At 33.0% G+C, this 110,605-nt stretch overlaps 5 protein-coding genes across 5 annotated transcripts; 3 read left to right on the top strand and 2 right to left on the bottom strand.

Moving 5' to 3' along the window:
- Positions 1-5,320: 5,320 nt before the first annotated feature.
- Positions 5,321-31,722, top strand: LOC133338456 (palmitoyltransferase ZDHHC8; the record flags this gene model as incomplete). Its single annotated transcript, XM_061546628.1, has 9 exons — positions 5,321-5,443; positions 5,514-5,671; positions 5,983-6,155; positions 7,224-7,418; positions 7,701-8,022; positions 21,270-21,517; positions 22,101-22,289; positions 30,247-30,512; positions 30,578-31,722. Coding segments are annotated over 9 exons (2,777 nt in total), but the record flags the coding sequence as incomplete, so codon positions are not given.
- On the top strand, positions 25,269-61,321 carry LOC133338451 (protein yippee). The gene is made up of 4 exons (XM_061546623.1): positions 25,269-25,273; positions 58,689-58,822; positions 59,143-59,302; positions 61,216-61,321. The coding sequence occupies exons 2-4, from the start codon at positions 58,705-58,707 to the stop codon at positions 61,298-61,300; spliced, it is 363 nt and encodes a 120-aa protein (XP_061402607.1). The 5' UTR covers positions 25,269-25,273; positions 58,689-58,704; the 3' UTR covers positions 61,301-61,321.
- LOC133338455 (putative lysozyme-like protein) lies at positions 31,768-35,098 on the top strand. Its single transcript, XM_061546627.1, has 2 exons — positions 31,768-32,091; positions 35,093-35,098. The coding sequence occupies exons 1-2, from the start codon at positions 31,768-31,770 to the stop codon at positions 35,096-35,098; spliced, it is 330 nt and encodes a 109-aa protein (XP_061402611.1).
- On the bottom strand, positions 48,929-52,504 carry LOC133338454 (probable isoaspartyl peptidase/L-asparaginase GA20639). The gene is made up of 3 exons (XM_061546625.1): positions 52,499-52,504; positions 52,356-52,403; positions 48,929-49,918 (listed from the first exon to the last, which is right to left on the bottom strand). Exons 1-3 carry the CDS (start codon positions 52,502-52,504, stop codon positions 48,929-48,931), a joined length of 1,044 nt encoding a protein of 347 aa, XP_061402609.1.
- An 838-nt stretch (positions 61,322-62,159) lies between the features above and the next one.
- On the bottom strand, positions 62,160-62,686 carry LOC133338453 (mitochondrial import inner membrane translocase subunit Tim9). Its single transcript, XM_061546624.1, has 3 exons — positions 62,565-62,686; positions 62,372-62,467; positions 62,160-62,292 (listed from the first exon to the last, which is right to left on the bottom strand). Exons 1-3 carry the CDS (start codon positions 62,625-62,627, stop codon positions 62,161-62,163), a joined length of 291 nt encoding a protein of 96 aa, XP_061402608.1. The 5' UTR covers positions 62,628-62,686; the 3' UTR covers position 62,160.
- Positions 62,687-110,605: the final 47,919 nt, after the last annotated feature.

The following is a 110,605-nucleotide window of genomic DNA, read 5'->3' as shown; positions in this document are numbered from 1 at the left end:
GACATTTTTGTTGAAGAAGTGTTTAGGAAATTTGGAACATGGTACAGTAGATATCGGATATAAACACATCTCATATAAGAAAAAATCGCATATAAGAAAGATTATCAAAAACACCGAGCTAATACATTCTTATATCCGATAATTCCATATAAGAACACCGAGCTTATATCCGATAATTCCATATAAGAAAAAAACGCATATAAGAAAGAATCTCCGGCTTTTTTTGAGTTTTTTATATCCGATATCTACTGTACAATGGAAACATAAATGATCCACTCTTTTTCCCTAGAACTACAGATTTCCCGAATTGCATTCTTAGATGTCACATGTTTTCTAATGATCTATTTATAGTTCTTTATACTTGTGCGTGTGCGTGTGTGCATTCAACATACAAAATATGCGCACACTGAGAGTCCGCGTTAAGGGTTGTTTATTACCATGTGCAAAAATGTAACGTTCGCTATTTGTTGTTGTTGCATAGAAACGAAAAGCTTAATGATCTCATCGTAACGAGAACAAAACAAGCATCGTATTTGTGCGGACGGAGTATGTGCAGTAGCTCAGTGGGTAAGCGGGTAGATGCAGTGTGAAATATGCTTTTGATCATAGCATAGGGACGTCGGTTCAAATCCCACCACAGGAAAAATTTTAATTTATTATTTTTTAATTTTAAATTAATTAAATAACATTAAATTATATATATTTAGTTATTATAATTATAATTATCCGTTATTTGGATTTTTCTTTGGAAATACACGCTTTTTGTAAAAAAACATTCGATTACAAACCTCCAAGTTTTGTGGTTATTCAGAAAATTTTTAAAATAACGAAAACATTTGGTATTTAACAATTTTTACAATTCAATAAGAACTCTTGAGCGTAGGGGAGAGGGGGACACCTTTGAACATTTTTTTTTCTTTCAAGCCTTATAAAATTTTTTATAAAATTTTTTAGGCTTGAAAGAAAAAAAATTTTATAAAAAATTTTATAAGGCTTGAAAGAAAAAAAAATGTTCAAAGGTGTCCCCCTCTCCCCTACGCTCAAGAGTTCTTATTGAATTGTAAAAATTGTTAAATACCAAATGTTTTCGTTATTTTAAAAATTTTCTGAATAACCACAAAACTTGGAGGTTTGTAATCGAATATTTTTTTACAAAAAGCGTGTATTTCCAAAGAAAAATCCAAATAACGGATAATTATAATTATAATAACTAAATATATATAATTTAATGTTATTTAATTAATTTAAAATTAAAAAATAATAAATTAAAATTTTTCCTGTGGTGGGATTTGAACCGACGTCCCTATGCTATGATCAAAAGCATATTTCACACTGCATCTACCCGCTTACCCACTGAGCTACTGCACATACTCCGTCCGCACAAATACGATGCTTGTTTTGTTCTCGTTACGATGAGATCATTAAGCTTTTCGTTTCTATGCAACAACAACAAATAGCGAACGTTACATTTTTGCACATGGTAATAAACAACCCTTAACGCGGACTCTCAGTGTGCGCATATTTTGTATGTTGAATGCACACACGCACACGCACAAGTATAAAGAACTATAAATAGATCATTAGAAAACATGTGACATCTAAGAATGCAATTCGGGAAATCTGTAGTTCTAGGGAAAAAGAGTGGATCATTTATGTTTCCATTGTACAGTAGATATCGGATATAAAAAACTCAAAAAAAGCCGGAGATTTCTTTCTTATATGCGTTTTTTTCTTATATGGAATTATCGGATATAAGCTCGGTGTTCTTATATGGAATTATCGGATATAAGCACGGTGTTTTTGATAATCTTTCTTATATGCGATTTTTTCTTATATGAGAAGTGCTTATATCCGATATCTACTGTATATGACTTTAATAGATAAATTGTGTATTAGATGTACACAAAAACCTTGCAAAGGTCATAAATAATAATGACATAATAAAACACATTCAAATGTTTTCTGTGTAATTTACAACGGGTTCATATGCTTATATGTCTTACGTGTTTTGTAATTTGCGATGTTCCTTCCATGTTCCAAATTTTCTAAACACTTCTTCAACAAAAATGTCTAAAACGTAGAAATTGAGACACTAACAGAAAAATAAAACCTACCAAACATAACATCTTTTACAATATTGGCTATAGCACAGAGGTATACACGCATTGTTCTAAGACTTCGGCTCTGAGTTCAAACCCGGTCGGAGTGTCTGCAGTTTCAATTTTTTTTATAATATAAATTATCAAAATATATTTTTTTCAATTTAAAATAAATTATTATCGGAAAGACGTAGGTATTTAGTTCTCCGCATATATTGTCCTTAAAACATATTTTTAAAATAAATTATTATTTGAAACATTTTTCATTATACTTCTATACATATATAATTGTATATTATATTATAATTTATATTTCAACTCGTATTCGAAAAATAAAAATATATTATGAATTTTAATATATAATTTTATAAAAACCGAATTTAATTTCCGTTGTACTGTACCCACTGAGTTAAATTCGATTTTAGCCCTTAAAAATATATATATAAAAAAAAAATCTCAAAATTTCTGTTTCAGAAAATTCTGAAAAAAATGTTTTCTAAAAGTAGAGGAGACAAGCTTTCATACGGTACCTTCAGATCAGGCGTATCTTTTATAGATCCCGCACAGTGGTTCTCTGAATATAATGCCCCTTAAAATTATATATTTTTTTCAAAAAATTTTTTCTCAAAATTTCTGTGTCAGAAAATTCTGAAAAAAATATTTTCTAAAAGTAGAGGAGACCAGCTTTCATAAGGTACCTTCAAAACAGGCGTATCTTTTATAGATCCCGCACAGTGGTTCTCTAAATATAATGTCCCTTAAAATTATATATTTTTTTTAAAAAATTTTTTCTCAAAATTTCTGTGTCAGAAAATTCTGAAAAAAATATTTTCTAAAAGTAGAGGAGACCAGCTTTCATAAGGTACCTTCGGATAAGGCGTATCTTTCATAGTTCCCGCACAGTGGTTCTCTAAATGTAATGTCCCTTAAAATTATATATTTTTTTCAAAATTTTTTTTCTCAAAATTTCTGTGTCAGAAAATTCTGAAAAAAACATTTTCTAAAAGTAGAGGAGACCAGCTTTCATAAGGTACCTTCGGATAACGCGTATCTTTTATAGATCCCGCACAGTGGTTCTCTGAATATAATGCCCCTTAAAATTATATTTTTTTTCAAAAAATTTTTTCTCAAAATTTCTGTGTCAGAAAATTCTGAAAAAAATATTTTCTAAAAGTAGAGGAGACCAGCTTTCATAAGGTACCTTCGGATAAGGCGTATCTTTTATACTTCCCGAACAGTGGTTCTGTGAATATAATGTCCTTCAAAATTATATATATATATATATTAACTTTTTTTCTAAAATTTTCTGTTTCAGAAATTTATAAATAAAATATTTTCTAATAGCAAAATGAAAATATATTATGAATATAAAATAAATATATTATTTCAAAAAAAAATACCGAATTCATTTTCTCCTCTGACTTTGTTATACTGCATACAGTACATACTTAGCACAAGCCACATACTGCTGTGTGTCTTTGCTAGTTAAATTCGTTTTGTAGCCCTTAACGATACGTTTAAAAAAATTTAAAATTTCTGTGTCAGAAAATTCTGAAAAAAATATTTTCTAAAAGTAGAGGAGACCAGCTTTCATAAGGTACCTTCGGATAAGGCGTATCTTTCATAGTTCCCGCACAGTGGTTCTCTGAATATAATGCCCCTTAAAATTATATATTTTTTTCAAATTTTTTTTTCTCAAAATTTCTGTGTCAAAAAATTCTGAAAAAAATATTTTCTTAAAGTAGAGGAGACCAGCTTTCATAAGGTACCTTCGGATAAGGCGTATCTTTCATAGTTCCCGCACAGTGGTTCTCTGAATATAATGCCCCTTAAAATTATATATTTTTTTTAAATTTTTTTTTCTCAAAATTTCTGTGTCAAAAAATTCTGAAAAAAATATTTTCTAAAAGTAGAGGAGACCAGCTTTCATAAGGTACCTTCGGATAAGGCGTATCTTTCATAGTTCCCGCACAGTGGTTCTCTGAATATAATGCCCCTTAAAATTATATATTTTTTTCAAAAAATTTTTTCTCAAAATTTCTGTGTCAGAAAATTCTGAAAAAAATATTTTCTAAAAGTAGAGGAGACCAGCTTTCATAAGGTACCTTCGGATAAGGCGTATCTTTCATAGTTCCCGCACAGTGGTTCTCTGAATATAATGCCCCTTAAAATTATATATTTTTTTCAAAATTTTTTTTCTCAAAATTTCTGTGTCAGAAAATTCTGAAAAAAAACATTTTCTAAAAGTAGAGGAGACCAGCTTTCATAAGGTACCTTCGGATAACGCGTATCTTTTATAGATCCCGCACAGTGGTTCTCTGAATATAATGCCCCTTAAAATTATATTTTTTTTTTCAAAAAATTTTTTCTCAAAATTTCTGTGTCAGAAAATTCTGAAAAAAATATTTTCTAAAAATAGAGGAGACAAGCTTTCATACGGTACCTTCAGATCAGGCGTATCTTTTATAGATCCCGCACAGTGGGTTAAAACATATATTGTTTTTTTCTCTTTATTTTAGACAATATTATTTGTTTTTTACAAATTTTTTTATCATAATACATCATAACTCATATTCACAAAATGAAAATATATTCTGAATATAATTTAAATATATATAATTTCGTAATAAATCAGAATTTATTTTCCGTGAATTCTGTTATACCGTATTACAAAACTGTTATACTGAACACAACCACACATACTGGTTTGTGTCTTTGCTAGTTAAAAACGAATTTATCTTCACGCACATTGTGTTTTGCAGGTCTAATTTGTGTAGTAAATATTAAATATAATTTATTACCATATTTCCTAATTACTTTGGGATTTTTTCACATTAATCATGTGGAGAGAGTGAATAAATTTGAAATTTACAAAATTTTTCGTATAATTAGCAAGAAGTGGACTTATTAAAACAAAATATTTTTATGGGCCTAAAAAGGCGAGGATTTATGTATAGATTATTTTTAGACGTGAAATTATTTAATGAATATTCTTGAGGCCTAAAAAGGCCGTGTTGATGTTTGAAAAATGATTTTTAAAAAATCCTCGCCTTATTGGTGTTTTAAAAAATGTTATTTAACAAATCGACGCCTTGTTTGTGTTCGAAAAAATGTTATTTAAAAAATCCATGCCTTGTTGGCCTTTGAAAAAATTATTTTTATATAAAAAAATAAATAAATCATATTTTTTAATAATTAATCTAATTTTTTTCTTCTCTTTTGTAGCTGCCAATATTATTTAAAAAGTCATCCATGGGTACCGGCGTATCAGGGAGTTATAACGTTTTTTGTGTTGGCCAATTTCACATTGGCAACATTTATGGATCCAGGTGTAATACCAAAAGGTAAGCATTTATTTAATTTTTTTAATTAAAGAAACTTATTTTAATATTCTGCCCTCTATTCTCCTTACAGCATCCCCTGATGAAGATCGAGAAGAGGAATTTCGAGCGCCTCTATATAAAAATGCCGAAATCAATGGCATTACGGTGAAAATGAAATGGTGTGTCACCTGTAAATTTTATCGACCACCAAGGTGCTCACATTGTTCGGTGTGCAATCATTGTATAGAGGTAGGTAAAAGAAATACAAAAGGATGAGGCAAGACAATCAAGTCCGTAATTAATATTTTCACATTAATTAAATTAATAAAAAATACAAAGGAATTCTGTATTGAATTCCATTATAAATTTCATTTTTAAATTGTTTTAAAGGACTCAAAATTTGCATATCTCCCTTCATTTATATATAAATCGACTGTTGTATTTGCCTATATTGTGTATCCGTTTGTGTTTTTTGTTAAATTAATTGTGTATCCTTCCATTTCGTGATAACTTGACTTGTAATTGTTTTTAATGTTGTTGATATATTTTCTCATTTACAGACATTCGATCATCATTGTCCTTGGGTGAATAATTGCATTGGTCGTCGCAATTATAGATTTTTCTTTTTCTTTTTGGTTTCATTATCGATACACATGTTAAGCATATTTTGCTTATGCTTATTTTATGTATTAAAAATTATGCCAAATATAAGGCATACAGCACCAATAGTATCGTAAGTATTAAAATATAAATTTTTAAACATTTAAAGTAGCCATAACATCACTATAATAATCTCTAAAAAAATATTCCTTTAAAAAATTCAACCTTGAGGAACCTTGTAAAAATGTATTTAAATCTTACGTAGCTTGAGGACCCAAGAAATATTCTTTATACTAATCCACGCCTCAATGGTCCCCAAAATTTTTATTTTAAATAATCCTCAGCTTTAGGCGCCTAAAAATATTCTTTTAAATAATCCACGCCTTTATGATAGGCCTCAAAAATATTCTTTTAAATAATCCACGCCTTTATGATAGGCCTCAAAAATATTCTTTTAAATAATCCACGCCTTTGTGATAGGCCTCAAAAATATTCTTTTAAATAATCCACGCCTTGATGATAGGCCTCACGACTTGTGAGGACACTCAAAATCTTCTTTTAAATAATCCACGCCTTGATGATAGTCCTCACGACTTGTGAGGACACTCAAAATCTTCTTTTAAATAACCCACGCCTTTATGATTGGCCTCAAAAATCTTCTTTTAAATAACCCACGCCTTTATGATTGGCCTCAAAAATCTTCTTTTAAATAATCCACGCCTTGATGATATGCCTCACGCCTTGTGAGGACACTCAAAATATTCTTTTAAATAATCCACGCCTTGTTGATGCCCCTAAAAATATTCTTTTAAATAATCCACGCCTTGTTGATGCCCCTAAAAATATTCCTCACGCCTTGTGAGGACACTCAAAATCTTCTTTTAAATAATCCACGCCTTGATGATATGCCTCACGCCTTGTGAGGACACTCAAAATCTTCTTTTAAATAACCCACGCCTTGTTAGGGCCCTCAAAATATTCTTTAATAAAATCATGCCTTTTTTGTGCCCCTAAAAATATTCTTTCTAATAATTCCCACTTTATTGGTGTCTCGAAAAATATTCATTAAAAAAGCCTCGCCTTGTGAGGCCTCTAAAAATATTCTTATAAATCAAAGTGATGTAGGCTATTAAAATCTTGAATCTATTTTTTTAATGAATTTCTAATTTGTCTATTCTCAATTTGTTTGTTTTTATTCCAGTATGGTTTTAATGGGTATTGTAACAATATTAGCCATACCCATATTTGGTTTAACCGGTTTTCATATGGTCCTGGTGTCGAGAGGTCGCACCACAAATGAACAGGTGACGGGTAAATTTAAAGGTGGCTATAATCCTTTTTCGCGAGGATGTTGGCATAATTGCTGCTACACTCAGTTCGGTCCTCAATATCCAAGGTAAGTGGTAGTAATCGCCAATAATTGAATTTAATTTCAGAACAATTAATAATCGTTTATCTCGTTTTATTTTTCTCTTTCTCTTTCTATGTTATTTTTTATGATCCTGCAATAATGGCTGTGTTAAATGGTAACACTTCCGATTATAAAAAAATCAACAAACAACCAATCAATGGACATTATCATCATAATCACTTGCACCATTATCCTTGCTTGACCGAACCAATCTGACCATGTGTGTCCATTTTTGTTTTTATTTCACATCTGTTTGTTCGAGAGCAGTCTTCTCAAACCCGATAAATATGCTGCACGTCGTTCACATAAAGAAAATCAAGCCATTAGCACGATAACCACTGAACGTGATGCTAACAATCAGCAAAATTCGGCCGGCAGTATTCGTGGCAAACCAGGTGCCGGTGGCAATGGTGGTACGGGTGGTGGTGGCGGTGCCGGTGGTATGCCATCGGCCAATAATCAACATTCACCCCATGGAATGCCTCGCAACTATTATGATAGGGACCAGCGTCATACACAGGTAAAGACTTATACGGACCAGGGCAATGGTTTTAATCAGCGGTCGGGCAGCACAACGCTTTATAGTAAGGTGGGTAAATTGTGTAATTTTTTAACATTAACCAACTACTACAAGTACTTCTACTACCACAACAACAAATTAATAATTAGTTGATTTTGTTCTCTTTGTGTACTAAAGTAGAGAATAAATTCTTGTTTCTATTTTGTTTTCTGTCCTTTTTATGTTGTTGTTGTCGTTGAAACTGTTACTTCTAACTTTACTAATTAATATTCAGTCTGTAGTTTTTTATTTAATTTTATTTTGTATCCTCTTCTTATATTCTTTTTTATATAAGTATTATTTATTATCGCTATTAGTTGTTAGTGTTCTATGTTGTTGTAATTTATATTTGGTACTTTTATTAGTTTTCCTTATTTAGTATTGCTACAAAAAATTTAAAGAAAATCCACACCTTTGTGGTGCTCCTAAAAATAGTCTTTAAGAAATCTGGGCATTGTCAGGCCACTACAAATATTCTTTAAATAATTCCGCCCCTCAAGATATTCTTTTGAAAAATTCACTCCTTTTAAGACCACCACAAATATTTTTTAATAAATCCGCCCTTAAAATTTTCTTTTAAAAATCTTCTTCTTTTAGTCCCTTAAAAATAGTCTTTAAATAAATTAGGACCTTAAAATATTCTTTTAAAACACCCACTTCCTTTTTGGGACCAAAAAATCTGTTAAAAAATCCAATCCGCTTTAACACTAGAACGCCGAAGGCAGTCATTTTGACCGCTTTCCAATTTCAAGTACAAAAGCAACTGTGCATTTAATGGCACTTTTTTTTTAAATATGGTGACTTTTTGTACCTCATAGAATTACGTTTATTATAAAAAATTCACCAAATTTAAAAAAAAGTGTCATTAAATGCACAGTTGCTTTTGTACATGAAATTGGAAAGCGGTCAAAATGACCGCCTTCGGCGTTCTAGTGTTAAGAAACTAAAAATATTCTTTAAAATAAACCACGCCTGTTTGGTGCCTCTAAAAATATTCTTTAAAATAAACCACTCCTTTTTAGTGCCCTTAAAAATATTTAAAAAAATTCACGCCTTGATGAGAGGTCTCTAAAATATTCATTTAAAAATGCCACGCCCCTAAAAAATCCACGCCTTGTTGTGCTCCTAAAATAAACTTTTAAAAAAGCCAATCTCCTAAAAAAATTATTGATTATAGACTTTGACAAATATTCTTTAAAAAATCCACGCCTTGTTGTTGTTGTCGTTGTAGCAGCCCTATTGCTTTTACACAATGGGCTGAGGTGACAGACGTTGGCCGAGTAAGACTCGGGTCGTTACGGATCGTAGACCCCTCTATTGTTCGCCACGCCTTGTTGTGCGCCTTGATGATAGGCTTTGAAAAATATTCCCTAAAAGACCACACCTTGTTGTAGCAAAATAATACATGTTGTTTGTCATTCATCGACTGGTTCTGCTTACTCTACCTCCAAATTCAAGAACGTTGCAACTTGGACCGGTTGCGTCCAAAGCGAATTCGGCGATAGATGAGTCGGCTTAGCTGGGCAGTTGAAGAGGTGAAACGTGTTGTGTTGTTCCAGTCCACATGCAGGACATGTGTTAGATATCGATTTCTTGCCCAATATGAATTGAGGCGGAGCTAAGACTACCCGTGATTGCCTTGGCAGCTGCTTCTTCTCTGCTGCGATGGATGGGGGTGGTCTCCAATTATGGTATTCGCGCGATATTGCTCTACTGCCTGAGCGACTACGTTCGTGTGAATACCATTCAGACCTGCTTGGTAGGCTTCTTGATCTAGGGGTTCATGCTTTTACCTTTGGACCTCTGTCTCTAGATCATGAAGATCTTTCCTGACGTGCCTGGTCGGGGGAGTCCTGTCCTTAAGACTATGTCAGGGATGTTCCCGACGATAGCACCCAACCAAGACTGCATCGACAAAATATAATTGTGACGATGGAAGGGTAAGATCTTCATCTCCTCATGAAGATGGTTCCACGCCTTGTTGTGCGCTTTGATGATAGGCTTCTCAAAATATTCTTTTAAAAAATTCACGCCTTGATGATAGGCTTCTCAAAATATTCTTTTAAAAAATTCACGCCTTGATGATAGGCTTCTCAAAATATTCTTTTAAAAAATTCACGCCTTGATGATAGGCTTCTCAAAATATTCTTTTAAAAAATACACGCCTTGATGATAGGCTTCTCAAAATATTCTTTAAAAAATGCACGCCTTGTTGTGCGCCTTCTCAAAATATTCTTTAAAAAATGCACGCCATGTTGTGCGCCTTCTCAAAATATTCTTTAAAAAATTCACGCCATGTTGTGCGCCTTCTCAAAATATTCTTTAAAAAATCTACGCCTTGTTGTGCGCCTTCTCAAAATATTCTTTAAAAAATCTACGCCTTGTTGTGCGCCTTCTCAAAATATTCTTTTAAAAAATCCACGCCTTGATGGTAGGCTTCTCAAAATTTTCTTTAAAAAAATTCACGGCTTGATGATAGACTTTGAAAAATTTTATTTAAAAAAGTCCACGCCTTGATGATAGGCTTCTCAAAATATTGTTTTAAAAAAATCCACGCCTTGATGATAGGCAATGAAAAATATTATTTAAACAATCCACGCCTTGATGATAGGCAATGAAAAATATTATTTAAAAAATCCACGCCATGATGATAGACTTCTCAAAATATTGTTTTAGAAAATCCACGCCTTGATGATAGACCATGAAAAATATTCTTAAAAAAAAATCCACGCCCTTTTCAAAAACCCTATTTTTGTTGGTCTCCTCAAAATGACGAGCCATTATCCTCACATGTTGCATTTGTTTTTATTTTTGTTCTTGGTTTCATTTTTATCCACATATAATAATTTTTGTTTGTGTGGAAATTTCTTCTCCGAACTCTACTCTACATTGTGTTGTTGCACATTTTTTTGACGTGAATGATGACTAGTGGTTACTTAAGTACTACTTTATACTACCACTCACTCTTGGCTTTAGTTATTTGCAGTTCGTTAGTCTTTGCCTTCTCTAATATCTCTTTTTTCAAAATGAAAATGCAACAACGCCAACAAGAAGAGAAAGACCACCCATACAATGTATTTTTCATTAGTCTGTTATTTATAAGTGCTCTATGCTTTTTTAACCACTTTTTTGTTGTTGCAGCTATTATTTGCTATATATTTTATTTTTTAACAAAGTGGTTATTATTCTCGAGATGCTATTATACAGCCAAGCTAATATTAGCTATGGGAGATGGAGTTCGAATAATAAAAACATCAAAGTTTTCACTTTGATAGATAATTGTCTGTCTGGCGGAGTTGGGTTTTTTCTATTAGTTGTGAGTGTTAGAGAATGATTTATTTAGCTGCTAAAAGATATATCTATGTGTGTGTATTGGTATTTAGAATATTCAGAATATTTGATTAATTATCATGTTGGGATAAAGGCAAGTAATTCTCTGTGCACTACTTACTGGAGGCGTATGATGTATTTGTGTTATGTATACGCCACCAATGTATAACAATTAATATAAATTATACGTTAGGGTGTATCTGAATGTGAAAATGCCTGCCCCCCAAACATTACAGATTATTCCTTTAAAAACTTCAACGACTGGTGGTCTTTGGCAAAATAATTAAAAAAATATATTTTTTAAATAGAAGTTTAATTTCTCTGAAAAAAAAACTCACCCATTGGCGATAGGCCTTGAAAGTATTATTTTAAAAATTCTATAACATACTAAAAGGTCTTGAAAAATATTCTTCATGATAAGCATTAAAATGTTCTTTAAATAAACCCATGCCTTGATATGAGCCCAAAATTTTTTAAATAAGCCCAACTCTCAATGAAGACTTAAAAATATCCTATAAATTAACCCACGCCTCGATGATAGGCATTAAATTTTTTTAAATAAACCCACGCCCGGTGATTACTTATTTTGGTGGCTTGTTACAGAACGGTTGTTCCATAAGCCGAGCTTAAAAATTATTTCCAAGCGCGTCGGTCTTGTGCGCATCTCTTCCCATTTGAAAGACCACGTTCCAAGATGTTGTTTTCTACTTGGCTTTTCCATCTGATTCGTAGCCTTCCCCTTCTAGGGGAACCATCAGTAGGCTCGCTTTTATATGCCTTTTGAGCTGGGGTATTCTTATTCATTCGCAGAACGTGGCCTAGACATCTCAATACGACTATGTCGATGTCCGCGTATAAATTGTAAACCCCGTGGTTCATTCGACGCCGATATTCACCGTCGACGCAGATCAACCCGTAGATTTTTCGGAGAATTTTTCTTTCAAACACACCAAGAGCTGTCTCATCCTGTCGACGAATAGGTGGTATGTGTCGATGTGTTTTTCGTGGGTCTTTTGCAGGATTTGGGGCAGAGTGAAAATCTGGTCAATGGTGGATTTGCCAGGTCTGAAGCCGCATTGGTATGGTCCAATAATGTCTTTGACCATTGGCTTCAATCGTTCGCACAGCGCACTGGATAGCACTTTATACGCGATGGGAAGAAGGCTAATTCCTCTATAGTTGGCCTCCTAAAAATATTCTTTTAAATTAACCAAGGGACTTGAAGATAGAAAAATATTCTTTAAACAAATCCATGCCATGAAAATCTGGTCATTGGTGGATTTGCCAGGTCTGAAGCCGCATTGGTATGGTCCAATAATGTCTTTGACCATTGGCTTCAATCGTTCGCACAGCACACTGGATAGCACTTTATACGCGATGGGAAGAAGGCTAATTCCTCTATAGTTGGCCTCCTAAAAATATTCTTTCAAATTAACCAAGGGACTTGAAGATAGAAAAATATTCGTTAAACAAATCCATGCCTTTGTCGTTGTTTGATAAACATTAGTTCGATAACCCACATTTTATAAGAAAGGAAAGGAAAATTTAAAATTCTAAGCAGCTCACTAATGCGTTTTTTATTATTCCAATTATAGGGCTAAAAACCTGAACGTATTATTTTTTTCTAATTACATTAGCCATACGCACCGTTCGACATATACCGCATTAAAATAAATCATACCTCATTGGCTGACCCTACTTAAAAATGAGATATTTTAAATTAAAATCCCTTACAAAATTTAAAAATTTTGTGTCAAGAAAAAAAGCAAATATAGATTCCAAATATCTATGTGACATGAATACTACATTTGTTTTTTTTTTTTTTTTTTGTCCTTCTCCGTTCAATATTCACTCAAGTGTTCAATGTGGTGATGCAGATGATGATATGTGTGTGTCTGTATATGTTTTTGATATGTGTTTCAAATTGAAACCTTACAATTTGCGTCTATTCTGCCGCTGCTGCTTTGCTGCTCATCCCCTTGAGAAAAGCTATCAAAAGGCAATGATGTTGTCTTTTGAAAATTGATATTTTTTGGGGTAGGCTATTTCAATTATTTTTACAAAATATCTCTTCAGTCCTCTCTCGTCGCTTCGTTGAAATGTGCGACCAGCATTGCCAGGAGGCTTATTTTTAAGACATGTATCAAATGTCTTGATGGCTGTTTTCATTTCTAGGTCCTTGTAAAAGAAATGTAGGATACATTTTCCCCTCCCTTCTCTATTGGATATTTGTTTTACCCCTAACTCTTGACTCTCAAGCTCCTTCTTCTCTCTTATTTATGTACTTTTAGTTTTTTTTTTTTTTTTGTATTAGATAACTAGACCCACCTGCCTTTTTTTGGGGTATTCAGTTTTTTCTTTTCTTTAATTTCACTTTCAATTTTTTTCTTTTAAATTTATTGTTTGTGTCTTTCTTATGTTCTATTAGGATTATGATTTCAATATTTTATTGTTGTTATTTTTTTCTTTTCCTGTTTTTCTGGCAATATATCTAAGTGCATGCCGAATAACTTGTAGACATGGTTATTATATGACTTGTTTCTTGTAGGTTATATATTTTTTCTTATTTGTTATTCCTTTCGACTATGCATTTGTGTAGTTGTAGTCGTCGTCTTTTCCTTCAACTATCTTAGTTTCCTCTTCTTGTACTTTTTTCGTATGCAAATAAAGAACAAAGTCCTTCTTGTTCAATGGCCCAAAAAAACCGCTGAAACTTAAGTGTCCTATAGCTGCTGCCAAAATATTTATTATAAGAAAAAAATGACAAACAAATAATACCCTCCTTCAACAAATAAGTAACTACAGCTTTATTGTGATTATAGTTTATTAATGTTAAATATGTTTATATTTTTATAATTGTTATTATACTATTTATTTTATTTAATAAAATTTTGAATTTATTTAAATTGTTTATAATTAGAAATTTAAGTTACGTCTTTGGAAAAAACACCTTATTTTCAAATCCACACCTCGGTGATAGGCCTAGAAAAATATTATTTTCAACTCCACGCCTTGATGATAGGATAGGAAAAATATTCCTCTGAAAATCCACGCCTTGATGGTAGGATAGAAAAAATATTCCTTTAAAAAATCCAAGCCTTGATGATGGTCAATGGAAAAAATATTTTTTAAAAAATCCATGCCTTGATGATAGGCTAGGAAAAATATTCCTTTAAAAAGTCCACGCCTTGATGATAGGCTTCTGAAAAAATTACTTACGTACTTAGCTAGCTTGTGACAGAACTTTCGTTCCATAAACCGAGCATAGAAAAGTTTTCCAGTCGGTCTTTTGCGCAGTTTTTCCAATTTGAAAGACCATTTTCGGCAACGTTGCCTTCGATCGTATTCGTGGCCATCACTATCCTTCTCCACAGTTGGTCAGAGTCTACTGGACGTCTTGCGCGTTGATACCATCACCTTGGTCTTCCCGCCATTTACTGCCAGACCCACTTTGGCAGACTCCTTCTCAATTTGTTCAACGGTGGCCGATGTCATCGGGGTAGGCGAGTAACATGTGTTGTTTGGTGTACAGAGTGTCATTTCTGTTCACCTTTGCGTCTCGTATGACTTTTCCAGCAGGATGTTAAAAAGATCACACGACACAGGATAGGGCTGTCGAATGCGACTTTATAGTCGACGAATAGATTAAATGTGTCGATGTTTTTGTGAAAAACTGATCAATGGTATATTTGCGAGGCCTGAAGCCGCATTGGTATGGTCCAATAAAGTCATTAGACTTCAGTCGTTCACACAGTACGCTGGACAGCACTTTATATATGATGGGGAGAAGGCTAATTCCTCTATAGTTGGCACATATCGCCTTGTCTCTTTTTTTGTGCACGGGACACAGGATGCTGAGGTTGCAATCATTGGGCATGCATTCCTCTAGCTAAATTGTACTAATCAGCTGGTGCATGCTCCTGACCAGCATCTGACCACCAAATAGTTCGGCTTGTAACCCAACCTGCTGCTTTATTATTCTTCAGCCGATTGATTGCTATTCTGACTTCATCTTGGCTTGGTTGTATACACTCTATACCGTCATCTATTATTGGTTCTGGGGTATCCACTTCACTGCTAATATATGATACCAGAAGTTTTTCAAAATGATCCTTCCAGATCCTCTGCACGCTTCTTTCCTTCTTTATCTCTACAGAAGGATGTGACTGCACCAAAGCCCTCAGTTTGGTGTTTTACCCGTTGGTAGAATTTTCAGACTTCATTCTGTACATCTCGATTTGCTCACGCTCACGTTTTGCTTTTTCTTTTTTCTGAAAATACGTTTATCCTCTCTCCTTTTCTCCCGATAGTTCTCCATCGCATTACGTGTTGCTACTGTCCGCAGGGTTGTCCTATACACTTCACTGCTAATATATGATACCAGAAGTTTTTCAAAATGATCCTTCCAGATCCTCTGCACGCTTCTTTCCTTCTTTATCTCTACAGAAGGATGTGACTGCACCAAAGCTCTCAGTTTGGTGTTTTACCCGTTGGTAGAATTTTCAGACTTCATTCTGTACATCTCGATTTGCTCACGCTCACGTTTTGCTTTTTCTTTTTTCTGAAAATACGTTTATCCTCTCTCCTTTTCTCCCGATAGTTCTCCATCGCATTACGTGTTGCTACTGTCCGCAGGGTTGTCCTATACACTGCTGATCGTACCACGGTTTTCTTGATGGTGGTCTTTGGTACCCAAGTGTTGCTTTTGCTGCAGTTTGTAGGGAGTGGGCAATTCTCTGCCATTGTGCTTCTATATTTTTATCGGGACAAAGGGTGCTTTCGTCAAGCATTTGGGTAAGTTGAGCGGAGTAGGCTTCTGCTATCTGCAGCTTTAGTTGTGTTGTGTTTGCAGCTTTTCGACATCAAATTTCCATGTTACATTAGATCACACCTTTGCTGCTACATTCAGACGGGTGCTTACATTGGCTGCCACAAGGTAATGGTCCGAATCGATATTCGCTCTCCGGATCGATCGGACGCCTAGAATGAATGCCTTCTGTCTATCACAACATGATCGATTTGATTTCTCGTTGTTCGATCTGGAGAAATCCAAGTGGCCTTGTGTATATCGAGATGCTTGAATCTGATGCTGCTAACTATATTTTAAATTTAAAAAAAAAACACTCTTTGATGATAGGCAAAATATTCTTTTAAAAAATCCATGCCTTGATGATAGGCAATGAAAAATATTTTTTTCAAAATCCACGCCTCGATGATAGGCTAGTAAAAAAATCTTTCGAAAAATCCACGCCTTGATTATAGGCAATGAAAAATATTCTTTCCTAAAAAATATTTTGTTAATAAACATTGCTTGTAAATCTAATCGGTTTATTTCCTGTTCATTTATAAATCTTTTGTGAATTTATTACGAATTAAATTTTGTTGCACTGGTTTACCGCACTATAATAAAAAAATCAAGCCAAAAAAATAACAATCAACTGAATTTGTTTGCAAATCACTAAATTTTTCCACTTGAATTACTCGTTTTTTTCCAACACCCGACACAGATCACAGATTTTGTTGTAGTTTGCAATTATTTTCGTTTTTTGTTGCATTTATTTTTGGCACTAAAACAATTTATTATTTCTATCCCCAAGTTTGTTTTTCATTTTTTATTATTTGCATGGATTTATTTGGAATTACTTAGTATTTTTTGTATTTCTGGAAAAAATACACAATTTGCCAATTTTTTATTTTCATTTTGTTTGTTGATGATTGTGGGCTTTCTATATCTTTCAGCAAATTTGCATTTTTTTAGTTTAGTTGAGTTGAGTTATTTAAAATTTTTTAGTTTTTTTGTATTCTTTCTGTTGATGCTGCTGCTAGAATTAATTGTAATTAAAATTTGTTATTGAATTATTGTATTGTGTAAAGAAGAAAAATTTGTTTAAGTCAAACGTAACGAAATTGGTCAAACACGACTTTTTTGTGAAAAAAGCACCCCGTACTACTTGAAAACAAAGACAAAGAAATAAGGTAAACTCAATTTTTTATAATTTGTATTCTCTTTTTCTTAAAGATTTAATTGAAATTGTAAATTTTTTTCTTAAGTAATCAAAATTGAATTTTTTCATAATAATAATGTTTATTCTCTCTCTCGCCGCTCGCCCTTCCGTTTACATTATTCTACAAAAAAAAAAACAATATAGTTGTCAAGTGTTTTTATTTTTTCCATTCAATTACATTTGTATTTTGAAAAAAGTATATTCCATATATTTATTTACGTAAAGTCGTCGTCGTTTGTTTTTTTTTTTAATTCTTCCTTTTCATATTCAAACTGCATTGTTAGTAATTTAGAGAAAAATACAAATATATATTTAAAATATTATTATAATTTAATACACATTTTGAATATTTATTTTAAATAATTTTTGGTTTAAGTGTCCTTACCACCTTCTCACAGCACTCAAGGAAGTATTTGATCACAAAAATTTAAAGATTACCAACATTGAGCCAATTTTCAGTTTTTATGTTACAAATTCGCTTAATACAGGAAGGCACAAAGTTTCATAACAATATAATTCCATAGGATTTCAGGGGTCGGATTTTTCATTTATTCCTTTAAAAAATCCACGCTCGATATGCCATGGAAAAATATTCCTTTAAAAAATCCACGCCTAGATAGGCCATCGAAAAATATTCCTTTAAAAAATCCACGCCTAGATAGGCCATGGAAAAATATTCCTTTAAAAAATCCACGCCTTGATAGGCCATGGAAAAATATTCCTTTAAAAAATCCACGCCTTGATATACCAGGCAAAAATTCAACGCCTTCTTAAGTGTGAAAAAAATATTTCTTAAAAAATCCACTCCTTCTTAAGTCTTAAAAATTCCTTGTTCCTTAAAAATTCATGCCTTGTTTAGGTCTTAAACAATTTCTTTAAACAATCGAAACCTTGTTAGGTCTGGGGGAAAATGTCATTAAAAACACTTCATTGGTCTAGGAACAAAATTCACAAGCCATGTTAGGTCTGCGAAAAAAATGTCCTAAAAAATCCAATCCTTAAAAAAACACGCCATGTTTGGTCTAGAAAAAATCTTGGCATTTTTTCGTCTGGAAAAAAGTCCTTAAAGAATTGAAGCCTTGATAGGTCTGGAAGTGATTCCTTAAAAACTCCCGGTCTTGTGAGATCTGGAAAAATATTCCTTAAAAAATTAACAACCCAATAACAAAAAACCAGTGAGCGGAGCAGTATAGTCGAACGAGGCCGACCATATGATACCCTACACAACTTCCACGAAAATCTAACTGTCTGTGGTTCTACACCCTCTTAACCGACTAGAGGTCAACAAATATTACTAATATTTAGTACAGCCCCTTATAATTACTTGTCCAGATTCCCTTCACAGTGGGTTGTGTTGTGATGTTCGGCTTTCAATTGTGGTTTATAGATCGACTCGAAAATAAAACACAACAAATTAAGTTTTCGGTCCACTTCATCCCAATATTATTATCAGATCATCGCCGATAATTATAGGCGATGTCCTTGACCATAACTGGAACCTCACGGAACATTTCAAAGGGATCAGCGCTATATTTCTGCCCTCTAATGTTAATGGGTTACTAAATAATATCTGAATACGTAAGCACCTATAGATATTTAAGTTTAGCTCCCACATCCGAGTACATACGACAATATAATTGGTATCAATTTAAAGGTCAACCACTCCTCTTGGATATACTGCCAACTTCTCGGGTCTATGCCCTTCAGGAGTAAATATACGCCAAAGAATGAATTTTTCACACAAAAGTCAGGGTCCATTTGAACCACTAAATAATGACCGATCTTTATCAAAACAGGCATGCTGATTCCTTGAACCGATCCTCTTCTCCATGTAAAATTTCGCAATGTTCGGGCCTTAATTGTTACATCTGGAGCGACTACAAAATACGACAAAAATGAAGCATTTGGTCCATTTCATCCCCTTAAGTTCACATTCCCAATATCGCAGCGGTACAAACTCTTGGGCTGCACAAAGCTATAATACCCTGACAACATAATTGTGTAGGGTATAAACATGGATTTCTTTCTTTGCCTGATTGAGTCAGGAGTGATCCGCTTTACGCCAATAGCAATGATCCTTGGTGTATTGTATACCGTGTATGTCGACATGATTGATCAAAGCGTCTACGGCAATAACCTCGGGGTGGAGGAGAGCGTAAGGAACATTTTTGCGGATTCGGAGACTCCAACATTTCTTCCGCGTGTAGATGAATTCGAGTAGCCTACGGGTTTGGATATTATATAACCCCAAGCCGGAATATAAAGAGCCCGTTTTCACTAGTTACATTCATCACGGTTATTACCCGTGTGAATGGTGTTGCTAATTGAGTAAAGAGTGATCCGCCATCGTATCGGGGCATAAGTCTTTGCTGCTATTAGGGATTAAAAGTAGGAGCTGTCTAGGAGTAAAGGAGACAATTAGAAGTTGCGAACAGTATCTGTCGTATTAGAAGTAGAAAATTTCCAGGAATGACTGGAAAGATGTTCAATGTCATATGGAAGGTCATGCCAGAATATATCGAGTCCGTTTTCATTATACATTCAATAAGGATTATTTGTTGGCCAAGTTAATATGTTAAGATTATTTGTTGCCCGATATGGAAATGACTTAGCCTGATTGAGTAAAGAGTGATCCGAACTTGTATTAGACCATAAGTCCAGTCTTCTATTTCTAGGAAAAGTTCTGAGGAGGCAAGGCTTAGGGAATGCACCGGTGAAGATGCCTCCTTGCTGCAATTCGGTTTTAACGAGGGATAGAGTAACGTCGAGCGTTTTAAATGCGAGTCCATATTTGTGGAAAGGCGCATTTGACTTCTTTCCATTGGATAGCCTGGTCACAAGTCCGTCAGAAATCGGTTGCAGTAAATTACCACTTGGGGTAGATTTTTCAGGGATAGGAGGGCATATGTCCAAGGGCAGGGCAGTTGTCTAAAAGCTGCACCACATTGTAATCTAGATAACAGAAGCTATCGACGAATTCAATACCTTTGAAGTATGATATTTTCTGTATTGGTGGGTTCTGTATGCATAAATAATAAAATAATCTCCTGGCAGAAAATTATAGGTCCCTGTCTTATAATAGCTCTCATAAGGTCTAATTCAATCTTCGGTAGTCTTTTTTTCAGTAGCTGTGATGTGTCTTTTCTACTTTTCAAAGAATACAAAAATGTATTAGCGAAGGATCTAACCTTTTTTCCGACGGAAGAAGATTTAATTTCTCCGTAAAAATATCAATACGGGTTCATAGATCAGTCTTCTTAAAACATAACACTATGGGTAACCAACTTCATTCGAAGAAATGTTGTTTTCAACGATCATTCTTTTTTTCCGTTAGTCAATATTTTCAGAAGCCAATTGGTTGTCTTTTTGGAGAAATCGATTTTTTTGAGGCTCCTCTTTGCCGAAAGTATGCATCGTCTACAATTTGTGGGAATCAAATATACCTATCAAAAATAGTTATTATACGATTTGAGAATTTGATCTTGACTTGTTAATAGGACTACATTCATTCTACGACCCACACAGTTCGCCAACATAAGTGTAGCACAGATAACACGCATTCTTTCTTTTGTTTATTTTATATAATCCATAAACACCCCCTAAAAATAGGCAACACTATCAGTCACATTTATAATAGAATCTGATTAATAATAAATTTCCCTACACTAGTCTCATTCCAACAATCTCCTTTCAAAAAATGCATTGTCTTTTTCATGTTGTTGTCGTCGTCGTTTATATTTTACATATTCCATTTCATGTTTATTTAAAAATTATATTTTATTTATGTCATACGTCTGTTTTTTATTAATAACTGTATTTACAAATAACATACAATTTAATTCAGTAATTGTAACTGTTTTTTTTTTAATATAACAGCATTTGATTTCATATTTTATCTTTTTATTATTCTTTCTATTCCTTTTTCATATTATCATGCAACAGTTATCGCCTGGTCGTGAATGTTCTGACACCGATATGGAACCTCAAGCATCACAGAGTCAAGATTGTGAACCAACACCGCCCCTGCAACGACACAACTCGACGAATTTCTTTTTGCCCCAAATGGAAAATGTCAATGGGACAATATCAACGGGGCAGGGTAATAATACGGGTCAAAATAATGGTGGCGGTGATTCACCGCGTCATATGCGCATGTATCATCCCAGGCATAGTCCCCTGGCCAGACAAAGGTGAGATGAGATCAAAGAACATATATATTTTAAAACTAATTTATAAAACACCAATTGGATCGTGGATTTGTATAAAAATCAATTGGTCTGTTTAGACACCACCGGTCTGTATACAGCCCAATTGGTCTGTATGGAGAGACCAAAGGTCTTCATACAGACCAATTGGGCTGTATACAGCCCACACCAATTGGTCTGTGTTTTATAAATTAGTTTTGTATGAAGACCTTTGGTCTCTCCATACAGCCCAATTGGTCTGTATGAAGACCTTTGGTCTCTCCATACAGCCCAATTGGTCTGTATGAAGACCTTTGGTCTCTCCATACAGCCCAATTGGTCTGTATGAAGACCTTTGGTCTCTCTATACAGCCCAATTGGTCTGTATGAAGACCTTTGGTCTTTCTATACAGCCCAATTGGTCTGTATGAAGACCTTTGGTGTGTCTATACAGCCCAATTGGTCTGTATGAAGACCTTTGGTCTCTCTATACAGCCCAATTGGTCTGTATGAAGACCTTTGGTGTCTCTATACAGCCCAATTGGTCGTTATTTTCATTCAACTGATTTTCTTTCTTAATGTCATTCAGGGGCCTCGATCCACAGCGTGGTTTCAATGATGCCATGTCACCAGATCATCCAAATCATATAAGTCAACAACAACAGCAGCAGCAACAAGCACAAAATCGTACGGGGACAACGGCTACACCCACAATGCAGCAACGCATGAAACCCTTGGGTGTAGCCACTCCACTAGTTATGGCTAGTCCAGTTAGAAGGTAGGTGCTACACACTTTTAATACCCTTCCGCATTTATTCATATAAAAAAATATAAAACGCCACCAATTCCACATTTGTACTCTAAAAAAAAATAATCATTTCTATTTGTTTCCAAACACCAACCCAACCAACCACCTATACACTTGTTTACCTTTTCTTTAACAAAAACAAATTTCAAATCAAATGAAAAGATTGCCCAACAACAAAAAATATTTCCTTCTTTTTTACAAATATTTTGCTTTCTTTATTTAAAAAAAAAAAAATCTTCTTTCTGCAAAAAACAACTACAAATCAATGAAAATGTTCTTACACACCAAAATTCATAAAAACACACACACACACTCACCGAACCCAATCCACCACCCACCTACATACACACATGCAATGAACACCCAAAATTTCACAATATTTTTTTAATTCCCTTTACGAATAAAATTATATCCTACAATTTATCTATACTTTGCATTTAACAACAAAAATTACACGCATTTTTTCTCAAATAAATTTCCCTATCCTAAAAAATGTATCCCAAAAAATTTTGTGATCAAAAAAAGATGGACATAGCTGGAATTTGCCACATTTTCTTTGTGCCAACATAATCGGTAATTAACAAACCAAAAAAAAAAAAAAAACAAATTGTGTTCGTTTTCGTTTCTTTTTTCAATCCTCTCAGTGTGTGTGTTGTTCTGAGACCAAAACGCAATGCAAGTTTTTACTACATAATTATTGGAACACTCAAAATTGTATTCTTTGTTTTTTTTTAAGATTTGAATTGAATGAAAACTAAACGCACAAACTTGAACAGCTTACGTTTTGAGTAGACTTGTTAAAATTTGTTATTATTGTAATTGTTTTTTTTAATAGGTAGAGTTTGATTATGGTTTTTGCAACAAGAACAACATATATAGTCTAATTAAAATGTATTTTATTGAATTTTGTTGAAGTTATGTTGGTATTATATTACTGTTCTTTGAACTTAGTTTTGTTTTAGTTTCCAGCTTTGTCTTCATAATATAGCAGCAATGTATGAAAAGCGTTGCATATTTTTAGGCGTTTTCTGTTTAGCTTCTTGTAACAGTTTGTGTATTGAAGGATATAGTTGCCAAACGTCATCATTATTTTCATCAAAAATGTTTTATTTCATTATTTTTTAAATGGAATTTAAACAACGTGGAAATATTTAACAAATGAAATATCGAATGTCTGCTGTAATCGATATAATTCACAAAGGATTAATTACATTAAAAAGGAATTGGTTTTTATAAAGACCGGCGGACTTTATACAACCCAATTGGTATTGATAAAACCCTATGGTATCAATACAGACCGATGGACTCTATATAGCGCAATTGGTCTTAATATGGATCTGTGGTGTCCATATAGAACAAGTGGTCTTCATAAAGACCTGTGGTCTCTATACAGACCAATTGATCTTTATAAAGACCGGTGGTCTCTATACAGCTCAATTGGGGTTTATAAAGACCGGCAGTCTCTATATAACCCAATTGGTCTTAATAAAGACCTGTGGTGTCTATACCGTCCAACTGGTCTTTATAAAGACTGGCGGTCTCTATAAAGCCCAGTTGGTATTAATAAAGAGCGATGGTCTCCATATAGCCCCAATGGTCTTAATAAAGACCTGTGGTCTCTATATAGCCCAATTGGTCTTTATACAGACCAATTGGTCTTTATAAAAACCGGAGGTCTCTATACAGGCCAATTGGTCTTTAAAAAATCGGTGGTCTCTATACAGCCCAATTGGGGTTTATAAAGACCGTTGGTCTCTATTTCGACCAATTTGGGTTTATAAAGACCGGTGGTCTCTATAGCGCAGCCTATGAATAGTTGTTGTTGTAGCAGCTTGTACTGCTGATAATTTACCACAGATCGGACTATTGCTGTGTATGTCGTTAACAAGGATTCCTTGTCGGCAAGCGACTTGAGAACCTCTGTTTCTGCTCCTGATCTTATCGCAAATATATGGCATGCGCGGACCACTTATTAAGGCTATCGAATGTGACCCCTAGAACCTTGGGGTAATTGGTGGTCGGAATTGTGGACCCATCGACCTGCGGCTACCTTTCGCTGTCCATGTGGTTAGTTGCGTGTGTATCCATTGATTTAGTTGCGGATATTTTTTCATATTCTTCGCCCGAAAAAAGTAAGTTATATCCATGAGATAGTGGTTCAGCCTCTGGCAAATGTCATAAATTTTGGGTCCTGACGTTATGATCGTACAATAATCCGCGTATGTTACCATTCCATTTTATGGTAGAGAGTATACAAAATGTGAAAATTAAAATGATTTTTGAAGCTATTGCCGAAGTAAATTTAAATTTAAGATCGCTGGAATGATCATAAATTTAAATTTAGTTGGACAAATTTAATTTTAGTTCGAAACTGGACAAACATCCAAAAAGCTGGACAATCCAGCTAAGTCCTGACCTAGTTGGCAACCCCATACATAACTATAGTTAGAAGAGTCCCACTGTTCACTAACGAACTATTTCAAATGAACGATACACTGAAAAGAGCGACGGAACTAGATGTTGCCAAGTCATTTTTTAGTCCATTAAAAGATCGAAGAGAACAATCCTTCCTATCAGTTCAAATGTGAGCTGTTCACTAATCTAGTTGGCAAGCCAGGAAGGCTGGTATATTTTTTATTGTAAGTAAATTTCAAGTTCTTTTGAAAAAATCTTTTCTAAATCCACACCTCAAGGGTTCACCAATTCTTCTGATACTTTGATACGCTAAAAATGTGCCTCATCGAAATATTGTTTCTTTAGACCAAATTCGTTTCAGACAATTTGTTTGTATAGGTCCACTTTTTGGTATTTTCCCTATTTTCATTCCAAGTACCTGGCAATATACATATTGTGGAGGGTATCCAAAGTTCGGCCCGGCCGAACTTAACGCTTTTTCCATTGTTTGAATTTGAAGTTTGAATAAAAAAATATTAAGAAATCTAACCTCAAACAAACTTACCGTCTGGGAGCTAAATTCCTGTCTCTTAAAGAAATTTTTTTATCCACGTTGTCCAAAAATCTTTATTAGAAATAAAACCCAAACAAAAATGTTTTTAGCATACATAACTCATCCATCATCATTATGGGGTTTCAATTATTAATATGAGGGTCAAAAATGTTTTTTTGTTAGCATACAAATAACTTTATTTACATCTGTGCCAATTAAAAACGTCATGTTTTTAATTGATCATGTAAATGCATTGTCAATGTTGTTTCAACTTTATATATATGCGTATTTGGGTAACATTAATTGTATGTATTTAACTTTTGAGGTGAATAAATTCGTACGCATACGCATGAATTTAGGTACGACCCTGAAACAAAAAATTAATGGCAATGTGTGTATGTTAAAAAATATATATGTATGTATATTATTTGAAAATTCTGAAAATCAATAAAAAATTACAAATAAAATCTATAGCATACTTTTGGGTTAAACAGTGTATAAGTGAGCCGACTCTTTTTTACATATAAGCGGATTCTTCTCTTGTTTTTATTCATTTTATTGTTTGATTTCATACAATTTTCATATCTAAAAACTACATTTGTTACATATGTCTTTTTTTTTAATATATATATATAAAATGTATATTGTAACAACAACCCTCCTTCTTTTATTCCTTTTTATTTCTTTGTTTTTTATTTAAAGCCAAAAATGATCAACCAATACTATGTAAAATAATGCAAAAAACCAAACTAAAAACTAATTCTTTACTTCTCTTGAGATACAAAAAATGAAAGAAAGAGAGCGAGTGAGTGAGTGCGCGCACACAGACACATCACACCTCAACTCCTCAACTCAACCCTAAACAAAAATCAAGACCGTGTATAAAAAACGATTTTTTGATATATCTATGATGAAAAACACCTCCTCTTCTTTCTCCCAATCACTCTCTGTGTAAACTATGTACTATTTTATAAGCAACTAGACTTAAAGAACAACTCCGTCCAAAAAATGAAATCAAAACAACTTTTGTTCGTCTACTACCTCTCTACGCTCTACTCTACTTTTCAACAACTTCTCTGTTTCTCTGTTAATTTTCACATCCCAATCAAAAAAATGTATCCAATGGAGGTGAGTTTATTTTTGTTTCTTATATTTTGCTTTTCTTTTTTCTTCTTTCGTTTTTCTATTCATTCGTTTATTTAAAAAAAAAATGTCCCGTCCCCATATTCGTTAATTATTTTTCTTTTTCGTCAGTACACGTGTTGTGTCCTATTTTGCTTATCATTCATTCGTCTCAAGAACAACTCAATAATAATAATAATTCCATTTCAAAATTTAAAGTAATTTTGTTTGGCCGTCATATTCATATTACCCCCATTTATATTTTAGGGTTTACCAAAAAAATCAAAATTTTCACAACACATTTTTGTGGATCATCAAAGCTGGTTTTGCGTTTGGGGCTACAGTCGAAATCGCTTGTAACGACGGTAAAATTTATCTCTTAAATATAGCATTTAAGAGATCAATTAAATATAGCACCGAATATTACTCCGGACTCTTGGATAAGTCGTTATAAACGATTTCGACTGCAGTTACTCTAGCCCCCTTGTTGACCCACAAAATTTCCACATCATCTTCATGGGTGTTTAGAAAAAGAAAAACAAATCTCCTTTCCTCTTTTTTAACTGGTTTTGGTATTGACATTTTTTGGCATTTACATCGATTTGGTAAATCTTTAGAAACTATCTCCATTTTCTTCAGACACTCTTGGTTTCTTACATCTTTTTTGTTTCTTTAATTTGTACTAAAAAACAAATTAAATTTTTAAGGGCTAGTGAAACATTGTTGTTTTTTTAATAACATAAGCTCTAGTTAAAAGCTTCAAGAAATAGTCGATAAGAGTTCATTTTAGATTTGCCTAAAAGTATGCAATGAATTGGTTGACACAATTGTTGGCAATTAAGTATGAATTTATTTGGTTGCATATATAATTTTAATTATTATTGTTATTATTATTATTATTTTGTATTATATACAATTAAATATCACCTAACATTATTCATCATTATCGGAAATTTTTCATTTTTTTTTCTTCTTTCATTCGATAATTGAATTCATGCATCATTGAATATTAAAACTATAGAAATTATTAAATATAATTATTTAAAATTGTACATATCAAATAATTAGCTGCTAGAGGATATTTTGGCTCTGATAATTATTAGCTATGAAAAATATTAAATTGTGTACAGTTCACGAACGAACTGGTTCAAATGAACGATTCACTGAAAAGAGCTAATGAACTAGTTCTTACAAAGACGTTCTTTTTATAACCTCCACCATAAGGTTGAGCTTATGTTAAATTTGCCATTTACAATAAAATTCTATGTCGATATATTTAAAAATACTTGGTTAATTACCACACAGGGACAGAAAGGGACAAAGGGTACTGAAATTGAAAAAAAATTGCTCGTACCGGCAATTTTCTGGCAATTCGTTTTCTGTTTTTTTGTGGTGTTAGTAATTTGAAATACCAATCACAAAGTGTAAAAAAAAATATTTTTTGAAACCGAATTGCCTCGTATAGGCGCATTAAGTAAGTTCAAATGAGAACGATAAGAATTGCCGCAAGTAAACTCGCCTAATCTACTTAGTCCCAATTTAGATTAGGCGAGTTTACTTGCGGCAAGTCTTTGTTTGCAGGAGAGAGGGACAAGGGGAATGCAAATTAAAAAAAATTGCTCGTACCGACAATTTTCTGGCAATTCGTTTTGTGTGTTTTGTTTGTAGAGTCAGTAATTTGAAATACCAATCACAAAATGTAAAAAAAGATATTTTTTGAAACCGAATTGCCTTGTATAGACGCATTAAGCAAGTTCAAAAGAGAACGATAACAATTGCCTCAAGTAAACTCGCCTAATCTACTTATTCGGTAAAACTTTGAACTGGCTTGACGATCGAAAAGTCTACTTTTTAATCAAAAGGAAAACTCGAAAAAAAAACTAAAAATCGACTTTTAGATACGAGGCAAAATACCATGGCACAACAAATAGGTAGTTCATTTTGCGAAGTGACGAGTCGATTAACTGTCAATGTATGTAGTTTCTACCTGAATTCGACCATACGAAATATTACTAGAAAAAATTTGACAGATTGTCGGGACAAAAACAAATGTTGTTGTTTTGATGCGCCACCTTATTATTACATCATGATTAGGACCTTATTTAACTGTTAATACTATTCATTAGCCTTAGAGGCTTATGTATTATTGAATGGAGTAAATAAATAAAATTGTATTTTATTTTATATTCGGTGTTTGCGGGGATGATCCAAATACCATTATCTTGGGTCTATTTTGACAGAATTACCGAAGCACCTTGCACAATATCATCGTATATTGTTGGTAAAAATGTGTTGTTGGTAAAAATGTACTAATTATCAGGACAACTACATCATTGGCATAAGGTACATCTATAATTTTGAGATGGCCAACTTTGGCAAGAATCTACAACAGAGAAGAGTGTATCCTTCCTTACGGAACTTTAAATGAAATTTATCCAGACAAAACAATAAAGTCTTAAACTAACATCCTCCTGATTTTCTATACCCTCAATCTTATGGCTAATTACACTACAGTATACTCTTTGATAGACAAAGAATTTCCATCGAAATATCTAATAGTGTTTTTTGCTACAAAATCTAGGAAAAACTCGTTATCCAATTTGACTTAAATTACACCTACAATTTCTATATCATTCCCACAGATGGCGTCTATCGGTTTACTCCTTTTAGTATCCCCCACAAAAGGTCAAATTTTTGAATAAGACTAACTACAAACATAAGCTTAGGTGCGATTAAGTTACTTTAGGTAACTTCCCCAATAAAGTGTGAAATATTCAGTAGAATAAAGTTAATTCAAACTTTGCATACTTTAATATTTTTTAAGTAAAATCTGAAGATGGGATCCATCAATCCTATACTTCTTTTTGTATAAAGTTTTTATATGAAGGTATCTGAATATTAGAATTCATCATAACTTTACACATCGTAATAGTTTTACTCAGGCTAGAAATCCATCGACCTAATCCTTCTGTTACCTCTACTTCATCTAAAGTGAATACTAAGAGATTTGTCTTCATTCAAAAAAAAATGTTAATTGACTCTCATCCAGATTATTTTTCATTTAATATTCCTCATCAATTTTATTTTTTATATAATTTTCAAAATCAATATTTATACTTAGAATCCTCGACAGTAAAAACCTTTAGGTTACTTGTGGTTAATTAATAATGGTATCAATAGTTTAAGTTCTAATGCTTTAAAAGAACCATCACATCACCATAAATGTGAAATCAACATCCACCCAAAAGCACCTTTCACACCCCTAATGAACAAATTTACATGTTAATATCTTACTAGTCATTACATCCACCACCATCAGCCACATCTCAAGCACAATATCGTCATTCATTTTATGAAACATTTTCAATCACCTTCTCTATCACCCGTATCTAAATAATTGGTAATCTCTTTATTGTATATATATTTTTTTTAATTTTATAAAGTTCTTATTTGCACTGCTGCTTCTTAACATTTTTTGTTGTTATTTTTATGTATATTCAAAATCAGTGCTACTTTTTTCAAAATCATCACAATTTTTACTAATATCTTCCTTCCACCCCCTAAAACATTTGAATCTTAACCAATTAGAGTTCTCTTCTGTGGCGATTTAATGCTTAACCATTGAGAGTTACTAAACTATTTCGTTTTTGTTTTAATTTTTGTTTTTTCTTGGCGTTTCTACATAACCAAACTTATTATCTTCAGCTTTGTTGCTATTTTCTTCTACCCTTTCCCCAAAATGAAATGAAATAAAATAATACATATATATTTTTTTGTAATTGTTTTTAATCTCTCCCCCAAATGCAACTAATTTTTTGAAATCTATCTTAAAATCATTTCTACAAAACAAAAAATTAGATCAAATCCAGGCACACCCACACAGCCAAGAAGGCCGGATTTTATTGGCTTGAATCAACAGCAGCAACAACAGCTGGCCAATTCACAAAATCCAACGCAGTCCTATTATGAGTATACAACAAATGTTGGTCCGGGACCGGGATGTTCATCGTCGTCATCGTCAGGAGCGGCGGGTTTACCACCGCAACATCCACAGTTACCCACAATACAACAGCAACAACAAATGCTAATGCAACAACGTGCCATAATGCAGCAACAGCAACAAGGTAAGTGAAACAACAAAAAACACAACAACAAAAATTAATAATATTTCCCTTTCCTCCTCTCCCAGGGGCTATTAACATCCAACAACAACAACATGCCGCCGCCTTGGCGCAACAGCCATATGGAGGCAGTCCCCAACGTCGTTTTCTCTCCGAGGGAGAATTGGTGCGTCAAAGCAGTGGTGCCATGGGGCCGACAATGGGCGATCTGGCCTATGCCCGTTCCAACAATACGGTGGATAATATACGCGAACTGGCCGGTAGCCCCCAGCGTGGTGTCTACATGTGGAAGGATACATCTCCAGGTTTCCAAAATAGTACAGGCGGCGGTGGTGGTGGTATGATGATGCCACCACCATCCTCAATGGCTGGCGGCGGTGCAGGCACTATGCCAACCAGCATGCAACATCACAGTACAGGCGGGCCTCAATATATAACGGTGACGGGTGGAGGAGCACAACAGGGTCATCCCCTGATTATGACACATTCACGCATGCAGCCAGGAGGAGGTGGTGTGATCCATGACTTCCAACAACAACACCAGCAGCAGCAGGCCCATGGACCGCTATTCCATCGTTCAAATCCAACTAGTCCAACAACATTGCCTTCGGCCTCCTCAACAACTGCTTCCGCACCAGCCTATATGCTGCGCTATGGCGGTGGTACTTCCACGGTAACATCACAATCCCAGCCCCAGCCGATGGCCAGCTATAGTCAAGCATTGGGGGGTCCAAGTAGTAATTCATCTGGTGGTGGTGGTGGTCCGGCTGCACAAAGCTATCAGCCCAAAATCCACGGTGGAGTTCCCGTCTTTCCGCCCAATCCTAACCCCTCAGCTGGTGCTGGTGGCGGCATGTCATCCTCCTCCAATACCCAACCATCGCCTCAAATCAAACGCAAACAGACTCCCACCCGACCCATGTCCTTTGTTAGAGCACTCGAAATGACAGACTCTATGGAAATGCAAACGCTTGAGCAGCAGCAACAGCAACAACAACACCATCATCAACATCAGCAGCAGCAACAGCAACAGAATCGTAACAATGGTGCCATAATGTCCGGTCAAGGTGGCGGTGCTGCCCAGCACATAATTGGCTCGAGGGCAAATACCACCACGCCCACACCCGATCGTGCCAGTGTCTATGATATGAACTATGAAATTTCTGTATAACCCGTGCTGGTACCGGTCGTTATAGCTCCACCTGCCTCCACGGCGACGACGTCACTGCTGCACAATGCCTATGGCCATAGGAAGTTGATGGCGGCGAATAGCATTGGCAGCAGCAGTGGCGGCGGCGTTACATTTATGGCAGCTGGTGGTGGCTGTCAAATGGCCAAATCCAGACCACTTATCAACAACAGCATCAGGAATAGCAGCACCAGTGAGAGTAGCAGTAGTAGCGGAAATAGTGGCGGTGTCGGTGGCGGTATGAGTGGCAGTGGTGGTGGTGGTAATGTTATTGTTGGTGTTGGCGTTGGTGTTGCCGCTGCTGCAGCAACATCCATACCAGAAGAGCCGGCTGCCTATGCTTCTGTGGCTGTGGTAAATGTCAACGCTACAAATGGTACAAGTAGCCATAGTGTAAGACAACCGAACAAACGGAAATTTTCCACTTTTTTCTAAAACTATAAAGAAAAAACACAACTAAAAAAATTCTCAAATACACACACATATACCGCAGTGCTACTAATATAGAACAAAAAGATACCATCCTTTTCCTTTTTGGAAAACGTGTATTTGTGTGTGTCTACAAATCTGATTTTAAATTGTTAAATTCCCTGCCGTCTGTTGCCTGCCCCCCTAAACCCCATTTCTTCCCACTGTTCTTATACTATGTCGCTTCGATACTGCTCTCCCGACAAACAAACAAAACAACCGAAACTACAAATAACAAAACCATTTAACCTCCCAAAAAAAGAAAAACAAATTGTTGTATATATATATTTATAAACAAACAAAAAAATAATTTTTATGTTTTCTTTTTTAATTAATTAAGTTTAATAAATTATAGCAATTTTTAATTTATAAAACAAAACAACAACTAAAGCAAACCTCCCCCTCTAATATACAATCATATGAAAGTTAAAAACAAAGAAGAAACGTAAAATTGTATTTTAATACTTATTAATCCTATTACTACTTACAAAAACAAAAACATAAAATTAGTAACAACAACTACACTAACACCAACCTAGGTCCCCACCCAAATATTAAAATTACACCATTTCCCCTTTTTTTAATTTATTTATATTATTAATATCCTGGGTAGATTTTAGTTACTTATTTTTTGTTCTTCTTTATTTAACACATTTGATTATGAGTGATGATATTGTGTGTGTATATTTGTGGCGGATTTTAAAATTAATTTTTAATCCGATTATATTTAAATAAAATCTATTTGATGGTGTTAAAATGCAATTAAATTTCGCAAAGGTTTAAAGGTTTTAAATTTTATTGCAACAAAAATATTAACAACAAATTATGTCTTTATTAATGTAGAGGTTTTTAATTCTCTGGCCATAATGACCTTGTATTACGAAGTGAACTAAATAAATAATTGCTACAATTCTATTGAAAAGTGGGGGAAATTAAAAACTTAATAATATTGCCACAATTAAAATTGGCTAAACTAAATCAAAACTATACACAATTTTTAAGGTATCTTTATCTATATGTATTCTAAAATTAACTAAAAAAATTGTCAATTTAGCTAAATTTTAAAATGTTTCCGAATTAAGTCTATAGAGAAATTACAGCTCTTCACCATTTATCCCATGTAACAAGTCCATTGGAAAAGTTTTAGAAATTGTAAATTAAAAAAAAAAAAAAAACTTAAATTTTCCGATTTTAAGTTTGAATACATTTTTGTATATGAAAAATCGATAATTGGTTTATCAAACCTAACAAAAATTCTGATATTAGTCGAGCTTTGAATATTTCCCTTATACCTTTCAAAGTGCATGGTTTCAAAAAATGTAGTTCTTAATACTCCTTTTATTCGAGTGAGATTTTACCAGACCCCTGGATTTTGTTTTGGAGCAACTAAATATTGAAAACATAAAAAGGGGTTTTAATAAAAACAACTATGCCTTACTATGTACTTTTTTGTAATATTTCCGGATTTTAAGTTTAGTATTTCCCGATTTTAAGTTAGAATATGAAAAGAAAAGTCGATAATGGTAAAATACATTTACCAAACCTACCACAATTTTTTAAAGTTCATTGAAAACAACAAATCAATGATGTATGTAGTCAAGCTTTTTGAATAAATCCTTTATAATTTATCAAAGTACAGTTCGCATGGATTTCAAAATGTTTAGTTGGTAACTTTCATGAGAAGAGTCAAACTTTATTTCAATTTTGTGTCCACTTGTTCATCTGAGATTTTACCAGATCGATTTATTTTTGTTTTAAAGCAATCGACGAATATTGAAAACATTACTAAAAATTATTGATTTAATTTTTTTACTTTTTTTATAATATTTTTGTGAGACACTAAGGTGAAAATCAACCCCTACAAAAAATGAAAATAAATTTTTCAATCCACATATTTTTTTTAATAAATCATCATGCCAACTTAAAATTAAAAATTTGTAAATTCAGTTTAATCTTAAAAAATCTTCAAAATAAAAACAATACACAGTAAATAACTATAATGACTTACAATCAAATTCTTCACATTTTATTTATTTATTTTTTTTTTTAATTCTTGAACAAATATTAAAAAAAATACAAATCACAAATTGTTAGCCTCAATCTTGAGATGTCGTTTCTGATATTTCTGTTAGATTCGTGGTCAAAAAAACCGTGCATGGATTTGAAAAATATGTATTTTTTATCACAAGTTTTGCAAAAAATTTCTGTGAAATTCAAAACAGCATTTTTTTACATTGTTTTTGTCTGAATCGAATTTATAGAAACAGACAATTAAACTTTTCTAAATTGCATTATTTTTATGGCATGGTTCAAATTAAATTTTAATACATCAAAATATTTAATAAAAACCTTTAATCTTGAATTTAAACAAAACCGGCTAACGTTTTAGGGGACCCCATTTGCAGTTTCAATTGAATTTTGTTTTTTAATTTTTATATAATTTGAACTTACACTTATTCAAATATGTCCCTTTAAAATCTCAACAACTCTTGAAAATGTAGCCGACTTATTGTGTCAAGAGTGCCTCTCAAACTTAAAACCATTTTTTCTCAAAACTGTGTTTTTACGAATGGTGGACCGGTTCCAAACTGTTACACGTTATTCAGTATGTACATAGCCACGTATGAATCGTATGTTCGTGTTTTCGGAAATCATGCCCGCCATTGAAAAGAAGATATTTTATTAATTACAAAAAAAAACAATAACAACAAAATTATGTCAATGAATTTGCTTAAATTTAAAATACATATAAACGAACTTACAAGTCTTCTATATAATGCATGGTCGTTTGCCAGCCGTTTGAAAATAGCGGAAATTGCAGGTTATGCTAATAAAGAAGTTAATACCTAGTGTTTCAACATTTCGAATTAAGAATAAATAGAACAGTCATATTAAAACTTTATTTAAATTTCCGAAACTATTTTAGGCGTAAAACTTCCTAAATTACATTGGGAAATATTTTTCGAATGTAACTAATTTTTCAAATCAGACTCCAATAAAATTAATCGGCTTCAGATAAGACTCTACAGATGTGGTTAAAAAGCAAAAAAACTATAATTTCCCAACAATTTGAAAAACGCCGAAATTTAAAGTTATTCTAAAAAAGAAGTTAAGACCTAGTTTTCAACATTTAAAAAAATCGAATATTTAGGAAGAAATAGAACAGCCATGATTGAGCTTTATTTAAATTTCCCAAACAATTAAAGACATAAAACTTTTTTCAAAATTATTTTGTATTTGTGTGCGAGATATCTTAAAAATGACCTGGCAACAAGAACCGTGATGTTTTCACGACTGTGGAGTCTGCGACTAAAAAGTAATCATTGTTATCAAAGTGATAAAAAATAATCCTTAATCTTCACATAACCTACACACACCAAAAGCGAGGTCATGGAGGTGGATATTAAAATTTACTATCAGATAGTCTTCTGGAATGGAATACTATTTTTTAAAACAGATTTATTATTAATTTAATTTTTTTTTGGTATTCTAATACTCCATAAGGGAGAATCCTATACTTATTTCGCTTCTTCTTTACATAACCAAAAAAAAACATATAGCATGGAAATGTTAAATGTGACTTCTGTCCATAAATAGAATAACAAACAAAATTCTTAAACGGAATACTATTTTTTAAAACAGAATTATTATTAATTAATTTTTTTAGTATTCAAATACTCCATTATGGAGAATCCTATACTTATTTCCCCTCTTCTTTACATAACCTTAAAAAAAACCTATGACATAGAAAATGTGACTGCTGTCCTTAAACAGAATAAAAAATAAAATTCTTAGAGATTTTTTTATTAATTAATGAAATTAAAAATACTTTCATAAAATATTCTTTTTTTTCGTATCAAAATTTTTATGAGGCTGCAAATTAAATGTTCAATGTTGTTCATAAATATAAAATTATTATTTTGAAAAAAAAAAATAGGATTTCAATTCGTTTCAAGACTAAAATATGTAGAAACAGTCTAAATTAAATTATTTTTACTGTATCTGAACCATAATTTAAACCCTTAATAGGTTGGTCATATAAGTTAATAATTTCGAACCATAAAAATATATTTTTTCAATTAATCTATAATACTTCAAACATTATTAAATTCAGATTCCAAAATCATTTAATTAGGGATGTTGCTCAATAGGGAGCTTTTCATTGTAGGCTCCTTTATTAGAATATAAAATCCATGGGTTTTTTGAAACAGACCTTTGGGCAATGGCATGAGTTAGCTTTGAGGTCGAATGAGACCCTCTTCATACCTTAATGTATATATCTTACCTCCCATTTATGACGTCCATGAGAATTTGGTCTGCTGGGATTATTTTTTATTGGAAAACCTAATAACATTTCTTTTTTGAAAAAATGGGCATTTTATTCAGATTTTGTAAATATTAAATAAAATATCCTAGAGAAATAAAGAGTTTAGTATTCACAATTATTAAAGATTTCAAAGGGCAATCGGATTTTAATAAAGCTAATGGTTGGCATGATGTTCCACTAAAAAATAAAAAAGTCTTTGGGTCACTATTACAAAAAAAATACATTTCTAATTATGCATGTCTTCAGCATTAATTTTTATGATTTCAATCACCTCGTGATACATCACTCCTTTTCAATTGTGTAAAATTTAAAACAAAAAAATAAATAAATTAAAATCTACCCCCATATTCCCCCATACAAACATTAAATCCCTTTCTTTTGTACAAAATTTCAAAGAAGAAGAAGAAGAAAAAATGAAACTATATCTATATATATTTATACATATATTGCAACAAAACAGAAAAAAGAAAACAAATCCTATGTATTTATACATATTTATATAATTATAAATTAATTTTTTTTAACTCTTGAAAACGAAATCAATCAAAATAAAAAAGAAATATTTCTTCAGTCATCTTCCTTATCCTATATCTATATATACTTATTATATACATATATATAAATAAATTTTATAAATATAATTTTTATCATAAAGAAAAGGAAACAAAAATAAATAAAATGTGTTAAAAATAGGAATATGTTTTAATAAATAGAATTTTTTTTTAATTAATTATTTTTTTTGTTTATTATTATTTTTACCCCATAAGCATTTATTAGTAATTTCATAATGTGTTTAATTATTTTATAGATATTTTTTATTATTATTAAATAATTAATTAAACTAAATTGAATTCACATCTAAGTTAATTTTAAAATTATTAAACAAACAACAAAATTGAGGAAGAAAGTAAATCCGTAATATAAACACCACATTTGTTTTTTTTTTATATTGTGTAATTATTATCATTATTTTGTAATACCAATGTGTTTTTATTACTAAAGTCTAAATAAATTAAAAATAAATATTTATATATAAATATAAAAACAAATTCTATATTAAGTAAATATTTATGTATTTAAAGTTAAACAAAAACAGAAAAAATAAAACTATTTTATTCTTATGTTGTGTAAATGTAAATTAAATTTAAAAACAAATAACTTTTTGAATCCATCCATCCATTTTTTCAATTTCATTATTATACTTTTGAATTTGAAGGAACAAAAGAAAACATAATAAAACAAGAACAACAACCACAACAAACCAAATTAAGTAATATTATAAATATAGTTAAACAAAAAACACAAACATTCTCTCATCTCACATCCTTTCATCCATCCATCCGTCGTCTCCAACCAGTGAAAAATGAAAAAAAAAAAATGTTTTTATGTTATTATATAAAAAAATGAAAAACTATTTAAAAAAATTATATATTAATAATTGAAGAAAAAAGAATAACTAAGAAATAAAGTAAAAAATATGCTTGAAAATCATAAAGCAAAATTTGTTCCTTGTTTTTTTATTATTATAGTTTTATTTAATTTTTACATTTAAACGTATATTTACTTCCATCATTTTATGAATATAAAGTGGGGTATTTGTTTTTCGATCAAGAATGGTGTTAAGTTCCTTAGTATGATTTTAATTAGAATTTATTTCTGAATAATTGTCTCATATATATATGGGTCTTCAATATGAATCTTCTAAATTTTGGAAACACGTACTCCTTGTTATAATCGGAATAAAATTCAATGTCGGTTTTGCTTTGTCTGTCTGTCAATCAACTACGATAGAGATCGCTACTACTCCTTGGATGTTTGATATTGCAAATGTTATATGTCTGTCCCCGTTTTTGTATAGGTCCCATATAACGGTACCGCATCATTGGCCATTCCGGGTTTTTCAAAGCTGACATACTTCTATGCAGAAAATGATCAATATAAAGATCCCTTCCATTTACTGTATTTTGAGATTTTATCTGCATGTTCTCATCTCAAAGCAAGATTTTTAAGTGATTGTGTTTTGGCATTCCGGAGTCCTATTGAATAAAAACTTCTTCCTTGATTATTTCCAATGTAGGTATATGTTCCAGAACCTGCAAGAATCTACTAATTTTACAAGTTTTGCATCTTTTTACTTGAATCCCGTTCTTTAACACACAAAACTAGTAAAACTTTCAACCAAATTTAAGAGAACACAAATCAAAATGGTGTTCACTTTGTAATCGAAGATGGTTATTTTAGCCATGCCAGATTTTTGACAAAGCCTAGGATCTGATTGGGGTCTATTTTGGAGAAGAAAGCTAAATTATCAATTTTATATTTTTCAAACTATTTGGGTCTTCTGACACTCAACGGTGGATATCTACAGAGGATATGTTCAATTGTTTTTAGCTCCTCTTCGTCCTCACATAGACGACAGTAATCCTCTCCGTTGGAATCCCATTTCGAAGTGAGGGAACTAAACTTGCAGAGACCTGTTATGATCCATACAATGATTTTGATCTCTATCTTATTATGTGACAACAGAGAAAAAGTTCTTCGGCGAGAGAATTCAGGCCAGATATCTGGCCTCGAGATCTTTCAATAGAAAGATTGGACGACTGTGAACCCCCTCAAGCAAGCTTGTCGGCTATCTCATTCCCTTCTATATTGCTATGTCCTGAAACCCAACATAAATTAATTATCCGTCGTATATCATACAGAGCAGCCTTGCAATCAAGAACTGCTATATATCGACATATATAGTCACCGGTCACGTATTATCGGCAGTAAGTGTTTTGACTATCTCGGCCGCTTTCGTGGTTGCAAGGATTTATGCTAGAAAAACGCTAGATTGTTAAGTTTATATGAGTTTTATATTTCTAATTCCATACAGTAAACACCTGCACAAATGCCTAAGGAAAAATCTACTCTGATATCGTTAAAGTCTCTATGAGAGGGAAAAGAATCACTAAGTACTTCTGGATCCGTTTCTCGGAGCCTCAGAACACATTTAGCAGCCTGGAATTTTATTAGAGTGTCCAGTGGTTGGAGATTCAAGATCGCATTCAAGGCTGCTCGTGGTGAGCGTCTTAGCGCTAAGGTAGTCAGGATCGAAGCCGATCGCTTTACTGAGTTCATTTTAGTCAGCAGAATCTTTTTGTTGACCTCCTGCCACCATACAAGGCATCCATATGTAAGAATGGGGAGTATTACCGTCACATACAACCAGTGTATGATCTCTGGTCTTAATCCCCAGCTCTTACCTATGAAGCTCTTGCACGAGTAGAGTGCTATTAGAATGGATAGCCTCTAGCATTAGATTGTTGAAGGCTCCTTCAATATCGAGGAACACTGCCAAAGTGTAGCCAGAGGACTCAATATTCTTCTCAATGCGTCTAACCATCTCATGTAAAGCTGTATCCATTGACTTACCTTTTGATGTAGGCTTGCTGGGAATTTATAATTTTATTTTGGTTAATAGTATTCCTAATTTCAGAGTCTAGCAACTTTTCTCAAGACTTGTGTAGAAAGGAAGAGAGGCTAAACGGTATGTAATCCTTTGGTAGCGTATGACTCGACTTCCTGGCTTTCGGGATGAAGGTCACTGTTACCTCTTTCCATAGATAGGAGCAGAAAAGCCCTAAAAATGTCTTGCAGAGAGGCTAATACTCGCTCATTTGTGTGTTGTAGCATGGCCGGTATTATACCATCTGGGCCTGGAGATTTATAGGGTTGAAAACTATTTATCGTCCATACCAGTTTTGGGTAGCTTATAGTGTTTTCTATCAGCTTCACCTCCTCCCTCGTTCGAACCATAAGCCGATGCGTACATTGCGCTCCACACGGTGGAATGTATAAAAAGTTCAGTCTGGCCGAAATTGTAATTAATTAATTTAAACAATTAATTTTTAAAAAATTGTGTTGTCTATGACAAATGTTAGTAAAAATTTATATCTCAAAATCTATTAATCCAATTGGTTCTAAATTTCGTCTGAACTAGGATAAATCGAAATGGCTGCTGCGCACGATAACTCTCTAAGAGAGTAACCGATTTCATCTAAACTTTACATATCTTAATATTTCTTCCAAACTTAGTTCAATTTCGAAGATGGGAATGTCGACCCACTCCTTCAGGTGCAAAAAATGAATTTTATAATATCATACGAACGGACTATCCGACTTGAACCAAACTTTGTGCAACCTATTCTCTTTACCATGTCCTTATGAAGTCCGAAGATGGGACCCATTGGTCTACTGGGGACCGGAGATAATAGTTCTTTTTACTTGTTTTAATTACAAAATCTTATTCTTCCTCTTTTAAGTCTTCAAACCATATATGTTTTGTTTTTCTTTGATTTTTCATTTTTGCATTTGGCAACCGTTATGTATAAAAACAAACAATTTGTGAAAACAGTTGCAACTTTTGATACATTGTGAAAGATTTGTATTTTTTTCGTACAAAAACTGCGTTGCATCTCATTAGTATCATGATTTCGATCGTGATTTAAAATAAACCCTGCCGTACGATGATTTAAATTTGTATGATAAATGGGGGTAAATCAAGCATGATTAAAGTACATTTACATATACGATTTTAAATCGACTCCATTAACGAAATCCAGAAATACACCCTAATTGTTTACACATACCCTTAATCATGATCTAAATGCCGATCATCTGATGTTTGTTAGTATACATACAAAATTATCAATTTGCGCCAAAAATATTTGTTTGCAATTTGAAAAAGAATAGAAGAATTACCACAATGGAAATGTTTTTGCAATACTGTGATCGTTTGGAAAGTAAAAAACACCTAAAAACACAAAAATTCTATAATTAATTTTTATTTTCCTTTGATCTGTCATTTTTGTATTTGTCAGCCGTTAAATTTAAAAACAAACGGCATGTAAAAACAGTTGCAAATTTTGGTACATTGTGAGAGAGTTGTATTTTTTCGTACAAAACCCGCGTTGTATCTTAGTAGTATCATGATTTCGATCATGATTTAAAATAAATCCTGCTGCACGATGATTTAAATTTGTGTGGTAAATCATGGTAAATTTAGCCTGATTAAGAAAATAACCCCTGATTCAGCCTTTAATCATGATTAAATGTTATATGTAAATTCGCTTTTAAGAAAACAAACCCTGATTCTGGTTTTAGCCATGATTAAATGTTATATGTAAATCCGCTTTTAACCTCCCTACTATGAAAAGTTAAACCATCATTGCAGATTTGCAGGTTGTGTGTATTTTATACCCAGCTGGAATTAGATCCAATGGCGGTACGGTTCCGGAACCATTAACATCTTCTGTTAATGGAATTTTATCGCCCGCCCCCGAAACGCAGTACACATGCAAATATGTGTACTACGTGTGTATATTTGTACAATTTTTGAAAAATATAAACTACTTGCCATTATTTTGGTTATTTATTTTTTTACATATTTTATTTTTAAATAAATATTATTTTTCTTAGCAAATTTCATAATTTGTTTTGCCTTTTAAACATAAAAGAAAAATTAAAATAAAATATGGCTTTAACATCTAGTTATGTATTAAAATTGAAAAACAAATTGTTATACGTTCTTTTAATATGTAGACAAAGAAACAAAAACTTAAAGTAAATTAAAAAAACTCAAAGAATTTATTTTAGTAGCATTAAGGTAAATTTTTATTGAACATTCTTTTCGGAAATTTCCTTTGTATCGAGTTGAAAAAAAGACTATGTTTATTATTCAGGCCATTTATCATGATTAGAAGTACGAAAGTAAACACGTAGTCTAATCCTAAGAAATTCAAATGCAAAGGTCAAGATTTTCGAATCAAATAGTTTTCATTACATGGAACATCATAATCTGCTTTATTAATTTTAATATTGGTAATAGTGCTTAATTTGTAAATTTAATACAAAGTTTAAAAATGATATTTTCATTAATTCTCTTATTATTTTCCAATAAAAATTTATATTTCTAATAAAAATATATAACAATTAATATTAATAATATTAAAACAAAAATTAATTTAATTTTTTATACCAAAACAAATATAAAGATTTTATTTGAAATATGTTTTTATTCTCGAATAAATGATCAATTTATTCAAAACACTCAACCAGAAAACAATCGAAATGAAAATAAGATTAAAAAAATAAAACAAATAGAAATAATGGTGTTTATACATATGTATTTTTTGTGTAATTTTTTTATAAATATTTTTGTATGTCAATCCAATCAAATCAATGAATTTCAAAATGAAAAAATCATTACAAATGATTTATAAAAAAAAAAACTCAAACACTGATCCAAATTAGATTACATATACATATATATTAAAGTTAAACTGGAAATTAAAAATGTTTATTGGAAATTCGAAAAAAAGAAATATAAAGAGATGTATTAAGGAAATGGAGGGTAATTTTCGTTTGTCAAAAGATTTTATATTGTCTCACTTAATATTTCAAATTTGAATTTATTTTTTTAATAATTTTTTGACATTGGCCATTGTGAAAATGCCAAAAATAGTACAACTTCCGTTTTAATTTAATGGGGCAGTTCGTTTACGTTTTAATAGCAAACTTAAGAAACAGCTGATATCCAGCTGGTCTTCCTGAATGACCTTATTTATTTATAGGACATGGTACAATTATAAAAGGTAACTGCAAGTCCCAGCTGATTTGATTCCAACGTAATACTAGTGTCAATATGAATTTGACAAATTATGTTTGTAAAAATCACCCAACAGGGAAATTGGGAACGCATACAATTCGAAATTGTTCTTTATTAAATGCCCTCACGTATTCATTTTACTCAATATGTCTATTGGGAAAGTTTGAGGAAGCAAATCCCTGTTCATTGAATAACTCACAATTCCCTGCATTTTCATATGTGTTACACATATAAGTGGCAATAGATCAATTATAGGAAAGTTGTGGATGCGATAGAAATATGAATTTGATAGATTTTCATTCATGTTTTTCAAAATTTATTTTGAGAATTCGAAAATATTTTATTTTCAAAATAAATATAATTTATTAGTTTGTTTACATTTTTCTGTCAAACGACGTTGACACTGGTATAACTTACAAAAACAAATTTCCATGTGGTTGTTGTATCGTTTGTTGTACAACAACACTTGCTGTTACCTTATATTATTATACCATGTTTATAGGCTTTGATTTTGACTTTTTTAAATTTTCAAAATGGAAGTCAATTCACAATAATGGATTTTGACAGAAAGCTTCAGAGGCAGCTGATATCCCTGGAATAAGACCTTGGCCATGGTGCAATAATAAGGTCAATATCTATTAATAAGTTCACACAGTTAGCGGAAGTCAGCTGTTTTTTCTCAAGTCTAATGTCCAAAATTTGGCTTTTGTTTACGTTTTCATAATGGAAGTTAATTCACAATAAAGGATTTTGACAGCACACTTGAGAGGCAGCAGATATCCAGCTGGCCTCCCTGGACGACCTTATTTATAGACCATTTTCCGATCCATTTTCTTCTACTTGATCTTTCCATCGGATTCGTGGCCTTCACCTTCTGTGTGAACCATCACTTGGCACGCTTTTATATGCCTTTTGAGCTAGGGCATTTTCATCCGTTCTCGCAAGATGGCCTAGCCAACGTAGTCGCTGCAGCTCGATCCGTCATTGTTCATTCGACGGTGATATTCACCGTATTCAACGCAAATCGGCCCATAGATCTTCCGGAGAAATTTTTTCTCAAAATCTCCAAGATCTGCCTCATCTGCTTGCCCAAGTACCCATGCTTCACATCCATACAACAGCGCGGGTAATATCAATGTCAGTTTGGTCTGGCGGGAGGTGGCATTGCTTTTGAGTTGCTTACTCAGACCATAGTAGCATCTGTTGGGCAACACTATTCTCCTCCGGATTTCAAAGCTGATGTTATTAGTTTTGTTTATGGCGGTACCGAGTAATGTAAAATCGTTCACTACCTCGAAGCTGTAGTTCTCAAGTTCCACAGTTGATCCGAGTCTACTGGACGTCTTGCGCGTTGATACCATCAGCTTGGTCTTCTGGCCGTTTACTGCCAGACACACTTTGACAGACTTCTTCTCAATTTATTCAAAAGTGGCTGTTACCGCTCTCAAAGACCTTTTCCAGCAGGATGTTAAAAAGGTCACACGGCAAACTGTCACCTTGTCGGAATCTTCGTTCGGTATTGAAAGAATCCGATAGGTCCTTTCCGACTTTAACTGCTAACCTTGTCCTGCATAGCCGTATTAATTTTGCAATAATGCCAAACGCAGACATGGCTTTAAAAACCTCTGAATGGATAGGGTTGTCGAATATGGCGTTATCGTCGACGAATAGGTGGAATGTGTCGATGTGTTTTACGTGGGTCTTTTGCAGGATATGGCGCAGAGTGAAAATCTGTTCTATTGTTGATTTGTCAGGTCTGAAGCCGCATTTAAATGGTCCAATATTGTCATTGGCTTCAGTCGTTCACACAGCACACTGGATAGCACATTATATGCGATGCGAGCATAGCTGGTGTATGCTCCTGACCAACATCTGACCACCAATCTTGAATAATTCAGCTGATAACCCATCGGCTCCTACTATTTTATTGTTCTTCAGCATATTAATTGATATTCTGGTACACACTCTATACCGTCATCTCTTATTGATTCTGGGGTATCTTCTTCACCGCCATTATTTGATACCAGAAGCTTTTCAAAATACTCCTTCCAGATCCTCAACATTCTGCCTGTAACTATCACCAGGTTTCCTTCTTTATCTGTACTGAAGGATGTGCCTGCACCAAATCCTTCGGTTTGGCATTTTACTCGTTGGAAGAATTTCAGGACTTCATTCTGACTCCTGTACATCTCGATTTGCTTCCGCTCATGTTTTTATTTTTGTTTCTTCTTTTTCCTGAAAATACGTTTTTCCTCTTTCCTTTTCTCCCGATAATTTTCCATCACATTACGTGTTGCTACTGTCTGGAGTGTTGCCCTATACGTTGCGTTTTTCGCCTCAGTAGCATTACGACACTCCTGGTCGTACTATCAAGAGATGGTGGTTTTTGGCTAAGTGTTGCTTTTGCTGCAGTTTGTAGGCAGTGGGCAATTCTTTGCCATGATGCTTCTATACCATTATCGTGACAAGAAGTGCTTTCGTTAAGCAGGTGGGAAAGTTGAGTGGAGTAGGCTTCTGATACCTATTGTGTTTGCAGCTTTTCGACGTCGAATTTCCGTGTTGTGTTAGATCGCACCTTTGCTGCTGCATTCAGACGAGTGGGAACCTTGGCTGCTTAAAGTTAGTGGCCCGAATCGATATTTCTCCTTTCAGGAGAAATCCAAATGGCCATGTGTATATCGAGATGCTTGAATCTGGATCTGCTTACTACCATGTTTTTGCTGCCACGAAGTCAATCAACCTCATGCCGTTGTCAGATGTTTCTTCATGGAGGAAGAATTTTCTGTCGGCGGGGCCAAAAATATTTTCCCTTCCGATTTTTGCATTAAAATCACCTAGCAGAATTTTAATGTCATGACAGGGCAGCGGTCATATGCTCTTTCTAGGCGCTCGTAAAATATGTCTTTGGTCTGCTCATCTTTGTCTTCGGTGGGCGCAAAAGATTATAGCAATTCGCTCATCTACTAGAGTGAATATGGAGACGAGGTCTTTTATTCTTCAGTTAACCATAAATCCGCAAATAAATATTACGCACTTTGACAGTTAAATGAATAGTCAGCTGTGCTAAATGAACTACCTATTTATTGTGCCACGAATGCAGCATAAAGAGGCATTCATGAAATCCTCGAATGTGTCTCTCCTTTTCATTCAGAATTTTTCTCACTTTATGTGAAATAGTGTTGAGAAGTGTAAAGGGAGAAAAATCACGAGGATTTTACGTTCAAAATATGCCTGATATGCGGATGGTAGATCAAACTTATATCTTATTATTATTGCACCATAATAGAATTTTTTTAATTTAATTGCTTAATTATAGTACGTTTATTTTAACCGGATTTCGTTAACCCAGTGGATTTCAATTGTCAATTCCTTTGCATATATGTCAAATAAATCCTCATAAAGTAGGTTAATCCGGTAAAAAGTTCTAATGTATTTGTCATTTTACTAAAGTCTTTTAAATTTATAAAGGGAAAATCGAAACCAATTCTAATTAATTGGAGATTGTCTAATTCCATTTGTTCTTTAGAACTTAATTGATGGACCTCTATTACACCTTAATATATCTTTCAATGCAACAGAATATCAAAAAGTATTATTTAAAATCCGAAAAAGGAAAAACAAAATTAAAAAAAAAAAACAATGTTAGAGTGTAATTTTTAAAAATTAAAAATAAAAACTACACAAATGTTATCATTTTTTTATAATCTAAGATCATCTATAATTTTATATGAAAACCAAAAACAAAACAAAAATGAAGAAACAAATACCAGGTATCCAAAATAAGAAAATCCCCTATTATTAACTATTTATCAGAACTAGAATTGTAAGCAACAACAACAAAAAACTATTGTAAATTATTTATTGGACAAAATATGAAAAGAGTAACAAAAAATAAATAATAAAATTATAAAAAAATAAGATTAAAAGTGAAATAAAGATTTTTGAGAATAAGAAAATTCTTAAATAAATGTATAAAAAAACAAAAGCCATTTAAATATTTAAAAAAATGCATTTTAACTTTTTATTTGATTTTCCACGTGTCATTCGGTCCAAGTTTTACTTATTTCAAAGTAATAGTATGTTCACATTATGCCGGATTTATTTTGATCCTGTTGATCAAATTGTCAATTCCATTACATGTATGTCAGATAAAACCTCATATAGAAGGTTAATAGTACGTTCACACTGTAATGGATTTTATTAACGCAGTGGGTTTAAATTGTCAAAAAGACGCATCCTTAAAAAAATTACGGAGGCGTCTTTTTTGAACACCTGTTTGCATATGAAGGTGTTGCCAGATCGAAACAATTTAACATGTGTTCATAATAGAGATGAAAGTTTCCAAACCAATTAACATTTTATACCCTCCACCATAGTATGGAGGGTATATTAATTTTGGCATTCCGTTTGTAACTCATCGAAATATTCATTTCCTACCCTATAATGTATATATATTCTTGATCAGGGTAAAATTCTAAGACGATCTAGCCATGTCCGCCTGTCCGGCCGTGTTTTAATCATGCAATCTTCTGAAGGAATTGAGATAGGGTGCTGAAATTCTGCACAGGTTTGTCTTTTGTCTGCATGAAGGTCACGTTCGAAGATGGGATATATCGGACCACGTTTAGGCATAGCTCCCATATAAAGGTACACCCCAATTTTCGGTATTTTGCGGTTCTTGAGCTCGTTTTTCAATCGAATACGCTGAAATTTGGTATTGGGTACCAAATGTCTCCACAAAAATTTATGAATATAAGGCGACTTTTTCTGGTAGCCCCCATATAACGGTACCTCCTAATTTTCAGTATTTTGGGAGATTTGATCGTATTTTTCCACCGAATTGGCTGTAATTTAGTATTTTGATTTCTTAACAGGTACCAAATCTCTCCACAAAAAATTATGAATATATGTATTTTTTTTTTCGGATTGTCCCCATATAAGGGTACCCCCAATTTTCGGTGTTTTGGGGTTCTTGAGCGCGTTTTTCTACCGAATTGGCTGAAATTTGGTATTTTGTAGTAATAAATCTCCCCACCAAAAATTATTAATACTCGCCCCTTTTTTGGGGTAGTCCACATATAACCCCCTTTTTTATATTAAAATTGTTATCTAATTTGTTCCGCGTTTTGGGTTTGGTTCTGTGGACCCCATCTTCGAACTTGAACTAAGTTTGGAAGAGATAATAAGATGGGGTCTAGAACCAATATTTCCATGAGGTACATTTTCAAAGTGTATACACCCTCATCAGCCATAATAGTACGTTTACATTGTACCAGATTTAGTTAACCCAATGGGTTTCAATTGTCAATTCCATTGCCTATTTGTCAAATAAATCCTCATAAAGTAGGTTAACCCTGCAAAAAGTTCCATCGTTTTCATTAAAAATTTCTGAAATTTGTATTATACCTATGTTGGTATAGGTCCTCTTTTTGATATTTTCCCTACATATTTTCATTCCAAGTACCTGTCAGTATATCTATGGTGGAGGGTATCCAAAGTTCGGCCCGGCCGAACTTAACGTTTTTTCACTTGTTTCAGTTTATACCGCGCTTTTTGTTCTAGGCTAAGAACATTCCGAACTGCCCTCGTATTCTATTAATCGAAATTATTTTCCATGTTCCATGTTTTTATGTATGGGGACAGATTAAGAATACGACACCACTACAGTTTGCATTTTTCGATTTCCAGGCCCAATTATTTATAAATAAAAATTAATTTGATTTTTAATATCTTTTTTTATTATTCATTTAATTGTAAAATTTAGAAAAAAGTACTGGAAGTTCATTTCAATTATTAATCCTGGGTTCACCAACAATTTCCACAACATCTTCACCCTTGTCGACACCATAATGCAGCTCCTCACCGCGTTGATAGGCCCATGACATACGTCTCGATGTAAAATATATGCCCAAATTACCCTTAGGATCAATGCTAATAATTCCAGCAGTTTGATTAAATCGTTCCGTCATTTGTTCCAGCACAAGGGCGGTGGCATCCTGCGCCGTCATACCAAAATGTTCAATTAAACCCAAAATTCTCGATGCCACATTATAGCGCATAATAGTTTCACCTTTACCGGTGGCTGACACACAACCGGCATTGTTATCGGCATAGGTACCACCACCCAAAATAGGCGTATCACCAATACGGCCAGGCATTTTTCCAGTTATACCACCGGTGGATGTGGCTGCTGCCACATTGCCATAGGCGTCAATGGCGACAGCGCCCACAGTACCTGGGGAACCGAATATCTTATCACCAATTTCAGGCTCTTCATCCCAGTCCACCATTGGCTTGGTTCCATTCAAACTATTCTTGTAATTTTCCAAAGCCAATTTAGAATTTTCCGTTACCAATGAACCGTCGGGTAATATTTGAAACCCAGCTTCGCGTGCATACGCCATGGCACCTTCACCGGCCAAAAATTTATGCCGTGTATTTTCCATTACACTGCGTGCCAATGAAATCGGATGTAAAATATTTTCAATAATTGATACACAACCAGCATCTAAGGTAGCACCATCCATAATGGCAGCATCCATTTCGACTTTACCCTCCCAGGTGAGGACACCACCATAGCCGGCATTAAATTGTGCATTTTTTTCCATAGACTTAACAGCTTCTTGAACGGCATCGACTACACTTCCGGTCTTTTTCAGCGTTGCATAACCAATGCGGGCAGCTACCTTGACACCATCTTTTTTATATGGGATCGTAGCATCCGATACATCTCCAGCACCACCATGGACCAATACGGTGGGAATTATCTGTTGGGACTGTGAATGAGAAGGAAAAGTGTAGGAGGTTATTATATAAATGTTATATTTGGAAGGACCAGCAGATGTGTTCGACAATTAAAAACCCACATAAATGACATTTGAAATTAGTAACCCTTTCAGGGATCTGCATTATTATGATAGCTTCCAGTAGCAGTATCTTCTAAAACTTTTGGTATATAATACTAAATTTCTCTTACAAATATTACCTAGCTAGAAGTCTTTCCAGTAATCTTTCCACATATGTAATTTCATTTAAGAGCTCGTTTAGACTACTAAATCCATTCGATTTCAAATGTCAATTTCATAGCGTGTACGTCATGTTAATCATGTTATATATAATGCCTTTATATAATTTTAATATTAAGGGGGAAACACATAAGAGGACTTCTGGCATGGCTTATTTTATTGTAAAAGAGTAAAGGGCTAAACAGAATGTTCGCGTTTGTTATCGCGTTAACGCACGCAAAAAGTTAAAATATATTTAACTCCGAAGCGCAGCGCACATCAACTTCGACCGTTTGTGTTATCGTTTCCTTGTGGTTGTTGTATTTTCGATAACACATAACGCAACGGATGGCTCAACGCGAGCATTCTGCTTAGCTCTTAAAGGATTTTTTCCACTTCTGTCATATTATGTTAGATAGCTATTTTGAAATGGAATGGAAATGGCGTCCAAAATCAAGTTTGTCATCTTTATAAATTGACATTTCATACAATGCCAACTTAACAGGCCAGGACTGAATCCTGGTATGTGTTTCCCCCTTTTGTCAAAATGTGCGTGTAAACAGTTAGGGTGTATTTTAATATTTCATTAATCGAGTCGATTTAAAATTGTATATATAAATGTACTTTAAATCTGCATTTACTAGCGAATTATTTTAAATCGTGATCTTGGTCACATTGCTATTGAAATGCAACACTGTTTTTGTACGAAAAAATACATCTTTCGGCAGGGAATACCAAAAAAATTGTGTTAATAATTACTAAGTAATAAAACGGAATTTACATTAGAACTTTTTACTGGATTGGCATTGACAATTTAAACCAACTGGGATAACGAAACCCTGTACAATGTAAACATACTATAAATTAAAAAAAATTAAATGAAACATGTGTATCCCCGTTTTGTTGTTTAAATTAAATTTAATTAATTCAATTATGTATGTGTTCTCGTATGTCAATAACACCAGCTGACAGACATTCACATACCTACAGTTCCCGTACTGCAATAATCTACACGATTTTACTATTTTCTTCGATATCATAAAAGAAAAAAATGTTATCGGAGTAAAAAATAGTAGATTCTTGCAGTACGGGAACATGCCAATAATCTCAAGTCTTGTCTAAACGGTTGGGGAGTATTTCAGGATTTCGTTAATGAAGTCGATTTATAATCCTGTATGTAAATGAACGTTAAGGATATACATCAGGATTTCCTATTGTCTGATTACCTATTGTTTCGTGAAATCTACTCGATTTCGAATATCAATTCCATAACGTATAGGTCAAAATAAAATCTACTGAAGTTATATGCAGGATGTATTTGACGTATATGATGTGGAATTAAAACAATTATCCATCCTACCTTATAAATATTAGGTTGGGGAAAAATAAATCCATTATTTTTATATGACTATAGGGTGTTCTTTACATGCTTCGGAATGCCCGATTTGGGTTAAATATGCGCCGTTTTGTTTTCAACAAATCCCATTTTAAAGGTAACTTTATAATGCCTCCCTCATTGAAGTCTTGCTCTCCATTTGCAAAAAACTCTAGTATTCGATTTTCACAATCCTCCCTAGATACCAATTTTTTATCATCAAAGAAATTTTGCAATGCAAGAAAAAATGATGATCGCTTAATGGCAAGTCCGGGCAGTATGACGAATGTCACTGTCGCCAGAAACTTCGGTCGTGGCCGTTTCTGGTCAATTACTATCTTCAAACTAGACAATAGAGATCATAATTTAGCGTTTGGTCATATGGAAGCAACTCATAATAAACAATCTCCTTCCCGTCCCACCAAATGCATAGCAGAACTTTCCTGGCCGTTAGTCCCGGCTTGGCCACCGTTTGAGGTGCTTCACCGCTACGATCACACAGGGTTATCGTATGTGATCCATTTCTCATCTCCAGTCACCATCCGTTTAAGAAATGGGCTTATTTTATTCGTTTGACCAAGGCTTCGCAGATCGAAATTCGATCCACCCTATTTTTTCTGTTAATTGGTTTGGCAACCAAACATCGAGCTTCTTTTTGAATCCAGCTTTGTGTAAATGATTTAAAACAGTTTTATAGTCGATTTTTAGCTCCTGGGCGATGTTATGACTGCAAACATGCCGGTCAACTTTGATCATTTCTTCGATTTTATCGACATCTTCGAAGACCAGGCTAAAGAATTTCTAATAATATATCGTATGAACAAAAATACTTACCAAAGTAGTTTGGGGTATAACCGCCACAGCCAATGTCAAACAAAGTATCTGCAAGAAACAAAATATTAAAACTTAGTATTGACGAAAAAAAAACAAAATAAAAAAAAATATTAAAACTTCTCAATTTATGTCATAATATTTACAACCATTTTATTAAGGTCCATATAACCGTGGTATCGGTTCCAGTTGAATGGAATTTATGATAAGATTTCAGAACTTTATTTCAGTTTATTATGGCATTTTATTGCATTTCATGATTTGTATATGTTTATTTTAATATGATTCCTGTTTAAGTGAAAAAAGAAGTATGTTCTAAAATCTGCAATAATGTACAATTTTTTACTACGATATCCATTTTTCATTTATTATATCGAAATAATAGTATTATTATAAGGAGGGTAACGCATAAGAGGACTTAAGGATTGGCATATTAAGTTGGCTTCTTTTATTGTAAAAGATTAAAGGTGAGCGGCATCCAAAAACAAGCTTTTGTTTAGATTCCAAATAATACAAATAAGGGAATCTGTTTCCATCATATGCAAAATACACCTTTCTAAAGTCAGAGTTTATAAAATCAAATACAACAAATTTTTATAAAAAAAGCTAATGGATTGTCAGGGTTTCTTCCAAAAAGAATGGATCTTGATTTACTATAGGCAAATTTAATTTAATACTTTTTTTGTTTACCCTAAAATGCGTCATTGAAGACTTGTTCGGCACAAAAAACAATTCAATACTGAAATAAAACCGCCATAAATGCAAATAAACGCACTTTTTATTTATTGCATGTTGCCTTGAATGTGTCTGCTTAATATTAACATTTTATCGAATAAGACCAAATATAAAAACAAAAAATATATATTGACCCAATAACAATGGCTTTGGTTACATTTTTTTTGTTTACTATTATTTTCTGTTTTTCTTTTTCACTGAATTGGCACACGTTAAGATAGGAAGGAATTAATTTTTTAAAACCATTCATAAAATGTCTTTTTAAACTTCGAAGCGAATATTTTTTGGAACATTTGAATATGAGGTCTAAGGGGAAACTCATACGAGGATTCAGGCCTTTCCAGTTAAGTTGGCTTTGTATGGAAAGTCAATTTATAAAGCAATATTAAAGTGAAACTTGATTTTGGACGCCGTTCTCCTTTAAACTCCTTGTACATTAGAACTTTTTTGTAGGGTTAACCTCTTCTATCACGATTTATTTAACGCACATATATATATTACAGGGTTAACATAGGAATTGACAACTGAAACCCACTGGGTTAACGAAATTTGGTTAAATGTAAACGTACTATTATTCTTTTGCAATAAAAGAAGCCAACAGAACATGCCATGCCTGAAGTCCTCTTATGTGATTACCCCTATACAGTTGATTAAAAATTCTCCAAAAATTCCATTTGATTTCTTCGAAATATTCCATTGAATTGTATATCACTTCTCACAATTTTTTTTTTTTCAAAATATTTTATTTTCTTGAGAAAAAAATCCGCTTACTTTTATTAACACCATTCTGTATTTTACGGGGGGAAAACGTGCAGCCAAACAAACCGTTCACTACTGCAATCGATTATAGTCTGAATTCAATTTTTGTTTGCGATTTCCATCTTATCTCCTGGCGACAAGTCTCAGTAATTAAATTAAGTTATCGGTAAAACAACAGTTAACTTTATTGGTCAAAGTTTATCACGCTGTTAAGCAGGCAATTTGGATCAATAGACCATGAAATGCGTATATACGTAAGTTTTCATCAAGTGGAACACAAAAAAAAATGAAAACAATCTGAGATAAAGGAATAAAGTTAATATTTTTGGGTCCAGTAATAAACAAATATTTATTTGGGAATTTTTTATTGATTTATATATAATAAAGTCTCCGCTCTGAAACTAATAGGATGCTATAATTTATGGTCTGTTCCCGTACATCATGAATCTACTACATTTTACTGCGATAACGAATTTTCCTTTATGTTATCGAGAAAATAGTAAAATCTAGTAAATTCTTGCAGTACGGGAACAGACCATTAATTTATTAGATTCAAATCATGGTACAATTATAAAAGGTAACAGCAAATCCCAGCTGATTTGATTCCAACGTAATACTAGTGTCAATATGAATTTGACAAATTATGTTTTTAAAAATCACCCAACAGGAAAATTGGGAACGCATGCAATTTTAAATTGTTCTTTATTAAATGTGCTCCTGTATTCAATTTACTCAATCTGCCTGCTTGGAAAGTTTGAGAAAGCAAATCTTTCATCAAGGAATAACTCGCTATTCCCAGCATTTTCATATGTGTTACACATATATATGGCAATGGCTCAATTAGAGGAAAGATGTGGAATAGATAGAAATATAAATTTGATAGATTTTCATTCATGTTTTTTAATTTTCATTTTGAGGATTCGGAACGCATACAATATAAAATTGTTCTTTATTAAATGTGCTCCTGTATTCAATTTACTCAATCTGCCTGCTGGGAAAGTTTGAGAAAGCAAATCTTTCATCAAGGAATAACTCGCTATTCCCAGCATTTTCATATGTGTTACACATATATATGGCAATGGCTCAATTAGAGGAAAGATGTGGAATAGATAGAAATATAAATTTGATAGATTTTCATTCATGTTTTTTAATTTTCATTTTGAGGATTCGAAAATATTTCATTTTCAAAATAAAAATAATTTGATGATAATTTGTTTGTTTGTTTACATTTTTCTGTCAAATGAGTTTTTATTTTGAAAATGAAACCCTATCAATCTGGTGAATAATATTCATTTTATAAGTTGTCAGTAAATAATTTTGTGTACAAAAATAATAAAATTGTGACGGAATAAAAAAAAAACTGAATTTACGACTCAAAATGACATTTTTGGGACAAAAATCGATTTTTTGGAATAGTGATTGAAGAGTTTGCCATACACTAGTCAATCTCACATATACAAAAAGGGGTTCATCGGCATGACGGCATGATTTATAGTGTATGGGGCCCTTTAAAAATATTAAATTTTTTCAAGACAAAATATACAGTTGAAACAAAAACTTTGTTGATAATGAATTTCCGCACACTGGGGTATTATTGAGGTGGAGACATATGCGAGAATTTTATGCATAGCATACTAAGTTGGCATTTTTTAATGTAAAATAATTAAGGAGAATGGCGACCAAACACTAATTTTAATTTTATACAATGCACCGGGCTGCTTCGCTGAAAAGGAAAAATTTGACAGATAATCGAGACAAAAACAAAGCTTTTTTGTTTTGATACATCACCTTATTATTTCATCATGGGTATACAGTCTACAGGAGATAAAATATTTTTATTGTAGAAGGTAATTTCCGCTAAATGACCTTGCACTATTTAATAGTAAATATAGTGTAGAAAATTAATCTTCCATAAGAATTCTTCGTCCAGGAGAACGAATCGACGGAGTAGGGTCCATTATGATGAGGGTTTGGAGAGTTCTTAGCCTAGCACAAAAAGCACGGTATAAACAGAAAAAAGTTAGGTGTTTTTGGAAACTTCCATCTCTTTTATGAACACATGTTAAATTTTGTTTCGATCTGTCAACTTCTTCATTTACAAACAGGTGTTAAAAAAACGCGTCCGCAATTTGTTACAATGGAAAAATTAGAAATGTGTGCTTTCATTGTAAAAAAAAATCCCGACTTCGCGGTAGCAAAAAAACAAGGTCATTTGGATTTCTCCCGATCGAACAACGAGAACTCAAATCGATCATGTTGTGATAGACGGAAGACATTCGTTCCGTGTTTTAGACGTTCGATCGATGCGAGGAGCGAATATCGATTCTGACCATTACCTTGTGGCAGGCAAGGTTCGCACCCGTCTTAATGTAGCAGCATAGATGGGATCAAATGTAACACGGAAACTCGACGTCGAAAAGCTCCAAACACAACAGGTAGCAGAAGCCTACTCCTTTCAACTTACCCACCTGCTTGACGAAAGCATCTTCGCCCTAAAAAGGCATAAAAACAAAACTCAAATCACTTCTTGTGCCGATAATTGTATAGAAGCACAATGGCAAAGAATTGCCCATACCCCAGAACCAATAAGAGATGACGGTATAGAATGTATACCACCTAGCCAAGATGAGGTCAGAATAGCAATTAATCGGCTAAAGAATAAAAAAGCAGCAGGGGCCGATGGTTTACCAGCCGATCTATTCAATGCTGGTAGTCAGGAGCATGCACCAGCTGATTAGTACAATCTGGCTAGAGGAATGCATACCCAATGATTGGAATCTCAGCATCCTGTGTCCCGTGCACAAAAAAGGAGACAAGACGATATATGCCAACTATAGAGAATTAGTCTTCTTCCCATCGCATATACAGTGTTATCCAGTGTACTGTGTGAACGACTGAAGCCAATGGTCAATGACATTATTGGACCATACCAATGCGGCATCAAAACAGGCAAATCAACCATTGACCAGATTTGCGCTCTGCGCCATATCCTGGAAAAGACCCATGAAAAACACATCGACCCATTCCACCTATTCGTTGACTATAAAGCCGCATTTAGCAGCCCCATCCGTTCAGAGGTGTTTAAACCCATGTCTGTGTTCGGCGTTCCTAGCAAATTAATACGACTATGCAGGATAACTTTAAGTGGCACAAGGTCAGCAGTTAAACTCGGAAAGGACCTATCGGAGCCCTTCAATACCGAACGAGGATTCAGATAAGGTGGCAGTTTGTCTTGTGATCTTTTTAACATCCTGCTCGAAAAGGTCATAAGAGACGCGAAGGTGAACAGAAATGGCACCCTTTGACCAAATTGAGAAGGAGTCTGCCAAAGTGGGTCTGGCAGTAAACGGCGAGAAGACCAAGTTGATGGTATCAAGGCGCAAGACTTCCAGTAGACTTGGACCAACTGTGGAACTTGAGAACTATAGCTTCGAGGTAATTAAGATTTTATATACCTTGGTACCGCAATAAATAAAACTAATGACATACGTTTTGAAATTCGGAGAAGGATAGTGTTGGCCAACCGATGCTACAGATATTTGGGAGACAAATTTCAATAAATTAAACAAAATATATTTTTATACTACATTTACATCTAACCGGATTTCGTTAACGCATATTGCGGTGCAGGATTTATAAATCCTTATAAAGTAGACTAACATAGTAAAAAGTTATAATGTAAATGCCGTTTTAAGTTGAACATTGCTACCAAGATTTAGTCATGGTTGCTACAACTTATATTTAAAAGTTTTAGAAGCAGGGATCTTCAAAATTTTTATAACTATAAACTATTTAACAATCTTTGCACAGAACACATGATATGCGTACATTTCGAAGGAAGATATTTTCATTTAAATTTTGAAAGCTGAATCATGTCAAAGTCAATTTTATGAAAACTTTTGACTGTGTGAGTCTACCTTGTATGATTATTCCATGGATTTCTAGATGAATTTACAAGAAAGCTCTATATTCCCTTAGATTTTTTTCTCGTTTTCAGTAAAATGTTTAAAATATGTTAAATGGACTGAGGTAACGACTTGTTGCAATTGTTTTTATTTATTCTGACATTATAGTCCACAAGGTAGAGGTGTATTTCTTTTTTGTATAATTATACCATGACAGGTCTCCCTCATTTATTTACATTCATTTCAAATTCAACTTTACAAACAGAAAATTCTTCCGAAATTCTTTTATTTGTTTCCCCTTTTACTTTAGTGCGCACAAGGCTTTAGTTGCTTATTACAAAATCTCAACGTGTAAATAAATATCAGAGTCCTTTTTAGTTTAGTTGCCGTTCTTCCTACCAACCAACTTAAAAAGAAAATTTAGGAATTGTGCCGAAATTATTTTATTTAAATTTCAAAATAACCGTCTACCTTCACCTGTTATCAATTCCATATGATTGTGTGAACCCTACATTGGAAATCATCTGTTCGATAACAATACTAAACGAAATGTTATCGATTACCACAATATACAAATAATCATCTACCACACAGCACTAGTGTTAATGAAGAAAAAACAACAAAGACGACTGGCAAAAAAAAAATAATATTATTACAACAAATTTCGTCAATAATAAATTACAGAGTGATAAAAATTCCACTGTAAACAAAAACAGACAGACAATACCAAGCATCCAATCTGATAATTGGATTCGAAGTAGCAACCACCGATAGCCAAAAAACAAATCACTGGCTGCTGCTATCTGAGTCCAAAGTTAGTGTAAGTTATTTTGGGAATTCACATATCCCATATACAGAGTCTGTCTACAGCTAGCTCCTCTATCTATTCATTTACTTGATCTAACAACAACCGCAACAACACACACCAAACCAAAACACACTCGAAACGCAATATGGGCCGTGTATTTTTGGAACATCTGGGGGGAATTCGTTTGTTCAATTGTGGCCAGTGTCAAACGAATCTTACCAATCGCAATCAATTGATAAGTACGCGCTTTACAGGAGCCACCGGTAAGTTTCCCATTTCCAATAAATGATTTGTTTTTTGTTTGTCCAACGCATTTTTTTGTTTCATATTTAATGTAAATTGTGTGTGTGTGTCATACCTAAAGGGTAATTGCGCATCGTATGTAATTATATTGTTGTACGTATTGAAATTGTTGTTACTTTTTTGTCTGTTTGTCTTCTCCATCTGTGTGTAATAATGTGATCTCAACAATTATCATCTTTTGGTGGCTGGCGACGACAACGATAACGATGGCGACTGCATTGCTTCCGTGAATTACGTCAATGATGATGCACTACTTGGTTGGTGTCGGTTGGTGGTATAGGACGAGCTTATCTCTTCAAACGTGTGGTCAATCTGACATTCAGCAGTGTTCAGGAGCGTGTAATGTTGACGGGTCGTCACATGGTACGCGATGTAATGTGTAAAAATTGTAATGCCAAACTGGGTTGGATGTATGAATATGCAACGGATGAGGCACAAAAGTGAGTAGACAATTTATAAATAATTTTAAATAAATTTTGTTGTTATAAAAATTGATTTTTTTGTAGAGAAGAATATAAAGTTTTTTGAGTTCATCATAAAAATGCGCATTTAAGAAGATATTCCCTTTATAGAATGGGGGTTAGTCCGTCACAAAGAATAGAAATTAGTTTTTCATATAACTTACTATCTATATGATATAGATAACAGTTTTCATTGTACCATCATATGTAAACATTCGCCCAGATTTTTTTTACATTTCAAAATTAAGTGATAAATATCAAATTTTTTGTAAAGATAAGATTAGTAACGTTGTGTTACCTTTTTTTATGACACTTTACGTATGTTTACTTTTGAAGATATGAATTTTTGTTGGTAGAAGTTTTTTTTAAGATTATTAAAATTGTGAGAGTTGTAATTAAAATTATTAGTTAAAAATTTGTTCAATTCGGTCTGGCCTAACGTTTTATTTAAAATACCTTGAATCGACGTGACCAGAATTAAACGAAATATCCAACAATAAATACTCAGGTTCAAAACACAACACAGAGTCGTAATTAAAATAATTAGTTAAAAACGTTGCTAAATTCAAAATATTTTGAATCGATATGGCCAGAGGAAAAAGGGAAATATCGAAGTACCGACTCTCAGGCTCAAAACTTGAGTTAGGGCCTTGAGGGCTATGAAAGCACATGATGGAGAACCTGTTCACCACAAAGGTTGATGAATACGAAATTACAGCAACTTTGTAAACGTCAAAATAACGAAATTCCGTAGTACCACTATATTTGGGTCTATGCCAAGCTGTGAACCGATATTGCAACTTTTCTGTATGAAGATTTACCACCAAATAACAACCAAAAACTATAATTTCGGCCAAATTTGTTGAAAAACTTTTTTGATATCCCGAAAATCCAAAAATTGGTCTTATCGATATATTAGTCCTTCATACCAAAATGGGAACCAATATTTATAATTTTTGTTATGAAGATTTGACGCCCACTGAGAATCCAAAATATCAATTTAGAGTCAATTCGATTTTAAAACGTATCTGACAATCGAAACCCAATATTGGCAACTTTTGATAGGGAGATTATCTACTCAATGAGAATTCAAAATACAAAATAAAAGACAATTTGGCTGAAAAAAGTGTCATAACTCACTCTTCATAATACCGGGGGTTATCGTTACATGGCTGCTGCCATACCTCAAAAATATCAATTGGTAAGAGGATACTAAATATATACTCACAACCGAGTACATAAAACAGGCATGCATATTCATTGGCCCAATCCCCTTCGCTATTTTTTGGGCTTTAGTTGAGGCCTCTGTAGCGACCAGAAAAACCGACAAAAATTAAATATTTGGTCCATTTCATTCCATAAATATTTACCGATCTTTACCAAAAATAGGAGTCTTCATTGGGCAAAACCCATCCTACATGCAAAATTTCGTGGTCTGTATTGTGTTTACAAATTATAATGGACAGACGGACGGACACACATGTCTAGATCGACTCAGCACGAGAGATATGATCGGTATACTTAAATGTGGGTCTAGGACCAATATATCGTGGCGTTACAAACTCTTGGGGCTGCACAAAGCTATAATACCCTGACAACATAGTTATGTTGGGTATAATTATCCTCAATACAGGGAGATAAAAAAATTCCCAGTAAAACATTTTTTTATATAATAAATTGATCCTTAATAAAGAACGATTCTTTTCTACAAAATATTCGTTTAAAAATCCACGCCAATAGGGCTGTTAGTCCTTTTAAAATGTTCGTTTGAAAACCCACGCTAATAGGGCTGTTAGTCCATTTAAAATATTTGTTTAAATATCCAGATTATAAAATGTTATTAAATTTTTACAAAATGAATATTAAACCAATTAATTTTTTGTTATTACCAGATACAAAGAAGGACGTGTCATTTTGGAATACGCTTTAATTACGGAAGTAGAAGGTTTTCCTGAAAGTTCAACACCAACACACTAACAGCGATGGATGCTTTAAATATAATCTCCTATTTTATTTAACCCCCACCACCACAATCACTACCAACTATTTTAAAACGAACCAACAAACAAAAAACTCCTCACTAATACTTAATAATATAATTAATTTAAGTGACTTATCATTAATTTAATTTTTTTTTCTTTATAAAAATTAATAATATTACATATGATTGATCTATGTTATACTAGTAGAAAAGAACTTGTAGCTGTAGTGAACAAAAAAATAAAAAAATCAACACAAAGTACTTGCTAAAATATCGAAGAAAACCGAAATAAAGAAAAATTATACGATTAGATGCTAAGTTTCGTCCTCATAATCACTACTATATAAATTATAATTTTAATTAATAATGTGAAGCCCTTAAACCAAATTAACAAATTTAAAAAAAGTATTCAATTTATTTTTTGTCATAGTTTCCTATTTTTAAGTTTTTTTTAGAAGAACTGTTTAATTGTTCATTGAAGTTAAATCAAAATTAAATTTTTTTAAATTTGAAAAAAATTATGATCTTTTTAAATAAATTTTCCTGTTTTAAAACGAAAACAATTGAAAACCGTTTTTTTCACTTGGACTAAAAATTAATTCATCCTTTTAAGAAAAATGTATTCCTGTCGTTTAGGATTAGGATTTTCATTTTTAAACATTTATTGAAATGCAAAACAAAACTGCTTTTTAACTAAACATGTTTCACTTTTTTTATAAAAAAAAAACAAATTTTAGGTAACTGAGAATGTGTTTAAGTTTCTTTATCCTCCTTCCCCGCATGACTTTGACGACTACAACACACATTTGGTGGTGGTGATGGCTGACTGACTGTTTGCCGTTAAACTTCATCATTTCTATAACTTGCCGGTTTTCTGGGCCATGGCCAAAGCATTTTCATTGGCAATCATTTGGAATTCTTGGAATCTTTGGGAAATTCGTTGATTCATTTTCAAATACTTTTCCATGCAATTCAGGGAGCATTTTTCCTATAACAAATTACAAAAACAAAATGTGAATTCTGGGTTTTGTTGTATTTTCATTACGATAAATGGATGATGACCTTACCTCACTCTCTTTGACTTCTCTGGCCGTGAAATCTCGCACACAATCTGTGAAACACATTTCAGACAATTTATTATAGGACATCAAGAAATCTGTAAACTATAAAATTTTGCCATACAATTTGTTATCATGTTTTATAAATTCAATTCATTTTTAATTCAATTTATTAAGATTTGTTTTGCCAGTCAGTACTCACCGTTTTCATTTGTTCCTTATCCAAAGAATCTAAGGAGGTGGCTGTTGCTGGATTAGTTGCCATTGTTAATTATTTACTTTTGTACTTTATTTTATTTATAATATCTAATAATTATTATTTTTAGGAAAGAAATTGAATTTATAATTCCTTTTGGCTATTTTTTTGTGTTGTAATCATTCAGTTCTCTGTTGGGGAAAAAAGCGTGCTGTCATATGAACAGCTGTTTTATGGCAATGGCGCTTAACAACACTCGTCTAATGTAATCTACTACTACAATTGTAGTGTTGTAAAACGTCATTTCTGGCTGCTTGTCAGTTTGTGAATGCAGTTTTTGGAGTTTGGGGAGCTTGGTTGGTCTTGTCCTACATAACCATATCAATATATATATATATATTTGTTTTAAGTTTTGTCGCATTTTTGAATAATATTTATACAAAAATCATGAAATTATTTACTGCTCCTATGTTTTTTAACGACATGACAACGACAAACAATGCCAAACAAACGTCAAAAAATTGTGAAGCGTTTTAAAGAGCGCGAACAACGGAAAATCTTTTCTAGAGGTTTTGTGAAATTAAAAACATTAAATATTGGAAATGTGAATCAATTATGTGTAACGAGGGACCCGCTATATCTTCTTTCCAGTATGCGAAATATTCGTGCCGGAGATACGAAAAGGTATGTGCCGATATTTTTTGTATTATTTAAATTAGTTTAGGTTATGTTGAGTTTGTATCAGTTGTTTGGTTTAAATCTTGGTAGTAATACCAAATGAGGATCAAAACATAAAAATTCTCCCTGGGATGGAATTGGATATTCCGTTGGATTTGGATTCGATTTAAGCTATGTAAAAATATCAAGATTTACAAAGTTTTAAAATGTTAACCCTAAGTGGGGGAAGGTACTAGAAGCAGTGTACCGATAAGTCCCATGATGGGACTCCAATCTCTCCCAGTAATATACAGACATGATTAAAATATTAGATTGTAAAAATTTTGTATGATATTATAAAATGCATTCCCAGCTCAATGTTGTCCATGTTGTGGGTGAGGTACCAGAAGGAGTGGGCCGATTTTCCCCATCTTCGAACATAATTTAAGTTTGAAAGAAATGTTAAAATGTGCCTAATATTGGATTTATATATGTATATATTTTCAAATGTTGACACTTTCTGGAGAAGGTACTAGAAGGAGTGAAAAAATGGGTCCTATCTTCGAGCTTGATCTTGGTTTGTTAAAGATAAAACGTTGTACACAACAATGTTGTCAGGGAATACAGTTTTATGCAGAGCCAAGAGTTTGTAACGCCGCGAAATACCTTTAAGTATACCGATCGTCATATCTCGACTAGCTGAGTCGATGTAGACATCTGTACATCGATACAGGCCTCATTTATGGACCAAATTTTGCATGTAGGACTGCTTCTGGCCAATGTTTATTTTGTTTTTGGTAAAGATCGGTTAATATTTAGGGGATGAAATGGACCAACAACTTTATTTTTGTTTGATTTTCTGGTCGCTTCAGAGGCCGCAATCATGGCTCGAACATCGGAAATTTTAACATAGAGAAGGCTATCGGGCCAAATCAAATGGACCTTGACCTTTGTGTGAAAAATTACAAAATTTGTATACAATGGCGTATATATTTACTCCTGAAGGCCATCGACACGAATTTGATAGTATATCCAAGAGGAGTGGCTGGTCTTTAAATTATATTTTTGTATGTACTCGGACTTGTGAGTTACACGTAAATATTTACAGGTGCTTACGTGTTCAGATATTATTTAGTAACACATTACCCCACTGGAGGAAGAAAATATAGCGCTGATCGCTTTGAAATGTTCCAGTTATGTTCAAGGACAACGCCTATAATTTTCGGTGATGATCAGATAATAATTTTGGGATGAAGTGGACCAAAAACTTTGTATTTTTTTCGAGTCGATTTATAGGCACAATTATAAGCCGAACGTCACAACACATCCCACGGTGAAGGGAATTAGAAGGACTGTACAGAATATTAGTAATATTCGGAAAATATGTCAGTGTAAGGAAGAGGTGCTGTTGACCTATCATCGGGCAAGACGGTGTAACTATCACGAAATATTTCGCAGGCTCAGAATAAAAATCCACAGTGAGTTAGAGTTATGTGGTAGTTGTGTAGGGTATCGTATGTTCGGCCCCGTCCGACTATACTGCTCCGCTCACTGGTTTTTTAAATATAATTTTCAGCACAAATTAGCACCCAATTATCGAAATTTAAATTAAGTTTGAAAGAAATATTATGATCTGTAAAGTTTGGATTAAATCGATTATTCTCATTGAGAGTTATCGGGCGCACCAGCCGGCCAGTCAGACAGATGGACATTTGTAAATCATCTCCAAATTATCTGCAACAGTTTTGGTTCGAAGAAACATGAGGACTAAAACCAATTTTTGTTGAGGCAAACATTTCCCGTATCATAGTGTATTATCCCCATTAGCCATAAGGAAAATATTCCGATCGGCCGATCTTTTGTTGTGCAGAATTTCCAAATTTTATAACTGTTTTCAAAATTATAAAAAAAATGCCAACGACAATTTATGGCTAGATATAAATAGCGTATACAACTAATCATCAACATATATCTACATTTATGATTTAGGTTTTCATATGTGCATACATATATCCTAAAGAATTTAATGAATGTAAAAACAACAACATAAGCATGATCATCAACATTTATTATTTGCACCATGTCAAAATGCACATTTAAATGATTAATTCTGAAACAAACAAAAACAGAAATAGTTGTAAATTGTAAAAATTCACACATTCCACTATTAAAAGAGACCTCATTAACCAAGAAATAAAAATTCTGAAAATACATAGAGATTAGGTTTATTTCTATACAACATAAGCATAATTATACAGACTTCTTTGGATGTCATTATTATTGTTGCTGTTATTATTACATGTCATATGAAATGTGTGAATGACTTTGAAACAGCATTGCAGAATGTCGTAGAGTTAAAAAAACTATTAAGAAATTTTAAATAGGTGTTTAGATAGAAGACGAGGAAGTTTTTCTAGTTGAGATGGAGGCAGTGGGTGATCTCTAGAGCAGCTGAATGAAGGGAGTTTTTATAAATGAGCTGAAGGGAGTCTTTATAGGCGAGCTGAAGGAAGTTTTTATAAACGAGCTGAAGGGAGTCTTTATAGGCGAGCTGAATGGAGTCTTTATAGGCGAGTTGAATGGAGTCTTTATAGTCGAGATGAAACGAGTCTTTATAGGCGAGCTGAAGAGAGTATAGGCGTGCTGAAGCGAGTCTTTATAGGCGAGCTGAAGCGAGTCTTTATAAACGAGCTGAAGCGAGTCTTTATAAACGAGCTGAAGCGAGTCTTTATAGACGAACTGAAGGGAGTCTTTAGAGGCGAGCTGAATGGAGTCTTTATAGACGATTTGTCTTTCAAGACGAGCTGAAGGGAGTTTTTAGTATATAGACGAGCTAAAGCGAGTCTTTACAGGCGAGCTGAAGGTAGTTTTTATAGACGAGCTGAAGGGAGTCTTTCAAGACGAGCAGAAAGGAGTCTTTATATACGATTTGTCTTTCAAAGGGAGTCTTTATTAACGAACCGAAGCGTTCATTATAGTATCTTCATAGTCGGGCTGAGGAAAGTTCTTTATAGACGAGACTTTGTAGACAAGCTGAAAGTAGTCCTTATATACGAGCTGAAGGGAGTCCCTATTGACGAAGGAAGTCTTCATAGACGAACTGAGATGAGCCTTTTTTGACGAGCTGCCTGGCTGGGGGTTTTTATGGACTGGAGGATAGGAGACTTTATAGACCGACTAAAAGTAAGGAGTCTTTATATCACGAATTCCACAAAAAGGTCAACCACACAGGTGAAAAATCAATTTGTTAAGAAAGATATGAAATTATATAGGAAATATTCTTTGCAATCCGGACAATATATTTTTAGTTGAATTTTGAAAAAAAAAACGGTAGTTTTTCTTTTTGTTGTACTATTTTCGCGTGGAGAGTAACTTGGGCATATTTTTATTAGTTTTAGAGTGTCATTTGTCGTAAGTGTGAACGCTGTTAGCTAAAACAATATCAATAATAAATATTAAATTCAAATAAAGTAATATCTTACTAAAAATTACATATATATAAACCTATACATATAACAACAGAATCTCGTGGTAAGTGCAGTTAAATAGTGTAAGAAAATAGGTAACGCGTGCGTGACAAAATGAACATATGTTTCTATACAGACTCTAATATGAGAAATTTTTTTTGATACTGCTGTAATGTGTGGATCTTGAGATGACAAACTCAAATAAAACAACGTTTGTCTTCTATCTCCATCGAAAAAAATTTTATCCGTCACGCACATGTTACATTCTTCCTCAATAAGTTGATTTAGGACCGAATTTACAGGCAGAAACGTCGTCCATAACTGCATAATGATTTACTAAAGGTCTTGGGCCACACAAAGCTATAATACCCTGACAACATATTTGTGTGGGGTATAGGGACTAGCATTTTTAAAACATTCTGTTTTGAATTTAATTTTTTTAGTACATGTGTGTGTAACAGTGCGTTACGAGTGTAACATGTGCGTGACGGTGTTCAAAGTTAAAAAAGTATATGGTAGAAATTTTTTCTCAAAAATCTTAAATGTCAATATAATCTTGAATAACCCACTATAGCTGCAAAATAAATCCGCAATTTTATCTCCAGCCAATTCGGAGAAATTTCATATCGAAACTGATATCCAATTTTTAAAGGGAAAATTTTGTAGCGCATGCGTACGCTAATTCTTTCTTAATATCCCCGAAATTTACAAACATATTCATAAAAAAGTTAGCAGGTATTGTAAAAGGCGTAAAACTATTTAATAAAAATTCCAAAAGAAATTTCGGAAACAAATTTTTCTTAACCAAAGAAACGATTATATTTCGCACGCTGTAACAGTGCGTGACATGGAATTCGTGATATACGAAGTTGGAATAACTTTGGCTCCAAAGTAATCCCCAACAAACACTCAAGTAAATCACTGATTTTTTGTTACACAGTGTAACGAAAATATGTCCCCAATCCCTATGTTAAAAAAAAACACCAAATTCCACAACACCTCAATAAATTCAACATGAAAAATTTTAGCAACAAAATCATTTTTAAAAATATCCAACATGAAAATAGCAATCAAAAGAATGTGTGATTTTATCTTTCCGATTTTTTCTATTTCTGAAAAAAAAAAATTTAAAAACATAAATTACAGCAAAACATCTTCTGTTGTTAAGTACCTCGAAAATAGAGAGACATTGCCATTTCAAAAAAACACATTCGAATCGGGATCATAGAATGCATATAACATAATTTCTTTCAATCAGCTTAGGAAACAACAAGCAAACAAAAAAATGATCGAGAAAAAATTAGACAGCAAACCGGCGACAAAAGTACAAAAAATCAGATTTCCACGCAGATTTTTGCCCATCATGCAAAACCGGCCGACCAAACAACCGACAGGCAGGCAAAACGGTGAGTGACTTGTTCTGAATTCCTAAGTGTTTACATGCCGCAGCCGGGTGGCGGCATGCCTTCACAGCATTGAAAACGAATATATATCTTTTTTAAAACTGAATAACGCAACTATTTTCGACTATTTTGCCATCTTATTTTCTATTTTGAACGACAAACAAATAAAAAATTACATGGCAATCGTAAAGTATGCTTCAATCCACATCTTCCATTAGGTTTGGGAAATGGAAAATCCTAAGTACAAACAGTTTGCCATTAGTGTAATGTGTCGAAAATTTCATTTTCATTTTGAGGATGGATTTTCGCCAGGCGACACTTTACATTGCCAAAGAATGTTTCTTGGTTGAATTATGATAATGGTGATATTGTCGCCTGGTATTTATGTTTCTATGTTTTTTTATTGCATTTGTTTGGAGGGTGTGTGCGTGCATGTATTAGATGTTTATATGGTGGACTATGGTCATTTATAATATTAAACGGATTTTCTATTTATTTTAGAGAGCGGAAAGGAGAGATTCTGTATAGACGAGTTGAAGGTGGGACTGAATGCAGAGCATCCTAATAGATGAGCTGAAGGAAGGCTTTATAGGCGAGATGAAGAGAGACCTAAAGGGGGCGAGCTGAAGAGAGTCTTTATAGACGAGTTGAATGGAGTCTTTATAGATAAGCTGATGGGAGTGTAGAGGCGAGCCAAAGTGAGTCTTTATAGACGAGCTGAGGGTCATTTTTATTGAGGAGCTGAAGCGAGTCTTTATAGAGCTAAATGGCATTTTTGTAGATGAACTGAAGTGAGTCTTTCTAGGCCAACTGAAGGGAGTCTTTATTGACGATCTAAAGGAATTCTTTATAGACGAGCTGAAGGAATTCTTTATAGACGAGCTGAAGGGAGTGTTTTTAGATGAGCTGGAAGGAGACTTTAAGGACGAGATGAAGAGTCTTGTATAAGAAATGAAGGGAGTCTTTATAGACGAACTGAAGGGAGTCTTTATAGACGAACTGAAAGGAGTCTTTATAGACGAACTGAAAGGAGTCTTTATAGACGAGCTGAAAGGAGTCTTTATAGACGAACTGCAGGGAGTCTTTATAGTTGAGCTGAATGGAGTCTTTATAGACAAGTTGAATGGAGACTTTAAGGACGAGATGAAGAGTCTTGTACGCATTTTTGTGAGCAAAGTACATGTCGCATTTATGATCCGATTTTGATGAAATTACGCAAAGGTCACCAAGAACGAACCCCATGGAAAGTGAAGGAAATCGGTGCAGATTTAAATATAGGTCCCATATATAGTTCCGTCCGATTTTATGAAAATGGTGCACCAAACTGTCATGTTTTGTCCGATTAATGTTGATATGAAAATCTGGCAATACTGTTGAGATATCCTGAAGGTTGCATTTTCTGATATGCGAGAAATGCAACACTGTATTTTTATGTTCCTCTTTTACATCCTCTACTTCCTTCTTCTCGTTATAACCTCCGTGAAATAAAGATCTCTTCTGTCTAAGATAAATTGTATCTGGGTTTTATTTTCGCCATCACAACAGGTTATGGGCCCAGAGTCTGTGAGATCAATTTATCTTAGACTGCACATTGTTGAGAAGAAAGTTTGTTTAAAAAATAATGTCGGCTTCAACGAATTTCGTGATTGAAAAGTTGCTCGGGAGAGAAAACTACACAACGTGGGCGTTCGCTGTAAAAAATCTGCTACAGCATGAAGAATTGTGGGAAACCGTCCAAGGTAGTTACCCGGCAACTGGTTTAAATCCAAAAGTGGATATGAAGGCGAAAACAAAAATCATTTTGTTGGTGGACAAGGTGAACTATGTTCATATTGAGGATGCCGAGACATCAAAAGAGGTATGGGACAAGCTGAAGTCTGCCTTCCAAGATTCTGGACTTACGCGTAGAGTTGGGCTGTTGCGTCAGCTCATTACAACAAATTTTGCAACATGCGCAAGTGTTGAGGAGTACGTAAGTCAAATCGTATCTACGGCGCATAAGTTGAAAGAAGTTGACATGCCCGTGAGTGATGAATGGATAGGAACACTACTTTTAGCAGGGCTGCCTGAGGAGTACGCACCGATGATAATGGGTATCGAAAGTTCCGGTGTTAAAATTACTTGCGACTCCATCAAGACCAAACTACTTCAAGATGTTAAAAAGGCCAACGAGAGCGGTGATGCGGCGTTTTTTACAAGGAAGAAGAAGCAACAAAAGAAAAGAATGCGATGTTTTAATTGTAACCGCATTGGTCACATTGCAGCGGATTGTCACAGTAAAAAACAACCAGACAAAAAGGAGAGTGGTTTTTGCACAGTGTATGTGGCCAAAGCAACCAATGACAAAGAGTGGTTCATTGATTCTGGAGCGAGTTTGCACATGTGTATGCGGAAAGAGTGGTTCAGTGATATTCGGCAATCTACTGTGAAGGAAATTTTCGTGGCCAACAAAGAGAAACTGTCTGTTGAAGGTATTGGTGACATAAAGTTCAAACTCCTTGTGAATGGGAAAAAGATGGACATAACTTTTTACGACGTCCTTTATGTACCGAATCTGTCAGTGAACCTGCTATCAGTTAGCCAAATTATAAGCAGAGGTTATACAGTTCAGTTCCAAAATGACAAGTGTATGATAACAAGAGGCAGAAAAGTGATAGCCACTGCCACACTTGAGAATAACATGTTTAAATTAGATGGAAACACTGAACAGAAGTGCATGGCAGCTATCACAGATCATGTTATATGGCATTCTAGAATGGGTCATCTGAATTATGCAGACATGAACAAGACCAAGGAGCTTGTAAATGGAATTCAATTTAAAATGTCGCCCAATGAGAATTGTGTTTCATGTCTTAAAGGCAAAATGTCTCGGAAGCCATATAGACCATCAAATACCCGTACATCTGATATGCTTGAGCTCATACATTCGGACCTGTGTGGCCCGATGGAGGAATCGTCGATAAATGGAGCTAAGTATTTTTTGTGTTTTCTTGATGATTATACACGTAAAGTATTTGTATATTTTTTGAAGGCAAAAACGGAGGTAGCAGCATTGTTTGAGCAGTTTAAAGCCAGAGTGGAAAATGAAACTGGCAAACGAATTAAATGTTTACGTACGGACAACGGCACTGAATATTGCAACAAACAGCTCTCAGAATTATTAAAAAGATATGGCATACAACATCAAACCACCGTACCATACAGTCCACAGCAAAACGGCGTGGCTGAAAGAGCAAATCGCACAATAGTCGAAAAAGCGCGCTGTATGTTATTTCATTCTGGTTTGCCGAAGAAGTTTTGGGCCGAGGCTGTTGCAAATGCCGTTCATGTCATTAATCGCTCCGTTTCTGCCGCTATTGCAAAAAATATACCCCAAGAACTCTGGACCGGTAATAAAGTTGATTTGTCACATCTTCGAACATTTGGATGTCGAGCTATGGCGTATGTGCCGAAAGAAAAAAGACGAAAGTGGGATGCAAAATCCAAAGAATTAATCTTTACTGGCTACTGCGAAGAGACAAAAGGTTACCGTCTACTTGATCCCAATACTCTCATTCTCGTCAAAAGTCGTGATGTAGTGTTTTTAGAAAATGAATTCTGGCGAGATAAATTAAAGGCTGCGGAAGATAATTATTGTTTTTATAAAGAGAAACACTCAGCTGCTGTTGGTGATGGCACTGTTGATGATGGTACTGTTGGTGATGGCACTGTTGATGATGGTACTGTTGGTGATGGCACAATTAGTGATGGGACTTTTGGCGATGGCAACGTTGATGATGACGTATGGAATTACAGTGATGATTCACAAGATTTTGTCGAGTTTGATGAGACGATTACCAGTGATGATACAGATGTTCAACTGGTAAATCAACAAAATAGTGATGAAACTGTTAGACGTTCCTCACGAACACCAAAACCAATTAATATGAGTGATTATTATATGTATGCAGTGGAGGTTGGTGGTGTTGAAGATCCATTTACAATACATGATGCATTTAAAGACGTTGATGCCAAACAGTGGAAACAACCAATGAAAAGTGAGTACCAGTCTTTAATGCAGAACAATACATGGACGTTAGTGGACTTGCCGCAAGGAGTGAAGCCAATTAAAAATAAATGGGTGTTCAAAAGAAAGCGTGATGATTGTGGAAATGTGATCAAATTTAAAGCAAGATTGGTCATAAAGGGATGCTCTCAAAAGCCAGGGATTGATTTCCAGGAAATTTATTCGCCTGTGGTGCGCTACACATCTATACGCTACCTGTTGTCAATTGCAGCACAGTTTAACCTAGACATCGAACAAATGGATGCGGTTACAGCCTTTCTTCAAGGAGACTTAGATGAAGAAATATATATGGAGCCACCGGAGGGTATTAAGGGCGATTTTAAAGGCAAGGTCTGCAAACTCAACAAGGCAATATATGGGCTTAAACAAGCAAGTCGCCAATGGAACAAAAAGTTAGATGCAGTTTTGAAAAGCTTGAATTTGCAGCAATCGGAGATGGACCCATGTATTTATTATAATATAAGTGGCACCAAAATATTTTTTATATCTGTATACGTCGATGACATATTGATTTTCTCCAATAATGATGAGTTTATGAAGGCAGTGAAGAAAGAGCTGCAGAGATCGTTGAGTATGAAAGATTTGGGTGTAGCAAAGAATTGTGTTGGTTTACATATAACCAGAAATAGAGAGAAAGGTGAAATATATGTTGACCAGACCATGCATGCCAATGAGTTTTTACGTCGTTTTAACATGGAAGAGTGCAAGCCAATTTCCACACCGTTTGATGTAAATGTAAAATTGAAGAAACCGGAGGCTGGATCAAGAAATCCAGACAATTTACCTTACCAAGAGGCCATAGGATGTTTACTCTACTTGGTGCAAGGATCTCGACCTGACCTGGCATATTCCGTCAACTATTTGAGTAAATTTAATGATTCCTTTGATAAAACACACTGGTCAGCCGTGAAAAGAGTTTTCAGATATTTGAAAGGGACCAAAAATGCTACATTGGTTTATAAGAAAAATGATAATGGTCTTCAGATAAGCGGTTTTTGTGACGCTGATTATGCAGGGGATATATCAGATAGATGATCATGCACTGGATTTGTTTTTATGCAGCAAGGTCCAATTAGTTGGAATAGTAAGAGGCAAGCCACAGTGGCCTTATCAACTACAGAAGCTGAGTACATGGCGATGTCTGCAGCAGTGCAAGAAGCAGAATGGCTTCGGCAGTTGCAAAAACAATTTTTTGGTCATCTTTGTAAAGATACGGTGCTGTTGCACTGCGACAATAAAAGTGCTATAAATTTAGCAAATACAGAAGCTTATCATGGGCGCACTAAACATATAGACGTGCGTCATCATTTTATACGAGACAAGATCGATGATGGATATATTGTTCTTCAATACGAAACGTCAGAAAATATGGTTGCAGATTTCTTAACGAAGCCTCTAACAAAGGACAAGCATGTGAGGTGTGCCAATATGTTGGGTTTATTTTTAGTATAGCCAGCTTTTAGTGGAGGTGTTGATATGAAAATCTGGCAATACTGTTGAGATATCCTGAAGGTTGCATTTTCTGATATGCGAGAAATGCAACACTGTATTTTTATGTTCCTCTTTTACATCCTCTACTTCCTTCTTCTCGTTATAACCTCCGTGAAATAAAGATCTCTTCTGTCTAAGATAAATTGTATCTGGGTTTTATTTTCGCCATCACAACAATTAAGACTGAATTACGTCCACTTTGATGTTTATGAAGTTTTGTTGAAATCGGTTCAGATTTAGATATAGCCCTATATATAGTTTCGTCCGATTTTAGGTAAATTGTGAACCAAACATCCAATATTTTACCGATTGAGACGAAATTTTGCATGGATATCTGAATTTGGTCCAGATAGATGTATGCAAGTTTTGTTAAAATCGGTTCAGATTTAGATATAGCTCCCATATATACAAAAAATAGAATATATTTTTTTATACATGTTTATTAATAATTTTTACAAAAAATAATTTTTATTTTTAAAATATATATATTTTTTTTTATAAAAAAAGATTTTTTTTATTAATTTTTCTTTTTTATTTCTTTTATAGAAATACATTTATTCTATAGAAATCTTTCTAAAAAAATCTTTTAAATACATTTTGTTTTGTATGATAAGTGATCATCAACATTCCTCCACCTTCAAATTTGTAAAAACCTGAAACATTTCTTTTCATTTTCTCCAAGTTGTTTTTTTTTTTCAACGCAAAAACTTGGAAAAATGTAATTTGTTCTATGTCTCATTTTGTTGACAAGCTCAACATGAATCGCCAATTCAAAATAAATATAATTTGTTCAGCAAGCAGCATCACAACAATAACAAAAAAGTAACAACAACACAATACATCTTCTTGAGGCGTTGATGCTGGCGCCTTCTTGTTAAAGACATGTTGACAGTGTGTCCGGCCAGCCAGACCTCATGCCAGGGAAACTCAAAAAAAAAAAAAAAAGAAAACTGCAATAAGAATAGGAAAAATAGGATTAACAACAAAACAAAAACAGAAAAAAATAGACACACTAAAAATCTCCCCCACTTGTAATGGAAGTGTGGATATGTCTGAGGTCTGAGATTTTGTGCAGAGATTCCATTTAATTTTGTTATTTGTCTACAAGATTTCTGTTTTTGTTTTCCATTTGCAAAAAATTCCATTGAAGTTGTTGTTGTTGCAATGCAGGGGCCCAACAGATAATCATCTAAATATGCAGATCTTCTTAAGTCAGAAACGTGTGTGTGTGTCGGTGTGTATATTTAGATGGATGTATTTAAAACATCAACAATAAATATAGTAGTAATTATTTATAGGGAGGCACATCATCTTCATTACAGGCTGGATGGTGTCCCTCCTGCAGCCATTCATTCGTCGATGAAGCCAACTGCTTCGATCTCCCAATTGTTGCGTTGTTGTTGCATGGTTCTACTACTGTTGTCTTCCACTTTACACAGTCTGTTACAGACCAACAACCGGAACAAGCTACTTAGCACTGTGCGAAGTCCTATGGTACGCATATTAAGTATTTTATTGATTAAATACACAAGTCGTCTAAAAGGGCGAATTACACTCGAGGAAACATTTGTGGCAATTTATTTCAAATTCTTTAAAAAAAAGGATCAGATTGAATTAAAAAAAAATTATGGTAAAAAATTCAATAGTAAAAAATTATTATTATTTTCCAATAGAATAAAAAAAATAATAATTATGTTCTTTCTATAGAAAAAAATGTAGGCCAAAGAAAAACAATATTTGAGTTTTATGCATTTTTAGGGCACAGGATCACCATTATGCGACGCGTTTCGCCGTTGGTTAAGCGGCTCATCAGGCATATTGGGCAATGTGGCTTACAAATGTCGTTACTTGATAAGTTGTATTTATGTCGAATATTGTTGCGAAATTGCATCTACGAATTAAATTCAACCGTGTCAAGGTTCGGATATTTGGCATCACACCAGGACATTCCTTTTCAGAGCGGATTTTTCTTGTAGTGGCGGACTTTTTTTTCCATACAGACTATAATATTTTTCTTCAATGGTATGCTAAATGAGATTTTTTCCGAAAAACGTGGATTTTTTCTCTAGAAAAGACAATTTTTGCAGAAAATCCATTTTTAAAAAAATATATATATTTTTTGTTTTGAAATATACATTTTTACAAAAATATATTTTAATAGCATATGCCCGCTACTTCGTTAGGTAATGTGGGAAGTATTAAAAACCCAATACCGACCATTATTTAAATTTTAGAACCATTTGGTACCTATGTTCTCTTATAGTACGTATTTCCAAAACTACCTCCTTATCTCAAACCCTACTCACCAATTCTGACCGCAACAGAAATCTAGCTCTATACAAAATTTAATATCATTTATTACCCTTTGTATTCTTGTAATACTTTTTTTTCCAAAAAAATGCAAATTAAAAAATAGGTTCACCCAAATCCAAATTTAGTTCCAGTTAGTACACATTCCCAAAATTTCCTTCAAAACCCCACCTTAAATTTTAAAGATTCCAGCTCAATCAGTCCACCCAAATCCAAGTTTGATGCCATTTAGTACATATTAGTAACAATTTCCAAAATCTCCTACTTAACCCAAACATACACCTCCAAAGTCATCCTAAATCCAAATTTCAGGATTCCAACTCTATCGGTTCACCCACAATTCAAATTATACCAAATTTAGTAAACCATAGTACGAATTTCCAAAACTTCCTACATACCCCAACTCTACACCCTCACAGTCATCCTAAATCCAAGTTCAGGATTCCAACTCTATCGTTTGACCCACAATTCAAATTGTACCAAATTTAGTACCCATTAGTACAAATTTCCAAAACTTCCTACTTAACCCAAAACTACACTCGCACAGTGATCCTAAATCCAAGTTTCAGGATTCCAACTCTATTGGTTCACCCACAATTCAAATTGTACCAAATTTAGTACATATTTCCAAAACTTCCTATAGAACCCAAACCTATACTCCAACAGTGATCCTAAATCCATGTTTCACGATTCCAACTCTATTGGTTCACGCACAATTCAAATTGTACCAAATTTAGTATATAGTTATACCAATTTCCAAAACGTCCTACATATCTCAATCTCACACTAAACTTATATAGCTCTATCGGTCCACTAAAAATTTAAATTGTAACAAATTTAGTACCATTTAGTACAAATAAGTATTAATTTCTTAAACTGAATCCTGACACCAATTCTACACCCCAACAGTGATCCTGACTCCAAATTTCATTGTTCCTGCTCTATCGGTTCACCCAAATCCAAACTGTACCGATTATAGTACGATTTTAGTACTTTTTGTACACACAAGTAAAAAAATTCCAAAACGTTCATATCCCTATCCTACACTTCGACGGTAATGTTAATTTCAAAATTCAGGATTCCAGCTCGATTTGTATCTCCAAATTAAATTTGTACCAAATATAGTACCATATAGTACTTTTCGTGCACAAGAGTACACGCTTCCAAAACCATCTCCTTTAAAAGACCCTACATCGCAACCCTTATTCGCATTCCAAATTTCAAGTTTTTAGCTTTATCCATTCACATGCTACAAAATTGTACCAAATTTAGTACATTTTAGTATTTTTCGGATAGTTATAGTTCGAATTTCCAAAAACCCTTTGCTATATATATTCTACACTCCATCAGTGACCCTCATTTAAAAGTTCTAGTTCTACCGGTGCGCCAAATACAAATGGTAGTACTTTTTAGTACTTTTCGTACCATTTTTTCCTCAATTTTTGTTTTGCCTTTATAAAATTTAACACATCTTTATTTTCGAGTGTGCTCGGTAATTTTGTGTAATAAAGTTTACGTGGAAGTATTAGAAACAGTTGTTTTTTTGTAAAGAAATAAAATTGAAATGAGGAGTTTCAAAATACCGACAATCCATCGCCGCACCCGTGAGCAACTGCAGCAATGTTTTTTTTTTTCAAAATAGAATCTTGTTTATTTTCGCAATAAATTCTTAAAATGCCTGCGTTGATTTTTTCTCTTTAGATGTATTAAGAGCAAAAAATACAGATTTAGAATGTTGAAGCAAAAAATTGGCATTGAAGGTAAAGGGAATCTCTGCTGGGAGAGATGGTGCTGATGTGGTTCCTTTAATTAGCATTGAAGTACTTTTTTATTTTACAATAGCTTGAGAAGTAAACAGCGTGTGTTTTTATTATTGTTTGTTTTTTTTTGCACTTCAGAAATTCACTTTCATTTTATTTTCAGCATCGATGTGAGGTTATCGTTCTTTGTCGCTTTCAAATTTAAAAAAAAAAAAAAAAAAACTAAATGTCAAGTGAATTTTGCTTAACATGGCTACTGTTGTCCTAGGCTCTGGTTCTTTTTCTTGTTTTTCTTTTGTTTTGTTGTTGCTTGTAATACCAGCCCCAAAATCATTGAAATTTATGACCCTGAACCCTTTAAGGAAAATCCGTGTGTGTCAGACGCCGTAATTTCTCACTTCTTTTTAGTGCCGTCTGCCGCCAGACGTTAATGGTCGCAATGGAATGCATCATCAGATGAGTTTTCAAGTTTAAAGCAGCAACAACTAAAACAAAAAAATAGACAAGAGACATATTGCAGTGTGTTGTTTATTGACCTTTATGAACGGGGAAATGCCAAATGGAAATGCATTTTTGAAATTTCTAAAAAAGTGACAATTATTTTCTTTTAGACAAATATTCCAAAATTATATATTGGATGGAAATATTTTGATAAAATTAAAAAAAAAAAATTAATTTGTCTATCGTAATTTTTTTAAAAAATGAATTTCCTTTTTTTTTACTACAACTGATGATTTTTTAAATTATTGAATTATTACGGGGTATTTTATTTTCAATTGTTTTAATAAACTGGATTTTTTATATTAAAAATATATTTTATAATTCACCAGGTTTCTTTATTTAAATTATGTTCATTTATTTCAAATCATTGTTTTAACAGTCGATTTTATGTGTGTACAGTACTTTTTATTCACATGCCCACAATTTGCACCACTGCCGTAAGCATACAACCATACACAGAATAATTTTGGTGGTTTGATATTCTCATCATTGTTTTTACTTTAAATTGCATTTTCATTGTTTTTAATATTTAATCTTTAATTTACAGAACATTATTTATTTTCTACAAACAAATAAAACAATGAATAGTTAAGTTTCCCTCCAATTTACCCAAATGACATTTATATTCCCCACAGCCAATACAATTGAAAATGCAACGGCGTTAATCCAATCAGCATGGCCACGAACAACTGTAATCGAATGATAAGCCCTGGTAGAGAGAGAGAGGGGGAATATTCAATTGAATTTCTGTATGTAAAACAATTTAAAACTATACCAACTTTTTATTAAATAATTACTGTAAAATCCATTTTAAATTTAAATTACAAAATTATTCTATTTAACAGATTTATCGATATGGTCGATAACATCGATTAATATGTGAAACAAGGAGAGCGCCACTGAAGAAATCGTGCAGAGAGAGAGAACACACAATTGGAGCCTGGCATATGCAAGAGAGCCAATTGGTGAATGGTTGAGTAGCCAACCAACCAACTAGGCAGCCAAAGCGCAAAAATCACCGTGAAGCCGTGGAGTAAACAACGAAAGTCGGAGTAATTTTTCTTTCTCGCGTAGCGTACACGTTCGTTCGTTGTGTGTTGGTTCTTCTCGTTTCGTTGTGCTGCTTGCTAATGAATGTTTGTGTCTCGAAACGACAAATGGGAGATATTTAACAAAAAAAGTTATAATACAAAAAGCAAAGTTTTATAAAGCCAAAAAATTCACAAAGAAAGAAAAATAAAATCCCGAATTGTAACGAAATACGAATGAAATAAAAAAATTGAAATTTACCCAAACAAATCCCCACTTCACAATTCTTTGTGCTGCCGTGTTTTTGTCAAGAAAGAAGAAGAAAAAAATTAATAATTTTTGTGTTATGTGGAGATAAATTGTGTGTGGCTCGCGCACTCCTTTTAACAAATGTCATGAGAATACGGCAAAACGAAAAGAAAATATAAATAAAATATATATTGCACAAAAAAGAAGTAGTGAATGAATGTGAGTGTAAAAAAATGTTTGTTTTTTTTATTATTTGGTTTTATTTAAACGAAAAAATATGACTAAAGATTTCTAATAAAAAGTAAAAGATGAATAAACAAATGTGAAGTTAACTGAATTAAAATATTATTTTTTTATATTTAAAAAATAAACCACAAGTTGTGTCTCTGTGCCTTTTATTACTTTGCTGCTGCTGCTGCTTTCCTTTGCTTGTATGTCCGCCTGTCAAAAGGAAAACTTGTTTTATTTTTCTGCTTCTTCTTGTCGTACTGTTGCTTACTGGCTGCTGCCAACTTCAAGTGTCAAAAAACTAACGCTGAAAGTGAAAATATTCCTTTAAAATCGATTGTTAAATTGAATTTTTACAAAAAAGTGTTTCCAAAAAATGCCTTTAATAAATAATTCCTTAACATGTTCTTGCCCCCTTTGACCTCTCTTCTGCTCTCTCTCACTGAGGAGAAGAGATTTAACAAAATAATAAAATTCTACGTGAAATTAATTTATTTTCTGTTGAGTGTGCCACTCTGAGTGTTGTTGGTTTGTGTGTGCGTGCGTGCGCCTGTGTGTGTTCATTTGTGTGTGATGCCTGCTGCTTCTCTTCTTCTTCTCTTCATTAGTATTACTACTTAATACGATGGGGCTTACACGACTGACTCCCTTCTACTGTGTATGAGACTATCTCTTTTTAACCTTTTGTTAATGATACACACACAACATGATTTACCATTCAATGACAACAGTAACAGCAAAAACAACAACTGTAGTACATTATAGTGCAAAGTGTAGAAAAACAAGACACCAAAAAACAGCAACAACACACTACAATAATTTGAAATAACAGCAGCCAAGAGCCCAACACAACTACTTACGACGAAAAAACACATAAGTAGAAAAGTAAATAGAAGAAGTGTAAAATAAAGTAGATGGAGAAGAAGAACCATGGCAAAGAATAACCGAAAAATGATATAAAATTAAAGTAAGCAACAGCCAGAAGAAGTGTACAAATGTCAAAAATTTGAACGAAGAAGAATAAGAAAATAAAATACTTGTACTTACTCCTCTTGACTTGAAGAATTTCCTTGTTTGTTCTCTTGTTGCAAAGAAAGGAGTTTGTCTGACAGTAGCAGCAGCAGCTGTTCTCATAAGAGTGCAATTTCATTATTTGTTGGGTGTTTGTTCTTGTGTGTGTTTGCCTGCTTGCTGGCTTGCCAATGCAGGCCTAATTGTGCAAAAAAGTAAAGAAATGTAGCAATTTAATTGGAAACATCACATTTAAACGTTGGAAATAAATAAAATTACAAAAAAAAAAAAAAAACACACACACAAAAAATCTCCAAAACAAATAAAATAGTGTATTTTGAACTGAATTTATTGTGTGTAAATTTATTTTTAGTGGCTTTGAAAAATAATTCTAATTTTTTGTGTTTTTCTTGTTTCATTTCTATTTATTTGCAGTGCCCCCTGAAAAGTGAAAGAAAATATTAAAAAATAAAAATAAATAAAACCCAGAAATCCCTTTCAAATTGTTATTTTTTTGAAATCAATATCTGTTTGCGGAACAAAACCAAAAAAAGTGCATGCGTTTTTAAAAGCCATTACATTTCCTTCCTACTGCAAGAAAACGCATATTCCCCCCTCAAAATAAACATTTTGATACAGTTCTGCAACAATAACAACAACAACGATAAAAAACTTAGTGTCAATTTAATAAAGAAAAAGTGAAACCATGTTTTCGGAAGGCATATTTCCCATTGGCGATGGTCTTTTAGACATCGATGAGGAGCGACTCAAGGGTTTGCTGGTTCCCGAGGATATCAACGAAATTTATGAAGTTGAACAAACTCCATTTGCCAGGTAAGTTAAGAAACCAAAATCCATTGTCAAATTAGAAAAATAAGAAGTGATTGTGTACTCCATTTAAAAAAATGTGATTCTTTAAAAAAAATCTTAACCAAAACATTACATAAATCTCGGAAAAATTCCTCAACATTAACCAATTATCTGCCTTTTCCAAAAATACCCAAAATCACAGAAAATTATTTTTCTTCCTCATCTTTTATCCACTTGTCGGTTGGTCTCTCTATCACAACATGTCCCCTAGGAGTCATATAATTAATACACATTTTTCCAACATAAAATTCGGGATATACAATTTTGTCCCAATTTTGTTGCCATTCATTCATAATTTTTGTTGTTCTTGTTGCCTGGCCCATTTGTTGCTATTTGACATACATTTATTTGTATGCGTGCCACACATTTGTTGTTGCTCCATTCCCGTGTGTCTATATCACCCTAGTTATCCTTTGTTGTCTCGGTCGGTGGACACACAAAAACAAATTACAATTACTTCCTCCGCACACTGCCGACAACGCCGTCGCCGCCTCAGTTTTTTTGTTTGTCTTTAAGAAAATCCTTTTTGAGAGGATATCACTTTAATTTAGTTCTTTTGCCTCCTTATCCATTGTTTTATTTTTTTTTTTTTTTACTTTTTTTATGGTTCATAAACAAGTCCTCATATCTGTGGTTTACTGCTGCTGCCCCTGTCGTCGAGCGTGCACTCAGCAGGTGTTCCAGTTTTTTCTTGTTTTATAGGATAATGGTTATAATTTTCTTCTTAACAGCAAAAAGGATGATAACCTTTTTGAACCGGTTTTTGCCGTTTTCGAGAGATTAAAACGTAAAGATTTTAAGGTTGGAGGAGAATATTTAATAATTTTAAAAAAGTAAAATGATCAATTCTGGACTAAAGTAATTTTTAGAAAATTTATTTGAAGAACACTTTTAAGTGGGATCCTTGTTAAAGTATGGAAGAAAAACAATTGAACTTAAATTCTATCAGGAGTAATTTTCAAACAGGTTTTGATACATATTTTTTTTTTTTAATTTTGTGATTATTTTATTAATTTAAAAGGAATTTTGTGATTAGTGGGACATGTCCTACCTGTGATGGGATTTCATTTCTTTTATTAAAGTTACTAAAACTATGATTTTTCCGAAATTCTGAGGCTCATTTCTTGGAAGATTAGTTCCTTAACTCAACGTAAGCCATACATACATCCCTGGCTTATCAAATTGTACCTTTGAGGGAAAGGGCATATATATTATCCCAATTGATCAAGAGTGGAAAACTAGTGGGGCTTATAGCTATGTAGCCTGCCAAACAAAACGATCCTAGCCTCAATATGTCACCTCAGTCGATTCTGTAGAAGAAATGTAGATGCTAAAACAACAGCTTGAATGACATTTTGGAACCTTTAGAAAGAACCCATTATGTACATATGTTCAGAATAAGAATCTGGTGCGGCTGTGGTAGTCTAATGCGGCTGTGGTAGTCTGACAAAACTTTTTACATTTCTCACAAAATCGGGATGAATTATGAATATATCCACACTTTTTCAGACATATTTGTACACGCTTTTCTTGCTTTGAACTGGAGCATCGGAATTTCCTATAAGAATTTCCATCATACTCAAAATAATTTTTATAGTACAAGGTTACTGACCCACATCCATCCTCAAGCCCCCAATTAAATAACTAGACTTTTTTTGTGTTTACTTACAACATTTTTGTATCAACAATTGTTAAGTTTGAATTGTTCTTTTCTGGTTATTGTTTAAATTTTTGAATAATAATTTCGATCGTTTAATTAATTTCCATTCATTTTGAAATAAGCATGTTTTATTGTAATATTTTTTGGAACTTATGATTCCAATTAGAATTAAAAAAATGCTTAAATATATAAAAGCTTTGTAGGTAGTAGAACTTGCAAAGCCTCGCTCTGTAGTTTCCAATGCCTAAATGTAGAAATTGAAATTGGTTCGAGTAAATAGAAAAAAAAAACAAAAAATTATAAAAAAATTGTCTGATCCTGTTTATAAGATATTGAAAATCAAATGTAAGTACTTTCAATTTTGTTGAATGCAATGGTTTGGTTTTTTGCATGATTTCCTCTTTATTTTGCCCTGAAAGTTTGAAATAGTTTAAATAGAGTTCAAATACTTACAAAAAACATCAGTAAATTAAATTTTAGCGGTTGTCACACATTCCTCATACACTATTTCCCGAATTTTAGTATTTTGAGTAGTTTTACAACTGAATTCGATAAAATATGAGTATTGACATAAGTTTCGGGGTAGGTCCGGTATAAGTGTACCCCCGAAATATTCGGTTTTTAGTATTTTGAGGAGTTTGGATACAACTGAATTCGATAAAATATGGTATTGACATTTTGAGAAGTTTGGACTCGTTTTTTAACCAATTTGGGTCTTATTAGATATTTGCATTAGAGAGCAAATCTCTTATTTATTAATATATATCCTCTTTTATGGTACACCCTGTAGACGGGTATTTCATGAATTTCTGAATTTTGGGTACGTTTCACAACCAAATTGAGTGTAATTTTGTATTCTCATTGGGTAAACAATCTTCATATCAAAAATTATCAATGGTGGTCCAATTGTTTGTTTAGCCCCCACATAACAATACGTCCCAAATTGGGGAGTATGAATACGTTTTTCAACTAAATTGTTTTTTTTTTTAAATTTGGTGTTCATTGAGTAAAACATCATCCTACTAAAAAGTATTTAAACCGGGTCTACATTTTGGTATAACCTCCTTATAACCACTTTTTAAAATTGAATCCATATTCGTTTAAATTGGTATTTTGGCTTCTCTTTGGATAAACAATCTCTCTAAACCAAAAAACTATCCGAATTGACTTCAGTTTCGGGGTCCCATACCCTCCATTATTCGGTATTTTGGCGATTTTGAGCACGTTTATCATTCGAATTGACACAAATTTGATATTTTGGGTTCCTTGATACATGTTCTCATCAAAAAATTATCATACCCATCGACGGTATGATTCTCAAATAATGGCACCCCAATTGCAAGCCTGAGTTTCTGTAGTTTGGTATTTCGTTTTTTCTTGATATCAGTATACCATGGTCCATGGCATGGCCTCTGATCGATTTTAGTTGTATTGAATATCCACCTCATCGTGGAGTTTATAAAAAGTTCGGCCCGTCCGAATTTAACCACATCTTGTTATAACCTCAGCCTTATGGCTAATGAGAGTATATACATACACTTTTAAACCGGAAAAAAGTGCCTCATTGAAATATTGGTATTAGACACCGGGGTTTTTTTTTTACCAAATCTATTTCCGACAATTTCGAGTCCGTATGTCTGTCCACATCTTCTGGTATCTCCCCCCACAGAATTGTCAGAAAGTGTACAACGAATTAATTTTGTAGTATCATGCGTAAGGACTATCCATTGATTGGTCTGCTCCTTATGGTATATCAGCTGCAAATGGTCAATATTTTATAAACCTAAAAATTAATTGGAATCTAATGGAAGAACCGATTTGATCAACATTAAAAACATGTACTTTATATAAAACGAATAATAAAACCTGAGTGTAATTTCAAAGTCCTCCGAAAACCTCATAGGCTGAGGGTATATATCTGTCGGCAACACCGATTGACTTGACACTTTTTTATTCTTTAATTTTGTTTCCTTAAAACATGCCTAGTATATGGGTCAATATTTTTTAAATTTATTTCAACATTAGATGCAATATAAAAATCTGCTCTTCTCAAACCTCTTTGTGTACACAATTAATCCAGAGGGTGAATCAAGCAAGGAAAAATATAAAAAAAATGTCTACCAAAATTTTGAGTGTGTTTCATTTTCTTGAAAACAAGTTTTGAAGTTTCTTTTCCGTTTTTGGGTTTAGTTTTGGTGGACGCTTCTTTTTTTTTTTTTTTTTTAGTTTCTATAAAGCCAGACAACTAATGGACACAAATGCGTTGTCTTCTTCTTCAACTGTCGCTGCTGCTGCCGATTTATAACTGCAAGAAGCAAATCTTCGGTCAGACCCAATAGACAACAGACTAAACATAAAATTCACATTTCTTTTTCTTTTCCATTTTTTTGTTTTTTTTTTATTATCAAACATTAGCCGACTCAATCAAACAGGCAGCCGGTTTTTTCGGTCGTCTTGCGATTTTTTTGTTTCAACTTCTATTTGGTTTTGGCAGATAGACAGCGGCGGCGGCGGGTATATTCGCGGACAGACACAACAAATATTAGTTGTTCGTTTATTTTATTTTTTTTTTGCCAGCTGCCTATCTCCCCGTGTGATTCCGGGGAGCGCAGCAGAAAACTTCTTTAGTGTTATAATTCTTTTCAATTTCGCTTGGCCGAATGACGAAAACAACGAATCTGACTCTGTGGTGTTACTGCTGCTCTTATTGTCGATTTGATTTCCTTCTTTTTTCCATCCATTTCATTTATAATTTTACGTTGTTCGCTTGCTAGCTCACAATTGTCCATCGAGGAACCATGACGAGAAGATATGATGCCGCCAATGATGATGATGGCTTTTTTTTTGAAAAATAAAATACTTTGGAGTTTTGTATTATTGCAGAATTGCATGTTGATGCTTGCTGCTGCTTACTTTTCCCTTTCTACAAACTTTCTTGAGTTTTTCGTTTTTTGTTGCTGCTTTTTAAATTTCATAGCTTGAAAACTAGCCATAAATTTTTATTATGTTTCCATTTTTTTTACCGCATTTTACTCGGTCGGCCTGCGTCTGTGCCATTTTATTATTACTTTGCGTTTTACTTTCTTTTGATCGTGAAAAAGTGTTTTTTTTTTCATTGTGGGCACCATTAATTGTGTTAAAATGGATTTTTATTTTGAAGGAATTTCGATTTTGTCATTTAGTGTTGGGAGTTTTTTGTTTATCAAGAAAATAATGAAAGAGGATTTGAAGAAGAAAATTGGGGAATATTTAATTTTCAAAATAGGGTAAGGGTAGGATAAGGACCTCTGATAGTCTTTGCATTGTCTTAGCTCCTAACAAATTTAGGATTTTATTAGGTTGGGGAAAAAGAAATCAATTATTTTTTCTGCAAATGGCTGCTTTGATAGATTTCTCGTAAAGTGTCGATGAAACAATTTCAGATTTATGCTCGTTGGAAGGGCGACATTTCGTAGTAAAAAGAATTATTTTGCTTTTTTTGTTTGGTGCATTCAGTAGTGAGTTATAGGGCGTTAAAAATGGAAGTGAACAAAGATAAAATTCCGTACATGTTACAGTTTTTCTTTGACAAAGGTGAAAATGAAAGCCAAGCGTCTCAAATTGTTGTTAAAGATGCAGCTCGTAGGAGGTCGTTGAAAATGTCGATAAAATTGGAGAAATTCTGGAAGTTATCTTTAAAATGGCAACAACAAAACGTTGTATATTTGGACATTCAGAAGCTTATTAAATATAGTCCTATTGTTCATATAAAAATTATGGATTTCTTTTTCCCCAACCTAATATTAAATTATTGCCAATCCAGTGTGAAACGTGCCAAAAAATCCCAAATTGCCAAATAATGGCCATTATGGTTATATGAGAGCTACCCTAATAAACGCTACCCAATATTAATAATTTTTGGTAGACTCAATGATAATCCATATTACTAAATTACAGCCAGTTCGTTTCGAATATTGGAAAGGACTAACATAAAAAGAGAACCCAAAATTTACAAATGTTGGTTAAAAAACGCGTCCAAAACACCTAATATTGGGAGTACCATTATGTGGACCAATATTGGTAATTCTTTGTAAGGAGCTTTTCTGTCCACTGTGAGTCCAAAAATACTAATTGATAGTCAATTCGGTTAAAAATATGTACCGTTTTTTGTGTTAATTTGTTGCCATTTTAAAGGTAACTTCACAATGTCTCTTTCATAGAAGTCCTGCTCTCTAGTTGCAAAAAAAACTCTAGTAGTCGATTTTTTCACAATCCTCCCTAGATACCAATTTTTTGTAATTAAAGAAATTTTGCAATGCAAGAAATAACTGATAATTGCTTGGTGCCAAGTTCGTCCGGACTGTATGACGATGCATTAAAACTTACCAACCTGGGCTCCCGAAGTTTCTGGCGAGTCACTGTAGATGTGTGCGTGGCCTAGCATTGTCCTGGTGGAACACGACACCTCTCCTGTTGGCCGTTTCTGGTCAATTACTATCTTCAAACGGTCCAGTAGTTGTTAACACTATAGAATATAGAATTTAGCGTTTGGTCATATGAAAACAGCTAAATAATCCCCTACCAGTCCCACCAAATGCATAGCAGAGCCTTCCTGGCCGTTTGTTCAGGTTTGGCCACCGTTTGAGGTGCTTCACCGCTCTTTGACCACGATCGTTTTCGCACAGGGTTATCGTCTGTGACCAAGGAAATTCGATCCTTCATATTTTTGTGCTCCGTGTCAAATCACGTGATTTTCAGGTCATAATTTTAGACCCTAAAGCGTTCAGAAAGTTTTGGTCAATTTCATATTAGGTAGACCTCTGTAAATATGTCCGTTTAGCTCCCACATCCGAGTACTTACACCAATATAATTGGTATTAATTTAAATGTCAACCACCCATCATTTTCAAAAAAATTCTGGGTCCATTGACCCGTTAAATATTAAACGATTCTCAAGAAAAGAGCCATATTTAATCCTTGACCACCGTTTGGGGTGCTTGACCGCTCTTTGACCACGATCGTTTTCGCACGGGGTTATCGTCTGTGACCAAGGAAATTCGATCCTTCCTATTTTTGTCCTCCATGTAAAATCTCGTGATTTTCAGGTCATAATTTTAGCCCCTAAAGCGTTCAGAAAGTTTTTGGTCCATTTCATATTAGAATAGGTAGACCTCTGTAAATATGTCCGTTTAACTCCCACATCCGAGTACTTACACCAATATAATTGGTATCAATTTAAATGTCAACCACCCCTCTGGGATGTTCTGTCAACTTCTCAACTTCAAACAAAAGTCTGGGCCCATTTGACCCATTAAATATTAAACGTTTATTAAGAAAAGAACCATATTTAATCCTTGGCCAGTCCCCTTTCTCGGTTTACAAATTATAATGGACAGACGAACGGGCACACATGTTTCAGCCAGTTGAGATATGAAGAACGGCATACTAAAAGATGTGTCTAGGACCAATATTTCTCGACGTTACAAGCTCTTGAGGTCACATAATGCCATAATACCCTCACAACATAGTTTTTTAGGATATAAAAATCGCCGGTTTCCAAAGGGACCCATATGAAAACATAGAGTAGATAATCATACACTAAGTTCCTTATTCAGTCACATCTAAAATTTCCTTTTTATACTTAATCCATCATGTCAAATATTTCCCTTTAAATGACATTTACATTTGTACTGTCATTTCAAAAAAGCTTTTTGAGCATGTTCCCTTAATCCCCTCATTTCTTTCAATCCCATGTCAAATAAAAAACTTGAAATTGATTTAGTTTCATTTTCAAATTAACCTCAAAATTCATTGACATTTCAAATGTCAATAGCCGTTGTATTCGAAATAGAAGAAAAATATTTTTTTTTTTTCAAAAATTCAAACATGTGGTTCTACGATGTCAGTTTTGTATTCTCACATACCTTGTTTTGTTCATGTCAAACAGGCTGGTTGGTTTGGTTGATCGGTCGGTACATTCACTCCGTTAGGTATGAGTCACAAAATCATGTAGGTACCTAAGGTAGCTGTTGGTTTTTTACCTGCTGCTGCAGCAAAGCCTTCAATAAAATGTTTAATAGAAAAAAAAAACTGAAAAACAAATTGACAGCAACTGTTATGGCTATAATAGATCTGGCCAGTCATTCTGGTCGGCAACAAAATTTTATAAACAAAATATTAGAAAAAAATGATTTGAAAAGTTTTTCAGTTCGTTTTTTTTCAAATTTAATTTTCGAAACCAAGTTCCATTAATAGAAGATTCTTGCAGGTTCAATAACAGAGTCAATATTTTGGAAAATTCGATAGTTTCCAAGTGTTTTTATACCCTTCACCAAACTGTGGTACAGGGTATTATGTCTTTCTGCATATGTTTGTAATAACATGCAAAAATAATCGAGATAGACCCATGGTTCCTTTTGGGAATATGCATATAATCACTTTCTGAGTCGATTTATGCATGTCCGTCCGTCCGTCTGTTGGTGTTAAATTGTAAACAAAGTACAGGTTGCATTTATGATCCGAATTGGATGAAATTTGGAACAGCTCACTTGTTTGGCCCAAGGACGAACCCTATTGAAATTGGGAAAAATCGGTTCAGATTTAGATATAGCTCCCATATATATTTTCGTCCGATTTAAGGTAAATGGTGCACCAAAGTCCCTATATGTCTTTCGATTTGGCACAGCGTAATGAATAAGGTCTAGAATGGTGTGTGCAAAGTTTCGTGAAAATCGGTTCAGATTTAGATATAGCTCCCATATATATCTTCGTCCGATTTAAGGTAAATTGTGTACCAGTCCCTATATATCTTTCGATTTGCACGAAAATTGGCACAGCGTACTAAATTAAGTCTATAATGATGTGTGCAAAGTTTCGTGAATATCGGTTCCGATGTAGATATAGCTCCCATATATAGTTTCCCCCGATTTTACGTAATTGGTGCACCAAAGTCCCTGGAAATCTTCTAATTTGCACGAATTTTGGCATAGCGTACTGAATTAAGTCTAGAATGATGTGTGCTAAAAATTTTAAAATTTTATTTTAATGTAGGTTTTCAATTTAATTTTAATTTATTTCTAGTTAGTGACTCCAACATAAAAGTTCTCGTAGCTACAAACCACTTAAGCGACTCAATGACGTTTGGAACAAGATAAGAGATCTCTAGTGGTTGTATTAAAATGGTATTTTCTTTCATTTTATTTTCTTTTCTCCAAGAATAAATTTAATAATTAGATCATAATTATTTTTTGATTTATAATAAAGAAATACCACCATGAGAATAAGTGCTACGTCAGATCTTTTTAAGTTTGAAATTTCATTTCGAAAAAAATACTACCCACTTGGGAATTTGTCACTTTTATTTTTGTTGTATTACGATTAGTATTTTTTTTTTAATTTTTTTCCGAACTTCATTTGCATTGTTATGGGAAACAAATGTCATATCGTCTTCGTCGTGATGATTATTTGCTTGACTGACTTTTAGTTATTTTTTCTTCTTCTTGGTCGTCTTATCATCTAATAACTCATAAACTAAGCACCACAGACAGTCAGTCAGTAGCTCTTTTTCTGGAGCTAGAGCGGACTGGCTGATTGCCTAGCTGGCTAGATAGCTGTCTGTCTATTTGTTTCTCTCTTCCCATAAATTCTTGACATTCCTCCTGACTTTTCAGTGTAATTATCACACAGAAATTATGTATTTAAATACCACATCAGCAGCTTATCTCTTTTGTTTTTCTTTACTCGGTTTTTTGTTGTTGTTTTTTTTTTTTGCTGTTAAGAAAAGAAAATAATTCTTGAAAGGTATTTATTATTAACATGCAATTGTACGATGACTGTTTTTCTTTTTAATATTTATTTGTTTTGTTACTTATTTTTTTCATATGAAATGGGATTATGGGGAATTAAAAATTCGTTTTGGGGTTTTGAATAAAAGTACTGTCATGACAAGGAGAATTTTTTCGGAATTCAAAGGTAACTAGGATTTCGAAAAGGTCAAGTAAAGGTTTGAAGGATCTAAGGAGTTGAGAAATTGAAATCAAGGTGTGAGCTACCATGGAGTATAATTTTAATGACCAATATTGTCAAACAAGCCACTACCATCAGACTCAAAAAAATCGACATCGGTTCAATGTTAATACCAAGGAAAATTTATGTCGTAAAAATATTAACTTCTTTCCTTCCATCCTTTATTCTAAATTTCGGGGATTTTCTGCAGCGTTTGTAGTCTTCCAGAAATGTGGCTAGTTTTGCATTACTGGCTTGGTACAATATATGATGTTGGGGAAAAAGAAATCCATTATTTTTATATAAACTTACTTAGCTGGCTTATGACAGAACGGTTGGTTCCATAAGCCCAGCTTAAAAAACATTTCCAGGCGTGTCGCTCTTGTGCGCATTTGATCCAATTTGAAAGTCCATTTTCCCAGATATTGTCTTCTACTTGATCTTTCCATCAGTTTCATGGCCTTCCCCTTCTGCGTGCACCATCACTTGGCTCTCTTTTATATACCTTTTGTGCTGGGGCATTATCGTACATTCTCACAACATGGGATAGCAACGTAGTCGCTGCTGCAGCTCGATCCATCTGACTATGTCGATGTCCGAGAATAGATGGTATAGCTCATGGTTCATTCGACGGCGATATTCACCATCAATGTAAATTGGCCCATAGATATTCCGGAGAATTTTTCTTTCAAACACTCCAAAAGATGCCTCATCGGCTTGCGTAAGTATCCATGCTTCAGATCCATATAACAGCACGGGTAGTATTCGCGTCTTGTACAGTATGAGTTTGGTCTAGCGAGAGGTGGCCTTGGTTCTAAACTGCATACTTAGACCATTGTAGCATCTTTTGGCCAACACTATTCTCCTCCGGATTTCAAAGCTGATGTTCTATGTTTTGTTTATAGCGGTACCGAGATATATAAAATCATTCACTATCTCTACGCTGTAGTTTTCAAGTTCCATAGTTGGTCCGAGTGTACTGGACGTCTTGCGCGTTGATATCATTAGCTTGGTCTTTTCGCCACTTACTGCCACACCCACTTTGACAGACTCATTCTTAATTCGTTCAAAGGTGGATGTTACCTTTCGCAATGTTCGACCCATTGTGTCAATGTCGTCGGCGTAGGCGAGTAACATATGCTGTTAGGTGTACATAGTGTCATTTTTGTTCACTTTTGCATATCGTATGACCTTTTCCAGGATGTTGAACAGCTCACACGACAAACTGTTACCTTGTCTGAATCCTCGTTCGGTATCGAAGGGCTCCGAAAGATCTTTTCTACTTAAACTGCTGACATTGTACCAGTTAAAGTTATCCTGCATAGCCATATTAATTTTGCAGGAATGCAAATAGGGCTGTCGAATGCGGCTTTATAGTCGACGAATAGGTGTCGATGTATTTTTTATGGATTTTTCCAGGATCTAGCGCAGAGTGAAAATGGTCAATGGTGGATTTGCTAGGCCTAAAGCCACATTGGTATAGTCCAATAATGTCATTGACCATTGGCTTCAGTCGTTCACACAGCACGCTGGATAACACTTTATATGCGGCTGGTAATCCATCGGCACCTGTTGCTTTATTGTTCTTCTGACTCCTGTACATCTCGCTTTGCTCACGTTTCTACGTTTTGTGGACTTGATTTAACATGCTTCCGGATGCCCGATTTGAGTCAAATATGTACCTGTTTGGAACACGACACCTCTTCTGTAGGCCTATTCAGGCCGTTACTGGTTAATTGTAAATGGTTTAAAACAGATTTATGGTCTATGTTTTAGCTCCTGGGCTAACATGCCGGTCAACTTCAATAATTTCTCGAAATTTGTCGACATTTTCGATCTTCATTTTCGACCGGCCTACCTGTGCGAGGTGCATTTTTAACATCAATAATTCCTGAACGGAATATACCAAACCAGAATTGCACACATTTGGCTGTTACAGTATCGGAACCATAAGCACCATTTACAATTTTAGACGCTTGGCTTGCATTTTCGCCGTTGTCAAAGAAAAACTGTAAAATGTACTGAATTTTCTCTTTGTAATTTCCATTTTTAGCATCTGTAACTCATAACAGAATGCACCAAACAAAAAACAGCAAAATAATTTATTTTTAAAATAAAAATAATGTATATTTAAAAATAATGAATTTCTTTTCCCCAAACTAATATTTCTTAACGTAGCCCCTTTAAAAGATTTGTTATATTGAAAGGTCTTACACCATATAGTTATGTTCCAGAATTTGTCTATTATTTAAAAAAAAAATTCGATTTGTTTATATAAATTAGAAAAATAAAAACGTTCTATTCACTATGAAGCAAAAGTTTCGAAATCTAAAATTCTGGCCCATGACTATAAAATAACCATATATTACTGTACATTTCCCTAATCGAACCTGCATATATGTGTGTAAGCAACATCTTATAGCCCTCGTGAAATATTTCTACCCATATAAAAGTTATTTTCTAACCGAATTAATTTCTAGGCTCTGGTGTATATCAGTAAGCCCTATAATAATTTAATTAGGGCTTTGTAAATCACCTACAATTTTTGTTCTACTTCTATTAACCTGAAATCAAAATGTGCAGTATCTACATAACTAGTACACTTTCTAGAACCTCGTTATTATTATATATTCATTTAATAAAAATGAAAAACAAAATAAATAAACATGGCGAAAAATAAAATCACAACAAAGAAAGTCACCACAGTTATCTATAACAACAAATGAGGCAAAAGTGAAAAAAAAAACAATAATAATAATGGTTGAGTATATAAACAAAAACAACAACTTAAATCAAAAAAATTGTGCGTCATAACCCAAAAGAACGAACATGATTTCGTTTTATTTTATCTAATTTAAAATTCATTTAATGTCGTTGAAGTAGTGGTGGTGGTGGTGTTAGTTTTTTCTATATTTCTCTATTTACCTTTTCAATCTCTTTGGTAGAATAATAACAACAATGACAACTTGTGAAAGAACGAAAATAAAATTAACAAAACCAGGTGAGCAAAGAAGGTAGTATTTTTTCGTATCTGTAGAATTTTTGGTTTGATGAGGAGAATTTTGACGAAGTGATTTCGTAAGAAATCGTCATTGGAGTTAGATAAGAATCGTACTCAAGCAGTAAAGAGAGGAAGAATCGTGAGTTATGAGAGAATGGGAGTTGAAAGGAAACGGTTGAACGAGTTAACACTTCATTTTGGTTATCATCATACGGGCAAACATGTGGTGATTATTGCACAAAGAGTCAGCCATGTTATCAGTTAGAGAGAGAGTGAGAGAGATACATGTTACACGTCTTCTTTGCAAAGAGGGAGATTAGCGGAAGAAACAGTGTTGGGCAAAATTAAATTGAGAGAGATGAGCATGTTACATTAAAAACGTCTAAAGAGAAGGAAAGAGAAAATGTATTTACCAATCGACCCTCAGTTACGGTAGCGTATATGGGTAAGCATGCCTGGGAAGAAATGTAAATGTATGTATTGACAGATATAAAGTTGATGAAGATTTTTTGATGGTTTCTAATAAGAAATTCTCTTTTATGAATTGAATTAATACAAAGCGGCTCGACAAGGAGTAATAACGACACTGGTTTGACATAAACACATTGTTGCTCTCTTTTCAACAGTGTTTATCTTTTGTTGTTGATTTTTATGGGATTCTCTGTTACAATCATCACACACTTAATCCATTTTTAATTTTCATCTGCTCTGATTGAACAAGAACGAATATTGATGGGAGAGTTAATGTGCTTTCTAGTGTTATAAATCAAGTGGGTTGTCTCTGTTTCGCCTCTCTCCCTCTCTCTCACGGTTATAGCAGTGATATTTTTTGACACGAGGCAATTAGAATGTATTTTTCAAATGGCTGTAACTTTGGTAACAATGGTCGTATTGCTTTGAAATAAAAAATGCAGTAAACCTAAGGACTTCTAGTTTTTGGAAAATGTTGGTGAATAAGTTTAGTCTTAATTTAATGTAAGCAATTTTATTTGCTAAAATTTGAAGTTTTATATATATATACAGTGGTGGTCACAGAATTAAAACATTTACTGTGGTAAAAATTATTTGATCAGCCCTCGATTCGTTTGAAGTATTTTTGGAAATTTTTTAATTCAGAACACTTCGATATACCTCACTTAAGAGATTTTGTGTGAAAATGGAAAATTATTGCATGCAATTTTTCCATAAATAACGGTTTTTATGAAAATACATCGACATTGAAGTGGCCATACAATTAAAACATTGTGTGATTTTTTACTTTACTACATTATTTGAAAATATTTTTCAAACCAACTCTTTAATTTAGTTAAATTATGTAAAAAAAGCACCGATATAATCATTGACAGATAAACATTTTTGAAAAAATCTGTAAAATCTATCAATATTGCCCAAAATTTGTACAGTACACCTTTCATTCAGAAAATAACCCTTTTTATAGAAAATAAAGGTCCGAATGCACCAGAAATTGCTAGAATTAGTAGAAAACAATAAATAATTCTCAAAATAAATAAATATTTGAAATAAAAACTCAAAAACTGGGAATTAACCTAAAGGGACGATTCAATTTCGATAGCCTTTATTGAAGAAGGCCGGAATATTTTTGCAGTATGTGAGGAAATATCGATTGATATTGGCATTTATTATATCAAATCGATTGTTCGAGTAGTACAGAATATATTTTATCTAAAAATATATCAGTTACAACAGAAAGAACATAGATCAACGCCTATGTTGACGAGTAAAAGTTTCTGCCACACAGCAGCATTTTTGATTCTCAACACAAGACTTTAAATATTTGTCAAACTGTAAAATGTTTCTTTCTTTTAGGCTAAAATAGATTAAATGGACATTATTCTATTCAAAAAATATTATTTTGGAAAAATATTGTCATGTTCAATAGATTTTAAGGGTCAAGAGTTAACCATCAAACATGCTGCTGTGTGGCAGAAGCTTTTACTCGTCAACATAGGCGTTGATCTCTGTTCGTTCTGTTGTGACTGATATATTTTTTGATAAAATATATTCTGTATTACTCGAACAATCGATTTGATATAATAAATACCAATATCAATCGATATTTTCTCACATACTGCAAAAATATTCCGACCCTCTTAAGTAAAGGCTATAAAAATTGAATCGTTCCTTTAAGTTAATTGCCATTTTTTGAGTTTTTATTTCAAATATTTATTTGTTTTGAGAATTATTAATTGTTTTTTACTAATTCTAGCAGTTTCTAGTGCATTCGGACCTTTATTTTCTATAATAAGGGTGTTTTCTGAATGTTAGGTGTACTGTACAAATTTTTGGCAATTTTGATAGATTTTACAGATTTTTTCAGATATTTTTATCTGTAAATGATTCTATCAGTGCTTAGTTTACATAATTTAACTAAATTAAAGAGCTTTTTTGAAAATATGTTCAAAAAAATGCAGTAAAGTAAAAAATCACACAATGTTTTAATTATATGGCCACTTCAACGTCGATGTATTTTCATAAAAACCGTTATTTATGGAAAAATTGCATGCAATAATTTTCCATTTTCACACAAAATATCTTAAGTGCAGTATATCGAAGTGTTCTGAATTAAAAAATTTCCAAAAATACTTCAAACGAATCGAGGGTTGATCAAATAATTTTTACCACAGTAAATGTTTTAATTCTGTGACCACCACTGTATATATATAAGAAATATATTAAATAGACTGTCTTCGTTTCCTCTCTCTCTCTCTCTCTCCTGTTTATAAGAGTGATATATTTTTAATAAGTTTGTCAACGCAGAGAGTAAAAAAACCAAATTTTCAAATGTGTAAAAATGGTCGTATTGATTTCAAATAGAAAATATACAAAAGCTAAGAGTTTTTAATGCCGGAAAATGTTTTAGTTGTTTCTCCTCTATTGTAGAGTGGATTGGATTATAATTAGAATAGAGACAATTGGATAATAATTTTCAAATGACTATCTTTGGCAAAAATCATCGTTTTATATGAAATAAATTTTTTTAAGACTTTTAGTTTTCGAAATGTGTGGTAATGATGTTAATTTTAATTTATAATAAGCCGAAATTTTATATTTGTAGCTCCGAGAAAAGTGCTCTAAAGACCCTCACCTATAAACTGCAAAATTTAGGAAATTAACCCTTTGTGGTCCAATGTTGCCCACAGGCAAAAAAATGTTTTAGAGCTGATATTTAATATGCAGCTAGTAAATACATATTATTTGGATTTCATATGTCAAGACCTGATTATGGACGACACATGTCAAAAGAAAAATCGAAGAAAATCAAAATGTTGGTTATGTTATGAGCTTTTAAATATAGGGAAGAGGGTAAATTTGTGTACAGTACTAATTTTTGTATACAGTCCAAATTATTTAAATCGCTTCGTATTCAAATTGTATGAATTCTGCCAACAGAATTATTTTTGATTCTTGTAAAAATTAATATAGAGAATAATTAAAAATGATTTTTCTGTCGATTTTTAATTTGTTTTTCTTGATATTGGACTTTAATTTTTCCGAAAGAATGTACTGTATCTCCCGAATGCAAGGATGTAGTGATGTCAAATTTTGTGCATATCCTATTTAGGATAGTTTCTTTAAATCTGTGAAGAGAAATTTGTTCTAAGATTGCGGAAAAGGGTTCAAAGGGTTAAAATTGCCTAATGCAAAATTTTGAATTGTCAAGATATTTATTTTTTTTAATTTTAAACTTTATATAAATTTTGGGAAGTATGTATTAAAATTCATTATTTTGGAAAAGGAAATTCTCATTCCTCAATTTCCAATTTGTGTATACAATAGGAAGAATGACTATTTTAAATAGAATTCTCCTCTTCAGAACCAAAAAATTGTCAGTGTATTTTTTATTTCTGCAAAATAGTAATATTAACCCCATTTAAAATTTCCAATCAATAGTCGATTGAGGAAAAACGCACATTCATTTATACAGAACCGCACTTTCTGATAAGACTTATCGTTTCACCATTTTTTATGTCATTGATAACAAAAAGTTCGAATGGAAAAAAGTGCGCATAAAATATGGCAGAAAAAATCAACAGAAAATAAAATTATAACCATCAATTACAAAAGTAAAATCCCTTATAAATTTATCGATAACATACATTTGCTGATAATGGTATTTTATATAAAATTTTGAATTTATAATAAAAAATGGAACAATTTTAACTCTCTTTAAAATGTTTCAACGGCACTTGTTGTAATTGTTTTTTTTAAGTCATTGAAAACTAGAACTTCTTGTTGGCGATTAATGTTTTGAGGTCGTTGTCGTCGTGTCACTTGTTGTCAGCTACAACAGCAAACAGTTACCATATTTCGTTCATACAGCTGTTTCGAGATGGCCTTTAAATTACCCGTGAATTTCTTAACAATTTAACAAGAAAACAAATTGGAGTTAGTACTTCAAGTTGACATGTGACAGTTAAAAATAATTTAATTTTAGCAGGTTTTTTTGATTTTGGTTTTGAGAACTGTTTTTGTGTCAGAACAACAATTACAAACAAATTATGAAAGTTTCCAAATAGTAATCGAATTATTTTATTTAGAAACTTTTTTTGAGGTTTCAATAGATTAGACAAAAATTATAAAAACTTGACTGTTTTGATTTTTAAACTAAATTCACGTGGTTTTAGAGGTCTTAATTTCCAAAATATTAAAAAAAATCTTAAATGGAATCTGTTTTGCATTTCATCATTGTACTTTTTAGAGAAAATTATTAATCACTATTAAAATTAATATTTAAAATTTTTATTTTGTAAAAAAATATTTTAAATGTTTTTTTTTTTAAAATAAAAATAAAATAACCAAAAATTAATTTTTAATATTAAATTTCATGTCTTTAAATATTTTCTTTCTTTTCTTCTCAAATCCATCTTGTTGAGAGGGGAAAGTGTGGTATCTTGTTTTATTTTGATTTCAATTTTTTATATTTAAAAATGTTGCATTCCATTTCTTTTTGTTATTTTTGCAAATTTTTTCTTCTGTTTTGCTGTAACTAAATACAGTACTTGAATATGACACCATTCAGTCAAGAGGATTCCAGTGTGAGTGAGTGACTGTCACTTCAAAAGCGATTATGTGAACTGAAAAAAATAACAAAAACAAATGAGAAAAAAACTAACCATTAAATTATAAAAGGTGTTGGTGGTATTTCCGTAATTTTAAATTTGAAAGTAACATTTTAGAAAAGAATGTACATATTTCAGAGTTTGTTGGAAATTAAAAAAAAAAAAAAAAAAATGGAAGTCAGCCTCTGGGAGTCCTTAGAAATATTTTAACAAAAAAATCCAGGACTCCCAAAGTCCTAAAAAAATATTCTTTAAAAAATCCCCACCTCCATGAGAGCCCTTAGAAATATATGTACAATACTATTTTGTGTATACAGTACAAATTATCTAAATCGCTTCGTATTCGAATTATACGAATTCTGTCATCAGAATTGTAAAAATAAATAAAAAGAATAATTTAAAGCAATTTTTCGTCGATTTTGCGTTTTTTAGAACGTTTGTACTATAACTCCCGAATGCAAGGATGTAACGATGTTAAATTTCGTTCATATCCTATTTAGGATACTTGCATTAAATCTGTGAACAGAAAATTGTTATATGTTAACGGAAAAAAATGGGAGCTCCAAAAATTTCTTGAAAATTTTTTTTTAATATTTTTTGGAGTTCTTCAGAGAATATTTTTTAAGGACCGGTAGAGTGAAACTTTAATCAATACACGTTTCAAATGCTTTAAAACGTATTAAATTTCTTAAAGAATATTTATTTAGTGGCTAGAACAGTTAAATTCTTAGAGCAACTCCCTTCAAATAAGGGGAAATACTCCCTTGGAGTGAAACAATCTCCCTCTCCCCTCTTTCTCTCCCTCTCTCTTTATCACACTCATAATGATGACAACCAGTTATTAATTCCAAAAACAAAAAAAAAACTTTATTCACATGACAACAAACAATGACATCAAACTAGATACAAAGAAAATAAAAAAACAACAACAACAAAAAACTTCCAACAATGCTTGCCCAATGAAGACAACACAAAAAAAGCAGAGCCCAAGAACAAGGAAGAGGAAGCAACAATGCAAGCGAATCAAGCAGCAGCAGCATCAGAAGAGGCTCGCTCTCCCCTATACACGACATGAAAAGATATTAGTTAGGTTTTTTTGTTGCTGTCGTCGTCGTCATCTGACGACTATGTGCAGAGTCAGAGTTGTAGTTGTTGTTATTGTAAAAGAGAAAATATTCGAAAGAATTTGTGACTTTCAAAAGCGAACGACCTTCACAGTCATTGGACCCAAGCAGCTTTTCAACAGCCGCAACATAAAGAAGAAAACAAGCGAGAAGAAAAGCAACAACAACAAGAAAGAAAAAACGCAAACTGCTGCTTCTGGCGAATTGTGTGCAGCATACAAAAGAAATGATAATAGAGACAAAGCCGAAAGTTTAAAATTTCCTATAGAAAAAAGGCATTTTAGAGGATGCCATAGAATGAAGAATAGAGATAGATAGACAGACAGACGTACAAACATAACAAGATCTTCTTCGTTGGTTTTAGAAATTTTGCAACAATGGTAACATTAACTCAAAGAGAGTTGGTACTTCTCTGTTCTATGTTGAATGCGGTGTCTCTCATGGGTTTACCTCTTTGAGAGCAGTGGAATAGAAACAATGGTGGGCAAAATTTCTCTTAAAAAATGTTTAAGGGAAAATAAAAACGTGAATTATTCTTCGGAATTTATTAAATTTAATATTTTTAAAGCATAAATAATATCCCAGGAAGTTCAAAAAATAAATTCATTAAAAAAAACTCTGAAAATTTTTCATTAATGTTTATTTTTGTTTTAACATCAAAAAATGTTAAGAGAACGCATCAACGCTGGTGTGCACGTCTGCCCAACTATGAATAGAAAACAGGATGGTATTATTATACGTTGGGAAGATAATACAGGAATAGAATAAGGATTTTTCGTTTAAAATGTTTTATTAGAACAAGAACAACGAAGAAAAATGAATAAACCAAAAAAAAACCCTTTATTAATTCTCCTTATAAATAATGACGTTTCGTGCTGTACTCCCTTAAAGATGTAGAGATATTAGAAATGGGATAGCATTAATTGAAGAGATCGTTTTATGGACGATACTTAAGTATTAATTAAAAATCGCAAATCGAACCAAAGAAGAAAAATTTATAATAGGTCTTTAGATTTCAGGTTGGATTTATAAAAAAAAATATGTTGAAGTCATAAGAGATTTTTTTTCTAGGTTTATTATAGTTTTTCTCGGGATATCTGGTCGTGATTTCTTTCCATAAAAAAGGAAATAAGAGATCGTTATGGACAATTTTTTAGAGTCAAGAATATCAAATATCCCAAGAATATCGATGAACCAGAAAGAAATATTTAAAAAAGGCTTTTGGGTTGGATTTTTAAAAAATATTATGATTTAAGTCTGAAGATCTTTTTCAACGTTGATTAGTGGATTTTTTTCAAAGTTGATCAGATTTTCGATTTTTAAAGAACATTTTTCACAGCATATCTGATTGTAAATTCTTTACCGGATATTTTTTAAGGACTGATGTATTAGGTGGTGATATTTTTAAAGAATTTTTTTTAGGATCTCAGGGGGATTTTTTTAATATTTTTGGAATTGTCAGAGTGGTGTTTATTTGGAGAATATTTTGGTAGGGCTGTTAACTGCAGTTTTGGAGGACTTAATGACAATTTTGGACGACTTTTAAGGGGGTCGATTTTGTTTATTTGGTATATTTTTTGTAGAGAAATGTGTGGAATTCTATCTATTTCTATATTTTTGTATGTTTATCATAGTTGGACAATTTTGAAGAATTGTATTTTGAGGTTAATCAGTGCGTCAATAATTAAAAAAAAAAAACAAAAAAATAAATTAGTTTATAATTTTTTTGATGTTCCTCGGAGCGTCCAATTTTAAAAGCTTGTTTTTGGATTGAATTTTTATGGGCCTTTCGGAACAAGGCTTGCTGAATGTTTTTTAAGGGTTCTCGGAGTGGGGTTGCATTATCCACCATTGTATGGAGGGTATATTAATTTCTTAAAATTTTTTTCTTTTAAGCAGGATTTTCAATTTTGGATTTTCAATTTCGAAGTTCTCGGGTAAGCGAAAGTCGTTGCGCTTAAACGAAGTTTTCATTCAATATCCGAAAAATCGTGAAATTTATAAATCATATTATAAAATTAATTGAAAAAGAACTTCTTTTTTCGTAGACATATGCTTGGATGGGTGGAAAAATGTGCGCTGCACATACAAATTTTAATGAATTTTGTCGCCCTTACAAAAATGACATTTTTTTCTCTTAAACGGTGCTCGTTTCATATATATTTGTGTTTTTCCAACAAAAAAGTCTTTCTCTTATACAGATTTTCAATAAACCGGTTTTTCATTTAAGCGAAGTAAAGTGTTTGAAAATTCATCCGAAATATTAGTTTAAAATTTTTAGTTTCAATTACCCGATTTTTTCGATAAACCGGCGTTCGTTTATCCGAATTCGACTGTAGTTTCATTTTTTCGGATATTCCCCATATTTCGGTATTTTGGGGTTCTTGAGCGCATTTTTCAACCGAATTCGCTGCAATTTGGATGTTTGTAGTCGAATATGGTAACAAATCTCTCTACCAAAATGTTTAATATTCGCCCCGTTTTTGGGGTCGTCCCCATATAAACCCCTTTGTTATATTAAAATAGTTATATGATTTGTTCCGTGTTTGGGTTTGGTTCTATGACTCTGTTGTAATCATTTCATCTGCGGAAGATACGAAAAAAAAAAACTGGAACATAAGGTTCGATAATTAACCTTATATATATTTATATATATATGAACTGTAACCCGCATTTAGGCCTAGCTCCTGTGTGGGAGGTACCAGAAGGAGTGGACCGAAGATTTGAAGAAATAATAAGATGGGCAAAGTTTGGATGAAATCAAAATTTTTTGAAACAAATTTGGCCCAAAGAAACTTGCGGTCTAGGACCAATATTTAGAACCATAATCGGTTTGTAGAAATGTCGGTATAGGCACACTTTTTGGTATGTTCCCTATATTTTTATTTCAAGTACCTGTCAGTGTATCTATGGTGGAGGGTATCCAAAATTTGGTCCGGCCGAACTTAACGCTTTTTCACTTGGAGGTCCTCAGAGCGTGTTGATTTTACAAAGAATAGTTTTAGTTATTCCATCGGAATGTAAATTTTTGTAGAGACACATTTTTGTTCTCAAGGCTTAGACTTTTAAAAAATATATATATTTTTTTTTAGATTTTTCTAAGCTAAAACTTTTAAAAGTCTAATATTTGAAGTCACATATGGCAGGTCGTCCTTCTAGGCATAGATATTTCAAGGTATAGTTTTTGTTTTAAATTTCATTCAAGACGTGATGTTTTGGATTTTTTTTTTTGATTTTTTAAGTCGTATATTTCAAAGATTATTTTGGAGGTATATCGAAGTGTTGAGTATTAAAAAAATTATTATTTAGTAAGGGGTATACCTGAATTTTCAATGATATCACAATTTTCCATTTTGTTTTTCAAATGAAATTTTCTTCCGGGCATATACTACAGTTGTACACATTGTAATGATAATGAATGTATTTTGAGTATTTTGAGAATGTATGGAGCATTCAAAGAATATTTCTTTGAGGTATCTCATAGGTTGGATTTATTGCAGATAGCTGAATATTTTTGAAAACTCATTGATGGGACTCAGTCCCATATTTTTTAAGAAGTTCCTCAGAGCTTTCGTCAGTTAAAGGATATTTTTAATTTTTTTAAGTTTTTTTTTACAAAACTTTTTGGAGGTCGTGTTTTCGTTAAATACTATTTCTGACACGTACCTTACTGCGGAAATCCTTGCGGGTTACATTTGTTTGAGAAATATATATATATATATATATTTCTAAGTTCCTAACTTTATTGGAGATCCTTCAGAGCGATTTTTTAACATTCTATAAACATGCATTTTTTCGAAATACTATAATAAAATCGATTTTTAATAGTTTTTTATTACATTACACATTACATTATTATATTAACAGATGCCTAAGAACTTGGATTCTTCACAAATAATTCTTTAAGGTTGCAAGAATATGAGATTTTAATAAATTTCTTCCCACAATTTATAGGTGCGGAATAGTAGGAATTGTGTTAATTAATTCATATTTTATTAAATCTTCCATTTTTATTTTTTTTTCATTTTTATGATTCTTAAGACGGAACCTTAAGATTTTATATAAAAACCATTTACTATTCTAATTCCCAAGAAATGCCATATTTCATGGTTGCCCTAGCCATTTACTACAAAAAAAAAAAAAAACATCATAATAAAAATTCATAAGAAAAAAAGTTTCACATAATTAGTAAAAAAAACTATTCAGCAGAACTTCAGGTTCCTAAACGATATTAAGTTGTTAGAAATATAGTATTTTTATAATTTTTGCATTAACATTTCAAGTGATGGCGAAAGTTGTTGGCTACCAAAACCAAACATAATTCAGACTTATGGCCAGTTGAGTGATAATAGCGAAAAAGAATAAAAATGTATAACAAAGCAAACAAATTAGAAAGTAAATGGAGAAGTGAGGTGGTTGTTTAGCAACGAAAGGTAAACAAAGAATATTTTTTCTTTTAAAATTTTTTTTTTTTAATTTCTTGCTAAAAAGGTATTAGAGCAACGGAAATGAATATTAAAATTAATCAGTTACCACATTTGTCTTTATTTTATTTTGCGAAAACAACAATAACAACATCAGCACCACCACCACCATTTACAAAATTAACATTTCACTTTGTGAAATTGAGTGTAACAACAAATTAGAATGAATTGTTGTGGCCGAAAATGGGGAATATGGATTTTATGGCCATCGGAAGAAGTCCAACCCAAAAAAAGAAATCAAATGTAAAAAATAAATCTACGCAGTTTTTTTAAAATGTTGTTTGTTTAAAAATATTGTGAGATCATCAAATTTAATTAACCACAAAAAAATTTAGGCCTCATAAATTAGCAAATGAAAATGTATATTTTTTTCGGACTAATTTGGGTAAATTTAATAGCAAGTAGGAAAAATAAAAACAAAATAATTAACAATTAAAATCTGAATATTTTTTAAGACTAAAAAGGTAACCTCCGGTTTTAAGTGTTAACAAATTCTTAATTAATAGCCATTTAAAATGTGCATAAAAAAATAAAATTCATTTTTTTTTTGTCAAAAAACTTGTGTCACACATAAGGGAAATTGGAAATGTCAAGTGTGTTAGTTTGCATGTCAAGAAACTCTTCAAAACGCATTTCAAAAAAGGAAAGAAAATCAAAAGCATTTTTTCTTTTGTTATAAAAATAATTCGAAAAAAAAACTATTTGCCAGAAATAGTTTCTTCGCAGAAGGTTATCTCTTCTGTGCATCCTCAAATGTCAATGTCATGGAATTCGTTTAGAAAAAAATTAGAAAAAAACGTATTCTGTGCACCAACAAATAGTTTAAGTTGTAAAAATAAATTTAATAGGAAAAAGTTTTCTGTCTCTCTGTCCATTCTCTATGACAATTCTATGAGGAAAGGTCAAGAAACTTTGAAAGTGTGCCTTAAAAAAAGACAACAAAAATATATAATGAAGTGAAAAATGTTTGATAGACAATTTAAATATGTGTAACTATTTTCTTGAATATCTCAAAAATTTTTTTCAATATTAGAAAAAAAAACATTATTCATAAAGATATATTTTTTAATAGTAAAAACATTCAATACAAGTTTTGAATGTTTTTACTTTACAAATTTTAAATAATATAAAAAAATAATTACAAAAATTATTACTAGACTTTTAAAAACATTTTCAAAAAATCCACATTAACATCCACATCTGTTTGAAAAGTATTTTTTTTTTAATCCATGAGTCTTAATATTTTTTTTTAATTATCACCTTATTTGACTTAAGGGGAACCCCCTCATTCTCGGGGTCAAAATTTTTGTTGTTGGTATAATTCGAATCTACACTAATTAAAGAATGTCCCTACAAAATTTCAAGTGAAAATCTCAAGAACTCTTGAAGATATATCCGATTTATTGTGTCAGCATCAAGTGACGGCTGAAGGGCTTCTCAAACTTTAAACGCGTTTTTCTCTAAACATTTTTTGCGAATGGCGGGCACGATAACTCAAAAACTAATAATCCAATCGGTTCCAAATTTTGCAACGTTCCTCTGGGTGTGTATAGCTCTCGTATGAACTAGGATAAAGGCAATCGGTAAAGATCTTCCTTATTTTTTAACTTGGTTTTTGGTAAAAAATTTGCGATTTTCCAAAAATATTTTTTCAAAGGTCACCATTTTGTTCATTTTAGAGTGAAGCCAATAATCCTAGTTCATACGAGAGCCAGACAGGTACTCTTCCTAACACCGTTGGAATTTTCGGATTCCGATGTTCCAGTGAGGAGTTATCATGCCCGCCATCAAAAATAAGGACTTTTCTTTAATTACAAAAAACAACAACAAAACAATAACAAAAATTTTTTGTAAATTATTTTTCTTCTCTTTTAAATCTTCAATTATATATGTGCAAAGGTACAAACCTTAACAAGCATTGGTATTGATTTACCAGCCCATTGAAAATCTTGAAAAATTAAAAAGAGAGTGGGGAGGGGGGGGGGGTAGGGGGAGGTTCCATTAATTAAATCTCAAAAAATTATTTTTTTTAAATCCACGGCAATTTGAATTTTTTGGAAATATTTTTTTTTTGCAAAATTTGGTACTGAAAAAAATAAAAACCAGTGAGCGAGCAGTATAGTCGGACGGGCCGACCATATGATACCCTACACAACTACCACGAAAAGCTAACTTTTTGCGGTTCTATGTTCTGAGCCTGGGCAATATTTCGTGATATTAGCACCCTTTTTACCGATTATAGATCAACAACTGCACTTTCTAATCCTTTCTAATCCATTTTCCAAAATTTTTTTTAAGTAATTTTTTACGCCATAAAATAAAAAATTGGTCATTGTAGGTTTTGGTTAATTTGACACGCGGAATATTGACCAATCATCATCTAAACAGACGCTCTAAGTATTTGGTCAGATTCTCTTCACCTTGTAAAATATGTGATGTAGAGGCAATTATTATATGCAGAACATCACATATTTTACAAGGTGAAGGGAATCTGACCAAATACTTAGAGCGTCTGTTTAGATGATGATCGGTCAATATTCCGCGGGTCAAATGAACCAAAACCTAAAGCGACTAGAAAATCTGACACAATTAAAGTTTTCGGTTCATTGCACCCCCTAAATGAAATCTGAATATCACCGAAAACAATAGGCGTCGTCCTTGACCATAATCGAAACTTTATGTACATTTTCAAAGCGATCACCGCGACATTTCTGTCCCCTCTAATGGAGTAATAGCAATACTAAGCACATAGTCACCTTTACCTAATTGCGTATAACTCCCACATCAGGGTACATACAGCCCTATAATATATGCTATCAACTTCTCGGGTATATGTCCTTCAGGAGCAAGTATATACGCGCAGAATAAAAATTTTGTAATTTTACACACAAAAGTCAGGGTCCATTTGACCCGCTAAATATTGACCTATCTTTATCATAACAGGCATGCTTATTCTTTGGCCCGATCCACTTCTCCTTGTAAAATTTCAAATTTCCGATGTTCGGACCATAACTGCGCCGCAGAATAAAAATGTTGTAATTTTTCACACAAAAGCCAGGGTCCATTTGACCCGCTAAATATTGACCTATCTTTATCAAAACAGGCATGCTTATTCTTTGGCACGATTCCCTTCTACTTGTAAAAGTTCAAATTTCCGATGTTCGGACCATAACTGCGGCCTCTGGAGCGACCAGAAAAACTGTCAAAAATTAAGTATTTGGTCAATTTCATCCCCTAAATATTAACCGATCTTTACCAAAAACAATAAGGGGTCTTCATTGGCCACAACCCATCCTACATGCAAAATTTCGTAAAGATTGGTCCATAAATGTGGCCTGTATTGTGTTTATAAATTATAATGGACAGACGGACGGACACACATGTCTAGATCGACTCAGCTAGTCAAGATATGACGATCGGTATACTTAAAGGTTACAAGGTTAAAGGTTACAAAGCGTTACAAACTTTTGGGGCTGCACAAAGCTATAATACCCCGACAATATAGTTGTGTAGGGTATAATCACTGTCTTCCTTCTAAAATAACGATTCCATATGTCTAAGCTACTGACAAATGAAAGTGATTTCAAAAGCGTATCTCCCCCTTTCCCCTAATTGGGTTCAAAGATTCCACATCCATTAATCACAAATAATGTAAAAATATTTGCGAAAGTGAAATGAAATCGAGCTGATGATCATGGCCACTGAATGTCATTTGGTAAGCTCGTTGTGTTTGTTAAATGGTGGGAAGCTTCGATTTAAAATTCTGAAAGGCAAAACGGATCATTAAGAAAATTTTGAAAAAATAAAATAAAACAAAAATATTGTACACAAATTTCAAAACTATCATCCTCAGGCTTTTTATCGATTATAATTTTTTAATTACAACAATAATTAATTAATGAGGGGCCTATCATCGACACGTGGATTGCTATTATTTCGCCACTGGGGACTTGAAGGTTCTTTGAGTTCCCAGATTCAAACCCATGTAATTATATAGGCATTACAGATTCAAATGACTAGGGGAATATAGATTCAATAATAAAATAATTATTATTTATTGCAACAAAATTTAGGTCACACACATCATCATCATCTCATAAATTTATTAATTTATTGATTTGAAAAACTCCATTTGACCTTAATTGGAAATTTTATCATTAATCATTCCCTCAAACATTGATAGGCGCCAAATTTTCAAGACTTGGCAGCAGAAAAAAAATACCCAGTAGCAAAAAATTTTCAAAAAAACGGCCTACAAAAATAAGACAATAAAAATTGAAAAATATATGCAAATCATCATCATCATTAAAAATTGTTACTGTGACTATTTTGGATTTAAAAAAGTCGCCAGTCATTTTGTCAATTTAGAAAAAAATCCACTTTTTCAGCTTAAAATTCCATTTGAATGCCATATTTGAGGACTTAATTCAAGTCCGAATATTTTTTTTTATTTATTTTATAATATTTAATTGTGTGATTTTTCCTCCAACCCTCCTCCATCTTCAATACAATATCACAGTATGTCTCTCTCCTAATGATGATTGTTACCATAACAACTTAATTTTGTTTGAAAAAAATTGTAGCTTCCAAACAATTTGGCTGACATATTTACCCACATTGTTTTGAGCCAAAAACACCACAACCCACAACACCCAGCCAACAAAATATATCAATTAAAAAATTGCTATTTTAATGCCAACCCTCTATTTTCGCTTTGAAGTATGCTGCCCCCTTTCTTTCAGTCTTTCTTTTTGATCGGAGTCCATTACAGCCAACGCAGTTTTTATTTTTTATTATTTTTTTGCCACCCTGGGAAGTTGGCCAACAAAAATCTCCACCATCATTACCATTATGAAATCATTCATAATGTTTAAAAATAATAAATAAACAAATAGAAAAAATTGATATGATATGAAATTATACAATAATTTTTTATTCGAACCCTATCAATCAACAGCAAACATATTTTTGGAGTGATAAATATCAGCAAAACTAGTTTTGAAAAAAAAAAACAAATAAAATGATTGTGAATATGTAATCTTAACGAAAATGTTAAGCTTACCTAAAAAAAAATTGGAAAATATTATGAAGGGGATTATAACCCAATTATGGGGGCATTAAAGCAACAATGGCAATAGCAATACTTTATACACTGGGAAAAATATAAAAACACTATTTTAACTCAAAAAAATAATTTTTAAAAAATCCACGCCTTGATAAAACCTCGAAAATTATTTTTAAAAAAAAAGAAAAAATGATATCTTCAAAAAATATCTTTTTTTAATAAATTTATCATAGTTTTTTTTTTTTAATTTAATTCTTATTTTAAAAATAGCCTTTTGTAAAAATCTAAAAAATATATATATTTTTATATTTTTTAATTTTTATTTGTTATTAATTTTAATTTTTGTTTTTAATTTTTATACCCTTCACCAAAAATATTTTTTTAAAAAATTCACGCCTTGATAAAACCTCGAAAAATATTTCCTAAAAAAAATATATATCTTCAAAAAGTATTTTTTTTAATATATTATTCATACTTTTTTAATTTTAATTATTATTTTAAAAATAGCCTTTTGTAAAAATCTAAAAAAATATGTTTTTTATATTTTTTAATTTTTATTTAATTTTTTAAATTTTATTTTAATTTTTATTTTAATTTTTATTTTAAT

The sequence above is a fragment of the Musca vetustissima genome, unplaced genomic scaffold (genome assembly GCF_032173495.1).
Source record: "Musca vetustissima isolate MV318-11 ecotype Yass unplaced genomic scaffold, APGP_CSIRO_Mvet_v1 utg32702, whole genome shotgun sequence".
NCBI lineage: Eukaryota > Metazoa > Arthropoda > Insecta > Diptera > Muscidae > Musca > Musca vetustissima.
The sequence above is the reverse complement of the archived record's forward strand: the minus strand, read 5'-3'. Positions and strand labels throughout refer to the sequence as shown.

Bases quoted from the DNA above. Each gene is read 5' to 3' on its own strand.
- LOC133338454 (XM_061546625.1), bottom strand. The intron at 49,919-52,355 runs GTAAGTATTTTT...TCTCATTCACAG, and splicing joins TTATACCCCAAACTACTTTG to TCCCAACAGATAATTCCCAC.
- LOC133338453 (XM_061546624.1), bottom strand. From the start codon at position 62,627: ATGGCAACTAATCCAGCAACAGCCACCTCCTTAGATTCTTTGGATAAG. The intron at 62,468-62,564 runs GTGAGTACTGAC...AAAATTTTATAG, and splicing joins ATAAGGAACAAATGAAAACG to TTTACAGATTTCTTGATGTC. The intron at 62,293-62,371 runs GTAAGGTCATCA...AATTTGTTATAG, and splicing joins GAGAAGTCAAAGAGAGTGAG to GAAAAATGCTCCCTGAATTG.
- LOC133338455 (XM_061546627.1), top strand. From the start codon at position 31,768: ATGGCGGCGAATAGCATTGGCAGCAGCAGTGGCGGCGGCGTTACATTT.
- LOC133338451 (XM_061546623.1), top strand. From the start codon at position 58,705: ATGGGCCGTGTATTTTTGGAACATCTGGGGGGAATTCGTTTGTTCAAT. The intron at 58,823-59,142 runs GTAAGTTTCCCA...TTGGTGGTATAG, and splicing joins GCGCTTTACAGGAGCCACCG to GACGAGCTTATCTCTTCAAA. The intron at 59,303-61,215 runs GTGAGTAGACAA...TGTTATTACCAG, and splicing joins GCAACGGATGAGGCACAAAA to ATACAAAGAAGGACGTGTCA.